The sequence below is a fragment of the Chanodichthys erythropterus genome, chromosome 5, assembly GCF_024489055.1.
Source record: "Chanodichthys erythropterus isolate Z2021 chromosome 5, ASM2448905v1, whole genome shotgun sequence".
NCBI lineage: Eukaryota > Metazoa > Chordata > Actinopteri > Cypriniformes > Xenocyprididae > Chanodichthys > Chanodichthys erythropterus.
Window position 1 is genome coordinate 30,584,390 of NC_090225.1, and position 144,179 is coordinate 30,728,568.

General features: G+C 37.1%; 7 protein-coding genes across 7 annotated transcripts; 4 read left to right on the plus strand and 3 right to left on the minus strand.

Moving 5' to 3' along the window:
* The first annotated feature begins 3,106 nt into the window (after positions 1–3,106).
* Positions 3,107–9,819, plus strand: LOC137019876 (uncharacterized). The gene is made up of 5 exons (XM_067385024.1): positions 3,107–6,069; positions 6,629–7,084; positions 9,057–9,187; positions 9,641–9,726; positions 9,779–9,819. The coding sequence occupies exons 1-5, from the start codon at positions 5,911–5,913 to the stop codon at positions 9,817–9,819; spliced, it is 873 nt and encodes a 290-aa protein (XP_067241125.1). The 5' UTR covers positions 3,107–5,910.
* Positions 9,820–9,933: 114 nt separating this feature from the next.
* Positions 9,934–18,274, plus strand: LOC137020806 (uncharacterized). The gene is made up of 9 exons (XM_067386874.1): positions 9,934–9,951; positions 11,866–11,981; positions 12,284–12,459; positions 13,399–13,620; positions 14,716–14,918; positions 15,225–15,353; positions 15,443–15,580; positions 15,862–16,115; positions 17,292–18,274. Exons 3-9 carry the CDS (start codon positions 12,292–12,294, stop codon positions 17,327–17,329), a joined length of 1,152 nt encoding a protein of 383 aa, XP_067242975.1. The 5' UTR covers positions 9,934–9,951; positions 11,866–11,981; positions 12,284–12,291; the 3' UTR covers positions 17,330–18,274.
* A 2,713-nt stretch (positions 18,275–20,987) lies between these two features.
* dnaaf10 (dynein axonemal assembly factor 10) lies at positions 20,988–30,047 on the minus strand. The gene is made up of 8 exons (XM_067386876.1): positions 29,759–30,047; positions 26,308–26,408; positions 26,086–26,216; positions 25,860–25,961; positions 24,241–24,356; positions 23,807–23,941; positions 21,641–21,738; positions 20,988–21,539 (listed from the first exon to the last, which is right to left on the minus strand). The coding sequence occupies exons 1-8, from the start codon at positions 29,942–29,944 to the stop codon at positions 21,332–21,334; spliced, it is 1,077 nt and encodes a 358-aa protein (XP_067242977.1). The 5' UTR covers positions 29,945–30,047; the 3' UTR covers positions 20,988–21,331.
* A 208-nt stretch (positions 30,048–30,255) lies between these two features.
* Positions 30,256–38,206, plus strand: pno1 (partner of NOB1 homolog). Its single transcript, XM_067386877.1, has 7 exons — positions 30,256–30,544; positions 33,196–33,345; positions 34,426–34,509; positions 35,011–35,071; positions 35,149–35,266; positions 37,115–37,185; positions 37,956–38,206. Exons 1-7 carry the CDS (start codon positions 30,347–30,349, stop codon positions 38,021–38,023), a joined length of 750 nt encoding a protein of 249 aa, XP_067242978.1. The 5' UTR covers positions 30,256–30,346; the 3' UTR covers positions 38,024–38,206.
* Positions 38,207–38,360: 154 nt separating this feature from the next.
* On the minus strand, positions 38,361–69,605 carry ppp3r1a (protein phosphatase 3, regulatory subunit B, alpha a). Its single transcript, XM_067386878.1, has 6 exons — positions 69,441–69,605; positions 57,728–57,767; positions 47,001–47,177; positions 44,631–44,690; positions 44,345–44,529; positions 38,361–40,963 (listed from the first exon to the last, which is right to left on the minus strand). The coding sequence occupies exons 1-6, from the start codon at positions 69,441–69,443 to the stop codon at positions 40,916–40,918; spliced, it is 513 nt and encodes a 170-aa protein (XP_067242979.1). The 5' UTR covers positions 69,444–69,605; the 3' UTR covers positions 38,361–40,915.
* An 8,334-nt stretch (positions 69,606–77,939) lies between these two features.
* On the minus strand, positions 77,940–81,611 carry cnrip1b (cannabinoid receptor interacting protein 1b). Its single transcript, XM_067385458.1, has 3 exons — positions 80,711–81,611; positions 79,842–79,986; positions 77,940–78,359 (listed from the first exon to the last, which is right to left on the minus strand). The coding sequence occupies exons 1-3, from the start codon at positions 80,887–80,889 to the stop codon at positions 78,195–78,197; spliced, it is 489 nt and encodes a 162-aa protein (XP_067241559.1). The 5' UTR covers positions 80,890–81,611; the 3' UTR covers positions 77,940–78,194.
* A 3,287-nt stretch (positions 81,612–84,898) lies between these two features.
* plek (pleckstrin) lies at positions 84,899–95,069 on the plus strand. Its single transcript, XM_067386879.1, has 9 exons — positions 84,899–85,358; positions 86,921–87,076; positions 87,166–87,347; positions 89,920–90,011; positions 90,196–90,380; positions 91,447–91,551; positions 93,297–93,380; positions 93,594–93,666; positions 93,855–95,069. Exons 1-9 carry the CDS (start codon positions 85,317–85,319, stop codon positions 93,992–93,994), a joined length of 1,059 nt encoding a protein of 352 aa, XP_067242980.1. The 5' UTR covers positions 84,899–85,316; the 3' UTR covers positions 93,995–95,069.
* The last annotated feature ends 49,110 nt before the right edge of the window (positions 95,070–144,179 follow it).

Consider the following 144,179-nt stretch of genomic DNA (forward strand, 5'->3'; position numbering starts at 1 on the left):
TTGCTGTATTTTTCAAATTGGATTTATTTATTTCATGTGTACCAATGGTTCGCACTGTTAAGTTTCAAAAGTGGAAATCAATTGATCAGTTGTATATGCAACTACTGTTGTTTCATCTTTCACTGAATTGGGCTCAACGATGATGAAACGATGTCCTTAGATGATGAAATTTCACAGCTAAATAATGCGATGGCTACAAACCTTGGATTTATTTGCTCTTAAGATTTGTGAAATCAAGTTCTGTTCCATGGTATAACGACAATCTTCAATTGAAAAAGGCTGATTGTCAAAAAATGGTGAGAAAGTGCTTGCAAGGACCTCCTTAGTGAATATAGAGCTTAAATTTAATCTGTCAAATCTGCTTATTTTGCATGCTTAATCCAGGAACATCAACATAATCCAGGAACATCAACATAATCCAGGAATGTCTTTTTAAAACTATCGGTGGTTTGCTCAAAGCTAATGATGGGAGCTGTGTACATCAGCTGTGTATTTTTTTTATTTTATTTTTTTATAGAATTTTTTAACACCAAAACTACGGAACCCTGCACATGACATGCAAGAAAAAAAAGTGATTTATAAATCATGCGCACAATTTAGTAAATCGAGGGAATGAATTAGTCAGAGACTGTTGCACCCCCAGTGTAAGGAGAAGCACTACCGAAGATCCTTAAAGGGTTAGTTCACCCAAAAATGAAAATTCTGTCATTTATTACTCACCCTCATGCCATTCTACACCCGTTTTATGTCGAATCAGCTGTTGGGAGCGCCAAAGTCATGTGATTACAGCAGTTTGACGCGATCCGAACCATGATTCGACACACTGATTCATAACACTCCGAATCTTCCTGAAGCAGTGTTTTGAAATAGGCCATCACTAAATAAGTCGTTATTTCCTTTTTTTGGCGCACCAAAAATATTCTTGTTGCTTTATAATATTAATATTGAACCACTGTACTCCCATGAACTGATTAAGATGTGTTTTTAGTACCATTGCTTTGAATGCAGGCCTCCCAGAGCCATCGGATTTCAACTAAAATATCTTAGTTTGTGTTCTGAAGATGAATGAAGGTGTTATGGGTGTGGAACAGCATGAGGGTGAGTAATAAATGACAGAATTTTCATTTTTGGGTGAACTAACTCTTTAAGCAAAACTTAGATTTGTATCATTTAAATGGATACTGACCTATCTCAAATTTTCCCTTCCTGTCAATTTTTAGAATGTATTCTTTCTTTAGAATTGCTATTCTGTTAATAATCTTTTTGAAACAGTTTCAATTGATTTTGGAAATTTCATAGCACTGAAACGGCCCTGGTTAATGTGACTAATGACTTTTGCCTTTTGATGCTGAATCTCCTACTATTCTTATTCTCTTAGACATTAGTGCTGGCTTTGACACTGTGGATCATACTCTTTTATTTAATCGCCTTCTTTTTGGTATTTCTGGCACAGTTTTAAACTGATTTAGATTTTATTTGGATGCAGAAAGTTGTTGCTTTAGGGGAATACAGGTCTGATATTGAACCAGTTTCTACTGGTATCCCTCAGGGCTCAGTTTTAGGACCCTTACCATTTAGTCCTTATTTATTCCGTCTAGCCCAACTTTTAAGAACTCTATATATTATCATTTTTATGCCAGTGACATGCATATTTATATTCATTGCACTTTAAGAAGCTCATTTAAATGTGCTATAGAAAATAAAGTTATTATTATTATTATACTGCGTGTTCATCAGTACCAGCAAGTTCAACTTTCCAGGTAGTTCTGGATTTGTCCATTGAGGGGCAGAATAGATAGAACTGATGTCGTCACGCAGTCACTTATCATTTTAGAAGATGAAGAATGAACTTTGATCAAGCTGAATTTACTTATTTGTTTATTTATTCAGTGTCTTTTTCCCAGTTTACAGATAAATACAGAATTCCAGAGATTTATTTGTCATTTATAAGTTCTATAAGTTATATTATTTTAAAATATATCAGCTTTTATAAAGGCTGAACACTGAGAGGCCCCAGCTGATTTTTCTTTTAAAGGTACACAAAATGTAACTTTTGTACCTCTAGCAGTTGAAAACAAAACTGCATTTTGCAGTAGAACATTGTTTTGGTTGTGCTTCGGCTCTGCGTGACTGTGTGGATGAATATGCTTCTTTCTCAAAACTAAAAAACAGAGAGAGATTATACTACTCCTCATAAAACATTCACTAGTAGGCTTAAGAGATAAAACTAGTTTAGATAGAAAGGATCTCAAGCTGACTAGCTGAAGACGTTACTGTAGCTTTACCCATTAATAGACACGGTTCTTCACCTGAAATAAATTCCAGCACATCTACAACAACCATAATGAAATGAGCCTTCAGAATAGATAACGCTTTACAGTCAACTCTGTTAGTGAGCTACATATGACAATTTAACTGTCCAATAAAATACCTTATTGACCTGCTGAGTAAAATCTCTGCGTATGAGATTAAGCCAAGTGATGTTGATTCTTGTTTTATTACGAGCTCTGTCTCGTTCTCTTGTTGCCATCAGACTCTCCTCTGTTTGCTGTTTGTTTAAAATGGGTGATTCCACGGAGGTTGGAGATATGGCAGCTCTGTCAACCTTTCTAACTCACTAACTCAGCCAGTCATCAGCGTATGCCTAGACAGCGAAAGCTTCCGCTCAAGTGTGCGCCACACTCACATTGAGCTAAAGACATTGGCAGTGGCGGCCTGGCGACTGGAGTTCTGATGGAAACAGCACAAGGTCGACACACCCAAGCAGCACGCATGTCTACACTCTCCCGTCTTATATACAACCGGGAGCGTCATGAATAGTCCGCAGGTGTGCAGAGGCAGAGCTTACCCTCGGGGGAAAAGAATGGACCAAATCAATACAAAGAGAAAAATATACACCACGCTAAATAATAATAATAAATACAAAGGCTTGGGCCGTAACAAATTTCCTGTGAAAACCAGGTCCATAATATCCCTAATAATTCACTCATTTTGTGCAAACCTTCATTCTAATCTTTTATGAATCTAAAACTCAGTCAGGTTTCATCCCAAAGAAGCATATTGTTAACAATATACACCTTGTATTAGTTTATGCTAAGCTGATTAAGGAGGAAAGATTTATTCTTTTTTTAGATTTTTACAAAGCCTTTGATTCCCTTGAATACAAATTTATTTTACAATCCCTGTACAAATTTGGCCTTGGTGATTTATTTTGCTAAAACTGTCTGAACGTTATATAAAAATGGCAACTACTTGTTCTTAATATCTGCTCCATTCCTCACCTTTTTTTGTTTAATAGTCAATTAGAAGGGATTAACATAGCTGATAAACATATTCTCATAAACCAGTTAGCTGATGACACAGTTGATCATAACAAAGTTTGAATTTTGATAAATGTGAACTGCTTCCTATAAAGTCTTGTACTGCTCCATCCCTCTACAATATTCCTGTTAGGCCTCGGGTGAGTATTTGATTGTAATTATTTGCAAAGATGACAATGCGAGAGGTAGACTAAACTTTGAACCTGTACAATGTTAAATTCCTGGCTTCAAAGAGACTTATCTCTAAGAGGAAGAGCTCTCTTCGCCTAAGCTGAGGGTATTTCTAGATTGACCTACCCTGCTCTTTCTTTGCATGTGGACAAATCTATTTGTGTAGTGGTTGATAGAATTCCTTTTTGACTTCTTATGGAAACACAAGAGACATTACATAAAAAAAACAGCCATTTATAGCTTTGAACATGGGGCTCTAAATTTTCTTGACTTTTCTTGTTTAAACAATACTGTAGCAAGCTTTAAAGTTCAGGGAAGAAGGAGGCGGGAACCGGCAAATGTTACTTTAATTATAAAATAAATAAACAAACAACAAAAAGAAAGTAGAGCAACAGCCCCTCGCGTACGACTGCCACATAAAAACTTAACAAAAACACAACCTAAATAGTCCAGGCCTGGTCCTCCCTTGTCCTTCACTTTCGTCACTTTTTATTTTTATCCTTTCAGAGTTCCTCCGTGCAATTTGAGATTGCTCATTAGCAATCCACCACCGACATCGCTCCGTTCCCACAGCTCTCAGCCCCGCCCTGCTTGCCACATACAGCGCCTTCCACAATTATTGACACCCTTGGTAAATATGATCAAAGAAGCCTGCAAAAATAAATCTGCATTGTTTATCCTTTTGATCTTTCATTAAAAAAATTCACAAAATTCTAGCCTTTCATTTAATTAAAACAATTGAAAACTTTTATGAAATAAATGTTTTTCTCTAGTTTACATTGGCCACAATTATTGGCACCCGATTATTGCAACGTCCTTTTTTCCAAGATATCAGCTCTGAGTGTTCACCTATAATGCCTGATGAGTTTGGAGAACAGCTGACCAGAGATCAGAGACAATTCCTCCATACAGAATCTCTCCAGATCCTTCAGATTCCAGCTCCATGCTGGTGCTTCTTCTCTTCAGTTCACTCCACTCATTTTCTTTAGGGTTCAGGTCAGAGGACTGAGATTGCCATGGCAGAAGCTTCATTTTGTGCTCAGTGACACATTTTTTGTGTTGATTTTGATGTTTTGTTTTGCCTGATGGAAGATCCAACCACAGCCTATTATAAGATTTCTAGCAGAAGCGGCCATGTTTTGATTTATCTGTTGGTATTTTATAGAATCCATGATATAATATATCTGAACAAGATGTCCAGGACCTCCAACAGAAAAATAGGCCCACACCGTTAAAGATCCAGCAGTATGTTTAATCGTGGGCATGGGGCACTTTTTATCCATGTGTGCACCAAACCCATCTGGTGGGTTTGCTGCCAAAAAGCTCTTTTTTAGTTTCATCTGACCATAGAAGCCGTTTGAAGTTCCAGTCGTGTCTGACAACTGAATATGCTGGAGATTGATTCTGGATGAGAGCAGAGGATTTTTCTTGAAACCCTCCTGAACAGCTTGTGGGGGTGTAGGTGCTGTTTGATCTTTTTTTTAGGCTTTCTGAGACTCAAGACTCAACTAATCTCTGCAATTCTCCAGCTGTGATCCTTGAAGAGTCTTTGGCCACTCAAACTTTCCTCCTCACCGTGCATTAGGACAATTTAGACACACGTCCTCTTCCAGGCAGATTTGTAACATCTTTTGTTGATTGAAACTTCTTAATTATTGCCCTGATAGTGGAAATGGGGATTTTCACTGCATTAGCTTTTTTTCTTATAGCCATTTTCTATTTTGTGAAGCTCAACAATCTTATGCTCCATTTCTTAGTCTAACCTTTCCATCACTGCTGCAGCAATGACATCCCCTCTGCTCTCACAGGAGCTTGCCCCCATGCATGACCGTCCCCATCCAGTATCGAACTCCCGTCCGATGTTGCAAGAGTCCTCCCAGTCCAGCGACCAACAACCTCCCTGAGAGCACCGCACCATCAGCCTTGCACTTCGCCTTTTTTGTGTGTTTGTTATTAATGTTGTGTATTTGTCTGTCTTGTACGCGCTGCTATCATGCTGCAGAACAAATTGCCCCTAAGGGGGACAAAAAAAACATGCATACTCTTTTACTCTATCCAATTATTTGTAAGTGTGAATTTAAGAATAATAATAAAATATCACTTCTCTCATCACTAGAAGATGTGTTAAATATGAACTTGTTTAAATAATAAACATTAGATCTATTAAAATCCTAGATCTATTAATGCCATTATGTCTAAAGGTCGAATAAACATGTTTTCATATCATTCATTAAACAATTCACTTATTCGCTTGATCTCCATTTCCATAGAGATTAATCTGTTTGGCTTCCCTGGCAACAAGGGTGCACCTAAACTCCTGAAACGCGGTTGTTCACTCAAGCCAAAAAGACACCGCTTACAACAAAACTTACAAATCTGTATTCCACATCCTGACTCCAAAATAAGTCAACTGTGAAGGATGGATAACTGTGATTTAGATAATTTAGCAATGTCTGGGGGAAAACTAAACCCTAACTTCAGATCAGATATTACCCAGTACACAGCAACAGTTGAGAGCAGTGTCGAAACCACAACTCTACATCTGCAGACAAGTGACTGTGGTGCCTCTTGTAATATCGTAAGTATGAAAAGCAGTGTCTACATATACATGTTAAAGTGTGACTAATATCATGTGCCTCAACAGGCGTAGTTCATTATTAACTATGTACATATTGCACATTTGACAATCAAACAGTGTCACAACACATTTTGAACAGTGTTTTATTTTTCATTTTAAACCTCAAACTGCCAGTTGCTTTGATATTTTGCCCCTAATGCAATTACTTTCAAACGTTTTAAGTATGCCTTAAGTGTCCATAATTGTCTTGCTTGATACATTGTATGTTGATGTATGACTTTGATTAATGTTTTGGCAAGATTCTCAAAGTTATGAATAAAGTTCTTCCATTGAACAAAGGTATCTGGTCTTTAATAATATTTTTGGAACATTTAAAAAAAAAAATGATTTTAAACGTTAAGAGAACATTCAGAAGTAATGTTTTCATAACGTCATAGGAACATTAGCAAAGCGTTCTTAGGGCATATTTTTGTTATATGGGCCTCTATAAAGATACATAGTACATAGAGATATATCTATGTAAACAATACCTCAGCATATACATATCAAATGTCTCCAGTTGTTTGGTGATGGATCCAAAACCCTTAAACTAGAGGATGGACTAAATAAAGTAGAGATTGAGGTTATTTCTGAAGATGGCACAACAAAGATGTACAGTATTGCGGTGACCAAACTCTCGGCCAGCGCAGCACAGCTGAGTGATCTGACCGTACAGGGAGGACATTCACTTCAGCCTGATTTCTCTCCAACGACCTACGACTACTCATGTGAGTTATTTCAGGACTTATATTCTGAGAATCGCTGTTATTATGGCTGTTTATTCAGGTCATTCTGTTTCTGTGATTTAGGTCCTGTACTTTTTGACTGTTGTGAGGTGAGAATGAATCCTCAGACACCAGACAAGAGCATGCAGACTGCTGTCAATGACACTACTTGCTCTGAATCCATCATGTTAAATGCAGGAGAAACAGAGGTTTTTATAAAGGTGACATCAGCAGATGGCGCCAACTCTCAAGTAAGAACTAAGACCTGCTACTACACAACAAAACACACTAAAACTCCTAAAAAGAACCACAGTGGGTGCTACCATTTTTTTCCATGGAAGCTTGTTTAATAATAATAATAAAAGGCAATTGTGATTTTTTGTGAGATAGGCCTACAAATTCGCAATTGCGACTTATATAGTCGGAATTGCGAGTAATAAACTCACAATTGTGAAAAAATGACAGAATTGTGAGTGGACTTTTTTTTTCTCTCAGAATTGCACGTTTATATCTCGCTAATCGGACTTTATAACTTGCAATTGATAAAAAATGTAAAAAGTCACAATTACCTTTCTAATTTTTTGTATTCTGTGGTGGAAACATGCTTCCATTTTTTTTTTTTTTGTCTTTCTACTTCAAAATGTCTCATTTAATTTAATGTGTTGTTTGCTGTTTCTTTGTAATTATTTGTGAATTTTACTAGCAATGTCTGTTAAAAAAAAATTTCGAACTAAATCCTACACCAATTTTTTTTTTCAGTGAATGTCCATGATATTTTTGATTATATTCTTTCTGGCATGGTATTATACGGAAGATACGGAAGAGGAATTAGGGCCAAGCAATAATAAAAAATAAAACCATCTCGATATTAAAGTCATTAAATTACGAGAAAAAAAACTTGTTAAATTTCGAGAAAAAAAGTCGATAAAATGTTGAGAATAAAGTCATTAAATTATGAGAAAAAAGTCTTTAAATTATGAGAAAAAATGCGTTAAATTATGAGAAAAAAGTACAATTTTGAGAAAAAAAGTTGAGATAAAATGTTGAGAGTAAAGTCATTAAATTACGAGAAAAAAGTTGTTAAATTATTAGAATAAATTCGTTAAATTATGAGAAAAAAGTAAAATTTTGAGAAAAAAAGTCTAGATAAAATGTTGAGAGTAAAGTCATTAAATTACGAGAAAAAAGTTGTTAAATTATTAGAATAAATTCGTTAAATTATGAGAAAAAAGTAAAATTACGAGGAAAAAAAGTTGAGATAAAATGTTGAGAATAAAGTCATGAAATTACGAGAAAAAAGTTGTTTAATTATGAGAACAAATTCGTTAAATTACGAGAAAAAAGTTGTTAAATTATTAGAATAAATTCGTTAAATTATGAGAAAAAAGTTAAATTTCGGAAAAAAAAGACGAGATAAAATGTTGAGAATAAAGTCATTGAATTACGAGAAAAAAGTTGTTAAATTTACGAGAACAAATTCGTTAAATTATGAGAAAAAAGTTAAATTTCGGAAAAAAAAGTCGAGATAAAATGTTGAGAAAAAAGTCATTAAATTATGAGAACAAATTCGTTAAATTATGAGAAAATGTCGTTAAATTTTGAGAAAAAGTCAAGATAAAATGTTGAGAATAAAGTTATTACGAGAACAAATTACGAGAACAAATTTGTTAAATTATGAGAAAGTGTCGTTAAATTTAGAGAAAAAAGTCTAAATAAAATGTTTACAATAAAGTCATTAAATTCTGAGAAAAAAGTCATTAAATTATGAGAACAAATTCATTAAATTATGAGAAAATGTCGTTAAATTTCGAGAAAAAAATTTGCGATAAAATGTTGAGAATAAAGTCATTAAATTATGAGAATAAAATCATTAAATTATCAGAACAAATTTGTTAAATTATGATAAAAAAAAGTTAAATTTCGAGAAAAAAAGTCAAGATAAAATGTTGAGAATAAACTCATTAAATTATGAGAATAAAATCATTAAATTACGAGAAATTAACGAGAATTTAACGAGTTTATTCTCAACATTTTATTTAGACTTTTTTCTCGAAATTTAACGAGATTTTTTCGAAATTTAACAACTTTAATCTCAAGATGGTTTTATTTTTTTATTATTGCTTGGCCCTAATCCTCTTCCGTATTTTTATTAGATTTTTTTTACTAAATTTTTTTATTTCTGAGAAAATGCAAAAAATTATTATTTTTTTTTTTTTTTTGCAGGTGTATACTGTAAATATTACTAGAGAGCAAATTCCTCTAGCGGTGACTTTCTGTGACGTGAGAGAGCAGATTGAGTTTGAGTGTCCTGTATCTTTAAGTGCCCTCTACAAACCTGTGTCAATACATCAGAGGTGAGAGCAGTGTTTCTGTGGTCAAACCCCTTCATTTATTATCGTGTTTATCTGTCATGTTTGTATGCAGTGAACCAAAGACAGTATTTTCAGCCCCATATATTGACATGCTGACACGGAGGTCAAAAGTTGATCCATTTACTGAGCGTCCATTGGGAGAGGGGTGGAAAGTTCTGGAGTCAGAGCTTGAGCAGAGAATGTCAAACGCTCCCGTTAAATGTTTCTTCTCACATCGTGGTATGAATATCAGTACAAAAATAAAACCTTCAAAACTCTCGTCTACTGCATCCTAATTAATGTTCAGACTTCAAGCCTGTAATATCTTTATCTTGATTGAACTGACTTTATTTTATTTATTTTTTTGTTACTTTAAAAGTTGCAAATTAGATTTATAGAAATAATTATTGTCCAAAAAAACTATATGCTGATTATTTCTGCATGGGTTTTTCATAGGATGCAGAGAGCAGATGAGATATGCAGAGATCGGAGCACATGCAAAAGAGTGTCGTCACAAACCATCATCGGATCTAGATCCTCTGGTCAGTGTGATGAATGTTCAGTTTCACTGCCTCTGAATTTGTTTCTCTTCAGTGATGTTTGTTTCTGTCCAGATTTACACATTTGGTTACTGAACAGTTCTACCCTCGTTCATGTTGCTTATGAAATCATTTGTATCACTGCAGGAAGTTACACAAACAAACTGGTACAGGAAATATTTTGCATCCTCAAACAAGCTGGACATAACGACCAATCACACACTTGAGGTATGGACAGGACATGTGTGCGGTCAACCAAAAGATTTAAACCCAGCAAACAGGGAATGTTCTCTGGTCTTTGACTAATGTTATGACAATTGTTTCTCATTAATAGAATGTTCAATCTGAGTTTACTTGTCTTTAATAATATTCTGAAGATGTTAGCACAAAAAAAAATTATTCATGGAACATTTAATTGTTTTATTTATTTATTTATTTTTAAATGGCGACATGACCAATTTCTTATTTCACGATATGAGAAATGTTATTTCATAATAATGATATACATCACAATATAGTTATTTTGTGTTATCTAATTTCGGTTATTAAAAAATGTGAAAAAACAAGGAAATTACAAAAAATAGGACAAATGCAATATAACAAAAATTAGAATTAAACAAATTGTTTTTCAGGTACAATAGGTTTATTTAATGTAGTTAGAATTAGTACAGAAATTTAATAATTAAATGTAAAAATAAAATATTGCAGTCTTCACTGTTTGAATTAAATATAAATTTAAAGGAACACTCCACTTTTTTTGAAAATAGGCTCATTTTCCAACTCCCCTAGAGTTAAACAGTTAAACCGTTTTCGAATCCATTCAGCCGATCTCCGGTTCTGGCGGTACCACTTTTAGCATAGCTTAGCATAGTTCACAGTAAACGGTAAAAAAACGGTAAAACTCAACTGTTTAACTCTAGGGGAGTTAGACAATGAGCCTATTTTTAAAAAAAGTGGAGTGTTCCTTTAAATATAAAGCTAAATGTTAAAAAAAGAGCAGTAAGTTATTTTCTCTTTTGTTTGATTGACATTAATGACACAGGTTTATTAAGCTGCTGTCACTTTAAGAATGAACGCACGGATCCATTATACCGACACACATCCGGTTACACCCATCTGTTTACATTCACTTAAGACATAACCGGCTGTGTTTACTTGAATACTCCACACGATGGGCATTTTGACATAATTGCCACAAATAAGATGTGAAAGAGCACTGCATTGATACGCAGCTTTCTGTACATGAGCTTACACTGTGTGTCAGTCAGCGCAAGCACTGCGTTTTTTCTGTTTTACTGCTTATTGTGCTTATCACTTTTTAACATTGAGCACGTCCCACATTTGCGATCACCTTCTGAGAGAGGTGGCTTTCTCTGACCGCGTGTCAGTCAGCACGAGCGCCGAGCTCCTTTTCAGGATATATTGCGCTTATAACTCTTTTTAACATCAAGCACGTCCTGCTCTTTATTTATTCTCATTCATGCATTTCATCACTCAGAAGTGTCAATAGTGTAATATATATTTACATACGCGATATACATGAGCAAAATCTCTAATGATTTTATACCGCGTAACAGTATATCGTCATACCACACAGCCCTATTGCTACTAGTTTCAGAACGTTCAGAGAACATTCAAAAGTAACGTTGCCATAATATTTGCAAAATGATAAAATGGAATGTTTCCTTAATTTTTCGCATAACCACACACACACACACACACACACACACATATATAAAGAAAAAAAAACATTCTTCCAGTAAGATTAATTGAACTTTTGTTAAAAGTTATCTGGTCTTTAATAATGTTCTCAAAAAATTTGCACAAAAACATTATTCATGCGTAGGGTCGGGGTTAGTAGAATAAGTTGCCATGTAGTTGTAAAGTTACTTATAGTCAGTTGAATGTCTGTTGGGAGCATTAAAATAAAGTGAAGCGAATATTAAACAGACAGTCTACTAATACTCTAATGACTGATAGTTGATATATAGTTGCAACATTACTTATATTCAACAGAACAAAAAAATAAAGTGTAACCAAAAAGGTTTTCATAACTTAATGGGAATGTTAGCAAAATGTTCTTAGAACATATTTCTGTTTGCTGGGAAACTGTAAGTAACTTTACTGTTCTTGTTCAAATAGATTAGAAACTGGGAGAAAAAGACTGCAGACAGCATTTGGAGAACGTGATGTAGATAATCTGATTGCTCATGCTGAGGAACACTTAAAACTCTACAAGAAATGGCTTCCTAATCCAGGTAGATCCTTATGAGCACGCATAGAATATGAGACCCTGTTTCCACCTGATAAAGTCTGGGATTGATCCACGCACAAATGGTTAGCACTATAGGGTCCACTGAAACAACATTTGGCAGTGAGAAATGCACCAACTACTATGTAATGATTGAAGGACCACCGACTCACCTAACACATAATTAACATCAACTACATAAATTTGAGTTGTGAATTGTTTTTAATAGCTTTCTTAAGAATAATGGTAGACAGTATGAAATGGTAATCTCTAGCAAACTTACTAGCAGCTGTGCCGTTGTTTGTTCAGGTGACGTGATGCGCTGTGATCCAGGACAGTCTCCACTGGATCATCTGGAGCAGGCTGCCGTCCACTACGCTACTGCTGTTAAGATTAAACCCCACAATGCTAAACTGCATTTTCTTCTTGGGCAGACACTAGAGGAGCACTACTTCGCAACAGAGATGTATGGCCTGAGAAAGAAGGTAGGAAATTGTGGGCATCGGTTTGGAATTTCGAGAGTCAATGTCAAACTAGCAACTTAAGTTTTAAGTGCCGTCACACTACACTTCATTCCATTGACTTCCATTCATACGCATGCAAATGTGGGAGACCAGAAACGCAAGCCCATCTGAATTTTGCTGTGTTCTACAGTTCAATTTGGTAAACTCTGCCCTGCCCTGCTTTAAAAAAAAGTGTACGTTTTGTTTCTTTACTTCATCGGAATGGAACGAAACTTAAAGGTTTTGGCACTTGCTGTGAACATATAAAAATCATGGACATGATTCGAAAAGGTTAAATGGTACTTGTACTTTTGCTGTCAAAATTGGCAATGAATGGGAAACAAATTTCATCTAGTGGAAACGTTTGGTACTGCGCTCAATGAAAATCTTACTGAAAGCTCATTTTTTGAGATATCAATGTCAAATTTGAAAACGCAATTTATTTAAATTTATGGCTTTGATTTTCTTGCAGTTTTATAGTAAAACATGTTTTGGAAAATACATAGTTTATATAAAAGTTTTGTGCATTTTAATAAAAATAAACAAGAGACCAAACTTAAGTCTGTGCTCCAAAGCATTCAAGATTTACGACAGTTTTAAGTTGAAAGTTTTTAGGTCTGTATGCTCAAAAAGTGGTTAACAGGTAATAAATGGATTATAACTACTACATAAATATCGTTTAGTACCTTAGAATCCCCTAAAATTCAAAATATTAAATGAAAAACAATATTGAACAAAAATATAGTGCATTAATTTCAGTGAAATAATAAAAAAAGGGTAATTTTTTGACCACCACACAAGGAACATTAGAGGGTTAATTATTACACCAGATTTGAATCAGCAATGCACATATGCTAATATTGTTCTCAAATAAAGAGCCATATGTTATAATGCGGTAACTGACCGTCTGAAATCCCACAGGCTGAGGAAGATGACCAGGATCTCGTCCAGGTCAAGTCTGCCGGGAGGCAGGAAGAGATCTTGGCCATCTGCAGGCTTCATGGCTTTCCAGGGATAGCGACAATGGAGAACCAGCTGAAAGCACTTGACATGGAGTTACAAGATCTCAAACAGCAGGGCCAGTCAGCAAAGGCTGATTACATTCAGACACTTTTCCTCTGGCTATCAAAAAAAGCTGGAAAGGTCTCTATGTTGCCTTTTCTCAATCAGCATTTACATTTTTTAATTATTCATGAAGCAGATGCCAGTTTATCCAATTTAATTATCGATTCTTGGAGTGGGACCTACTGAGCTGCTACCTTGCTGTCTACTGCTTAATTGGCTGCTTTCGAAGCCAGCTGTGTGAATTGGCCTTGAGTGCCTGCATAAGTGATAGATTCATAACGTCTAATTCTACATTTCTTTACGTGAGTAATAGAAGGTATCTTATAAGGTAACTTCCCAGACAGCAACATTGTGCCGGCCCAGATCCAGCCCACATCCGTTACGTGTGGATTCCACATGTACCAGATGTGGGCCGGAACAATGTTGATATCTGGGTTAGAAGCTATCTTAGCTTTTAGTTTTTGCAAGTGCTCCTATGATGCCTAAATACCTGCAAACATGAAATTCAACATTTTAACATTGGAATAGTCAGTTCACGTGATTCATGCAAATCCGAGATTTGATATATAAGGGAACTGACTGTCTTCAGATAAATTTTTATGGCATTTTTCTCTTTTTGATGCCTAATAAAGTAGTGTTTATAAGCGCAGTGCTGCTTTGTGTACAAGGGTAACCGCTGTATTTCTGCTTTTCCATATTTGCGCCGTCTACTGCCGCAGAGGGTATTTGCATTGTCATTCAGCCCATTGTTTTTATTCAGACTAATTAAACATAACAAACATAATCATTTATTGGGATGAAATGTGGTTTATTATTTTATAAAATGTTTTGTTTTTATGAATTATTTAAACTGTAAAGTTTTTCTGGTCATTTTCGGATGTTACCATAGACATTGGTGTTGTTTCAAAAGAATGTAGATCTATTCTAATATCAGAATTACCCAAAACCATTTAAACTGCTGATTCCAAGCATTAAAAAAAAAAAAAGAATCCCTATTCCCATTATGGCAGCCAGGTATAAAGAAAGCTGTCTAAGTAGGCAGCTCAATAGGTTTTGTGACAGTACTGTTGTCTTACATTCTGGCAGATGTTATGTGCTAAATATAATTGAAATTAGAGCAAGTTTGCCTTCCCTTCATTGCAGTGGCCACAGTAGTGTTTGTCTGGTCTGTAGGACGGCAGCAGTGTTGTGTCTGATGAGAAGTGTTGGCTCTCTCGAGCCCTGCTGAAGTATCTGGACGCCTGGTCACTGAATACAGACAGCTGGGAATATAACCTACACGTGGGGCGTTTGCTGCTACTACAGGGGAGAAGCAAGGAGGCATTGCAACACCTTCAGACTGCACTGGGCCTTCAACCCTGCCATCCAACAATCAGGTTTGACCAATCACATTCACAACATTTTAGACAAACATAGTTTGATGATGACAGCAATGCATTATGGCAGTGTTTCTCAACCTCAGTCCTCAGGACCACCAGAATATCAATTTATCACATAGTAACACCACATTAAGGGATTGTCTGTTCCACAATGCATTATTGCATGCACTCTTATATCTTGAGTGCCCTTTGGTGTCTAAACACTGTGTTTTGGAACAGATTAAAAGTCTAATTTGGGTCTGCATGACTTCAGACAAGCCAGTGTTTAATGTAAGTCCTTCACAAACATGTTTTTAACTGTAGGTTTTATACTGGCTTGGCTCAGCTGCAGCAGAAAGAGGAAACCATGTCCAATGAGCAGGTTGTGTTGTTCCTACAACAAGGCCTAGAATACGTCATGGGTCAATTCTTTGTCCCACATGATCACAAAGAGTATGTAAAAGGAGAATTCACATTCACATTCAGTCACTTTTAATGTTTTAATCCAGATTGTTTTGTAATTTCACTTTTATTTTTTCCAGACAAGAGCAGTGGGACACTGGATGTCATTTGTCTGTAGTGAACGCTCAGTTTCTACGCGGTTGTCTCGGTTTGGCGGCTTTGCTTTCCAAGTACTCTTCCTCTGACCAGGCCATGAGTCCAGAGCAAGTCTATCACATGTGTGTTACAGAGACAAACAAAAAACACATTAAAAGAACTCATTTGATTCTTTATGTTAGCTATCCTGGTGTTTAATAATAGTATCTTTGACAATAAAAGCATGTTTTTTGGCCTTATGAACATGCACTGATGAATGTAGTCATGAATCAGAGACACTTGGGTACTTTGAACTGAATTGTTCTCAGGATCAAGGATTTGAACTTGATTCTCCAATCTATGATCCCTTTAATTATTCTCTCTACATAATAACAACAGTTCCTGATCTCTCTGATTCGAACAGCATCTCTGGGCTTGTGGCGCAGGGCATCAGCAGGTGTGTGAATGCAGGTGAGGTGGTGCAGCAGCTGGAGTGGGTGTTGCTGGACGCACATTTTGCTGTCCTACAAGCCCTCATTCAGCAGGACAGAGAAGGCAAACAGCCCTGGATAGTGAAGAGATGCCAGGCTCTCACTGCTTTGATACGGCTCTCATCTATCGCCCCCTGTAGGGAGCTTCTGGACATGCAGGAGAAGTTAGACTGTGTGCTTAATAATTGTACGATTCTGGTTCCATTTCAGGTTTAATGGTTCTATTAAGAACTATTTTTTTTTATTCTTGGTGAAGAAATGTATCAATTAAATGCTATTTCATGCTTCAATACCTATATTGCCTGTTGCCAAATGATCAGAAATTAGAAATAAATGTATACAAATGTTTAGAGGCATAAATGAGATACAACACTTGTTCCTAACTATAATAAATTAAATATTAAACAAAATTCATTCATTAAATTTGTATAGAATACCACTAATTACAACACTCACAATGCCTTAAGTAATCAACTAATTTAAACAATAAACACTCACTTAATCTTTAACTACACATACTTATATAAACAACCATCCAATGGTGCGTTTCCCAAAGCCAAATATGGTTCCGTCGTTCCCAATAGAGTTCAGTGGGTCTTACGACCCTAGTTGACTAACGATACTTTTGGGAAATGCACCCCAGTTAGTGAGTCAGAACAATTCATAACTGCTATGATTCATGAGTACTGTACTTATAATTTGCTAAAAATGCAGCTCATAAAAGTCATTCATTTGTTAATCAGATTATTGGCCATGCTGATGATATATCTGCAAAAAAATGAAAGAAACTGTGGCTCTTTGGAGGGGATGCATGTTTGAGAACAGATAATGAACTAATTTGGTTATAAAAATCATTGTCTTCCAGTGTTTAAAAGAAAGGAATCAGTAGCCCCCTTTTCCCCATTGGGCTGAGCGGTTCTCATTGCGAAACTGTGCTGATCTGGGATAGTTTGTAGAATGTATGTTACATGCGTGATACTGTAGTAGTTAAACACTGGAGTGAGCGTAATCATATTCAACATTTCTACAAAGGACATGTATTGACATAATATTAAGTAAATAATATACTTATATATAAATTAGCTAGCGCAGTGGTTCTCCACCCTGTTCCTGAAGCCCCTCAAACTGTACACGATATGTATGTCTCCCTAATCAAAAACACTTGATTCCAGTCATCGGCTCATTAGATAAGACTTCATTCCGTAACTGTTCATCCCAGTCATGGAAAGCGATAATGGTTCAAGGCGAGTGTGTTTGGGCAGAATGGAGGTGAAAGCTATGATTTAATCATGATGCAGTTTAAAGCTATAATTTGACTATATAAGAGAAACCGTGTGCATGATTCTGGTTCTGGTCTGTCTAGGTCTGTCAGACGGGAGTAGTGGCAGCGCCCCGCTGTAGTCGCGCTCTGTGTCTGCTGGGTTCGGCACAACTGGCTCAGAGTGATGCAGCTACTGAAAGAGGTCAGGCAGCACTTGCAAATGCCTGCCTCAGTTTCCAGGCCAGCATTGAGTTAGAAGGGTCCTATCAGACCGGAGAACCACCCGAGCAGCTTAACAGTAAGTACTGTCGTTATTTCACCCAGCTTGGATTCCATGTTAGTCCAGGCTGGTTTTTGCTGGTATAGTGCTAATCGTGCACCAGCACTCCCACTTCCCATGCTGGGACCAGCATGTAAAACATTTTTCAGCAAGGTATTTTTTTCTCCATCCATCCATTCACTGCAGCTCGGTATCAGATGAGCAGCAGGGGAATGTAAGGTAAGTAGGGTCGACCACATTTCCTTCCCGACAACTTCCTCCAGCTCTTCTTAAGTGATCCCAAGCTGTTCACAGTCCAGCTGGGATGATTATTCCTTTTAGAGCTTTCTAGGTCTCTTCCCAGTTGGACATGTCACATAATACTACATTTTCTCTTTCTTTAAGTCTAATATTATGGTGCTTTTGTGGTGTTTTTGGAGCTTGCTAATATAAATCACCATCACCATCACTTGGCAAGTGCTTGACAGGTTCAGCGCTCTATATAATACTTGTTGAACACTGGCAAAATGACTTTTAATAAAACCTTGCCGTCTATACAGTAGAAGGTGCAACATACAGTAAAAAGGGCTGTGGTGTTCCCTTTTGCCCAAAACCTCAACACCTATAATGCAAGTTTTGTGTCATTTGCTAACTTTTGCTCAGGTCAAGACACCTTTATTTCTATTGCACTTTATACATTACAGATTGTTTCAAAGCAGCTTCACGGTAAAAAGCAGGAAACAGGAAAATAACAATCAATGATGTAAACTTAAAGGATTAGTTCACTTTCTAATGAAAATTGGCCCAAGCTTTTCTCACCCTCAAGCCATCCTAGGTGTAAATGACTTCCTCTCTGATGAACACAATCTGAGTTATGTCAATAAATATCCTGACGCATCCCAGCTTTATAATGGCAGTGAGTGGGATCAACGAGTATGAGCTGAAGAAAGTGTCTCCATCCACATCCATCCATCATAAAAGTACTCCACATGGCTCCGGGGGGTTAATAAAGGCCTTCTGAAGCGAGAGTTTGTGTTAAGAAAAAAATCCATATTTATCAAGTTATAAAGTAAAATATCTAGTTTCCGCCAGACCGCCTTCGTATTCAGATTACGAAGAAAGTGCAAAACTCTCGCTGTTCAAAAAGCTTATGCTTCGTCCTATACCTTCCCTATTAAACTTTCGGAAAAAGTGTAATTGACTTGACACCAGTTTACACTTTTTCGAATCTTGAATATAGAAAGTGGTATGGCGGAAGCTACATATTTTACTTCATAACTTGTTAAATATGGATATTTTTATTTACACAAACACATTGCTTCGCTTGAGAAGGCCTTTATTAACCCCCCGGAGCCATGTGGAGCACATATTTATGATGGATGGATGTGGATGGAGGCACTTTTTCAGCTCATACTCAGTGGTATCCCTCACTGCTATTATAAAGCTCAGGTGCGTCAGGATATTGATATATCTCCGACTGAAGAAAGTCATATACACCTAGGATGGCTTGAGGGTGAGTAAAGCTTGGGCTGATTTTCATTCAAAAGTGACTAATCCTTTAATCAAATATGAGACAAATCGGTCTGGATCTGGACTACGGTTAACCCCAGGATAAGAATGGAAAAGTCAGACTAGTGTAATAGATTCCTCTTTCAATGTGTGTTATGGGAAGTGTTCCCGGTTCCATTGATCTAATTAATGCAGCCTGAATTCTAGAAATATGATACAATGTTATGTGTATGCTGACAAATAAACTGGGATATCTGGGTGCAGGTAACAGAGAAAGAATCCGTTCATTTACATGTACTACCAACATTGTAACAATACAAAGTTGAAAATCGTCTAACTTATTCTTTAAGCAAAGACAATTTTGAGTAAAGAAAATCTTGAAGGAAAGGTTACGACAAATCAGTGGATGACGAGGGGCTGCAAGACTTTGAATTATGATCTTTTTAGTGAGGGAATGTACTTTATAAATATCTCTTTAGTAAATGCTTTGTGTTTAAATTAGAGCAGACATGGTGGAAGGATCATGTGGCTGCGGAAAGAGACAAAACAGTCAAGCATGAAGCTACTGAGCCCAAACCGACGGTCGAGTCATCTGAGGCTACGGTAGATGGGAAGAAGACTGGCAGAGTAGCTCCAGCCCGAGGGGTCCTTACATCCACAGCGAAGACCCTTGCTCCTACACGAGTCAACAAGACAGCCACAGGAGCCAAACAGGCTCCACAAGCTGCTAGGTGAGCATGACAAGATTATTGCACTGGGCTAAAAATATCTGTGAAAACTGACTAGACCAAAGACATTGTTTTCAGGAATGACAAGGAAACAACTACTGTGACTATTCGTAATGCATCACGGCCTCTTGTACCTTTACAATTAGTGGTTTTCTTATTCACAAATGATCGTTACGTTTATATTTCTTTCATCAGAGGGAAGAAAGTAGGACTTTTAAGTGCCAAGAGTAACGGAGTTGGGAAGGCACCAGGCAAAACAAGCATTAAAGCTCAAACATCTTGTAAATATGAGCAGGAGCACAAACCATCGACTTCAGCAGGTTTGCCCAAACTTAAAATGGCAAACATGGTAAAACATATCTTCTATATTTATGACAGTCAATATTTTCTCAGTGGAGGTTGGCATGCTGGACAATGAAGGTACAGTCTTAACAGCTCTGAATGAGAAGTCCTATTTGCCACGGCTAGGCTTAGCCAGGGCGCTGACGCGAACCGCCGACTCACAGAAACAGGCATGTCATTTGTACCAGGAAGTCATTGACATGGCTCCAGAGGTGAGATTCCTTCAAGGCAAACTTGATTACCATGCAATGATGCTCATAATAGTGCAGTTCAATACTATTACATGCGTTTTAGGTGCATGATGCGTACATTGAGCTGGCCAATATGCTGTGTAAGGATGATCCTCTGGCTGCTGTGGACATTTACAGTAGATTCCCGCTGAAGCCTGTTTGTGAACAAACCTTTGATGATGCCTTCATAACAGGAGAGATTGTTCATATTCTGATGAAACAAGAGCTATATGAACATCCTCAGCTACTGCCCAACCTGATAGCATATGGAAAAGTCATGGGACTCTGTAAGTTTCTGAAACGGCTTGTCATCCCAATCAATCAATCAATCAAATTGGGTAATATTAGTGCTGAAATGCTAAAACATTCTTCTTTTGCATTAAAAGGTTGCCTTGAAAAATATATTGAAGCACTTGAAGGGAAATTCATGACCAATCTTCTCAGGACGGTTTACGCTGGAATTCATGACAAGTCAGTGGATGATGAGGAGCTGCAAGACTTCTTCAAATTCAAGTGTTGGATATGATCTTTTTAATGAGGGAATGTACTTTATACATTTGGTTGTCCCTATTATTCTGTCTTATGGTCATCCTTATAGATTTTGTTTCCTTAATATGTAAATCCACTCTGAACATTAAACAGATGTCTTGGTCAACACCCATTATTATGTTTAGTCAGTGTGAAACAGTATATTTGGTGTAAGACGTGACCATGGGGAATCATGATTCATGATATAGATCATGATAAGTGGGCATTACATAATAGAAGAGTTAAAAAACAAGAGAAATCTGTGACATCAGCCTGATTTAAGATATTACAAATTGATAAAAGACTGCGAAGACAAGTTGTTTTTGTTGTAAACCTTCACATTGTGCATAAGAACAGGTCTTACCAGTAATAGCAACTTGACAACAAAGCAAAGTCACTATAGCAAATAATATTACAAATAATTATAACACTTAACTGTGTTCTTTAAAAAACAACTCTATAATTGCACATATGATCTTCAGACATACATGTGGCATATGATCAGTCATCAAATATTCAGATTTGTTTGGGAATAATGTTGTTAACTCAGACTGTGTTGAGTTTGGTCACAATAAGGACTCGTATAGACTGGTCAAACGAAGAGCAAACACAAAGACCCTGTTTGTCCGGGCTCCAGTCCAGACTAGAAATGGGTTGTGTGGACAGGGTGACGTTCTGCAGGAGGGTCACAGACCCAGCGACGCCCATGTCTACATCATCTGCGCCCTTTTTAGTCCTCTGGGCGGGATACTCACTGGAACATTAGAAAAGCAATGATCAATCAAAAAATGGCACACCAATGAGTAATGATAAAGCATCCTATTAGATGTTAAAAATATTGAAGAAATTCCTTACTATTTCCATAAATGTAGATTACCCGCTCCACCAGCCGTCATGAAGACGTCACGATTTTGAGGCAAATGTCTCACTTGCCATACTGTAGACTTGTGAGCCTGAAATACAGAACGCAAATGCTAAACACTCTCAAGTGAGTATTAAGAGTAACAGTAAGCGTGCAAAACAAAGATTTAGGGCCCTATTTTAACGATCTAAGCCAGTGGTCTCAAACTCCATTCCTGGAGGGCCGCAGCTCAGCAGTTTTGCTCCAACCCTAATCAAGCACACCTGATCCAACTAATCAAGGTCTTCAGGATTACAAGAAACTTCCAAGCAGGTGTGAGTTGGAGCTAAACTGTGCAGGGCTGTGTTTCCCAAAAGCATCGTAAGCTTAAGTTGATCGTAGCTCCATTGAAACCAATGGAGCTACGATCAACTTAGGCTTACGATGCTTTTGGGAAACGCTACCCTGAGCTCCAGGAACTGAGTTTGAGACCACTGGTCTAAGCACATGGTCTGAAGCGTTCCTTTAAAAGCCAGCTACTCTTGCACCATGGCAGATTCACTATTTACATGGCAGAATATAGACGAGTGTGTATTGCCACGATTGGTCAAATAATTAGCCAATTTCATTCGTCATTATGCAAATAGGTTATTCTGATACATGCAATGACTATCCATTTTTATCTTTATGCACACAATCTTTTTTATTTTTAATATTTGGCATGTTTGTGTGCTGCTGTGCATTCCTGTGTGTGTAACAAGCAGAGTGTATGCGTGTTGTGCATCCACCTATAGGTGCATATTACTAACAAGCTCTTTAAATAACAAAAAAGAAATACTGCGCTATTGACTTTAGAGCAGGTTTTTGTTGGTCAATGACACAGTCATTTTCAGTTGCCTCAAAATAGCAACACGCCAACATTGTGGCTGAACACGCTTCGTTTTCAGACCAGCATGCCCATGGGCGAACAGATGGGCACGAGTGCATTTGCTATTTAAAGAATGTGGTGCTAAGCATGAAAATAAGTGCCTGGCATTGTGCCGGATGTATGATAGGGCCCTTAGGTTACAAAAGCACCATAAAAGTGATCAAAGTGAATAATGCGCTATAATCCAAGTCTTCTGAAGCCATATGATTCCTTTGTATGATGAACAGATTTTAGCCATTATTCAGTGAAAATCTAACTAATAAAACCCTAGTCCTCCAAGGGCTCAAGTGATGTCCAATTTGTGAATAAATCCCACATCCCTTGCACATCCCTTTCTCACAGACATCGCTGAAAAGTTTGTAGTTCAGTCGGATATTCAATTTAATTTAAAAAACAATAGCAAAGAAAGTAAAACGACCTATTACTAACTTTACTTGTAGGTAAGGAGAGAGATCAATTATCATCAAATACACATTGAAACTCAACAGTCCTCACAGCAACTTGTTAAACCTAACTTTTATTCTGGCTTAACTTGAAGAAATTATGACTATCGAAGAAATATATTAATATTATATACTATAAGTGCTTCAATAATATAGTTTTATTATTATTAGGAAATATAATAAAAACCAAAATATTTTTTAAACTATGTTTTAATTTATACAGTATACACGTTCTGTTGTACAGAAACTTATTTTACCAAAAAATTCAAATTCAATGTTTGGCTGTAAATTGCTTATTTTCATTTGATTATATTTTAAATGATTGATTAAATTATAAAAGTTTTATTCATTTCATAAGATACCATTTTTAATGATAAATTTGCATTAAATCACAAAACATAATTTGTTATAAATTAAAATAAAATGGAAAGCAGAATTTTGGGGGAAAATAAAACTGATTTAATGGGGTCCTAAATATTCTGTAGCGTTTACTTGTAAACAAACAAGTTATGTTAACATTCACTCTCGCGGTCTAACAAACATGTGAAATGCATTTATTTACCATTAATGCCTTCCACATTAATGGTAAATGAATATTAGGATAAATATATCGAGATGGTATGAAATGGAAAAAAAAAAAAATGGTAATATTTCTGGCCATATCACACAGTCCTACTTGAAAGCTTCAGTGCCAATTTATTGTAATTGCATGTTTTCTACTATATGAGACATTAAATAAATGCAAATTACATTTTCATTGGCAAAAAACATAAAATAAAACATGTATACACCCTTTGAGTGAAACAAACCTTTTCAGACACTGAAGCGAAGCCCTTGGTGGGGTGCTGGGTCCTCATGTCAAACACATTAAATTTCCCCTCTAAAGATGTTGCCACTAGTTTGTTCATGTTAATGTCTTTTCTGTCAAACTCAACAGAGCACACCTGTCAAAAAATGCAAAATAAGTTTATCCATTATAGTGCATCTACACAAAACTAGACTGATCCACTATAATCAAGAAAGATCTCTACACTGAATGTGTTTCTTAGCCTCCAACACTGAAATTCTTCAACAGCTCACACAATGCATTTCAGATTAAAATGAATGATGAAATGTTTCTGTCGCTGAAGTGTACTTGAGCACACAGATGATTGGTCTGGTCAGCTGGATAGTCAAGATCAGGTGTTGGGAGGCATTTAATAATGTACACTGAAACAGTTCTGAAGAAGCAACACACACTTACCCCATTTTTGATATTTGTCTCCCATCGTAAGGACATATTTCTAAGATCAAATAACTTGATGTCACCATTGTCATATCCCGCACACACACAGCGGTCCTGGTCGTTGAAAGCGTGACCTTGAGATAAAACACGGAAAGTTATGATTAGTTTTTTTTTCTATGCTTGTATTTCTAACACTAAAAAAAGCACAGTTATAACTTATTTTTTATAAATATTGTGCTTTAGAAAGAAACAATGCCAGAATCTGCCAGACCTGTAAAAAATAGTTTTGTCGTCTAGCTCTTTAAAGCAGGATGGATTCTGATTGGCTGTCAATGTTTTATCTTTCATCAGCTGGAAACAATTGTTCTGAAAGTGATTCCAGTGATATCATTCTTCTGTGTCGTTATCGTTATTGCTGTGGGGTGGACTCTGCTATACTTTTACATTTAGAATGATTTTTAAAACTACACTTGCAAGAAAAAGTATGTGAACCACTTGCAGAATCTGTGAAAATGTGAATAATTTTAATAAAATAAGAGTTTAAACAAAATGCATGTTATTTTTTATTTAGTACTGTCCTGAGTAAGATATTTTACATAACAGATGTTTGCATTTACTTCACAAGACAAAAAAATAGCTGAATTTATTAAAATAACCCCATTCATAAGTATGTGAACCATTGATTCTCAGTACTGTATGTGGTTACCTGATGATCCACGACTGTTTTTTTCTGTTCTTCAGAAAAAATCCGCCAGCTCCTGCAGATTCTTCAGTTTTCAGGCATTTTTGCATATTTGAATCCTTTCCAGCAGTGGCTGAATGATTTTGAGATTCACAATGAAGGAAACACGATGCACTGAGAGTTGGGGGGTGAAAACCTTTGAATTCAAAGATCAGGGTAAATTGTACTTAGTTTTTCTTCTGGGAAACATGCAAGTCTCTTCTGTTGCTTCCGGAGGGCAGTACTAAATGAAAAACAATGATATTTAAACAAAATAAGAAAAATTGTGACATCTTCATCCTGTTCAAAAGTTTTCACCCCCCGACTCTCAATGCATGGTGTTTCCTTCTGGAGCATCAGTGAATGTTTGAACCTTTTTTAATAGTTGAGTTTGAGTCCCATGAATCTCAAAATCATTCATTCACTGCTGGAAAGGGTTCAAATACGCAAAAATGCTTGAAAACGGATGAATCTGCAGGAGCTGGAGGATTTTACTGAAGAACAGAGCTCAGTTTAACTGTTCAGGACAAACAAGAGACTCATGAACAACCATCACAAAACACAAAAACAGTCGTGGATCATCAGGTAACCACATACAGGATTGAGAATCAATGCTTCACAAACTTATGAATAGAGTTATTTTAATAAATTCAGCTATTTTTTTGTCTTGTGAAGTAAATGCAAACATCTTTTATGTAAAATATCTTACTCAGGACAGTACTAAACAAAAAATAACATGCATTTTGTTTAAACTCTTATTTTATTAAAATTATTCACATTTTCACAGATTCTGCAAAGGGTTCACATACTTTTTCTTGCAGCTTTATACCTTTATAGTTTTATTCCCTGGTGTGAATGGGTCTTTATTCCGAGGTTTTAATGTAAATCATGCAATATGAGTGAGAAAAATACCCACCAAAAGCTACAGTCCAGCAGTCTCTCTTGGCTTCTCCCTCCGTCGGCTCCATGTTTACCACAGGTGTGTCTTTCTGCCTGGTGTCCCACACCTTGACTGTACCTGTTAATAAAACCACACACAAAATATAAACCAAAAATGCTGAGAACAAACATATGAAGTATGAGTTCTGAGTACAGTAAGGTAAATGTTCCATGCGTGTGAGATCAAAAGTGGTAGTAGTTACCATCTCTACTGCCAGTGACGATCTCAGGAGCCCCGTCACCGATGCCCAATCCTCCCACTCCATCAATGGCGTTTACGATCTCCTTGTGTGCTTTGACCGAGTACACCGGGGAGTCAGGCGCTTCAAGATTCCTGCAAAGAAAGGTTTCAATTTCACATCGTCTCAGCCTGGATGCTGGACATGTCAATGGAGAAACCGCAAAACAACCAAACGTAATCCTACCAAACATTAAGATTGCCGTCGAAGTCTCCTGTGGCCAGATGCCTCTGCTGGAGAGATGTGGCTCCAAACGTTCCACATTTGATTGGCTTGGGCTTTTCGATCTTGAATAAGGTAGAAGGTATTTAAAGATTTGTTCACTAATTCAAATTTCCTGATAATTTACTCACCCCCATGTCATCTGAGATGTTCATGTCTTTCTTTCTTCATTGGAAAAGAAATGAAGGTTTTTGATGAAATCATTCCAGGATTTTTCTCCATATAGTGGACTTCACTGGGGTTCAACGGGTTGAAGGTCCAAATGTCAGTTTCAGTGCAGCTTCAAAGAGCTCTACATGATCCCAGACGAGGAATAAGAGTCTCATCTAGAGAAACCATCGGTTTCTAGAAACTGCAATTTGGACCTTAAACCCGTTGAACCCCAGTGCAGTCCACTATATGGAGAAAATCCTGGAATGTTTTCCTCAAAAACCTTCATTTCTTTTCAGCTGACGAAGGAAAGACATAAATATTTTGGATGAGATGGAGATGAAGTGAACTAATCCTAATAATAATTAGCAAGCAATAAGGTACGAGAGGCTGTGCTGTATCGTGAATATTGTTAAAGCCGTGACTTATTCACAACACAGCACTAGCCTCGAGTACCTTATTGCTTTTATAAACCGGCTACCAAACAATACAAATATTAAAGCCAAAAATATGTATCAATGCAACGTTCATGAAGAAAACCTTCATTAACACTAGAACTACCAAGGCAGTCATTTTGACCGTTTTAAAGATTTGCAATGTAATAACTTTGTTGAAATAAAACCCATATAACTACAGTTCCATGACTTTTCTTAAATTAATGTAAATTTTATTTTAACATTGTTATTTTATTAAAATTACAAAACACAAAAGAGTTCTGAGTATTTCTACCTTGAATGGCCATAGCGGTCAATTTGACCGCACATATTACAGGCGTTGTATCTCCTCAGCGCTTTTTCCCGCCGTTAAAGATGTGCGTAGCTGTTGCCTAGCAACCTTTCTCTGGCAGTTTTGTATGCTTTTGCTAAGCTAAAACTTAGCTTTACCGTCAAAATGGCAACAAAAAAGAAAATGACTGTCACTGAGGTTTTATCCTTGCTTGAGAACATTGATGATGCAGAGTCTGATGGAGGAGCAGAGAGCGATGTCTCTTGGTCTCTTGACAGTTCGTCTGAAACTGATTCTGAGAGTGATTCAGAGATAATTCCGGTTTGTAAAAAAAGATTTTCTAGATTTCATTAGAGGCTGCATAAAATTGTTTCCGATTCGTGTGGAACAAACAAACAAATCATTTCCAAAATTCACAATATGTTTTTATCTAACGAAATATTCTGCTTCATTTTATATTTGTAGACATTTTGACTTTCAAAAACAACATTTTAACTGCGGTGAAAAACTTTGATCTCCAGCTTGCAAACTGCGGAAAGCAAATTGCGGCATGCACTTTTGTGGGAGGTCTAGTAGCTCTTACACAATAATATCACGAACATATTATAATATGTATGCTTAAATTACCCCACATTTTTCATAAAACATGACCATAGAAGCTTTGAAGTAAATATAACATGACAAAAATGACATTCACTGCTGTCTGGTATGAACAGTCAAAATGACCGCTATTGGCAGTTCTAGTAGTTATAGAATTCCGGTAGTGCTAGTGTTAAAAGCCTTCCTTCCGCCAGAAACAAATAGTCCCCGACCGTGGACAGCAACATAAGTTACATTATTACGCCATTAGATGTCAGCAAAGAAGAGTTTTTATGAGTGTGTCAGTCAATAGTGAAGGCTTTTACATTAAAATTGTTGTGAACACGGAACAAGACGCAACTGACAAATGCTTTGACTAGCGCTGTCAGCCATGGGAAAACTCTTAAATGTTAAAAGGACAAGATAATACATCAGACATTTAAATAGATTTTTATTATGAACATAGGACTAACCTGAAGGAAAATGCTAAATCTGAATGCAGGTAATAAACTCGCTCACTCAATCTCTTTCTCACAATTAGTGGTTAAATAGATCGTTGTTGATCCGTGATCCGTACGGATCAAAGCCCCACGGTTCGGCACGCATGTGATTCGCGGATCAATTGCAAGTTTAAGTACAAGAGTGAAAGGTTATCATTTGCACGTGTTTTGTCTTGCTAGGTTACACATTAAATAGATATAAAACCATTCCAGCGCTAGAAGAGGCAAAAGAGGATTTAATTCGGTAATATCGCACGCCACGCTGTTATCGGTGCACATAGACGCACATACATACAAGGCTCGCGCGCGCGCACACAAAGAGAGATAAGCGCGTTTCAGATAGCTCGCGAACTCCAAACTGATTTCTCTTTCGCGTTCTCAATGCACTTGGATGGACACATACACGCATTATGTCAGTCAAAATACCCCTCTCGGCAAGTATTCTCGTAAACACATTCGGTTATGTCTTATTTGAACGAGGTGAGAATTCGGATATCGGATGTGTGCGTGCACGGGTCTTACTCTTAAAGTGACAGCAACCTATAAATACCTGCTGTTGTCTGTCATGTAAATCAAACAACAAAACACAGCTTTAACAAAGATTAATCTATATTAAATTTATACAGTGACCAGTGTCATTTTACATTTAATTATTACATTTCTGTACACAAAAATTAATACTACAGACCTTATACTTTATTTTAGGGCTGGGCGATATATCGTATGCGTTTGTCACGCGCATTTCGTCAGTAAAGCCGGTTCCCGGATTACCGCTAAATCGCCATCACCTGCTTTCAAATGGAGCGGCATTTAATAGACAGAACCGTAGATCACTGACAAGCTACACAATATCGCGTTCATTATCGAAGGCGAATCATCTGCGATAATGCAATATATTGCCCAGCCCTACTTTATTTGTAACTTTATGTTGTATTTATGCTCGTTCTATGGTCCAGTCAGTATTTTCACCTACCCACCTTACCGCTACCGGAGCGCCATCTAGTGGCTGTTTCCCAAAAAGTATCGCCTCTTGGGTTCTACGCTCTTTGGCCTTGGTTAAAATTGCAATTTTCTCACGATTAACAAATAGTTGCAAACATTTGGAATATTATAAGTACTCAAGTGAACAAAATATATAACACTGGCCTAACGGTTTTTGGATATTTTACTGCAAAAATATTACATATTGCACCTTTAATTTGTGACAGGAGAACTTTTATAACTTTTTTACACATTTTGCAATAAACTGCCTCTTTAAAAAAAAAATACTTTAGCTATTTTAAAAATCGTTTAATATTCATGAATTCGCGGAGACTGAAAGAAAGTTTAACCGAACCGCGTTCTGCGTCGCTGTTGCCATGACAACCAGGCGACTGGAGTGTTATAGAAAGTCTGTCTTCGCTGATGAACGTGTCTCATTAGTCTTCATTAGTGTGAAAATAAAGCTCCACAGATCAAACCTCTTTGACCAGCTGCAGCTCCCCGTGCTGGATCTCGTAGATCTGCATCACTCCGGTTCCTCGGGCGAAGTTTCCCATACAAACAAACTTGGCGCTGCAGGGAATCCATCTGCTCTCGAACACCGTGTAGTTCAGACTCTTCTGCAGGTGCGCGATGATCTGCGGCTTCTCGAGGGCTGTTGACATGTTCTTATGTTCAATTAAAAACGATAACGCTTTAGTTTAAAGTCAGTTGTGTTGCTTGAACAGTGCGCTTGTGTCGTGCGTTTCCTCCTATGCCTATTGCACTAAGGACCCTCCCACAACACATAGCTGGCCTACATATAGCCTGATCAAAATGAACAGCTTGTCTTTACAACACAAATGGACTAAAACACTTAAAAAAAACACGACTATTGATTTATTTAAAAAAAAGTAAAAGTTTAAAAATATTTTGGCAGCTAACAGTGAAACGTATGATTACTTTAATAAGCAGTAGCATTGGCACTACTTGGGCAGCAATAAGGTCCTTTACTGTAACATGGCCAACGCCACATGTTCGTGGTAAACATCTCTGTTGAACTGTAGTTTTTAAAATCTCGTTTGACGATGGAGTCGGTAACAAACACGACAGCAGAGGCGACAGCTACTATGGACTGCGACGGAAACACAGACGGGTTTGAGAAGGTGAAGTCGAAGAGGAGTCGTAAACGCAAGCGGGACGCGGCTGACGCAGACATGCAGGCGGAGGGGTCAGGAGCAGCCAAGAGACCGCAGTTCCCAGCCATATCTGGAGACCTGCTCAGGGTAACTTACTGCTCCTGTCCAGCTCTGTGTGGACGGTTTATTTCGTGCTTTATTCCAAACGCTGGGGATTGTAACTTGTAACTAGGCATGTGACGGTATCTAATTTTCATGTTGCTATTAATTGCTGAAGCTTTTATCGCGGTATACGGTATTATCACGGTATTGAAATAAGTTGCAAAAAAGTGTTGTCATAGTAAGAACTCTGTTTAAATATAATGACACAATACATTAAAAAAATATAAAGTAAAATTTTCAAATAGGTTAAAGTGCAAAAGAATTAGACTATAAAGAACAACAGGAAACACTGTACAATAAGGTCTCATTATTTAATGCATTAACTAAGATTGAGATTTGTTACAGAAGTCGAATGAAGACGTTTTACTGAACAATAACAAATAATCAGAACATTTCTAATCATTAGGGCATGTTGTAGTCCAGATTAAAATATAAAAATGTTTAAGTTTGAAAATAAATAGCCTATTAAGTCTTTAAGTATTTGGTGCTGTGATGAACAACATTGAGATTGCAAAAAAATGAATCGCTTTTTGAGGCATTTTAAAAACTTCAGTTGCTTTTGTTTCTGGGGTTTCCGGGATAACCGCTGCATTTCTGCTTTTCCATCAGCGCCCTCTGCTGTCAGAGAGCGAACGTGCACTTACTTTCAGCGCGTCTCCTTCACTCGTTCAGCCATGTGCTTCTCATGCACATCTGAGCGCGTGTCCCTTTGACACAGAATACAGTGGTGTTGTGCATTTTATACGGTTCATGGGGAAAGTATTCTTAATGCATTATAAAAATTGTATTAATTGGTAATAAATTATTTACGGTAGTAGGGCTGTGCCGATAAACGACATCATATCGAATTGCGATAAAATATGTTGATAATGATGAAAAGCTCTAGGCATTTTTATGGATTAATATAAGAACCAATCATACAGCAGAAATATGTGTCAACAGCCAATCAGCGTGCAGCTTTAAACGTTCACGTCAAAGAACAAAGCCAATTTCCTACGGCACTTTGCAATGGAACTCGACATAAGGACAACAAAAAGTATATTAGGTATATTAACGGCTGCCCAAGTATATGTTGCAAAGTCACAAGGCGGCGCTGTCACATTTTACAAACTCACGCAACAGTGCTTCAGACTGCTTAAAAGTGATTCTCAATCAATGAAAAGTGCAGATTTATGCCAAGCGATTGCTAATAAACTCAAGTTGATGAATTATTACAATGTCTACTTTATGGCCTTTATATAAAATGTTTTAGATGGTTGTAAGAATCTGAAGGATCAGCCTGCAATTGTGTAGACATTTCAAAATAAGAGTCCAGGTATACTATAAAATGTAATTGATAAACCGTCAAATTTTTGTGCCTTCAGTCATAGTTGGGATACTCTTTTAAAGCTGGCAGCATTAACAGTTTACATATCAAAATCTATATTGTTATTGATCGATATGGGAAATTTTTTTTTGCCATATCGCTCAGCCCTACTTTACGGTATTTTGAAGTGCCCATGATAACAATATCGTGCATATTCATTATCGCAATATATCGCATTACCGAATATCAGCACATGTCTACTTGTAACTTTATCTATATTAGATGAGTGAACAAATGGTTCTTTTGAGTCTGACCTTTTTAGTGAAGTGATCGAAGGGTTCTGAACGATTCCTTTACGAGTCACTTTGAATCGATCAGAGCGGTTCTCTACACAATCATTCTCTCTTTACTTTCCTATAGTCATAATTGTGACACTCTGACTTAGTATGTCGTTTATTTTTTTGTGCCACAATTTCAAATGTCATAATTGCGACTTTTCATCTCATAAATATGACTTGGCATCACACCGTTTCAACTAGTTTTGTCTTAATTATGATTTACAGTAGCATGATTTTGTTCTTTAAAGGGTTAGTTCACGCAAAAATTCTGTCACCCTCATGTCGTTCTTCAGAACACAAATTAAGATATTTTTTATGAAATCTGAGGTATGACTCGTCCATAGACAGCAACATGATCAACACTTTTCAAGCTCAAGAAAGATACTAAAGACATTGTTAAAACAGTCATGTGACTGCAGTGGTTCAACCTTAATGTTATGAAGTGACAAAACAAAACGACTTTATTCAACAAATTGTCTCTCCCCTGTCATTCTGCTCCGTTATTTATGTTTCAGAGCTTCTGTGTTTACGTCCGAATGCTGGCTCAGTATTGGCCAAAGCTGATCACGTGATGACGCATGCGTGTGACGCTGACGCAGGATCCGCCAATAATGAGTCAGCGTTCTGACGCAGAACCTGGAAGCACTGGACGTAAACAATGTAAGAGAATGACTCAGAAGAGATTGTTGAATAAAGTTGTTATTTTTGTTTTGTTTTTGCGCACTTTATAACATTAAGTACCTTTCTGGATCTTGAATGATGGTAATTTCATTTCTATCTATGGAGGATACAAAAAACCTCTCAGACTTCATCAGAAATATCTTAATTTGTGTTCTGAAAATAATGAAGGTCTTACGTGTGTAGAATGACATGAGGGTGAGTAATTAATGACAGAAATTTCATTTTTGGGTGAACTAACACTTTAATGAAAGAAATGTGCTTCCATATTTCTCTGTCTGCTTTAGTAACAGGCGAGGTGTTGTTTGTTTCAGGGAGGGTCAGATGAGATGCGCAAAGTGTCTGTTCCTGCTCATCGTTACACACCCCTGAAAGAAAACTGGATGAAGATTTTCACTCCCATTGTAGAAAACCTGCAGCTTCAAGTGCGATTTAATCTCAAAACAAGAAACGTTGAGATTAAAGTAAGTGATGACGGCAGTAGCACACATCGGTCATGTTTTTGAGGAACTGTCACCTTAATGGATTAGTTCAGTTCAAAATCAAAAATGAAGTCATCATTTACTCACCCTGGTGTTGTTCTATTGCTGTATGCTGTTCGTTCTTTTATGGACCACAAAAGGATACGTTTTTGGTTTTTTTTTTAATGTCGCACTAATCCATATCATAGCTACCAGCATCAATCCCTACCAGACACATCACAGAATGGTCTGATGTTACACACATCATAGATCTCAAGTGTTCTGGGGTTTACGATCGAGTTTGGTGAGAAACAAACTGACATTTAATGTATTATTAAACAAAAATCCTGACCTTCTGTCTGCTGTGCTGTGAGTCTCTATTAGCGCCGCAGCTCACTCCGACTCGCACAGAAAAACACACAAGTTGTGACAAAATTAAGATAAATAAAAAAAAGAAAGAAAACCGACATGTGCTTTGAAATCCCAAAAGCATCTGTGTACTTTCTTCACTGGGTTGAATATCTCCAGTTGACAGATGTGAATGTGAAAACGTCTTGTGATGAAGACATTGGATATATTCACCTGGGCGAAGAAGGTACATGGACTGTATTTCATGTCGCTTTTTTCTTAATCTTGATTTCTCACAACTTGCATGTGTTTCTGTGTGAGTCGGTGTGAATTGCAGCAATAATAGTCTCATGAAGGTGTAGACGAACAGCCAAGGTCAGGATTTTCATTATTCATTAAATTTCCACTTGTTTTTCACCAAACCCTATCATAAACCCCCACAACACTTGACACGTGTAACATCGGACCGTTCTGTGATACTTCTGAGTCTTTTTTTAAAGCTTGATGCTGGTCTTCACTGCCATTATATGGACGAGCGCGAGTGGGACATTTATTTATTTATTTTTTTAATCCTCCTTTTGTGGTCTGAGAAAGAAAGACGGGCTTTAGAACAACACCAGGGTGAGTAAATCATGACTTAATTATCATTTTATCCCTTTAAGTGATGACAGGAAAATGCTTGGATAATGCAGTAAAATCAGTTTATTTGTCTGTTATATATCTGTTATTTTGCAGACGTGTAAAGAAACTCAAGACATCGGCGCTCTGACCAGAGCTGCTGACTTTGTGAAGGCGTTTGTTTTAGGGTTTCAGGTGGAGGTGAGTGCTTGTAGTTTTTCTATTCAGCAGGACTGGATGATGTTCATTATTCATGTTATATTCTAATCTCAATGATTTTGAGATATATATGTACATTTAAATAAAGCTTTACATTTATGCTTTTCATTTGGCCATTATGTTTTCAGAAGACCCTGTCATTGGATATGGATATTATAACAGATGTTAATAACTCTGATTTAATTCTCAGTTCAAACTGTCCCTTTAATGACTCCATTACAAATGCTTATTCATCGATTTGTGTCATCATTCTCAAAAATGTTACTCCAGTCACATGATCATTCTAATATGCTGATTTGCTGCACAAGAAACATTTATGATTATTATCTTTTGATGAATATAAAGTTTAAAAGAACAGCATTATATAGTTTTTATGTACATCACCCAGCCCTTTCTTTCAGTAGTTTATTACTGTTATTAGTAAATGACGGTATTATTTCCACACAGTAATGATATAACATGTGATCGTATGTCAATCCACAGGATGCACTCGCACTGATCAGGTTAGATGAACTGTTTTTGGAAACATTTGATGTCACAGATGGTACGTGTCTGTTAACCTGAGCCATTTTTTTATTTATGTTTTTTGGTTCCGTCGCTGAATTTTGTGTGTTTTTGCAGTTAAACCTCTGAAAGGAGATCATTTATCCAGAGCCATCGGGAGGATAGCAGGGAAAGGAGGCAAAACTAAGTTTACCATTGAGAATGTGACAAAAACCAGGATTGTGCTCGCAGACACGTGAGTGCGCTTAAATATATCGTTGCCTGTTTGAGAACTGTCTTAGTGAATTTCATGAATTCTAACAAGAATTCTAGAATGTTTTGGGCCCGGTTTCACAGAAAGGGTTTAGATTAAACCAGGATTAGGCCTTAGCTCAATTGGGGTATTTAAAGGTGCCGTCGAATGAAAAATTGAATTTATAATAGTTGAATAACAAGAGTTCAGTACATGGAAATGACATACAGTGAGTCTCAAACTCCATTGTTTCATCCTTCTTGTGTAAATCTCATTTGTTTAAAAGACCTCCGAAAAACAGGCGAATGTCAACATAACACTGACTGTTACGTAACAGTCGGGATCATTAATATGTACGCATCCAATATTTGCATATGCCAGCTCATGTTCAAGGCATTAGACAAGGGCAGCCAGTATTAACGTCTGGATCTGTGCACAGCTGAATCATCAGACTAGGTAAGCAAGCAAGAACAATAGCGAAAAATGGCAGATGGAGCAATAATAACTGACATGATCCATGATATCATGATATTTTTTGTGATATTTGTGAATTGTCTTTCTAAATGTTTCGTTAGCATGTTGCTAATGTACTGTTAAATGTGGTTAAAGTTACCATCGTTTCTTACTGTATTCACGGAGACGAGAGCCGTCGCTATTTTCATTTTTAAAAACTTACAGTCTGTATAATTCATAAACACAACTTCATTCTTTATAAATCTCTCCAACAGTGTGTAATGTTAGCTTTAGCCCATTAGCCGCACATAGGCTACTATCAAACTCATTCAGAATCAAATGTAAACATCCAAATAAATACTATACTCACATGATCCGACGCATGCACGCAGTATGCATGACGAACACTTTGTAAAGATCCATTTTGAGGGTTATATTAGCTGTGTGAACTTTGTTTATGCTGGTAAAGGCAGTCGAGAGCTCGGGGGCGGGGAGCGCGAGATTTAAAGGGGCCGCGCACTGAATCGGTGCATATATAATTATGGCTCAAAATAGGCAGTTAAAAAAATTAAAAATATTACATCTTGTGAAAACTGGTTCTAGGGCACCTTTAAGTAGCTTTTATAAATGTGCCCTAGAAAAAAACATTACTGGTGTGTATCTTGAGACAAAACAATGGCACTGACATATTTTAAGATATGTCAGTACAAGTTGCCTTCAGTTCAAACAGCTCATTTTAGTCTGGGATTAGCTTAAGCCTTGTCTGTGAAAATGGGGCTTAGTGTTTGTGCTGAGGATATAATGAATATATAGTTCGACCACCACCAGCTTTGTTGTTTTATCAATGCAATGTTTTTAATGACCATTCATATTTATTTTTCAGTCTCTTTATACAAACAGAAAATAACGTACACAAAATGTAAAAAAGAAAAAAAAAAAGGCTTTTTTTTAAATAAAAAATCAGTATTTAGTGTGACTTCCTGGACTTCTTTCAGTTTCACAAAGAAGAAACTCTGAGAAACTTCTCATCATGTTTTGAAAGTTTTCTTGGCCTTCCAGTCCTTTCCATTCCACTCAGGTTTAAGAGAGACGTTCCTGCTATTGCTCAAGTGTGGGGCGGTCACTAAATACTTGCCACTTTAGCCTATAGAAGCCGATTTTTCTGATTTTGTTCTGTTTTTTTAATACTGCATACACATTTACTGTATTTTCTGCTTATTTTCTAATAAAGAGACTGAAAAATAATTATATATGGTCATTATACCATTACTAAAACAACATCTAATGATGGTCTAAGACACAGTACTGTATAATTTTTTAATTAATTAATTATAATTGATTAATTTCAATATATTTTACATATGAATGCAGAGATGATTTTTTTTTTTTTCTTTACAGGAAGATTCATATATTGGGATCTTTCCAGAATATCAAAATGGCACGGACAGCAATATGCAACCTCATTCTCGGTGAGTGAAAATGAAATACTTAAAGTGCCTCTATTATGCTATTTTAAAGGTTCCTAGTTTAGTTTTGGAGTCTCTTACAGCAGGATTACATTCATCCAAGGTCAAAACACTTTAATTTTCTCATTATTTCCATTGAAGCATCAGCTGTTCTCTCTCAGTGTCTGAAAAGGTTTGGTCTCTCTAAACCCCGCCTTTCTGAGAGCTGCTCTGCTCTGATTGGTCAGACGGCCCAGTCTCTTGTGATTAGTTGTAAACCAAACGCTCATTATCATATCTGAATCTCATCACTTGATTCACAGAGATACGAACAGTAACAACGGCGTCAGTTTTACCGTATCGATCTCATCGAAGAGGGTTTGCAGAAAACAGCGTCTTCTCGACATGAACAACACAAACCAAACTCTTCCAGTCTCAGATACAACTACAGTGATTGAGGGCGGGGCAAAGACACGCTGTTCAGCCAATGAATACCATAGGCTGCCATTATGCAAATTAGTAAAAAAAAATAATCTACGTAAGGTTTAGCAGGAAGTGAAACTGGAGTTACTGATGACTAGTTTCAGCAGTTCAGAATCACTTCTTTCTTTTGAGAGACAAAAAACATTTTTATCTTTGAAACTTTGCAGATCTATTACACTCACAAACAGCTGCTCTATTACACACTGCATGAAAGGTCGTGTCCGAAAAAGCATAATAGGGGCACTTTAATTTACGCATATAAAAACAAACAAAACAGGAAATAATTCTGATGCATCATTTAACTTTTACAGGAAGTCCACCATCAAAGGTATACGGCAACATTCGGGCCGTGGCGAGCCGCGCAGCTGAGAGGTTTTAGCCTCAAAACACTCGGCTCATGGACTGATCCAGAAATACTGCCGATTCACACTGTTAGCGCCATATTGGCCTGAAAATGTCTATGAATGATACGATGAACCATCTTGAACACCAGTGGACCAGTTTCTCAACTAATGGATTTTTCTGATCCTTCAGAGAATAAACACATCATGAATGAAAATGAGACACGTGTGGATCCATTGAGTCAAGTTTTAAATGTTTATTGTTTCATACAGTATCAAGTAGTCCATATATCCCATAGTAGTTAGATGCAGCATGCAGAAAAGACATCCCATAACCGACGTGTTTATTGTGCCTTCATGTGTAGGAGATACCCATTTAATTCAGCAAACGTTGCAGAAAAATTTATTTGATTAAACCATGACTTGCTTAAAAGATTTATTTACAAAACAAAGGGCAAATGATGTGACCTGACCATGACTGAATAAAACGTTTGTTTCTAATTTGGCAACATATGCGTAATGCGATCACGGTTCTTCTGATATTGGATATAACTTTCACAGCTTGAGTATAAAGAATTACAATAGGTGAAACTGATAAACATGCAGAAATGAACTGGTTAACACAGAAGAAGCCTCAAAGATCGGTTGATATGCTGAGATCAGAGTAAATAGACCAGTGATGAATTTGGTTAAGCTGCTCCTGTCATGCATGTAAACATTCAAGAGTAGACTAAATTTATTTTTGTAGTAGTCCGTAGTCTTGTTGAAATTATTATACTTGACTATACCCATGTTTTACAAGCTTTTAGGTGCTTTAAAGCTCATGTACTGTAATGAATGCCTGTGGATGTCAATCAGCTGTTATGTTTACCAAAGCACAAGGGTATCCTGCTGCATTTACATGTGAGTATACAAAAGATGGACATGAAAATCATCCATGTGTTATAGATTATTAGATACACGGCAGTCCCAAAAAGGTTTGGGCACTTCAGTCACATTATATGAAATATCACAGCAAGTGTCATTGTAAGAGAGCTTATTTTTAAGCAATATATTTGAATAAATTTAGTAGGTTTGCTGGATTTTACGTAATTAAACTTTGGTTATCAAATGTTGTACCTTAACTTTAAGAATTTTCATGTATTAATCGCTTTTTCATTGCCATGTGTGAACAGCTTGTAACGAAACTTTAAGAAACGACACTTTCCAAAACCTCCTAGGTTGTATCATAGACTGTAAAAAAATATTGTTGTATATGTATATGGTTGTATATGAAAGCCTGACTGGTTTTTAACTGAAGGAATTCGGGACGTTTTTGCCGGGAAAATCAAGAGGCTGTGACGGTTACAAAGCGCGCTACCGCGAGCCCCTCAAGGTTTTTTTTATGTTTTCATTTTTACATTGTATGTACATTCATAACATTATACTTTGCATCAAATTACACAAAAATTAGTTAACGCTGCTGTGAGGGTGTTTGTAATAGGGAGTGACGTCAAATCGACATCTTTCTTCTTATTGCCGTAATCAATCTCTATTTTTTTTTTTCCCTCTTTTGAAAGTTGTGAAAATACTACTGTAGAAAATATATTTAATGTAGTCTCTTAAAACAACACTTACGTTTTGAAGTCGCCGGAAGTAAATTTACCCTGCGATGCCAAGCAGCGGAAACACAAAAACCGGAAGTGTAAAAAAAAAAAAAAGGCTAATTAATGCTTACTATGACCCAAAAAGAGTTATTCTGTATTGTAATGTCAGTGTGTCATGCAAAGAAAAGGGATTCATTCAAACTCAAATATACTTAAACGATCATAAGTTAATTATCTCACCTGTCGACACGATGCCGGTGAGTTGCAGAGCTTTTACTAACATTTCCACATCACTATGATCAAGTGATTTCTTAACTGCCGTGTTCTCACTGCTGTCATTTTTGTTGTGTTTATTTTGTTATTGAGAAGCATGCAGTTCACTTAATGGCCACCGGTGCCGCTAATAAGGGGTTTTGAATTATACATATAGACCTTTTCAATGTGACAAAAAACCTGTGAGAACTGACAAACACCAGTTTAAAAGTCATTGCCTCAGAAAACTGAAGTTAATGCTGAGGAAAGATCTTGCAGATGAATCTTGCTTTGATATTGAGTTTTCTAATGCAGTGACATTCAGACATTGCTATTGTGACTTTAGTGTCCAAATACTATTTGTGACCACCGTATGCTGGGATTATCATATGGACATATTCGTTATGTTTCACATGAAGCGTAATTGAAGTAAACCGAATCGTATTTTGTTTCTTGGTAACTTTCTGCTGGACTGTCTCAACGATTCAGACCTGAAGATGCACTTTCCAACAATATAAACATTTATACATAAAAATTATATCACGATTAATACAAAAACAGGTATTAAACATGGTTAGATGCTAAAATCCAAAATGCTAGAATGATAGAAATAGAGTATATCACAAAGCGTAACAGGAAAAAAGCAAACATTGCATCATTACGTCATGCAATGGAACAAGCTTTTGAACATGACGTTGGTGACTGTACGTTTGTTCTGTATGTTCTGCTTGGCACGTCATACCCTACATATACTTATTTATATTATACTTAACTTTAAAAAAGAAAGAAAGAGATGAAACAAAATAAATATTAAAAAAAAAAGAAGCATTAAAAAAACCTAAATAAATATGGACAAGCCAATGCTCTTTCCTCTTTAACTGACATGCTCTTTCAGTGTCCATAAGCCCATAAAGTGCTACAGCAGGTTATTGAGCAGATTGGAGTTCAATAACACGCACACGTTGACAAGGCTTCTATTTGACAAAAGTGGCTTAAATACTTCCATTGAAATACACAGAGAGCATTTGCTGGATGTTTTGAGCAGATCGTCAGAGATGGAGAGGAAAGCAGATCTGGTGGAGATGGACTCGCTCACACATCCACGACCATCTTCTTGTGTATATCGAGACCTCCAACAACCTGCGGCGGGAAACAAGAAATGTATGAAGACGTTTATTCATGGAAATCTCCACATACAATAAAACTAGATTTACATGATTTTAAAAAAATTTTCATAAGTACTTATCATAAGTAAGTAATTACTTATTCAAAAATATTATATTAAATATTAGGTGTCAGAAAAACGTCCAATATAAACTCTGAAAAATGTATACATCCCGCACAGTACGTTTTGATCAATCGACCTTCCTCAGCGCAGCCTTACAAAACACGCAAGTATCAGTATTTAAAGGTGCAGTATGTAATAATTCTGTCCGCTAGAGGTCGCTAGAGGCCTATTCAATACAAAGGTGTAGCTTGATGACAGCACGTTTGAGAGCGGAATCTTGGGACATGTGGTCTCCACCTCAATAGCCGGTGCAAAATAATCGGGATAGGACTCGGGAAGAAATCATGTTCATGGATGTGATTATTAACGTTACTGTAGTGTGAAGCAGAGCAGGAGTGAGTGTTGTGGAGCTGAACGAGGAGCTGGAGCGATTGATCAACACACGCCTCACGAGCAGCGGGACTTTTATTATGACACAGTCGCCGGCGCCGCTTCCGCTTTTCCGGTCATGAGTGTGAGGAAACGCAGCTCTGTTTATCATATTAGAGACATTTGAGAGTGTTGAAAATGATGTTATAACGTTACTCTGTGCGTTCGCTCGGTGGCTGCTGTGAGACACTGTTACCGTCACGAATCCTGTCAGTTCTGGACTACATTTCCCATCATCCCCCCCTGTCAATCACATGCACTCACTCCACCTACCACCTGTTGCCACATCCATCCTTGCACACCACACTGATCACCACACCCAGCTGCAGCTCATTATCAGGACTATAAAGGACTCACACTCACACCACCAGTTTGCGAAGTCTTGATTTCCCAGTGTGTCATTTCTGAGCGTTTCCTTGTTTCCTGTCTGCCTGTGTTTGATCTTGCCTGTTCCTGTTTATTGACCCGTTGCTGCCTGTCCTGACCCTTGCCTTGTATACGGTTCTGTGAATGATACCCGCCTGCCTCGATCTACTGCCTGTACTCTGACTACGACTCTGCCTGTTCCTTGCTGTTCCTGTTTGCCCCTGATCGACTCAGCCTGTACGACTATGATCACTTTGAATAAAAGCTTGCAAATGGATCTCTGCCTCAGTCCCGCTTCGTTACAATTACACACTGCAGTAAGATAGATCGATTTTACAATATCATATTAAATGCTGGATGATTGTGTTGATAAATGCCATGCAATTCATTTAAAATGTATTGTATGATGGAGAAAATGCTGTATTACTGTTACTAAAAATAAAGCTGCATCTGATTATGCTATGTTAGCTACTTCACAAAATAGTGTTTTTCTCTGAGGCGTGGTAAAGCATGGTACAAAAATTAGATTTAAACAATAAGACTAAATGTGTTGAGCTATATAACAATAATTAGTTTTCTGTCTATAAATATATCAAAACAGTTGTTCCCTTGTCTATTAAAACATGTAAATATTAAAGCGTCTTTGGTGTTTCCATGGTTTCTGCAAAATAAAACCAGAAACCGAGGGTAATGCGGGTTTGACACAGTTGACAGGCGACTCCTCACACGTCCCGGAGCCTTGGATAAAATTGCAATTTTCTCACGATTTACAAATAGTTGCAAACATTTGGGATATTGTAAGTACTCAAGTGAACAAAATATATAACACTGGCCTAGTGTTTTTTTTGGATATTTTACTGCAAAAATATCAAATATTGAACCTTTAATGGCTGTTTACACAACACCGTTTTCAGCTAAAAAAGGAAAACATTTTAAGCGTTTTTGCATTAATTTACAAGACGACAGTGTTTTGGGGGCCTGAAAATGCAAACGTTTGAAAATAGGGATTCAAAGTGCAAGTTTTTGAAAATGCAAACTTTTTTTTAAAAACTACAAAAACGTGAATTTGTGAAAATAAATAAATGACACGCATATTACATGTTCAGTCTATAGGTGTGTAGTGTTTCTATACAAGTGATCAAGTGATCATTCTTTACATCACCATCTACTGTCCTGGCAGCATTTTTAGTCGTTTTTTGCGAATACATGTGAATGAGGATCTTGTTCGATGGAACGATGGAAGCTTATTTTCTCCCTACGTAATAAAAAAAAAAGGTAATTGTGAATTTTATCTTACAATTCAGAATTGTGAGATGCACACAGAGATATACATAACTTTTAGACAAAAAACATATGACCCATACTGGCAAAAAAAGTCGCAATGAGCACATTTTCAAAAATTAGTTATTTTCACAATTTCTATTAAAAAAAACATTCATAATGATGTATGATGTGTTGGAATCGGAACAAATGGCTGAGCTACACTTTTGTGAAAACAGTGACATCATGCGCATGTGTATTATGAGATCAGTCTATAGGTGCGTAGTGTTTCTTTACAAAGTGGAGGAAAATCTTTTCAGTTATTAGTACATCGTTGTCGTGTAAAAGGCCCTTAAAAACAACTAATTTTAGAGTATTTACATTACTTTTTTGAGATAGGCCACACCTCCAATTACACAGCCAATATAAAATTCAAAATGCTAATAAAAGATGCTTTTGTTTGAGTAGTTTGAGTTTGAGTAGTACGGATGCTTGTTTTTACCACATAATAAAAATTGGAAACTGCAAATTTTATTTCACAATTCTGAATTGTGAGATGCACACAGAGATACACATAACTCTCAGACAAAAAAAATATGTATATTGTGGCCAAGAATTAACATTTCGTCCATGACTTCCTAATACGTCAGTACTTTTAAACAATTCATTTAATTGTTTTAAGTAAATCATGGCCACGTTGTACTAATCAATTCCCTTGTTTAAATTGGAAATGAGGGAATGAATTAGTTTAACGTAGCCACGATTTACTAAAAAGAGAGAATGAATGATATATATGTCATGTGCTGGGATATAAACTTGCAATTGAGTTATGAAGTCAGAAGTGCAAGATATAAACTATTATTTCTCGCAATTCTGACTTTTTCTCTTGCAAATCTGATTTTTGTCTTCTTTCTGAGTTTATACTTATAAATTAAAATAAAATGCTAAAAGATTTATACAAAAATGTTATTCAAATATATATACAGAAGTATTGTATACTTATTCTGGTGCAACTTCACACGATCAGCAAGGTGCATGGAATAATATATACATACATTTGATGGGCAGCCAGACTAGCTAACCAGGGGTGCGTTTCCCAAAGCGAACTATGGTCGCCAGTTCCTTCATTCCCAATAGAGTTCAGTGGGACTTACGACTATAGCTGGCTAACAATGCTTTCGGGAAACGCACCCCAGACTAGTTTAAGCTCAACAAGTAGCTAGTGTAAGTTGTCTCACAGCACAGAATTCCTCGAAAGATATTCTTCCATCCCCGTCCTTGTCTGCATTGATGATGGTCTTATCCACGATCTGCTGCAGCTGCGTGTCCTTCAGGTTGTTGCCCACCATCATCTTCAACACCTGGAACAGCTCCCCGTTGGAAATGTAGCCATCCTTGTCCATGTCATAGATCCTAAAAGCAACTGGTTTCAGAAAAACAGCACATTTCAACTACAGGTCAAGTATTGTTTGACGTCAGCTGATGCAGACATACAGAAGAGAGGTGAAGTGCTTTCATACTCACAGCGGAGCTTCATTTCTTTATCACCCTTCACACTGAACTGTGAGACGCCCTCTATAAACTCTGCAGAGACCAAACAACACTCGTGACTATTAATCCAGTAACTCACAAAGCAGAAATGCACTTTTTATTGCTAAAATGCACATTTTATTAAATGTGACTGATGAGCTCTGGGCTGATAATACAGAGATCATTTGATACAAATCAAGACTGATCAATGTAGAGCTGCACGATTAATCGTTAAAAGATCGCAATCTCATTTAATAAACCCATGTGATCTTATTCCTAAATGACAGTGATTTGTCTCTCTGTCTACTAAACCTTTGACAAGTCCGATCACAGCGAACATTCAGATCTGTGTTCTGATCCAGAGAGAGCAGTTGTCATGTATAAGTCTTTTCAACCACACAATATCATTATTTCTGTCTTACAATCATTCACATGTTCACAGAAGTACTGGGATAAAGGTTTATAGTTCGGATATAAACACTGATGTCTACTGCAGCGATCAAAATAGAGTAAATCACCTTTTGAAAGTAACTTCAAATAAATAGCGTGTCAATTATATTGTAACACCAGTAGGCGGCGACAAGTGACTGTTACAAAATGTGTTTGTCATTGAATCATTCATTCAAGAGATTCATTCAAAAACACTGATGCTGCATCCCAATTCACCTACTTATACTACGTCTTTGTGAAGAAAAAGTACATACTTTTGAGTATGTAGCAGAAGAGTAGACAAGTTTTGAGACATACTATCATGTCGTAAAATAGACGCTTTGTCGCTTAAGTTACATGTATCCTGTTATGTAAACTGGCCTGTCAATCATCTTGTCACAGTTAACCTCCTCATTTAATTTCCTACAGAATCTGGGAGAAACGCAGCAGCACGTTTATCTTGTTTTTCCAAGCGGAGACTTATATTTTTGCATAATGATGCATTTAAAAGTCAATGGCCAAACGGATCTTTATAAACGTTCACATTGTTATTGAAATATAACACGGATAACATTACATAATTATTTTTTATCAGGTTAAATGTTGATTATTAGTCACTCGAACCCCTTTATCTAAACCTCTCTACTTAACTGTCAGCCACGCACATCTGCCATGTTTGTAGTTTTTTTTAACACTTTTTATTCATTTTTGTAGTTCTGAACCGAATCCTCCTCCAAAGTGCAATGGGTTGTGGGTAATATTAGCCGTGTACACTTCGAAAATCTAACAGAAATAGACCATCTGGGGACTTTTGACACTCTTTTCAACATACTATGCTTTGGGACAAACATATTCTAATCTCACATACTATTTAGGATGGATAGTATGGATATTGGGATGCAGAGTGATTCATTCAGTAATGAAATGAGTCAAGTCTTTGAGTGAGTCAGTGAATCACTCATTAAAACTATTAAAAACATTTAAATTAATTAAATATTTTTTTAAATAGACTCCCAGAACCTTTAGTAAATGATGTGTTTTGTTTAGTTTGTCTGTTCAGAATCGTGGGAGAATCCTGTTCTCTATTTGAAACTAAAAAACTCAATTTATCCAGAATCCTGCAGCTCTAGATCAGTGTGAAAGAATGTGAATGTTCTTGGCAAAGGACACAAAGGGCTTCTTTTCAAATTGTGAGGCAACAGGTCTGAGCTACTTTAAGCTCATTTGTTGAAGTATTTCACAGCTAGAAGCTTTTGCGTTTAAGGACATACGTGTTTTTGTATGCAATATTCTCAGAAAAAAAAAAAAAAAAAGAAAAATTATTAGATTCAAAATGCAATACATTAAAATTCATTATATGTGGTAATTTGACTAAACTTGTCATATTTCAGTCCACAATCAAAAATTATATATGACAACAAATATTAAGCCTATTTAAGAAAATCAGGATTTGTGTGACATTTCATGACAATATAACATAAATCAATTCTTAATTCTTATTATTTTTATGCAAAACTCTGATTCCCATTACCCTCAATTTTAAGCCACTTTGGATAAAAGCAATCTGCTAAATCAATAAATGTACAGTAAAGAGAAAAAATACATCATTAAAATTGCAAATTAAAATAATTATTACATTTAATATGCATCTGTTGTACTGCCTTCATGCTGGTTAAAATTAAACAAATTATTGTATTAGATATATTTTTTAATTACTACTGTAATGAGAATCAAGTTCAAATAACCTTTGAGAAGACAGAAAAATAAAAGTAAAATAGACAGTAAAATAGGTCAAATGTGTTTAATTGTAATGAAAATTGGCTTAATGAATACTTAACACAAAATAATTTAATATATATCATTTATTAATCAAATTTATTTATTGAATTATTATATATTTCTGGTACTTATGAGTAATCAATCATTCAGCCTCACCTTTGAAATCCACCTCGCCGTTGCCATCCGTGTCGAATATATCGATGACTCTCTGCACCAGCGGATTCTGCTGTAACTCGGGCAAAGACATGAACTCTTCCACACTGAGGGATCCTGAATTATCTAGGTCGAGTTTCTTAAACCTCTTTCCCAGCCTTTTAATCTCATCAGCATCGACTAGAGTGGACAGAGAGGGCAGGGGAGAAAATGGGAGAGAGACAAAACAAACAAATAAATGGACAACATTAGCAGACAATCCAACACGCGCAAGAAACTTCCACCGTCCTCTCTGCGCAGGAAATCCACCTAATCGAGCCACTATCTGTGCTTCGGCCAAAACACTGCAATGTGCCAAACAGTACAAATACAACCAAAAACAGTGAGAAATGAACCAAACCGGACACACTCACATCCCATGGCAGGATTTTTAGCTGCGGCTGGCCTTACATTGGTCATTCCACAGAGAGGCTTTCCCATCGCACTATACCTATGAGCCATACGGATCCACGATGCTGTTTAATACCACTGCTAAGCTTTGCCATATCAAACTCAGTTACTAACTGTAAGCTCATTCAGATTGTCACATGACTCTTTAGTCGGCCTCCCCCAACTCTGATCAGTTCAACGAAAGCTACGGCTCTTTAGACTGACAGCAAGATGGATATTTACACCTATTTGTATTTTAATACACTATCACTGAAAAGTTTGGAATAATTAAGATTATGACTTCTGAAGGATCATGTGACACTGAAGACTGGAGTAATGATGCTGAAAATTCAGCTGTGATCACAGGAATAAATTAGTTTACAATATATTTACATAAATTGTAATAATATTTCACTGTTTTTATTGTATTTTCGCCTTGGTGAGCAGAAGAGACTTCTTTCAAAAACATAAAAAAACCCTTACCAATCGTACTTTACATAATTGAAAAGAATATATCCCTGTAATACCCATGTCTGAAATGTCCATATTCTGCAGAAACACAAAGATTGATTATGACTATTAAAATAAACTCTTACAGAAATGTCATCGCCCGTGCGTGCGTGTGTGTTTGAGTAGGAGTATTATGAGGAGCTTCTGCGACTGAAGAGTGCAGACTAGCATGTGTTCCCAACGGCTGATGACTAATCAAAAGAAGTGGATGGATGAATATACTCTGAGTACTGAGAAGGGTTTTTAACCCTTTCCCTGCAATTCATGGAATTTCAAGCAATCCATGTTTTCACTGTAATACGGTAGGGGGCGCTATTATTTAATCTTCTGAAAGAGTACAGAATCTCTGGATCAAAACACAGGAAAAGAAGCAGCAGAAACAGGCGATAGAAGCATTGCTGACGCACATAAATCATCAAACATTAAAGAGCGTACAAATCAAAGCTGCCTAATGTTACTGAATTAAAAATGTCGAAATGTTGTTTACGAATCAGACTGCAGTCAATAATTCTGACTTATTATTAGACTAAGGTTGTTTTCACACCTGAGCGTTTGTTTCGGAGCCTGGTGTTTTCTCTCTTGGCTCAGTTCGTTTAGGCATATGTGAACACGGCAATCGCGCTCGGACCCGCACCAAAACAATCGCTCCGAGATCGCCTGAACGAAGTGGTCTCGGCCCAATTGCAAACAAACTCTGAGGCGGTTCGCTTGTGGTGTGAAAGCAATCTGACCCAACGGACCAAACAACGTATTTCATGATTCAGGAAATGTGTTATATAAAATGCAGCAATGTTTGATTCTGTGCACATTAGTTAGGCTGCTGCAGTTAAAAACCAAAGAGCACCTCTTCATCTTAAAACATTGTGTGATTGCGCTTCTCTGTGCAAGAACGCTGTCCTGATGAAGCCTTGATTCTCGCTCTAGCTGCATACATTCATATGGTGTTTACATGTGTCTCGACACAGTCTATTAGACAGCGCTGGGAGATACAGAGAGAGATCGCACTTGAATTAGTATGAATGTAGTACATAATTTACCAGCGGGAATGACGGCTACATTCGTATATTGTTAGTGTGTCTCGACAGTAGGTACTAAACAAGCCACAATATACTCACGAAGCAATCATTTTAATGGATGACACTGAGCAAACTCTGACCAATAAGGGGACAGTTGTACATGCATGTGACTTGCATAAACACATTTTGGTACACTTGCCTTGTGAAAGCAAACCGAACCAACAAGAAATTGCAACACTGTAACAAATTAAGTCCCTGTTTCGGAACAATGCAATCGATCTACAGGTGAGAAAACGCCATAAGCAAGCATGTTCGAGTCATTAAACTTTAATCATTGAAATAATTACCTTACCTCCACATTTTTCAGAATCTCTTACAGTTTTTGATAAATATTAGTGGTCAGTCAAGACATAACTATTTACACCAGGTATTACAGCCACCATGAAATCAAAAAATGATTTATTAATTCACATTAGGGCTTTTCACACATTAGGGCTTTTCATAACACCGGGTAAAACCCTGGGTTATCTTTATTCACGTTTCAATTATTCCTGGTTATTTATAAGTTGATGTTTCACATTGTACATTCCTAAACCCTGGGTTAACGTTCTCATTTGCGTGTTTGTAGTGTCAGTGTCAGGAACGCAGCAAGTGACCCGTTTACATAAAATCCTCATATTAATATTGCCGACTTTACTATCGAGTTTATACTGAACGGACTATAAAGGTAAGAATGAAATGGTTTGTCAGCATTTGACTCTTTTCCTCTCAAACGCTAAATTTCCTGTTTATATACAATGTGCAGTGTTTCCCTGACTGTCCAAATCACGCAAATATGAGGCACATGATTGGTTGTCTGTTGCTAAGTGTCTAGATGTAACATTCTAACACTGCATCGTTTCACACTGTACAAGTTTGGCAGTGCAATGCGGGGTTAACACCACAAAAGTGGCTCTAATCCTGATCCATTTCATAACCCCTGGGTGAAAAGCGGTGCTAACCCCGCTTCTAAATTACAAGTGTGAAACGTTACTTTACCTAGGATTAAAAGCGGTGTTTAGAACGATGATAACCCAGGGTTAAGCGCAGTGTGAAAAGCCTTATTGTGTTAAATTCATGTGCCGCGTGAGAGCCGGGTACATCCAAGATATTATGCCTAGTCTAAAAGTCTTGTGCATGTCTTAAATTGATTTATTTGATTGTTGCTTTATTTTAGCACTCACCACTTCTGATTGGATCACGACAGACGGGTATTAATATCAGATGTAAGATTATCTTGTCTATTTAAATGAGTCATTCTAGATAAGCAAACTTGTGTTACCAGGCAACTAAAGGTATAATAATACAATATCTGTACACCTGTACTACTGTCACATAAATCTAAAACTGGATGAAAAAAGCAAATGTGATAACCCCTGAAATTTGCCAGTTTTCTGTGTGCACATCCATTAACTCCGTGGTGAGATGAGTGGCGATGATGAATCACGAGAATTAGCTCAATTGTAATTAATGCAGTTACAGCCAGTGAGATGATTGTGAGGACTCTCTTAAAAGCGTGACGATTGCAGGAGGTGAAACTATCAATCCATTAGTACAATGACCTTCTCTGAGCTGCTGATGTGGGAGAGCAAATCTGCCCTCAGCTGTACAAACGTTTATCCTGACACAGATACTGAATTCAAAATTGATGAGGGGGGAAATGTAAAAAAAAAAAAAAAAAAAGCAAACAAGGCATTAACATTAAAAATATTAAAAACACGTGTCAGCAGACAAACTGCCTTCATCAGGGCATAAAAGAAAAGACCAAATCAATCCAGTATCATGACACTCACAACGTGCAGAACTGTTCATACTATATTTTTATATAGTCTTGTATATTAGTGTGTGGTCTGGTCAGTTTTTGTGTATAAAGTATATGTATATTTATGAGTCTATCATTGGTGTATATTTCATATTTAAGGTATAATATTCATATTTATGACTGTATTATTGCTGCTCGTTTTATATTTAAGGTATTGTCACGGACATGTTCGGTTTGGTTTTCCCTGTCACTAATTGCCTGATTTCTTGTTCATTGTTTGAGCCAGTGCCTAAGCCCGCTAAAGTCCCGATTCAGGGCTGCTGGCCCTTTAATTCACCTGCTCCACGCCCACAGAGCTCGCGCTTGCCTTGAACAGTGCATAAACAAAGTTTACACAGCTAATATAACCCTCAAATGGATCTTTACAAAGTGTTCGTCATGCATGCGTCAGATTATGTGAGTATTGTATTGTGTTATATTGTTTACATTTGATTCTGAATGAGTTTGATAGTGCTTCATGGTTAACGGCTAATGCTACACTGTTGGAGAGATTTATAAAGAATGAAGTTGTGTTTATGAATTATACAGACTGCAAGTGTTTAATAATGAAAATAGCGATGGCTCATCTCCATGAATACAGTAAGAAACGATGGTAACTTTAACCACATTTAACAGTACATTAGCAACATGCTAACGAAACATTTAGAAAAACAATTTACAAATATCACTAAAAATATCATGGATCATGTCAGTTATTATCGCTCCATCTGCCATTTTTTCTCTATTGTTCTTGCTTGCTTACCTAGTCTGATGATTCAGCTGTGCAGATCCAGACGTTTAATGTTGGGAACATGGGCTGGCATATGCAAATATTGGGGGCGTACATATTAATGATCCCGACTGTTACGTAACAGTCGGTGTTATGTTGAGATTCGCATGTTCTTTGGAGGTCTTTTAAACAAATGAGATTTATATAAGAAGGAGGAAACAATGGAGTTTGAGACTCACTGTATGTCATTTCCATGTACTGAACTCTTGTTATTTGACTATGCCAAGATAAATTCAATTTTTCATTCGAGGGCACCTTTAAATATATTCTCCACCATGTGCACTCCTGGATCCCTTCAGCACCTTGGCTCCTCCTTCAGTGGATCTGCCCAACTGCTTGGATCTGCCTTGAGCTTCCAGGTCTCCAGCTCTGCCTTGGTGCGTTGATCCCTTGGCTCCACCACGGGCCTCCGAGCACCGGACTCCACCTTGACCCTCCAACCCATCGGCTCCACGATCCCTCAGCTTCACCATAGTCAGTCATCCCTCAGGCTCCACCTTAGTCAATCTTCGCTCTGGCTCTGCTTCGGACATCTGTATTTCCAGATGCGCTTCAACCTTCAATCCCTATGGCTCTGCTTTCCCTCCGGTTTTGCCATTGTAGTCAGTCCCTCTGTCTCTGCCCAGATCACGCACACCTCAGTCTTTGCCTTGGCCCTCCAGGCATATGGAGTCACCCTGGGTCCTCTCCTCCATCTCGGTCAGTCGGTTCCTGGTTCCACCCTGGCTCCACCTGCCATAGGTTATGCCATGGGCCTTCGTCCTGGCTCTCGTCCTGGCTCCTCCCTTCATCATCTCTTCCCTGGGTGCTTCTCAATTCTTATTTGTGCATCCTCGTTTCCTTTCCTCGCGTCTTAGCTCCACCCCTTCAGGATGCGAGGGAAGGACGCAAGGAAAAGATGCGAGGATGTAGGAACTGAATCAAGTTAAATGATATATCCACGCTCCCTTTAGCGTCCCTTCAAAGCGTCATCAGCTGCGCTCAAGGGATCTACCCATATGTTGTTAAAGTTTGTTTATTTAAAAAGTTATAATAAATATTAATAAAGCAAGATGCCCCATTGAAATATATGAGGTATAAAGTTTATTTAAACTGTAAAAGTAAAGCATACATTTAATTTATTGTGACAAATATGAAGGGGGAGGAGAATTTATGCCTGCATCAGGTTTCTCGACGAGAAGGACTTCTGCAAAGGATGCACCTCTGTATCCTCGCTCATGACTCTTCAGGTAGGCCTCCTCACTCCTCGATCCTCGTCTCGTCGCAGTGCAGTTAGAGAATTCAGATGTCCTTCAAGATGGCTGAGCTCGATCGTATTCCGGGACGGAGGACGGAGGAGCGAGGAAACGAGGAGGGATATTGAGAAGCACCCTCTGTCTCCTTCCTCAATCATCTTCTCTGTGGGATTTCCCTCTGCCAGCTCCTCCAAGGTTTCACCTGTCTATGGCACCTCATCTATCTCCGGAACCACCTCCTTCCATGCTGTGTTGGACCCATAATGGCTCGAGTACTCACCTTCCGTGAGGGGGATGTACTGTCACGGTCATGTTCGGATAGGTTTTGTTTTAAACCTCTCTAATTGTGGTATTTATAAAGGTACAATATTTATATTTATGGGTGTAGTATAAGAGCATTTTTTATATTTAAGGTATAATATTTATATTTATGGGTGTATTATTCGTGCAATTTTTAGGTATTTTTTCCGTCATCAATTTTTGCAACCCCATCTCACATGAGCACCTTTTGAAAATAATTTGTTGCCAAAGCACATATTTACGTAATCCTCTTCATCCCGTGTGAGACATAAGGCCGCCAAAGTAATCACCTTTTTTATAGATAATGATTTGTTTGTTTGTTCCTTAAAAAATAAATAAATAAAATGAACATTATTTCCATGAACACTTTGTTTTGCTCAGAGTTGATACATCATACTTGAGCTTTGATAATAACTCAATTTCACCATACAAAGACTGCAAAAGGCATTGCCTATTTTACGGGTATCATCTGGATGGACGTATATATAAACTCTAATTGCAGTTTAAATGCTGGAATGTGCTGCTTGCGGATCTTCTCTTATGTACGACGGCTTGCTGTTGCCAGTTTCAGATCCATCAATGTTACTCTCCCCGCCAACAGCCAAAACCTGACATCAACATATCAATGGCTGCAGAGCATGAGCTGGGCAAGACCTGAAGCGGTCATATTTTTAGCCATGAGATCATAAGAACCCCCCATTAGCACCCTAAGGGAAACCCCCAGCAACAAGGGACTCCAGCAAACAGACTCGGGTTTATTTTGAGCGGATCGGACAGTTTGGGAAGCTGAAGGCCACATGCTAGTATGAGACACATTATTCCACACATGGTCTTGTAAGTGGGTCATTTGCATTAGCAAGCTGCCAGCTCTCAAAAATGAACTCCTGTTCTAAACTATCATGTGTATATTTAAAGAGATTTCCTGAAGATGGTGCATTTTTGTGAACACCAAATGTACTATAGCAAACTTTGTTCTAGCACTTGTGGCTTCTTTAAGGGTGAGCCAATTGAAACCTGACTATGGTAAAATTTCACCTAGAAATCAAAAGGAAGGAATAAGAAATTATATTAAATATTCTGCATGAATGATGAAGAAAATGAAGCCTATTCTATGACCATTACAATGTTTTGCAGTGGGACATTATTTTCATGAAAATCAACCTCGAAATTTGATTTTCATACATTGTAAATGCATGAAATGACAGAATGTCAGTCTGTTCCTCGCACAAATATGTAAGTGTACGAGCCTTTGATGACACTTTCCTGCTGATTTTGAGTCCTCATTCATTGTTACTAAATGGAAAAAAGTGACTATAATAGTATATTACTAGTTCAAAGAATGAGGATGATTTGATTATGACATTATGGCATTATGAGTTTTTGGAAGAGCTATTCCTTTGATTGTCTTGAACATAAAAGACATGAAATGCAAAATGCATGTTTTTCTTTTCTTTTTTTGTGAGATTCAGCCAGAATCTCTGCAGTTATACAGTCATATAAGTAGGCGTGTATTTTCTGATGTAGTGAACAGCTGTCATCTGTGTCTGTGTCTGTGTGTGTGTCTGTGTCTGTGTCTGTGTGTGTGTGTCTGTGTGTGTGTCTGTGTCTGTGTCTGTGTCTGTGTCTGTGTGTCTGTGTGTGTGTGTGTGTGTGGTTGAATGTCAAGCCTCATATATGCCAGATTGGTGTTGCAATATGTTGCAGGTCATTTATCTAGGTTAACATTAGAGCTGACAAGTAAAGTTGCTTCTACTTACATATTTCAAATGATAAGCCATATTTGAGGTCGATGGATGATAGGCAAACGTTTGGATTTCCTGCCCAACATACTGTAATTACCACAAGGAACCACCGTTTTCCAATTTATATTATTATTTTTTTTAAATTTAATGTTTTGCCATGATATTATAATATTTTATAAAGTTGATTTTAATAAAATATAATCATTTTGATATTAGAAAACATTACAATTAGACATGTTGTCAATACAGCAATGATAACAGTTAAGAGAAAAAATGATCTGACTGCATGACGGCGCACCTGATTAAGTCTGTGTGTCGACCAAAGTGTTTTTAGCCATCTGAAAACGCCAGCGTTCTCATGAAAACGCCTTGCTGTAGTCACTTGAGAATGTTTCTTTTCAGTTGAGACGCTATGATTCAGAATATCTGCGGAACTGTTACTAGTATCTGATTTCGCAAATAGTTTGTTTCTGAATATAAAAATGTTGACACAATATAACTTTGGAAGAAGAGATGTGCTTGTTGTTGTCATTTGTTATCGTTGTACAAGCAGGTTGTGGAGGTTGGTCACTGTTGTATTTGTCCCGCCCCTCCTTCACTGTGATTGGGTAGAAAGTGACAGTGATGAGCACTGATTTTTACCCAAAATTGAAGATTCTTCAACTCTCAGCGACAGGCAAAAAACGCTGAATGCTCAGTGTGAAACAGACACTCAACGCAACGTCACGCTGCTGTCATTTTAAAGGGGCTCTATGTAGGAATGACACCCAGTGGTCGAAATAGGTACTGCAGTCCAAATTCAAAATATTATTTGCCCCGCCCCCTCATTCAAAGATGCGGGTTGCCAGCAACAAGAGGGAGCGCAATTGACAATGAAAGCTGAGAAGAATTACACACTGTAAGCTGATTTATCTTTTTTTAATATGCTGTCTAAAAATATACTTTTTAGAGTTTATATATACGTCCATCCAGATGATACCCGTAAAATAGGCAATGCCTTTTGCAGTCTTTGTATGGTGAAATTGAGTTATTATCAAAGCTCAAGTATGATGTATCAACTCTGAGCAAAACAAAGTGTTCATGGAAATAATGTTCATGAGAAATGTAATTATTTGTTTTATTTATTTATTTTTTAAGGAACAAACAAACAAATCATTATCTATAAAAAAGGTGATTACTTTGGCGGCCTTATGTCTCACACGGGATGAAGAGGATTACGTAAATATGTGCTTTGGCAACAAATTATTTTCAAAAGGTGCTCATGTGAGATGGGGTTGCAAAAATTGATGACGGAAAAAATACCTAAAAATTGCACCAATAATACACCCATAAATATAAATATTATACCTTAAATATAAAAAAATGCTCTTATACTACACCCATAAATATAAATATTGTACCTTTTATAAATACCACAATTAGAGTTGTTTAAAACTGACCCAGTTTGTTGGTTGGTTTCCATGGCTGCAATACGCGTGTTTTACGCCAACTGGCAACTTGTGATGTCGAAACACTATTGGATAAACTGGCAGCGCACAGTTTCGCACAGACCAAAACAAAAACAGACATTCTGACACGGAACGCACATTTTCAAAGTAGAATATCTGGCTGTAGTGGGTGAACTTAGCATGTTTCCTAAATATCTGCAAACATATTGGGGTATTTTTATGCTTTATTAAAGTAAAAATCATACATATAGCTCCTTTAAAATATACAAAGCTCCCACTGAAAAAAAAAAATGGTATAAATACACTAGCCACGGGAAGAAAAAAAAAAAACGCTTACCGCTCTCGTGTGACGCGATGAAGGACCGAAATGTAGAACACATTGCTAGTCCTAACCGGCTAATCACCCAGAATGCATTTTTGTGATGAAAAAAATGAGACGCAGGCAGTGGAATGGACAAAACGAGTTATGAGACGTTACTTGAACCATATTCTAGTTACGTTTTTAAGTTGACTAGTTAAACCTTCAAAAAATCAGAATCAGTCAAACATTCTGAATTTTTTTTTGTCATTTCGCCCAGCGCTACATCACACCAGTTTGCTCTTCAATTGTGCTTGTAGTGTAAGACCGAGAGCATGTGCTGACGTTGGGTCGAGTCTCACAGCTCATTAAAATCAGCTCTGGAGGCCCACAGCGCTTCACACCACAGCCTCATCTGCACACACAGCTGATTCCCAATTCATGCTCTTTCGGTCTTATTTCTTTCATTGCTCCACTTTGTGAGAGATCTGGCGCTTGAGTGTCATTTGCATGAGACATCTTCAATATGGCACACACATGGTTAATCTTGGCAAAGATTAACTAGCACACACAGGGACTGGAGCGTGTCAAATTCCCTGACCTGCCGCAGACCATCCTCCTCTCTCGGTTAGTTCCGCACGTGCGAAACATTCACGTACATCAGAGGGAAGCTAAACTAATTAAAACAAAAGTTTCAGAGCTAAAAATAAGCCTCAGCATCTCTGGAGACAAGCTTGACATCAGTATATTAAGTTTACTTGCTCGTTCTCTAAAACCTCGATAGTGACTGAAATGTGATCATCATCTGAATCGGTTGTAGTGAAAATGAAATAGATTAGAATTATTTGAGAGATTCCGCGTCAAGTCAACATTATTTATATAGGGCTTCATAAAATGCTGATTGTTTCAAAGCATCTTCACAGTAATAAACTCTAAAATAACATTGATGCAAACTTCATCAAATATGAGACTTAAATTATGCAGCAGAGTAGCTCGTCAGAAGACAATAGAGTTGTTATTCAGCTTAATTCAGTTCAATAACAGCGTTGATGTTGCAGAGTTAGTGTCATTATCCAGTTCAAATTTTGTATGCAAGTTAGGTACAAACTTAATGATACTTACAATGTGAGCACATTTCCAGGGGATAACTTGCCTCATTTCCCTACAAAAGAAGAAAACATAAGATTTAATTTACTTTTATTGAACGAATTGCACATGACCTCTTCTATTCATCAAAAACACTATGATATTTGGCCACTCATTCAATATTTAATTCTCAAATAATTCACTTGGTGTAACTGACTGGTTGTGAAACTTTGACATTATAATTAGGACTAATATATGTTAATAAAACTTAAACAGTAAACCATAGGCATATATATAACTGTGACACCGAAACACTGAATTCTTCCCTTTCATTTGATGCAAACCAAATGCTGCTGCTTTGTTCTAGAAGATGAAATAGCAAATACTCCACCCTCTGTATCTCCATCTGCTTTGATTTATTATTTATGAAGTCTCATTCAGTTCAAGGGCTCAAAGGCCCATGTTCTGTATCTGTCAGAGCAGTGGAGGACAGATGAGAGCTTTGCCTGTCTTGTTCTGAGTGTATGCTGGCTTTAGGCTGACTTACTCTTGTTATTAAATTTACTATGCCACCAGGAGCAGCTTTTGCAAAGAAAAAAGAAATGGTATAGAAACAATTTTCACTCAAAACATTAGTAAGTAGTTAGTAAATTCCACAATTAATTACAAAGTACCTCTATTATGCTATTTTAAAGGTTTCCACAACAGGTTCACATTCATCCAAGGTCAAAAACACTTTAATTTTCTCATAATATCCTTTGCAGCATCAGCTGTTCTCTCTCAGTGTCTGAAATGGTTCGATCTCTCTAAACCCCGCCTTTCTGAGTGCTGCTCTGCTCTGATTGGTCAGAAACCAAACGCTCATTATCATATCTGAATCTCAGCTCGATTCACAGTGATACGAACAGTAACGATGGCGTTGATCAACCTCATCAAAGTGGATTTGCTTTGGCAGCAGAAAACAGCGTCTTCTTGACATGAACAACACGAACCAAACTCTTCCAGTCTCAGACACAACTACAGTGATTGAGGGCGGGGCAAAGACACGCTGTTCAGCCAATGAAGACCATAGGTGGGAATTATGCAAATTAGTTACAACCCTAAATAGATATGTTACAGTAGTAAGAGTGGATTACTGACAACTCGCTTGGAATTCATTTTTCGAGAAAACTGTAAATTGTCATGTATTCCTGTGATCAAAGCTGAATTTTCAGCATCATTACTCCAGTCTTCAGTGTCACATGATCCTTCAGAAATCATTCTGATATGATGATTTGATGCTCAAGAAACATTTCTGATTATTATCAATGTTGAAATTCAGTTGTGCTGCTTCATAATATGTGTGTGGAAATAGTAATAATTTTTTTCATGATACTTTCATGAATAGAAAGTTCAATGAACAGCATTTGAAGAGTTCATTTGCAAAAACCGATAAACGCCATTTTTTAAAAAAATGAACTAAGTGTTGTGCATTATTCTCCATATATAGCACGTTCTGTACCCTAAATCCATTTTGTCAGAAGAGCCGGTTTTGTCCACTTTCAGGCATCGCAAGTTCACGTTTTACAGCAGAAGCCGACAAGCGCCCTTGTTCTTTGTGTACAGAAACCGATAAGTCCGTTTTAGCGAATCAGCGCGCAGTATTCAGGTCAGGTGACAAGGCTTCTAGTCACTTCAAAAAGACGTGCTAGCTGAGGGAAGTTTTATCAAAGCTCACTAAAAGTGATCGAGGATTTATGATTTCGACTCCTGTAAGTCCTTGTACACCATACACGACTTACATGCTGAAAAATTGGTTGTCCTTTTGTGTGTGTGTGTGTGTGTGTGTGTGCGCGCGCGCACATGCGTGTGTGGATGAGTGCGTGTGTGTGTACTTGTGTGCCGATCTGTGTGTGTGTGTTTGAGAGAGAGAGAGAGAGAGAGAGAGAGAGAGAGAGAGCGAGAGAGAGAGAGAGAGAGCGTGCGTGTGTGTGTATGTGTGCCGATCTGTTTGTGTGTGTGTGTGTGTGTGTGTGTGCGCGCGCGCGCGCGTGGGTGGGTGGGTGTGTGTGTGCGTTTGTGTGCACATGTGTGTTTGAGAGTGTTTTAAATGCAATTACTTGGGTTTTGTTTAACTATGATACATGAAATGTGGAGTTATCTGCTTTTGCTAAAAAACAAACTTTTAATATATATATAAAACATACTTTCACTGAATTTTAATTTTTTAATTTACCTGTATTTTTTAGAGTTATCTTTACTTAATCAAAACAGCCCAACTGCAGTTTGATTGTTATTACTTGGAATGCACAATAAAAAAAACATGATTTGTGAGAATTCATAAAAATGGAGTTATCTGTTTTTGCAAATAAACTCTTCATTTATTAAATGTATTTTTTCAATTTATTAAAGCATGTTTTAAATAGAAATCTTTTGTAACATTATAAATGACTTTTGGTCAATTTAATGCATCCTTGATGAATAAAGTATTAATTTCTCTCTTTTTTAAATCTTACCACAAATGTTTGAATGGTATCATTGTTTCCACATAAACCTGAAGCAGCACAACTGTTTTCGACATTGATAATAATCAGAAATGTTTCTTGAGCATCAAATCATCATATCAGAATGATTTCTGAAGGATCATGTGACACTGAAGTCTGCAGTAATGATGCTGAAAATTCAGCTTTGATCACTGGATATAAATTACACTTTACTATATATTCACATAGAAAACAGCTGATTTAAACTGTAATAATATTTTACAATTTTACTGTAACTTTGATTAAATAAATGCAGGCTTGCTGAGCAGAAGAGACTATATAAAAAATAATAATGATAATAAAAAAAAAACATTAAAACAATTTTAATGTTTCCAAAGTTTCAGGTACTGTATTACACATTACACGCAAGGTCATAAAAAAAGCATAATAGGGGTATTTTAAAGACTGTAATTATATTTTCTTGTCAAACACACTCCAATAATCTTTATTAACAATTTTGAATTTTTTTTTTTTTTACAGTGACTAGGCCTAAGCATTTCATGCCTGAATTCTTGTTTTCACAGAACAGCAACCGTTTCCACTCTGTCCCTCTGAATGTGTGATGTGTGGATGTCTCTCGGCTTGACGTTACGCAGCAGCGTGGGTTTGTGGAACGAACCATCTGATCTGCAGCGAGAGGAGCTGTTGATCGCTGTATAGACTATCCTGAACCCCCACAGCAGCCGCTGCGCTGCCCACACACAACAGAGACGCCAATCTGCCATGAGAGACACGGCCACTGCTGGGGAGTTTCAGCTGGGATGGGGGTGGACTAGGACTTTCCTGTTAAGAAAAGCTATCCTTATTTTGCTATTGAGCTCTAGGTTTTCCTGCTTGAATGTTGATTATCTTCCTCATATTCTCCACTGTTCAGCTCCTCTCTTCCCAGTCTGTCAGTAACGCTCTGTTTAGTTCCGGTCTCTATGAAGCCCCGCCTTCTGAAAAGCACAATGTGCTCTGATTGGTCGGCTGGAGCAGTGTGTTGTGATTGGTGTTTGGGAAATGTCCCGCCCCTTACCATAACCGCCAGTTTCAACACACTACTAACTCAATCAGGCCCCGCCCCTTCATTCTGCGTATGAATTATTTAAATGAGGAATATTGTGAAGAAAACTCAAGATGGAGGTGTTTCAGGAGTTCAGAAACACTGATTTAGAGAAGAACTCCTGCTGGAAAGGCTTTTTCATGCTCAAACAGCAACATTACTTGCTAAAGACAGATGAACATGGACAAAGAATTGGTCCAGTATGAGGCACAGTAGCAGATCTTGCTAGAGCAGAATATTTACATTTTTCCCTATAAAAAATATTTTTGCACGTTACTGTTAATAAGTTAATTTTATCTGCATCTCAATTCAAGCTCAGTGCCTTAATGTCAAATTTCCAATTAATAAACATGTAATATTATTAGTAACTGCAATTATTAATGCAAAAGAATAGTAATATGATTACATTAAAATTTTTTTACAAAAAACCTTTGTTAGGACAGAATGAGAATAATAGGAATTTGGGGTAATTTCTGCTTGTAAAAAGTAAAAGTAAATAATTTTCTTATGTTTAAAATATTATTTCTAGTCTTTTTAATTTTGGTGTGAGATTTGATCTGGACATGTTTTTGTCGCTCAGCACTATTTCAGGCACAATTCAACTCATAATCCTTCTATAATCAGATGACATTTGCCTTATTTATTAATCACACAACAGTTATATTGATTCTTCATTACACTTGGTGATTTTGTCTTGTAAAAGACTTGCTTCCTTTGAGATGAACAGATTAGATGAAACAGCACAAAGCTATGAAACCAACTGTGAAAACAGATGCAATATATGCAAATACAAAGCTGCAGAAAAACAGCATCTGAAGTGTTTTTGAAGAGTTGGACTTGGTTATTAATATCAGATCCCCTGAGTCCAAACTAAACATGAATTAGAGCAATGACAATTCACAGCAGACCTACTATCTGTGAGCTGATGAGAACAAATGATGCTTTGCAGCTCAAAAAACAGAAAATAGACAGGAAAACACAAGAGTTTTAAATGAACTCCTGAATCATTAGAGGGCTCTTCTGAGATGTAAATGAACTCTTTAGTGGGCTGAACATTGTCTGGGAAGCCTAAGAGGCAAACACTCAGCGCAGTTCATAAATAATGTATTCTGCATTCAGAGTCAATTAGACCGCACAAAATATGCACTGCACAATGAACAGACACGCTTGCATCCGGCAAAGTAAAACATAACTAAATACAAACAAAACACATTGAAACATCTTCAATAACAAGGTGGAAATAGACAGAACGACAAATGTTTCATGGCTGGAGATGCTACTTATAACTGTCCATTTTGATCATGCCGAGCATTATCTGGATCAAGAGGTCTGTATCTGTTGTACAGCCTTTAATTCTCTAATTATGAAAATCACTATTGAAAGTATTAACCATCTGAACTCATAAAGTGATGAAAATTTACAAGGAAAATGTCCCATTGCAAAAACAAAAACAAAAAAAACTTCATGTTTAAAGCAAATTATATCTTAATTTTGTATTTTCTGGTATATGATCTCTAAAGAGCAATTTTTCAGCAATTTATGGTGCTTTTTTACAGCGTGTTACAACTCGGTTCGACTCGGTTTTCTTTTCCACTGCAGTTATACCCTTTCAAAGTGGGTGGGATTATAGACTGATTGTTATAGTTGGTCACAAATCGAGTCCCCCCAGGAATCAGGTCTCCTTTAGGACCCTGAGGGATCCCATTGGTTCAACAAACTTTTAATGGGTAGTATTTTTAACCTGCTAGATAGCTTAACCTGCTTTTGCTTCCAATATCCATTGATCAGGCATAACATTATGAGCACTGACAGGTGAAGTGAATAACACTGATCATCTCTTCATCACGGCACCTGTTAGTGGGTGGATATATTAGGCAGCAAATGAACATTTTGTCCTCAAAGTTGATGTATTAGAAAAATGGCAAGCGTTAGTATTTGAGCGAGTTTGACAAGGACCAAATTGCGATGGCTAGACGACTGGATCAGAGCATCTCCAAAACTGCAGCTCTTGTGGGGTGTTCCCGGTCTGCAGTGGTCAGTATCTATCAAAAGTGTCCAAGGAAGGAACAGTGGAGAACCGGAGACAGGGTCATGGGCGGCCGAGACTCAGTGAAGACTGGTCCGTGTGGTCCGATCCAACAGACGAGCTCCTGAAGCTCAAACTGCTCCAGAAGTTAATGCTGGTTCTGATAGAAAGGTGTCAGAATACACAGATCAGTCAGGGTGCCCATGCTGACCCCTGTCCACCGCCGAAAAAGCCAACAGTGGTGCTTTAGGCAATGTTCTGCTGCTGGGAAACCTTGGGTCCTGCCATCCATGTGGATGTTACTTTGACACGCACCACCTACCTAAGCATTGTTGAGACCATGTTCACCCTTTCATGGAAACGGTATTCCCTGGTGGCTGTGGCTCTTTCAGCAGGATAATGCTCCTGCCACAAAGCAGAAATGGTTCAGGAATGGTTTGAGGAGCACAACAACGAGTTTAAGGTGTTGACTTGGCCTCCAAATTCCCCAGATCTCAATTCAATGGAACATCTGTGGGATGTGCTGAACAAACAAGTCCGATCCATGGAGGCTCCACCTCGTAATGTTCATACAATAGTGCAATAGGTTATAAATAGTCATCACGATAACTTCTGATCAGGCATTACAGCCTGGGCCCTAAAATTTTCTTTTTAAGGACTACAACAAACAGCTGGTAGGGACTAGAGTGAGCTTCTTCCTGGGTTAGTGACATCACTAAACCTAAAATTTACATAAACTCCGCCCCCCGAGAACTCACAACAAAGGGGGCGGGGCCATGTTGGGCTGCTTTAGAGAAGAGGAAGAGTTGTTGTAGTCGAGTGTTGTTGTCATGTCGTCATTTTACGCCGGACTGCTTCACAAAGAAGGATCAATTCAACACAAAAGATGAACATGACGGCACATGCTAGTGGATGAGTTTAATCAACTCCACAGCAACTACATCAATTTATCCACTAACCATTCAGAAACGTCTAAAAGATGTAACTTCTTCCTGAGTCTCTCCATCAGTGTCGACTCCGGTTTGAACAATGTAAGGCTGAACACCAACACTGACAATCCTCATTTTGGCTGCGTGAGATTCTCCAGCTTTGTTGTTGTTGAGCTGTTAAAGCTCCGCCCTCTTTGGAGCAGCAGCTCATTTGAATTTAAAGGGACACACACAAAAACGGCGTGTTTTTGCTCACACCCAAATAGGGGCAAATTAGACAAGCTATAATAAATGATCTGTGGGGGATTTTGAGCTGAAACTTCACAGACACATTCTGGGGACACCAGAGACTTATATTACATCTTGTGAAAGGGACATATGTCATTTTGGTCTGTCTCCACCTTGTGCCTTCTTAAAGAGCGCAATAATCACAGTTGTCTGAAATAATTGCATTTACATCAAATAATCGTGATCAGACATTATTTATAGGGGTGTAGCAATACGTTGTGTCACAATATATCGCAATACAGAAATGCAACAATATCATATCGTGGATAGTGACAAAATGAAAATTACTTTGAGAAAAAAAAAGTTTACAGAGTTTGAGTGTCAGTACTACATTAAACTACTATATATAATGTTGAATATAAATTAATAATAAGAGAATATAGGACAATATTTGTTGGTCCTGAAAATGTCTTGTGTTACCAGTAATAAGTGGCCTATGTTATTTTAAATACATCTAGTCAGTAACAGAGTGCAAACATATTCATCTAAAGCAAATCTGTCCCTGCGTTCCATTCGGAAGGGCTCATCCCTATGCCTCATCCCTATAAATATTAGAGTAGTATAGAAAAATACTAATATATATATATATATACACATTTATAGGTAAAATCAAACTCCGAGCCTCCTGTACTCATTCTGTGACGTCAAGCAACTTCCCTGTGCAAAGGATCATGGGGGCCCTTTGAAGTGGCCAGTTTTGAGCACTTCGGTTTGGAACGACCCTTCAACATGGCGGCCATGATTGTAACGCTGTATCGTGCTGCAGACGTGTGCAGTGTAAACGAGGCTTTAAAATCATGAGTATTTTTATTCTGGTGTCACCACTGTCCTGTGCGTTGGGTTACCAGCACCAAGTCCAAGCCTACTCATTTCCACCCCCACTGTAATACCAAATTTAGCATTTTAATCAACAGTACAGTTTTTGTTATCTTTTTGCCATATGTCTTGGAGTATCGCAATAATATCGTATTGTGAGTTCAGTATCATGATATGTATTGAATCGTGACATGAGGGTATCGTTAAACCGCTGATTATTTAATAATCGCGACATGCCAACTAACCATATAACCTGTATTACATCATAGCTGTATATCACTGCAATATAGACGTTACTTTGACACACCCATCTCTGACTGATATTGTAACATTGAAGCAAGCATTTTCTGCGAAGCTGCTTTATGCACTGAGGAAAGTGCAATAAAAATAAACTGAGCTGAACTGAATGGTTTCTGTAAGATTCTCCCAGCTTCATAAAACTTGAAGCAGATTAGTTTCTGATATTCACAAAACTCTGACTGGGAGTTGAACATATCAGCCCTCAAACTAAAGATTATTATTTCCTACTAAAAGTAAAATTGCAAGCATGAGTAATAAACGGGAGATAACCAATATGATTGTTCTTCATTCTCCTTCATGATGCCCACAATAAATGACTAATGCTCACAAACAGCTGTGCACTGCCTGATAGCAGGCCTCCGCTTCAGTAATGCTCTCTCTCTCTCTGTGTGTGTGTGTGTGTGTGTGTAATACCTGGAGAAAGCTATCGGCTAGCATTCCTATTGATCTAAACTCCACGTAGGAACAATACAAACTCTGATGGATCACTTTACATGTCAGACAGACGGCTCTTCCTGTTCAGGTGGGCGGTTCTTGACAGAATAAACTGCATTAAACACCAGGTCTTATGATGTCTAGTGAAAAGTCTAGCAAAACCTTTTCAGCCCTCGCTTGAAACCATGTTCAGGCACACTACTACTACTACTAATAATAATAATTCTTTAGTGCTTGAAGTAAATCTAGAGATGTATGATTTCAGCAATGTGGAAAAAGCAGACGGAATTGTGGAATCAGTCGTATAACATGGAATGTCATGGAAATTGAGAAAGTGTGCATGAGTAAATAAAACGCAGGGCTGTACACTTGATCAAATCACAATATGGATCCGTGTCCGACTGTGAATATTAAAGCACAAAAACACTGTCTATTTAATTTTGAATGTTTTGTGTGTCTCTGTGTGAAAGAGCAGCGTAGTCTGTGTATTACACATTTCATTTGATAAAAATATTGTCATATCATATACACACAGAAACTTAAAGGACATCATGACGGCCAATCCACATAAAAGTTTGGTTTAATTCCAAGAAACTATGACAGAAATATATTACTATTGTACAGCAGATTTTACTTCGCAAAGTAATAATAATGATAAAATACTTCAAACAATTTTAAAAGGAAACCTCTGTTGTGCAACACTTTGTTTACCAAAAAAAAATAAAAAGGATTTGTTCCTTTTAATTTAATTAGATTTTAAGAGATGAATTAGGCTAAATCGGTAATGTATCATGCCATTTCATGTAGGGGTGTCACAATATATATGGCAATACAGAAATGCAACAATATCGTATCGTGGATAGTGACAAAATAAAAATTACTGTGTAAGAAGAATTTTAGTGTCAGTACTTAAACTAGTAATATTAAATATTAAACTACTATATATAATGTTGAATATAAATGAATAATGCAATGGGAGAATATTTGTGGGTCCTGATAATGCCAAATGTCTTGTGTTACCAGTAATAAGTGGCCTACAATATTTTAAATACATCTAGTCAGTGACAGAGTGCAAACATATTCTTTTAAAATAAATCTGTGTTTTAACATTAGAATCATGAATATTTTTATTCGTGCATTGAGTCCAAGCCTATTCATTTCCACCCCCAATGTAATACCCAATTTAGCATTTTAAATCAACAGTACATTTTTTGTTATCCTTTTACCATATGTCATGGAGTATTGCAATAATATTGTATTGTAAGTTCAGTATCATGATATGTATCGAAACGTGACATGAGAGTATCGATACGCCCCTGATTTCATGCCATTACCACCTCCTGATAATACATTTGTAATAAATCATAAATCCAGAATCATTTAAACAGACAACACAGTACATTTCATAGTGCACTATTATTGTAAATGTGTTTATAAATAATAAACTTAAAATTTTAACTGATTAGACGTGTTTTTTGATCATACAAATGTAATTTAACCATTAAAACAAAATCCAGCAAAAATTGAAATGGAAAACACCAGGGCTGGATCGATTCTGAGATTTCACGATTCTCTCTCGAATCGATTCGGAGCTTAGTTTTTAACAGCAGATTACTTTTTAACCTCACGCTCAAATGCTCATGAAGAAGAGCGCTCGTGCATTCGGCCGAGTCTGAGAATGTATTTGCACCTCAGAATGCTTTTACGACATGAGATTAATGTAAACAGCCCACTGCAAACAACCTTTTCGAACTTTATGAATGATTATTTTATAAAAAGTTCATGTGGTGTGTGTAAGGAACTGGAAGAGAGCAGAGCAATGCTGTTTCTAAAGCACGTATTGTCAAAAACGAAGCTCAGAATCGATTCGAGAGAGGATCGTGACGCATTCGGAAAATCTCAGAATCGATCCAGAATAATTTCTCGATTTGCGATTCAACAATTTATTGTTACAGCCCTAAAAAACTCAGACTTTGGGGAAAAAATTTAATAGATTTCACAAAGTCCTAAAAATGTAATTTGCACCAATGCAATATTCATAAGATCATTAATGAAAGAATTAGTCAAGGGTCTGGATAATTGTGCACTGAATAAGCAGCAGGACCATATTAAACCTAATAAAGATTGACATTTAGTTTCTTTTTCCAACGTGTCACAACACAAACTCGATATTTCAGGGTTGCCGTTTGACCTCAAGTTGACAGCCGTGTGTTTGACATGACACCCTCCCTACTGCTGTCTGTCTGTCACAAGACTCTTCCAGAAAAAAAGACAGACTATGGCACAGTTTTATTAAAACGCCAAACCCCTGAAGAACTGGAACAGAACACGGTAGGCCAGACCTAGTTTTTGTTCCAGTTAACTTAAATGAAAGCATTCACACACAGTGCCTCATCTTTCACTAATCTGCAGTGGTTAACCGCTGATCTGATGTCAAGGACTTGCATACAACCTGTACTGATTTCCGTCTCTAGGTACATACTGTAAATCTCAATACACGTAATATTCATGTGGAAATCCATGTGGCCTTATCAGCAAATAATACTTGAAAAAAAAAGTGGTTCAGCTGGAAGGTGTGCTGCTATAATGGCATCTTCTCGGCTTGCATTGCCCAATCTGTCAATCATGACGTTATTAAACAAGTGTAATGAGATTCTGCTGTGTGTGAATGAGTAGCAAAGTTTTACGACTGAGAGAACAAACATTTACTACATTGGTGGTGGTGATGATGATCTCTGTAGTATTACCATGCTTTCTGAACCACAGTATTCTTTAAAGTACTCATGTAAATACTATAGTATGTGAATATGGTAATCATTCAATGTCATGCTATTATTATCAGATCACAGCATTTTGTTGTAATATGGACATGAAGCGCCTCACTACAAATGCTCATGAGGGCTGAATACATAGTACTGCACCCTTTCAGATATATTATACAATGCATAATAATTTGCTATAAAAATGGGTGAAATGATGAGAAACGGTATAAACAACCTGTGCCTTCTGGCATGCATTGGAGAACAGATCTCTTATCTATCACAATATTGTAAATAGATTTGTTTACTAATTGGAATAACTGACTGATGTCATATTTAATAGCTCTGGCTTTGACTTTAAATGCCAAACAGCATCACACAAGGTACATTCAGTCCTGTCTGACTCAGGTAAGCATTTATTTCTGCGATGGCTTTGCAACCACTTTGCATGAAATAGGCTAACAATAGATACACACATTCACAACCTGGCAAATGATGCACAATCGCAAACACACAAATCTTCGTGTTAGGACAGCTTAGCTACACAATTTGTTGGCCAGTGCATGCATGATGCGTTTGAAACTATGATATCTGCTATTTGTTTACAGTGCTGCAAATGTGTTCCTTACCATGTTGCTGCCTGTGCGACGGAATTCCCCCTCGGAAATGAACAGCAATAAATGAAAGCACAAATATAAGAGGAAAATTCTGCTCTTGGTCTCGTTGTTTTGTACAGAAAAGGCTGGTTTTGACACAGCAGCAGCGTTAACCTATTTTCCGTCTGTTTCCGTGGGTTTTACTGCAGCAGCGACGCGAGGAAGAGCCGCAGGGCGGGGAGGGAGGGAGGAGCAGAGGAGGCTCGCTGCTATTGGACGACAGCCGAAAGGGGCGGGGAAAAGAAGCGCTGATGGGCGGTCCTTCTGTACACTACATACGGGAAACCTTAGCCCCACCCACTGCCTTCACCCTCACACAAACACACACGACCATTTGCATACAAGCTATATGGAAAGCCATTTTAACATTTAAATGTGCAATATGTAATATTTTTGCAGTAAAATATCCAAAAACCACTAGGCCAGTGTTATATATTTTGTTTACTTGAGTACTTACTATATCCCAAATGTTTCCAACTATTTGTAAATCATGAGAAAATTGCAATTTTAACCAAGGCTCCGGGACGTGTAAGGAGTCGCCTGTCAATTGCGTCATACCCTCGGTTTCCGTTTTTATTTTGTTGAAACCACGGAAACACCAAAGACGTACGCTTTAAAATATTACACGTCTTACCAGACATAATTATTTGTATTAACAGTAATACATAATTTTCTCCATCATACAATACGTTTTAAAATTAATTGCATGCCATTTATCAACACAAGCTGTTGACTATAATACAGTGCATTTACAAAGTTCACACAGCTAATATAACCCTCAAATGGATCTTTATAAGATGTTCGTTATGCATACTGCATGTATGCTTTGGATCATGTGAGTATTATTTGGATGTTTACATTTGATTCTGAATGAGTTTGATAGCGCTTCATTGCTAAAGCTAACATTACACACTGTTGGAGAGATTTATAAAGAATGAAGTTGTGTTTATGAATTATACAGACTGCAAGTGTTTAAAAATGAAAATAGTGACGGCTCTTGTCTCCGTGAATACAGTAAGAAACGATGGTAACTTTAACCACATTTAACAGTACATTAGCAACATGCTAACGAAACATTTAGAAAAACAATTTACAAATATCACTAAAAATATCATGATATCATGGATCATGTCAGTTATTATCGCTCCATCTGCCATTTTTCGCTGTTGTCCTTGCTTGCTTACCTAGTCTGTGCACAGATCCAGACGTTAATACTGGCTGCCCTTGTCTAATGCCTTGAACATGAGCTGGCATATGCAAATATTGGGGGCGTACATATCAATGATCCCGACTGTTTCGTAACAGTCAGTGTTATGTTGAGATTCGTCTTTTAAACAAATGAGATTTACATAAGGAGGAAACAATGGTGTTTGAGACTCACTGTATGTCATTTCCATGTACTGAACTCTTGTTATTCAACTATGCCGAGGTAAATTCAATTTTTGATTCTAGGGCACCTTTAATATGATATTGTAAAATGGATCGATCTTACTGCAGTGTGTAACAGTGTCTCACAGCAGCCGCCGAGCGAACGCACAGAGTAACGTTATAACATCATTTTCAACACTCTCAAATGTATCTAATATGATAAACAGAGCTGCGTTTCCTCATACTCATGACCGGAAAAGCGGAAGCGGCGCCAGCGACTGTGTCATAATAAAAGTCCCGCTGCTCGTGAGGCGTGTGTTGATCAATCGCTCCAGCTCCTCGTTCAGCTCCACAACACTCGCTCCTGCTCTGCTTCAAACTACAGTAACGTTAATAATCACATCCATGAACATGATTTCTTCCCGAGTCTTATCCATATTCTTTTGCACCGTCCGTTGAGGTGGAGACCACATGTCCCAAGATTCCGCTCTCAAACTTGGCGTCATCAAGCTACGCCTTTGTTTTGAATAGGCCTCTAGCGACCTCTAGTGGACAGAATTATTACATATTGTACCTTTAACAATTTCCAGCTGCTCAAGGAGGTTCTGTTCAGGTAAAATCCTCCTGGGAAGTTCGTATTTACAAGTTGAAAAGTCATGTTTACGAAGTCAGGTGCGTTCAAATCACTTTCATCGGAGCCTTCTCTTAATTAACTACACAAAAATACAGCTAAACTGTACTTCTAGAAAATGAAAAACAAAGAATGTGTATCATGTGTGTTTTGCTTTTTAATGTTCTTAATTCATTAATGAAGCCACTGTAAAGTTTATCGTTACATAGGCTATTACGTTAAATGCTATTGTTAGCTTACAATGCTATTATATTTTGTGTAGGCAATTAGCTTATTTTCTTGTAAATAAAAAAGCCTGACAATGTCTAATACAAAATACTAAAGTATTGTGGTATTTCTCGCTGACACGCCCCCAACTAGTAAAGATCGAGGCCTAAAGAAAATTCCCACTCGTATTTACGACTTCTTGGTGGTGTTTATGTTCGTTCAACTTGTAAATATAATTTTTCCGACATGACTTGAATGTGACATTACTGGAGTTTGGGTCATTCTTACTCTGCAGTTCATTTTCATGTCCTTCCTATTTCAATATATTAAAGCCCTTATGTAGCCAATAATTATTTAAAACTCATCTTTGATCACCAAAATGACATATTAAACGTTTTTTTTTCCTGTGAAAAAATGTATTTATGCCTTAAAATAGCTTAAATGTAACTACGCCCTTTCTTCATTTAGTATACGCGGATCTATGTATATGATAATTAGCCCCACCTCCACTCACTTGTGCGAGCTCAGATGGGATCCACTCAGTCAACTTACTTAACTTGATGTAAATGCTGCACTATGGTATCCCTTTTACATCGTCTGACACATAATTGTCCTTGTCTTTGATATGTTGAAGGATTGCATAATTTGGTAACACTTTACAATAACAGTACATGAATAACCATGAACTAATACCTGAGTTAATAGTTACTTCAACATGAACTCATGATTAGTTAAGATATGAACTAATGAAGAGTGATCCTTAACTACGACAGGAGTCATAGGGATTCATGCATGAAAACAGAAGCCTTAACTATGCGTTAATACATGTTTGTTAATTAATGCATTAATTAACATTTAGGTTAAACTAAATCAAACAGTCACTATAAGAAGGAATAATACATATTTGGACTTTGAAATAAATTTAAACAATTTATTATTGTCAGAATTTAAACTACTGACATCAGCAGCTTCATTATAAACATCACTGAAAGGCACAGGATTAGTTTGTAATTATTTTCACTTATCCTCCTTATCAAACATATAAAATACTAAATACACTATTTATCTTAAAAGGTCTTAATATGTTTTGTGATATTCTTTCCTATCAAACTAAACTACTGTGACTTACATCAGTTCCTGAGGAATCGGTTCCCAAAAAAATAACCAAACAGGAAACATGAACTAAGGTCAGGGAGCGTTTGCTGGGATCAGATTCAGAAGTTCACTCTCCATCCAGACGCAGGCCGTGATCATACTGTACCTCCATTCTCTGACTTTATGAAAAGTCACACAACATCACTTAACTGGGCTGATTACTTATATAGTTGTGTTAGTACAAGTGTGTTTGATAGTAAGTTAATGATAATCATGAGCTGAATTTGGTAAGTAGTTAACAGTGAATTAATTATGATTGTGCCCCCTCAACTAAAGTCATGACATAAGTATACATTAACAAACCATTAGTTGATGTTAGTATATGCTTAGTTAATAATGAGTTAATTATGATTGTGCCCCCTCAAGTAAAGTCATGACATGATGCACATATCACACATCATTAACTAATATATGAATAAACACTATAGAGTGCCATCCTTATTCCTTTACATCCTAAACAGTTTCTGTACAAAAAAACTAAAATAAAAAGTATTTGTATTTTATTTTTATTTACATAATTAAACATATATGGACTTGAAAGCAAGCCATAAACATACCTGTAAAGACACACATAAGGCACATTTACATGTAAAATAGCGCGCGTCCACAAGCTAATGCTAATCAAAGCATATACATTTAAATGACAAAAATACAAATACAGTTAATAACTGCACATAACCTCCTGAAAACCCCAATAAAACATACATGTAAATATGTCTTTAATTATTAATTCGGCTTACCAAAGCAGTCAACATTTATTAGTTTAAAATGGCAGCAACACAACAAACGCGCCAAGAGAACACCTAGCGTGCGCCACTAATGAGTGTCCCGCCAGAAACAAACCCTACATACTTTAGTTCCGGGAATAAACTAGGCCTATGACTATTTAGCTATGACTAAATGTAAATGAACTATAAAAATCAGAAAACAGTTTAGATCAAATTAAATTTATTAGTGGTAGTTAGTCTATTTTCCACATTTGATTAGACAGATCTATGTAATTAATGGCTAAATAATCATGTGCCATTGCAATTATTTGTCACAAAGCTGCAGATGGCAGATTATGATATTACAATGTAAATTATGACAGTATTAAATCACGTTTAATTCAAATTCAGAGTACTTCTTGTTTACTCTTATGGAGGCTGATTTATTTAGTTTACCCCTAAATGTTAATTAATGCATTAATTATCAAACATGTATTAATGCGTAGTTAAGGCTGCTGTTTTCATGCATGAATCCTTATGACTCCTGTCGTAGTTAAGGATCACTCTTCATTAGTTCATGATTAGTTCATATCTTATCTAATCATGAGTTCATGTGGAAGTAACTATTAATTTAGGCATTAGTTCATGGTTATTCATGTACTGTTATTGTAAAGTGTTACCCATAATTTAATTTAAAATGTTTTTTTTTTTTGGATGGATGACTGAATAAACTAACTAACTAACTAACTAACTGACACATAATGGTAATTAATATGACTATAGCCTTCTGCTGAGTACGTTATCAAACAGCTAATAATGTGTTGCTAATGTTACACAAACCATGCTGCCTTCTATCAATCAGTATCACATCAGTGTAAAAAATCTTATAGTTCATCATATATACACCATACACCCGCTATATTGCTAAATCCAATGATTTTTCATATCAACAGAAAAATATACCGGGATAAACTTCTCTTGAGACTCCCCTGCTTCAGCGGTCATAGTTAATTATATGTTAAAGTCCGCTGGCACATTGATGTGATTGGTCAAAAGGTTGTTTGTGACATCGTTTTTGAGACCGTCTTCAGATCACTGCAGTTTCAAACATAAAATACTCAGCAATGGTGTTTGGCTTATGAATTTGCACATGGTTTGTCTTGAAGCATATTAAAAACACCACATAGACATATAAACAACATTAGAAACTTGATTTTGACCACAGAGGGACATTATATGTGAGAAAAAGGAAGAAATGTGGTTCATAAATGTATAGCCTTGGGCTGGGTAAAAAAATTGATTCTCATTTTTACGAACCGATATCGATTCTTAAATCCCAAGAATCGATTAGTCTGTTTTCAGTTGATGAATGAGCAGAATATGTAGCGACTCCCATCCAGTACATTGCAATAATCTTTGTGCTTTGTTACTTTTTATATGAATCAAAGTCTCAGATTTCAAATGACGTCCATCTTATTATGAGATTCAGAACATAAATACCGTTTTGGTGCTGTTTAATGTGGCGTGACGGATCGCTTTAGCGCCTCAGTTAAAGAGAAGCATGTGATCATCCTCTCCTCCGCTTTAATACCAGTTACAGCACAATAAACATGCATGAACATCTGAAGGTATGTTAAAATATACAGTACAACTTACTGAAATCTGTATCATGTCTCGTGTAATCGCTCAATCAGTGCTTCAACCTCGGAAAGTTGTCAATAAAACAGCTTGTCATGTCATGTAACCTCACATTTACCTCAGAAAAACATATTCAGTGACCATAAACTCATTAGTCAGCTAGAAAAGTGAATTCTAGAAAGCAACATTCTGATATGCACCGTTACATAATGTTCTTCAATACTTAATGCATGTTTGAATAAATTAATTATGACAGCCGCGATTTAAATGTTTATATATATAAAAAAAAAAAACGAATTTGAGTAGAAATATGATTATGTAATTCTAAACTTTATTTATAATAAAAACATCAAGTGTAATTTAAGTGTTTGTATATGAATAAGTTAATTTAACCTACATAGTAGTACCAACTGACTTACATGTGCAGTTTACAGCATTGGTTGAGATTTTTTTTTTTTTTTTTTTTTTTGCCATGCACTCTAAAAAATGCTGGGTTGTTTTAACCCAAATTTGGGTCAAATATGGACAAACCCAACCGTTGGGTTAATAAATGCATTTAAAAATTGAACCCAATGGTTGGGTTTGTCCATTTTTGACCCAAACTTGGGTTGAAACAACCCAGCATTTTTTAGAGTGCGTACTGTAACTGAAATACTACATCCAAAATAATCAATATCGAATATCGACATCGTAATCGAATTGTGAAAATTGCGTCAATGCCCAGCCCTAGTATAGCCCTCCCATGTTTAACGCAATCATTAATATAACTGAAAATATTACAATGTACTCTATATAGAATGTTTTATTTTATTTACAGAGCATCTGAAAATCTTGTATAGCCTTATATAGAAGTGATTTCTTAAATTAGCACAGAAATTTAATTAAATTTGAATTAATTAAAAGCTATTAGTTTAAACTGTATAGCAGGACTGAAAATTCAAAATGGAAGTAGTATTGATATTCTGACTTCTCTATACAAACAGACCATCATAGCAGCGTTATAACAAAAATTCTCCTGTAGCTATTTGACTGATATTATATGTATATTTATTTTTCCACTATTCCCACATCTGTGAGATAGGTATACTGTTTTTACACCTTTAAAGTGTCTTACCCCACCTTACTTCAAGGTCTTAACGTGGTCTCAAGGTCTTGCCTCATTTAAGTTGTGAAGGTCTTCTTAACATGTTTCTTGAACATACTAAACCATAAGCTTCTTGATATTTCACGAACACTAGGCTGCAGCGCCACCTGCTGGCGTCCATGTGGAGATCATATGAACAGCCAATTGATAATCACATTATCTGGGTAAACCTATACTACTGGAACATTTTCAGCAGAGGGATAAATCAGTTGAGTAAACACAGGGGTATTTCCCTGCTTTCTGAAAACCTCTGCTCTGCCTGATGCTCCATGCATGCTGAGATATGTGCATATAAAATATGAGACCACTCACACTTTTTATTTGATAGAATATTGCCATTTTGAAAAATGCAAAAACATTGAAAAATACATCCACTTACAATTATTGCACATATACCACAATGCACCATGACAAATACTCATAAAAAGACACACACATTATATATATATATATATATATATATATATATATATATATATATATATATATATATATATATATATATATATATATATATATAAAGTTTGGAACCACTAAGATTTTTAATGTTTTTAAAAGAAGTTTCGTCTGCTCACCAAGGCTACATTTATTTAATTAAAAATACAGTAAAAAACAGTAATATTGTGAAATATTATTACAATATAAAATAACTGCGTACTATTTAAATATGTTTGACAAAGTAATTTATTCCTGTGATCAAAGCTGAATTTTCAGCATCATTACTCCAGTCTTCAGTGTCACATGATCCTTCAGAAATCATTCTAATATGATGATCTGCTGCTCAAGAAACATTTATGATTATTTTCAAAGTTGTGTACTTTTTTTTCAGGATTCCTTGATGAATATAAAGTTGAAAAGAACAACATTTATCTGAAATACAAAGCTTCTGTAACATTATACACTTCTGTTCAAAAGTTTGGGGTCAGTAAGAATTTTTATTTTTATTTTTTTTTAAAGAAATTAAAGAAATGAATACTTTGATTTAATGCATTCTTGCTGAATAAATCAAAAGTGGCAGTAAAGACATTTATAATGTTACAAAAGATTAGATTTCAGATAAACACTGTTCTTTTGAACTTTCTATTCATCAAATAATCCTGAAAAAAAAATACTGTACACAAATATTTTGTACAATTGTACACATTAAATGTTTCTTGAGCAGCAGATCAGCATATTAGAATGATTTCTGAAGGATCATGTGACACTGAAGACTGGAGTAACGATGCTGAAAATTCAGCTTTGCATCACAGGAATAAATTACTTTGTGAAATATATTCAAATAGAAAACAGTTATTTTAAATTGTAATAATATTTCATAATATTACTGTTTTTACTGTATTTTTTATTAAATAAATGTAGCCTTGGTGAGCAGATGAAACTTCTTTTAAAAACATTAAAAATCTTAGTGGTTCCAAACTTTTGGACTGTACTAATATATATATATATATATATATATATATATATATATATATATATATATATACACACGAGTAAAATTTACTATGAAAATGCTACAGTATAATAACAATTCTATAATAAAATCTATATAAAATCTGTAAACTCATATAAAAGTAAACTTCATCCTTGCGGGTTCTTCAGAGGTAGACAACTGGAAGGAACTGCAAAAAAAAGACGACACTACAACAAACAGGGTAAAGTGCAGCTAAAATACAGTGATCTGATTTTCCAGCACAAATCCAGTAAAACTCTTACTTGTAAATTCATCACAACACTCTAATCAGTTCTTAGGAAAGGCTACAACCCTACACTATCAGGAACCGCTGATTCATGTTTCTGTGACAGTGGGCAGTGTGATGTTTAGGGAGGTCTTCATAAGATTGTCTTCTCTCGCAGTTGACACACACTTCACATGTGGTTCACAGAAACAGCTCTTTATTGATCCACATGAGGGTGCGTGTGTCGTTGGGTTTGCACTCGTACTCGATGCTGTTGAAGCTGTTCCCCCACTGGCAGTGGTCCCTCTTGTTGTAGTTGTAGAACTTGACCTGCCAGACGGTCTCGAACAGACCTGCCTGAGTGAACTGGCCAGCACAGAAACAACACATCAGGTTACTCTCACACTCTTAAAAAAAATGGTTCCAAAGGGAGTTTTTGCAGCGATACCTTAGAAGAACCATTTTTAGGTCCCCAAAGAGCCTTTCAGGCTTCTTATTCTTGCACTATATCTCACATCCATCTTTGTAAATAACATTTATTTTGAATTTTTGAATCATGTTTTTTTTATTGCAGAAGGCAATGTTAACAGTAATGCATGGATCCAATATACTGATAAACATACACAATTTCTTTCCCAGATACATTCACTTAAGACAAAGCCTGTTTATGTGAACCTAGAGTGTTTTGACACTTTAAACGTGGAATAAGACGCTACAGATAATTCAGTTTTTAGTACACGTGGATTTCTGTGCATGCGCTCGGTGTGTGCGCTCTCTCTTACACAGTTTGGAAGCAGTTAAAATCACAATAAACAAGAGTACGTTGTGAAGGAATAATTTGTAGAGATCTGAGAGAAGAAGCAGCCATGATGAACAGCTGATTTGTACAGAGTCATCTGATGACCAAACTACACTGGAATTCACAAACGGAAAAATCAAGTGAGCCCAGAGCGGTTTGTGTTCAGATTTTCATGTTTTTAGCAAATCGTACCGTAAGATGAAATCAAATCATACTCAGACCACCTCCTGAGATGGTCTCGGTTCGCTTCGTTTTTGAGGGGTCTGAGATTGAAGGGCAAAAAAAATCACATGAACCTGAAATGGATCAAGTGTAAAAACACCCTCTGTGAATATTTTAAAGGATTAGTTCACTTCAGAATTAAAATTTCCTGATAATTTACTCTCCTCCATGTCATCCAAGATGTTCATGTCTTCCTTTTTGAGGAAAACATTCCAGGATTTTTCTCCATATAGTGGACTTCACTGGGGTTCAACGGGTTGAAGGTCCAAATGTCAGTTTCAGTGCAGCTTCAAAGAGCTCTACATGATCCCAGACGAGGAATAAGAGTCTCATCTGGAAAAACCATTGCTCATTTTCTAAAAAAATAAATTACATACTTTTTAACCACAAATGCTCATCTTGCACTGCTCTGCGATGAGCCATGCATTACGTAATCACGTTGGAAAAAATCCTGTAATGTTGTCCTCAAAAACCTTCATTTCTTTTCCACTGAAGAAAGAAAGACATGAACATCTTGGATGACATGGAGGTGAGTAAATTATCAGGAAATTCTGAAGTGAACTAATCCTTTAATAGCCTAATCTGAATAACCCTTTTCTCCACTATAACGAACCTTTTGTGGAATGGAATGATTCTATGGATGTTAAAGGTTCTTAATGGAACCACAGATGGCAATAAAGACTTCTTATGTTCTTCTCCCGCCTTTTAGAGTGTATTTAAAGGCTCTGTGTTGGGAGCATTGGTGCACTTCTTATTTCTAAGAGGAATCTTCAAACTGAAATTAAACCTCATAATCAATCAGTAAGTCTTTCAAAAGCGATTTTCACCTGTATGTTGACTTGAACAGGTTGCCTTTCTCCACTTTTGGTGTGCGTCACTCCCTCGGTGTCATACATGCCAGTGTACACTACAGACTGAGGGTCTTTAGACTGCTGCTCCAAAGGGAAAGTCACGCCGCCAACAGTCATGGATCTGAGGAATGGAGAGCCAACCAAAGATAAACATCAGGAGCTAAAACCTTTGATAGCTAATGGGAGTACCATTGATTGTTAATGATTTCCTGATCATGACAGCTATTAAAAAAACAAAACATTCACGTTGTGTGCATTAAGTGCATATATGAATATGATAGAATAGCTTTTAAATAAAACAGAAACTCAAGATTATTCAGATTGCAATATCTATTTGATTTGGCAGACATTTTAGCCTAGATAGATGTGCGTGTAGCACAGAATAGGATCCTACACGCACCACAACATGCAGTCAGTCAGTCAGACATGGTTGATGCCTTAATCGTCTGGATTTGACTGCCAAAGGAAGCAATCTGTCAGCTCCCTCTGTCAGTGCATGACATGAAGACACAATCCTGTAGGATAAGCCCTACAGTCATGACATCCAATATGCATATGTAGCAGATGTTACATCCAACATTTTTAGTTGCTTTCAATTATTTTCATGTTTTATTTCACCAGGGTAGCCTATTTTTTGAAATAGACAAGTGCAATGAGATGTAGTCTAAAATAATCATTTAGCATTATTGTCAAAGTAATATGTTATCCTACTATACACCATCACTATGGTATTGGTCATTTCTTTGGTTCAACGTTAATGCAAACGAAGTGTTGTGCAAACAGCACTATCGCAATGAGAGGATCAATAAGTTCACTTACTAATAGATAAAGTATTATCTACTCACGTCGCCTCAACTGCTCCCGGTTTAACGACCACATCGACCTTGTATTTAGTTCCCGTCAGTAATTTGATGGTTCTGCTCTGACCGAACCTCGTCCCGTCCGACTTGAAGAACACGGGTCCGTTATTCGGAGTGGTTTTCAGCGAAACGCCGATTTTAATCAGTTGGGGAATGTCGGCCATGATGCAAAACGATGCTGAAAGGCAGTCAGGTGTGAGGGAACAGGTCGAGATATTTCAAGCTGAACTAAATCGGTGTGCCGTGATGTGTACTCGAGTGGAAACCCGTGGAAACCGCATCGCAGAAAGCACAAAGTCATGTCTGCTGTTCCTGTCCATAATCCCCTTCACAAACAGTAATCCGAACAAGCGCGTGCACCTAATGGGATCAAGAGAGAGGCGGTGCAGCCCAGGCTTCTTCAGATTAAACCAATACAACATTCGTGTGTTTAGCTAATTGATCATTTAAATGAGATTCTACTAAAATAAGTTGCTCAAGGACATCAACTCAAGTAGGCCTATCATCCAATAAGATCAGACGGTGATGGGTGAGTGTTGGCACTGAAAAAGGCTATATAGCCTATGGGCCATTCTACAGATTTCTACAGAAAACACATTTTTAAGTATTCAAATTTTAGATGTCTACTAAGATCCTTCTATTATCTATTGAATCCCACAATAATATTTAAAATATCAGTAAGATTAATATCTATATAAAATCATCATTTATTGGATACTTTCAATTGGGAGGTGTCGGTCCTGAACCCTTACATTTCAACTTGTGAAAATGATATTGAAATAATTTTTGCATTTATTTCCATTGTTGTTTATATATATATATAATTTAAAGTGAAGTTTATATTTTATTTTTAAATCATGAAACTTTATGTAAAAAAAAAAATGTGTCCCACATCTTCATGTCACTACCGAAACAGTGTATGTTTGAGTCATTGTCTGAGACTGATTGTTAAAGGGTTAGTTCACTCAAAAATGAACATTCTGTCATTTATTACTCACCCTCATGTCGTTCCACACCCATAAGACCTTTGTTCATCTTCAGAACACAAATTAAGATATTTTAGTTGAAATCCGATGGCTCTGTGAGGCCTCCATAGCCAGTAATGACATTTCCTCTCTGAAGATCCATTAATGTACTAAACACATATTTAAATCAGTTCATGTGAGTACAGTGGTTCAATATTAATATTATAAAGCCACGAGAATATTTTTGGTGCGCCAAAAAAACAAAATAACGACTTATTTAGTGATGGCCGATTTCAAAACACTGCTTCAGGAAGCTTCAGAGCATAAATGAATCAGTGTATCGAATCATGATTCGGATTGCGTCAAACTGCTGAAATCTTTGGTGCTCCGAACAGCTGATTCGACACACTGATTCATAACGCTCCAAAGCTTCCTGAAGCAGTGTTTTGAAATCGGCCATCACTATATAAGTCGTTATTTTGTTTTTTTGGCGCACCAAAAATATTCTCATCACTTTATAATATTAATATTGAACCACTGTACTCACATGAACTGATTTAAATTTGTTTTTAGTACATTAATGGATCTTGAGAGAGGAAATGTCATTACTGGCTATGGAGGCCTCACAGAGCCATCGGATTTCAACTAAAATATCTTAATTTGTGTTCTGAAGATGAACAAAGGTCTTATGGGTGTGGAACGACATGAGGGTGAGTAATAAATGACAGAATTTTCATTTTTGGGTGAACTAACCCTTTAAAACACTTCTACATTTCTGATCAGGAAATATTCCTGTGTTCCTCCTCTCACAACCTCTCTTTCACAGTAGATAGATCATCATTCTGAGTTAAAAGTGTTCAAATGTCTGAAAATGTGTAACTTTAAGGAATGTCACTACTAAACACCTTTTTACTGCAATTAAGCAAACCTTTTTTGAGTGTTATTCCATAAAATGTAGTTTTTGTGTGTGTAAAATTGTTCAGAACTGTGTTATCTAACCATTATCATCTTTGAGCGGCTCAAAAAATATCTAAAATTGTCACCACTGAAACAGTCATGACCGGAACATGTCATCATTGTTTTGGTAGTGACAAAAGGGAACAAAATCATTTCTTTTGGGGAAATAAACAACATTTTAGTACAAAGAGACTTCATATTAATATTTTAATATGTTTTAGTATGTTTTAGTATATGAGTTAAAATCCTGTAATGTGATGTGGTCATTACCAACACATTACTGTCACGACCGAAACATGGGATGTTTTGTCAAAAATAAAGTATATTGAATGATCAGCTAAGATGTCATTATAGTGTTTGGTTCAATGTTTATTCAAACTAATGAATCCTTCACTTTGAAATCAGTATGATAATATCTTTATGCCTTTTACAAAGAAAGATTGGATGCAAAATACAACAAATCTCATAAATTACACTTGAAATATTGTTAAAATTGTAATTATTTCTGATTTACATGTGAAAACATTTTTTTTTAAAAAATAGCAAAAAATATATTTACAAGGTAGATGTAAATAAAATCTTAATAGGTCAATGTGACCCTTCTTATTAAATGATTAAAGATTGTGTTTCGGTAGTGACAAATTTGGAGAGAGGAAAAATATTTCAAAACTTTCTGAAAATACAATATGAGAAATAACTGTACAATTACTAGAAATGTGTACCTTGGATATTATACAATTTATACATACAAAATTTGTGGGAAAAGACTTCTTTTTCAAGACTGTCATGTATCCTGCGCCTGCTGTTTCCTTCTACTCCCCACCAGAGGTCACCGGTTCACCATTGTGACTTTTTCATGGCACATGAAAGGCACACCTGTTTCCCATCAGTGACACTATATAAGCCGCACTCTAACACACACACACTGCTGACTATTGTTTAGCCTTTATTTGACCTTGTCTCTGTGTTTCATTGTCTTAGCCTTGCCTTTGTTTTGATCGTGGACTGTTTTCCTTGTTTGATGATTGTTTGCTGCCTGCCTTGACCATTGCCTGTGTTTTGGATTACTCTTCTGCCTTGTCCTCCTGTATCTGTTTGCTGGTGTTTGACCTCTGCCGGTACGACTATGCTCATTTTAATAAAGCCTGCACGTGGATCTCCCACTCCATCGTCCAGTTCCCTTCGTTACAAAGACGTTTCCGACTTTGAACCAGTTCTGTAGAATGACCCATATATTAGCATAAAAATATGGTAGGGTTCTGTCTTGGTTTTGAACATGACAGTACCATGTGGTTTGGGGTTTTATTTTACCCCAAACCAAACCCTACCCATAACTCATACTTAATATCAGAGGGAAATAATAAAATGGCGTAGAAGCCTAAACTTCACATTAACTGTAAGTTTAGCTCTCAAATCTGATTGGCTGCTTGGAATGTTGTTCCAAGATCAACAAGGATGGTGAACCAGGAACATGTTACACTTGGTGAAATCACGTTCACCGTGAACGCATAAGCATATATGACCAAAAATCAATCAATAGTATCAGTTTAAGTTTATTTGTATAGCAGTTTAACACAATACATATGGTTTCAAAGGAGTCACAGAAAATGCTTAAGATATCATTACTATGAAAATACCATATACAGTATTTGAATTGGTAATCAATAACATATATTAGTTATTAATACCAAGTACAATGATATTGTTTGATACACCAATGTATAATAATAGTACCACCGCAGTGCTTTTTGTCTTGTTTTGACTGAAATAGTTGGGTTGGAAGTGGTTTCTACTTTTATCAGCTTATGAATAATTACTGTATAAAAGGCACAGCAGATCATGTAATAAGATATGAGCAGATAAAAATATAAAACACCACAATTCTCCCACTTCCTTTAAAAATCACACGTGGAAACACCTTGCATCTGGTTGTTTTTTTTAAAAGATGGTTTTCTTCAACAATCATTTGATTTATCATAACATTTTAGGCAGTGCACAATTGGATGATGTTTCATATTCTCATGGGTGTTGCAACTTTATTGTAAAGTCTCTTCATAAACACAGCGTAGGCTGGGTCCAGTGACCGCAAGCATGCAATGTACAACTCTTTTGTAACACCTCCCTTCATTCAGCTTCCTGTGAAAGAACTGTTTCTCTAACCAAGCTAATGTGATTTGTTTCTTCAAGTATCATTCCCACAAGGCATTGCTGCAACAAAATAGTTTTAGTAACAGACCTTCTTATCAACAACCAGTTTTTGAGTAGAGGTTTCAATGTTCTAGTTGTTAACTGGTGGTTTTTCAGATACTGAAAGGCACAGAAAATGATTGTTCCAGCAGATAAAAATGATCTTTTAGTTATATATTAGGACCAGAATGGACTATTTTTAAAAAAAAGTATAAACTCGTCATGGGTTGATTATTACTAAACACAAGCGGCATCATCCACCCTTTGACTCATTTACTGTGTGGGCTAAAAAAACACACAGAGGAAACTAGCTGACCAAGTTGGTTGTCAGGCAGTGTGCAACTTCCCTTTCATCAAAAATTATGTCTATAACTGTCAAGCGAGGCTGCACGTCACAGACACAAACCCTGCTGAAGCGTATGGGTCTCACATTCACCGCTCCCTGAAGAAGACAAGCAAGACGCTCGTTGCAGTTTATAGCGATGGAACCAACAACAATAAGAGAAGGATACTTGGTGAAAAAGGTAAGAGTTGGAGTTTTAACTTGTGGTACAATAGCTTTGCTATACTACTTTGTGAGATTTTTTTGTAAGATATGTCAATATTACTGAATTCTGGTCATTTTAGTGACAATTCAAATTGAAGAAACAGACCCACCACAAAACACTGATGTCATGAGATTGTTTAGTCATTTTTTCGCCCATGACATTGCTCCATTTTGAGAATAGAACGGGAAACGTCCTCTTTTTTTTCCAAAAATAAAACCCAATTAGTGCAGCATTTCACACATATTGTCCGCAGTTCATTTTTGACCTTACGCTTCTTTGGATTGAATTCTTTCAAAGGGTTCAATGTGGATTTTTTTGAGACAGCATTTTTTCTGTTTCTCTGAAAAGCTGGAATAATTTGTGAATCAGGATCTAGCAACTGAAAGTACAGTATAGTAATTCTGACCACAACATATGAGAGCTAAAATACAGAACTGAAAATGACAGAAATTGAATGTTTCCACTTCACTAAATTCATTTGTGATTGTGCTGTTGCAAACAGTCCTGATGTAATCTTTTGCATGAAACAATTTGTTTACTTTAACCTCGGGAAAAATGTTTTTTGAATTGAGTATTTTTTCATGTCATTACATTGTTTAGAGCATAAGAAACAAATATATATATATATATATAATTAATGTGTCATGCTATGTCCTTGGAAGTGGACTCAGTTGTTAAAAAATATAAAAATGACATGTATAGGCAAAAACAATGGGATTTTTTTTTTCGTTCACCAATAAATTTTTAGGTTTCAGGAGTTTTTTTTAATCAAACTTTGTTTAAAGATGATTCTCAACTATGTTATGAAAGATATAATAAAATGAATTGATAAACCATTTTACTTCATGCAATATGTGGGTAAAATGGCCATACATGGGGTTTCCCACTCAATATAATGTATCTAATTTGCATATTAATGTGTTCTTGAAGCAACATGTAATGAAAAATGAAGTATAAACAATATACATATGAATAATATAAATAAATAATGGGAGTAATAGTTGGCAAGATATTCATAATAATATCTAATATTTCATAGGAATATTGATATTTCCATATTCTCCTAAAATACCTGATAAACATGATTTAGTCCCGGTGTCCTCCTCTGAGGACATGTATGAAATCAATATTTTGTAAAAGAAAGTCATATTTTGATTAGAAATGCTATAACATTTTCCTGAGATGTTTATTTATAACAAACAGTTTGAAAATTTGTCAGATTTAAATGATAATTACAAAATATTATCATATTTCCATAAGAGTGCTAAATTTGATCATTCAGTCATTTTTAAAATCCAAGGAGAAGCTGGTCTTCAAACTTTTGATATCTCTGAAAAGCCCTGAATGTGCTCTTTACAGGACATCCAGACTTAAAACTGTGACATGTAAGGTGTCAGAGAAATTCACTAAAATATAATGTCCTCGTACGAAGACAGAGGGACCCAGGAGGTTAAAAATATATCTTATAGCTCATCAAGTATTGAGACAGTACATTTACTTTGGCCATTTTAGGAAGCTAAAGTGTTCTTCTTCTGTAGGGTACTGTGCTAAACACATGGAAAGTGGTGTGGGTGGTGTTAGCAGATGATGCCATCGAGTTTTACAAGAAGAAGACGGACAACAGTCCGAAGGGAATGATCCCTCTGAAGGGGGCGACTCTGACCAGCCCATGCCAGGATTTCACTAAAAGAACGGTGGAGGAATCACACGTCTGTAAAACCAATATACCTCTGACAAATCTTGATCGTTTCATTAATAGCTTCCTTCATATGCTTTTCAACAGCTAGTGTTTAAGGTCAGTGCAGCTAAGAAACAGGACCATTTCTTCCAAGCGACCCACCTGGAGGAAAGGGAGCTTTGGGTTAAAGATGTCAAGAGAGCGATCACTTGTTTACAGGGCGGCAAGAAGTTTGCCAGGAAGTCAACGCGGAGATCCATTCGGTTACCGGAAAATGTTAACCTGAGGTATAACCTTATGATTTCAGTTATAAAACTGCACTGAACAAAAGTTTTCAGACCAACTTAAAAAAAGCGAAGATAAATCTAAAAACATTTTGTTAGTCAATGTTTAATTTCATTCACTTGCTATAAAAAAAGACAACTCTGAAAGACCTTAAAGTCAGCATGAAACAGAAGTTGATCTAGTCTTTTCTTCCCTATTGTGACGAATATCGAGTGAAACGGCTTCTCAAACAAGAACAAATGTAGGGCCGGGCTTGATCAATTCCATGCGGAATTGATTGGATGGTTGTGGTTTGCTATTGGTGGATCTCATGTGAGTGACAAGTTGCCCCGCCCTCAGAGAAGAGAAGAGATGCTGCAAGAGGGAGGGGAAGATATTCTGATCAAAGATTACGAGGAACATTAATTTAAAAGTAATGTGCATGGATAAATCATTTATAATAAATTCTGCAATATTCTGTAAAAAAAAAAAAAATTGCATGTTATAAAGTCAGAATTGCGAGATATAAAGTCAGAATTGCGAGATATAAAGTCAGAATTGCGAGATATAAAGTCAGAATTGCGAGATATAAAGTCAGAATTGCGAGATATAAAGTCAGAATTGCGAGATATAAATTCAGAATTGCGAGATATAAAGTCAGAATTGCGAGATATAAATTCAGAATTGCGAGATATAAAGTCAGAATTGCGAGATATAAAGTCAGAATTGTGAGATATAAAGTCAGAATTGTGAGATATAAAGTCAGAATTGCGAGTTATAAAGTCAGAATTGTGAGATATAAATTCAGAATTGCGAGATATAAAGTCAGAATTGCGAGATATAAATTCATAATTGCGAGATATAAAGTCAGAATTGTGAGATATAAAGTCAGAATTGTGAGATATAAAGTCAGAATTGCGAGTTATAAAGTCAGAATTGTGAGATATAAATTCAGAATTGCGAGATATAAAGTCAGAATTGTGAGATATAAAGTCAGAATTGTGAGATATAAATTCAGAATTGCGAGATATAAATTCAGAATTGCGAGATATAAAGTCAGAATTGTGAGATATAAAGTCAGAATTGTGAGATATAAAGTCAGAATTGCGAGATATAAAGTCAGAATTGTGAGATATAAAGTCAGAATTGTGAGTTATAAATTCAGAATTGTGAGATATAAAGTCAGAATTGTGAGATATAAATTCAGAATTGCGAGATATAAATTCAGAATTGCGAGATATAAAGTCAGAATTGTGTGATATAAAGTCAGAATTGCGAGATAAAAATTCAGAATTGTGAGATATAAAGTCAGAATTGTGAGATATAAAGTCAGAATTGTGAGATATAAAGTCAGAATTGTGAGATATAAAGTCAGAATTGTGTTATAAAGTCAGAATTGTGAGATATAAAGTCAGAATTGTGAGATATAAATTCATAATTGCGAGATATAAAGTCAGAATTGCGAGATATAAAGTCAGAATTGCGAGTTATAAAGTCAGAATTGTGAGATATAAATTCAGAATTGCGAGATATAAATTCAGAATTGCGAGATATAAATTCAGAATTGCGAGATATAAAGTCAGAATTGTGTTATATAAATTCAGAATTGCGAGATATAAATTCAGAATTGCGAGATATAAATTCAGAATTGTGAGATATAAAGTCAGAATTGTGAGATATAAATTCAGAATTGCGAGATATAAATTCAGAATTGCGAGATATAAATTCAGAATTGCGAGATATAAAGTCAGAATTGTGTGATATAAAGTCAGAATTGCGAGATATAAATTCAGAATTGTGAGATATAAAGTCAGAATTGTGAGATATAAAGTCAGAATTGTGAGATATAAAGTCAGAATTGTGAGATATAAAGTCAGAATTGTGAGATATAAATTCATAATTGCGAGATATAAAGTCAGAATTGTGAGATATAAATTCAGAATTGCGAGATATAAATTCAGAATTGCGAGATATAAATTCAGAATTGCGAGATATAAAGTCAGAATTGTGTTATAAAGTCAGAATTGTGAGATATAAAGTCAGAATTGTGAGATATAAAGTCAGAATTGTGAGTTATAAAGTCAGAATTGTGAGTTATAAAGTCAGAATTGTGAGATATAAAGTCAGAATTGTGAGATATAAAGTCAGAATTGCGAGATATAAAGTCAGAATTGTGAGATATAAAGTCAGAATTGCGAGATATAAAGTCAGAATTGTGAGTTATAAAGTCAGAATTGTGAGATATAAAGTCAGAATTGTGTGATATAAAGTCAGAATTGCGAGATATAAAGTCAGAATTGTGAGTTATAAAGTCAGAATTGTGAGTTATAAAGTCAGAATTGTGAGATATAAAGTCAGAATTGTGAGTTATAAAGTCAGAATTGCGAGATATAAAGTCAGAATTGCGAGTTATAGTTAGAATTGTGAGATAAAAATTCACAATTATCCTACCTTTTTTCATTTTTTATTTAGTGGCGGAAACAAGCTTCCATAGTATTCTGCTAAAACTTGAGAAATGTGATAAATAAAGATTAAAAGACCCTGCTTTGAATTGTAAAACTGTTTAAACATTGCTTTTGTTCTGTCTGTTTTCAGTGAACTGTATATTCTAATGAAAGATCAAGACACAGGTGTAAAAGAGCTGAAGCTAGAGAAGGACAAAAGGCTGTTTAATCACTGTTTCACAGGTGAGTTATTCATTTCATAACATAATAAAATAAAGAACTAGACAAAACCAGTCTTACTGCTACAACTAGTGCCTAGACACATCTGAATGATTACTGAGGTAATTTCCTCTGCAGAAACATCTCCATTTAATCTCTCTAATCTCTAATCTCGTAAATGTCATCTCATGTGATGGTCTACTTGCAGGAAACACAGTGATCGACTGGCTGATCTCTGAGGGGAAGGCCAGAAACAGACCTGAAGGACTGATGCTGGCCAGCGGACTGCTCAATGAGGGATTCCTGCAACCCGCTGGAGACGTGTCCAAAGATGGGGCAGAGAAAGGAGCCGAGTGTGTTTTCTTGGACCAAATGGAAGCTCTTTATTATTTTGTAAGTATACAAGTCATATAGAGCACTATTATTTATTGGTTCTATTGCAAAACCTAGTGAGTTGTCAGAAAAAAATGTGCAAAAATTGTACCTTTAGGGGTACAACAGCTTGTCACAACCCTTAAAGAGGACCTATTATGCTTTTTTCCATATTGATCTTCCTTTAGTGTGTAATGTTGCCGTTTCTCCAAAGCACAAAGTCACTCCAGCGGGAGTTATTCTCTATATCAGTGCTTTTGTCCACTTCCAACCACTTCTGACCTGATTTCTTCAAGGAGAGGGTTTATGGGAGGGTAAATGTGTGGGCTTTTTTAGTTCCTTCTATCTAATGGACAAAATAAGCTCACATAATTTAAATATGAACACGATGGAGATGGCAGAAAAAGAGAGCATCAGCTTTCATTTCTGTTCTGTTCTCTGTGTTAGAAATCAGGAATGGTAAGAGAACATCATGCTTGGTGCATCTTTTAGCCGTTTAAATCCCGTCTGGCTAGCGCTCTTCCCATAATGTTTATGCATTAAGGTGTTTTCGACTACCTCTCGAAAGTGGACAATCTCAAAATGTTTTATGCCTGTATTCAGCATTGTTCACTTGTGACTGGATTGATGAAAACACTTCTTAATACCGGGTGTAAACAGGGCCTTAGAGTAGTAACATGTACCCGTAAGGTACTATTATGAACCTTTTAAGGGTAAAAAGGTACAAAGTTGTCTTTTTAAGGATTCTGCACCAGCTGCTGGACCCCTAAAGGTACAAATTTTGCACATTTTGGCAGTATTTTAAGACATCATAAGAACTCTTGACACAATTGTCTGTTTTAAAAGAACAAGAAATATAAGCTTAATAATATATTATAAATATACAATAATTCATTAAAAAGGTGATTAAAAATAGCTTCTTCCTTGGCAATATGCTAAAGTGAAAGTGAAATGTGTGAATTATCTTATGCACTTCTCATGAGTCTTTGTACCTTGGTGAGACGTGTATAAGGCATGTGCAAAAACATTGAAGTGGTGTATGAAGCGAGAGCTGTTGTTGAGGCTGTGCGTGTTTGTTGATTTGCAGGCAGATAGTGGTTTCTTTTGTGAGGGTTACTCCAGTGATGAAGATGTGATCATGAAGGAGGAGTTCAGAGGTGCGATAGTCAAACAGGGCTGTTTGCTGAAACAGGTAAGCTAAAATATACCAAGTTTTGTCATGAAACTCTAGATGCGCAGGCTGATGGGTGCTTAACGCAACCTGCTGACAATTACATCTTAGTTGCTGCTCAACATTCAAATAGTCGGTCAGTGTATGCTGCGCACTTTTAGACCCTCCACCTTCCCCAGCTCCACCTGTATAGATTAGCTACATGTAATTTTTATAGATGCTATTTGCTGTATTTTCTTCCATGCTCACAGTAGCATGAAGACAGCCACGAAAACAGCTAAAAACGCTGTATTCTGCAGCCAGGCCAGTAGTTGGCGATGTCACTTTGTAAAGAAACGATACGCGCCTAAACAGTGTTATGTAAATGGCGCCTTGACCGTTGAACAGACACTGGCAATGTTATTTCAGCAGGTTGGTGATTGAATGCGTAAGAATCTCACAAAACCTGTCAGGAACTTGAGAATATCAAGCATATATTTCACTCCAGAATTAAAAGAAAGATATACGAATGTAGGCAACACTTTACAATAAAGTCTCCTTTGTTAACATTAGTTATTGCATCAGGCAACATGATCTAACAATGAGCAGCATGTTTATACAGTAGTTATTAAACTTTGTTAATGTTACTTAAATGTTCATGTTAGTTCACAGTGCATTAACCACAGTAACAAGGATTAGTTGACTTCAGAATTAAAATTTCCTGATAATTTACTCACCCCCATGTCATCCAAGATGAGAAATGAGGAAAACATTCCAGGATTTTTCTCCATATAGTGGACTTCACTGGGGTTCAATGGGTTGAAGGTCCAAATGTCAGTTTCAGTGCAGCTTCAAAGAGCTCTACATGATCCCAGACGAGGAATAAGAGTCTCATCTAGAGAAACAATCTGCCATTTTCTAAAAAAATAAAATAAAAATGTATATACTTTTTAACCACAAATGCTCGTCTTCCAGATGAGGAATAAGAGTCTTATTCAAGTGTAAGACGAGCATTTGTGGTTAAAAAGTATATACATTTTTATTTTATTTTTTAGAAAATGGCAGATTGTTTCTCTAGATGAGACTCTTATTCCTCGTCTGGGATTGTGTAGAGCTCTTTGAAGGTTACTATATAAATCTAGTAAACAATAGGGTGAAAACGACAAATTATTGTTATGGTTTTTGCCACAAAATATGTTTATCGTGTCCTGAAAGCGCTCACTCAACTGTACACAGGTCACACTCGCACAGAAACGTTTTGTCTGCGCTGCTCTGATGAATTAATCAGTAAAATAGTTTAGACTCACTACATGACTCATCAGCGAGGTAATAACTGTGCGGTTCTTGAGGTAGATAAAATTTTAGTTTCGCTATTAGTTGAGACTCTGCTGCCGTGAGAGAGGCACAGACACTCAGGTAGACTAATTCACATGCTTATTCTCTCTCTCTCTCTCTCTCTCTCTATGTTAATAACTGTATCGACGGTATTATTCTGCTATCAAGGCTCAAGCACACAAGAGTGTTTTAAGGACAAAAACCTGACAAATGTTTTGAAATACCACATCGAAACAGTGTCTTGAGGTGTGGTAACCATAGTATACGTGGAATAATTGACTCCGGGCAAAATAATGCACACCCGAGGTGTAACTCCGCTTCATGCCGTGGCCACATTACCGCCTCGGGAGTGCATTATTTTCTAAGAATTCAACGGCCCGGAGTCAATTATTCCTTACATAAGAAAGATGTTTTCAGACATGTCATCTTTATTTATTTATTGTCTTATACAGGGTCACCGACGAAAGAACTGGAAAGTCAGAAAGTTTATCCTTAGAGATGATCCCGCTTATATCCACTACTATGATCCCACCAAGGTAAGCATGTTCCTATATTTAAACATCATATATGTGTATATATATATATATATATATATATATATATATATATATATATATATATATATATATATATATATATATATATATATATATATATGTATATATATATATATATATATATATATATATATATATATATTAAATGTAACATTAAAACATACTTTTGTATGGTGTGTCTGTCTCTGTAAGGGTGAGAATGATCCGCTCGGCTCCATTCACCTGCGTGGATCAGTCGTGACTGCGGTGGAATATGTGCCTGATGGTACGACGACTCCATCTAAATGATAAAACAAAACATGACCACAACAACACATCCATTTTAAATATGCCAAATTCTAATGAGACACAAAATCTGTCAAGAATGTTTCATATATATAACATTGAAACTGTAAAGCATTTATACAACATAGAATGTATGCAAATGTTTCTCTGTCTTATAAACTCCTGCAGCCAAGAAACTGGAGGCTGATGGGAATTTCTTTGAGATCATCACTTCGGATGAGACGCACTACTACCTGCAGGCGGCTACATCTGATGAGCGCAAGGATTGGATCAAAGCCATACAAAGTGTTGCAAAGTCAGGAAAATAACAGTATTAGATCCATCCTGTGGTCTGAAGAACTACAAACTCGCTTATTAAAGACATGCAGAGTTGGGATCTGTTTGAAAGAAAGAAAGGTCTCCTCTTCAGCATTTTCTAAAAATAAAAACTCTAATTTGTTTCTTCACCTTCCGTATTTGGCAAAAACAATAGGCTTTCTAACGGTCATGTGACACATTTTGTCACATAAAAAAAAAGAAGTTAGAGACAGGATGTGGGCAAATGTGTTATTTCACCAGAGACTGATACTGAATGCCATTTATCTGTCCATCCAGAACTGTCAACGCAATGGAAAGCGTGTTCGGGGAATCTTCAATGGCCAGCATTTTCCTGTCTATATTTAAAGTACTAGCACTTCCTGTTTTTATCTTGAGTTGTTCCAGATATAGAGATGTAACAGTCTGGTAGTGTAACAAAAACTGTCTAAAATCATCACAGCCCTACTGCTATACATATATAAACTTACAATTTTCTATAACTAATAACTATATAACTTAACAACTATCTTTCAGTTACATGCATTTACAATGGAGCAACACAATAAAAGTGAAAAGAAAAAACACTGTTTGAAATATATGCTATGTTAAATGCAAATAAAAAAAAAAAATTAAAAGTTAATTGCAACTTTTTTCCTCAGAATTAATAGATTATAATTTACAATTTGGACATTATAACTCGCAAAAACAGTTTTTGAGATGTAAACTTGTAACTGAGTTATAAAGTCTGAACTGAAAGATAAAATCACAATTCTGACTTTTTTCCCTCAGAATTTTGAGATATATACTCGCAATTCTGAGAAAAAAAAAGAAGTCAGAATTGTTAGATAAGAAGTTGCAATTACACTTTTTTTTTAGTCCGCAGCGGAAACAAGTTTCCATATTCTTTGTGTGCTTTAATACTACAATGGTGTTAGTCGCTATACTGCCATCTATCTTCACAATAAATAATTGAATTACCTGTCCATCAAAAAGTAGCAACTTGAGCATCAATACTGAGGATTTTCTCTATCATCAAACCATCCACCTTGTGTAAGGATGTTTGTTTTTGTCTTCTGATCTCAGACATTTTCTGCTTCTTCAATCAGATACTGATTCCCTTCCAAAGTGGAACTTCAATGCTGCGTCATGAAGTTGATGATATGGGGAACACCCTCAGTGTGACCGGTGTCTGAACACATGTAACAAACACGCCTTTTTATTGGCCGACGGCAGTCCATGACATCACAAGCAGAGCGTGCGTGAGTAAAAGAGGTCACCAGGAGCCGCTTTGTTTGTATACGTGTGTAGGACGAGAATCTGTTGGAGCACATTGGACTCTCGAGGGAGCTGGATGGGCTCATTGTGATGCATTTATGGTAATTAATTTGCAGTAGGACACTCTGTTTTTACTTCATTTTCTTAGAGTGATGAGAATCAAGCATTTGCATGGAGTGCGTTTGGCTCTTGAGGGAGCTGAATGAATTTACTGAGATGCGTTCGCTGTGGGAAGCTCCACACGTTTGACTCTCTCTCTCGATGAGAGTCGAACCCATTTTGTGGATTTGAAAGCTTGCTCTAAAACTAGAGCAAATTTTTCCTGTCAAAAATTTGATTTATTAAAGGGTTAGTTCACCCAAAATTGAAAATTCTGTCATTAATTACTCACCCTCATGCCATTCCACACCCGTAAGACCTTTGTTCATCTTCTGAACACAAATTAAGATTTTTTTGATGAAATCCAATGGCTCAGTGACAGCAAGATAATTAACACTTTCAATGTCCAGAAAGCTACTAAAGATGTACTTAAAACAGTCATGTGACTACAGTGGTTCAACCTTAATGTTATGAAATGATGAGAATGCTTTTTGTGTGCCAAAAAAAAAACAAAAAAAAAACGACTTTATTCAACATATAGTGATGGGCGATTTCAAAACACTGCTTCATGAAGCTTCGAAGCTTTACGAATCTTTTGTTTGTTGTTTATTGTTGAATAAAGTCGTTTTTTACATACAACATAACATTAACATAACATTAAGTTTGAACCACTGTAGTCACATGACTGTTTTAAATATGTCTTTAGTAGCTTTCTGGACATTGAAAGTGTAAATTATCTTGCTGTCAATGGAGGCCTCATTGAGCCATTGGATTTCATCAAAAATACCTTAATTTGTGTTCTGAAGATGAACGAAGGTCTTACGGGTGTGGAACGGCATGAGGGTTCATTTTCATTTTTGGGTGAACTAACCCTTTAAACTTCATTTTTCACTTTAATATTTACTAATATTCTACAGTTTAGTCGACTGTTAGGTTAGGGTTCGGGAAAGTAGAATAAGGTGAAAGTTACTTATAGTCAGTAGAATGTCTGTTGGCGGACAATCAAAATAGTGTCTAGATCTGAGGAATTAGATAGAGAGTGAGTTGAGGTGGGAGTTATTTATACTCCACCTCCTCTGCTGCCAGGCCTACCTAATGAGAGGTCTTATCTCTTGAGGCAGTTAAAAAAAGCTGCATAAGCCCATATCTAGCCATCCGTGCCACTAAACACACAGCCAGTGCATCTAACGGATGCTATAGTTGCCACGGAGAGGCATCTGTGATAATGAGAAAGAGAAAACTTTTCTCCTTGATGCTCTGATCTCACACTCTGGCCTCTTCAGACTGCTGTAAAGAAGCTATAAAGGCAAGGCTCAGTCAGCAACTTTCAGGAGATTTTTGCACTGGAGGAACCTTTTCATAATTCCCAGAACTATTGGCGGAAGTACCCGGATTTTGCTGTGTTTGCGATGATTTTATTTCTAGGAATTCCTTTTGGGGAACTGAATTAGCTCAGAGTAGAGTCTAAACCAGCACTATAGGAGCTGTCAGTGACGGTAAGACTTTTTAAGGTTTTTAAAAGAAGTCTCTTCTGCTCACCAAGGCTTTGTTTATTTGATCCAGCAAAAATGAATATATTTTAAAATGTAATTTATTTCTGTGATCAAAGCATCATTACTCCAGTCTTCAGTGTCACATGATCCTTCAGAAATCATTCTAATATGATTATTTGCTGCTCAAGAAACATTTATGATTAATATCAACGTTGAAAGTGCCCCTATTATGCCTTTTTTAAGGTTCCTAATTTTGTTTTGGGAGTCTCCTATAACAGGTTAACATGCATGCAAGGTCAAAAACCACTTTCGTTTTCTTATAATATACATTTAATTTCACATCCAGTTCTGAATGTTTTGTAAATGAATCGTTTGATGCAGTTCAAAGAATCGGTCTCTCTAAACCCCTCCTTGAGCCTACACTGCTCTGATTGGTCAGATGGCCCAATCCTTTCTGATTAGAATACTTCAACTAGTTAGCATGGACTAGCATCCTATTACAATACAGAGCTCCACTCTACTGTAATAATAAAAACGCAGGGGAAAAAACTATTTGTTTTGTATGTTGAAAAATCCCATGTAAGCCGAGCACAAATGTGAATATCTGATAATGCATTACACTCTGTAAACAATCCTTGATCATTACTCCAAGTAATAAGACAGACAAGCTGCATTAATCGACACATCTTTAGACGAAATTGGACCCACAAGTGAATATCAGAACTACAGAAACGTGAGTTAGCCGGTTAGCAGGAGACGTACAGACGTTACACAACATAACATACAAAACTACGAATTTTGAGCGATTGCTAGAAAATATAAACATCAATTATTAATCATACTTACAGTTTGAGATTCAGGGGAGCAAGCTGGTCCAAATGAACTGGACATTGATCCATATTTTAAGACCAAGGGCCCTATAATACACCCAGTTTGCTAGTTTGCGTTTGGCGCCACGTCCTTAAATTAGTAACTTAAATGCATTTGCGCCAGTTAGTGCGCCCATGGGCGTGCTGGTCTAAAAAAGAGGTGTGTTCAGCCGCATTGCTATTTTAAGGAGCTGAAAATAAACTGCGCCATAGACCAACTCAAACCTGGTCTAAAGTCTAAAGTCAATGGCGCAATATTTTTTTGCGCATCACACAAACATGCCAAATATTAAAAACAAAAGGATTACAGTGTAAAAGAATATTATTGTGTAGGCTACATAAATATAAAAATGTAATGATGAATAGTCATTGTGTGTATTAGAATTAGGATACCTATTTTCAATTCAGCCTATTACTTATAATGATGAACAAAATTGGCTAATTAATGGAACAATCGTGCCAATACACACACACATATATTAACTGACTCATCGCGCGGAGCTCTTTGAAAGCCTGCATTTGCAAGCCCGCTTTAACTTCGCGCACGAGCAGATCGGTTTCTTCGCTTGAAAAGCGTTCAGCTTTTCCGCCAACAAATTCCGCCATGTAAATAGCAATCCGCCATGGCGCGAGCGCATCTCGCTCTTAAAGGGAATGGGAGATGACACTCTGATTGGTTTATTGAACGTTACGGCCATTACTCATTAAGAGAATAGGGACAACCCATTTCAAAATTGCGCCCCGGCGCACGGACCGTTTTTCCGTCGTTAAAATAGCAAAAGTGGATTTGCACACGCCCTGAGTGCACCTGCGCCGTGCGCTTTACACTTTGCGTTTAGATCGTTAAAATAGGGCCCTAGGTGTTTTGTGAATCCTGCGTTAAACTCCCTGAGGTTTGAGAAGCAGTCGTCAGTAAATTGTCAGGAACACAACAAAAGATTGTACTGCTGTGGTATGGCTGAAATAATGAATTTTCCCTGGCGTCTGCGTGCGCAATAAGTGGGCGGGCATAATGCTAATATTTCACTGTGACGTCACAACAAAACGGCTTGGGATTCGTTTTACACACGACTCGTTTAATTGACTCAGAGTCGACTCCTACTTTGAGAGACAATAACTTTATGTACAGTGCACTTTCAGATTTAAAACTTTGCAGGATGTTTTCATTCACTTAGAGCTGTGTTACACAATACATGAAAGGTAATTTTCAAAAATCCATAATAGGGGCACTTTAATTTCTTTCCAATAAATAAATTAATCCCTGACCCCAAACTTTTGAATGGTAGTGATAATGTTACAAAAGCTTTTATTTCAGATAAACATAACCCTTTTTATTGTTTACACCCTGCATATGAGGGCATGATTGTGTGAAATAAATTAAAGGTGAACGCGATCCCCCCTTCATGTTTCACCAGCTGGGCTGGAAGAAGCGCAGACTAAAAATGAAGGTGTCGCCTCATCTCAAAGCAGCCACTCCTTCAGTAAGCTGCTCTCAGCGGGTCACGGCTAACACCTCGAGTCTAAAGCTGAAGGGGTCGCACCGTCATCTCACCGCAAACACTACTGCTAAAAACAGTTGTTCCTCAGCTATTACCAGCCACTTTTTAGCAGAGGTGTAGCAACCAATAACTTCATGAGGCTTCATTTCAACATCCTTTTTTTCTGTTTTCACATCAGCAAACAACATTACAAGGTTGAAGAATTGATGGTGTTGAGTTGGTGTGGCCCCTTCACTGGTGACCACAGCATTAGAAACCAATGGCTGGTGATAGCTGAGGAACAACTGCTTTTAGAAGTAGCGGATCATGCGACCCCTTCAGCTTTCGACTCGAGGTGTTAGCAGTGACCCGCTGAGAGAGCAGCTTACTGAAGGAGTGGCTGCTTTGAGATGAGGCGACACCTTCACTTTTAGTCTGCGCTTCTAACTTCTGTAAAAAGACAAATCTACAATTTAATAACATTTTCAGTTGATCAAATGCATTTTATTTCCAGACTTTATAGCTGTTGTAAATGTTGTGAGCCATAAGATGGCGCTGTTGTCAGTACTCTGAGGCTTTGGGTCTTTTCCTGACACAATCAGCAAAAGCAGAGCTTCATTTCAGCTTCCTCCTTTCTGTTTTCACATCAGCAAACAACACGATGCCACAAGCGTTTCTACAGAGGCAATGAACGTGAGGATTCTCTCCAACGTTTGCGTCATTTCAACATGCCGAAATGTTTTGAGGTTGACATACATTAAAACACTTTTTTATAGAAAATTATTATGAGAAAAAGTCTTCATCTCATGCAAATGCTCACCATTCAGATGTCTAAAAAAGCACAAATGTGTACAACTACTGAAAGCACGTTTAGCACGAGACTCAAACACATGGGTACACTTGGTAACTTCTTATGATATGCGCAAAGATAGGCCTAAGGACTGTTTGCATTGAACAAGCTATACATTAAACTGTACTGTGCATAACATACATTAATCCTCTTAGGAAAAAGTACAAAGACAATGTTGTCTACACAACATTACAGGTCAAATATGAACTAAATAATTAAAGTTCTTCAAGAAAAATACAAGCATATGTTTTCTGCAGATCCCTCTGGAATGATCAACCAGTTCATTCATTGTAAGTAAGTTTGATACTGTAAATGTGTTTTGCACATTTGTCAATCCTGAATGTTTAGTGACTACCTTTTAAAGGCAAAGCTCCCATGTTTGATTACTATATTTTGGAAGTTTTTTTCATAAACCTGATATACCATACAGTACACTGCGATATGCAACACTATATAGCTTAATGTACACAATAAAATCAGTGTACAAAGTAGATATAGGCTTAATATACAAAGTAAGAGGATGAAACAATATCAGTACCTGGAGAAAAAAAATACATACAATGAAGTGGTTGCATTTATGTAATAAAATAGTGTTATAAAAATGAACATGAAAAAAATATAAGTACCTATACAGTGTGTATGATCCTGCAGACAGGTGTTTAGGACACACGAGGGCAGTAAATGTCAAAAAATTTAATATAATAAAGACCCACTCAACTTTGATATGTGTTTTGTGAACAGCGCAGAATCTGGATTTGCTTCATCAAATGCTGCATATCTAACACTTTAGCTTTGAATAACAGATTTTGACTAAATATATTTAGCAAATACTGTTGACGATAACTACTTTTAATAAATGAGAGATTACAAGATTGGGTTTTTAAATTGTTTTTTATGCTGGACGTTAAGATGCATGTCTCAGAGTTTTAGTTCTGATTGTCAGGTATTCGTGAGGGAAGGACGAGCGAAGACTCAATTGCAGGAGAAATAGGCTTTTTATTAATAATAAAATGAAACAAAAACAAAAACTTCCCCAAGGGGGGAAATAAGACTTGACTTAGACTCAACTTAACTTGAACGGACAGAGACGCAAACATGAGATGACATTCAACAATGATCCAGCACAGGATTGCCAACACAAGGAGAATGAATAGGAGAGCAAACAAGGCAATGAGGGAGGACAGGTGGGGCAAATCAACCAATAATCAGGTGGGCGGGGTCAAGACAATAGACATGAGAGCACATGGCACAAAGAAACACATGACAAGCCATGTGCTCACACCAAACATAACAAAAACACAAGCACAAGGCCAGTGAAATCAAATCACAAGACATGTGCTCTCACAAAACGAGACACGAACACACAACTATGAGAAACTCATAAGCTGCATGTTCACATAAAACACAACAAGAAAGCATGGGCAGATGTAAAGAAACCGCATGCTACACAGCAACAGCGCCTGGCCAATAACAACCAACCAGGCGCTCACAAAACACGAGACAAGAGCGCACGGCAAGTGAAAGTGAAATGATTCTAGCTGCTTCCTCAGTTTATTTAAAAGAAAAAGCTGAACCAACACAAATCTTTAGTTTTTTACTTAATTGTCACTTGCACTCAATTGTATTATGTTAAATGAAATTACATTTGTAAAATGTTAAGTTAACCTAAATCGTTTGTGTTGGGACTGCATGAATCATTTATGTTGCATTGAATGAAACTGGGCAGTGGATTTCAAGTTCCCAGCATGCTTTGCATAGGGATAGATTGGGAGAGTAAATGTTGAAATTAGGTGCTGTTTAATGTGTCTTTTAGTAAAAGGAACTTTTAAAGTTTGATGTTCAGTTATCTTTGACATTTAAGAGTTTATGTTATGTCAATTTTTGAGGTTACCATTATGCTGAAGTGTAGACCTTTTGGTTAGGCTGTGGGTGGCTAAATGAAATAAATGTATGTTGTTCTTAATAAGCTGTAATTGAGCTAAAGCCAGTGATGAGAAATTTTGGATCAGTGTTTGTATGTTACAAATGGTCTACTTAGTATGTGATCAAGTGTTGATTAATTGTTATCATAGAAATAAATAAAAATAATTTGATTTGAGTGCCAGCACATCATTTACACAGTCTACATATGGTCATCACTTCTCCCAATCTGAATCAAACAGTCATGTGTGTGATAGTGATGTGTCGTTCTTGAACGATTCGTTCATTTTGAACGAATCTTTAATGTGACTCGGGAAGAACGAGTCGTCTCGGGGGGTGATTCGTTCAGCCGCGCATGTGCAATATTCTACAGGTTCTGTACTGCTAGTAGTAGTTCACCTGATGATTCAATTGATTAGTTCATTTCATGAGTCTTTCGGGTTTTGAGTCGTTCCTTAATCACGTGACAGACCCATACGCTACCAATGCATTCTGAGCCGTAAAAGAGAATTGATTAGTTCTTTTTATGAGTCTTTCGGGTTTTTGAGTCGTTCCTTAAACACGTGAAAGATTGCTCAAAAAGGACATAATGACATAAATTAAAAGCAAATAACATTTTGAATTTGAATTATTAATGTTAGTTTAAGACATCAAGGTTATGATAACTTCAGCTTTAACAGTTGTAACACAAACTCAAAAAAAAAAAAAACTGGAGAGTTAACGTTATTTACTAATAAATATAATGTGCTTGGGTCACACAGCTTAGCATATGGGTCTGTCACGTGATTAAGGAACGACTCAAAAACCCCGAAAGACTCATGAGATGAACTAATCAATTCTCTTACCGGCTCAGAATGCATTGGTTTAGCATGGGACTGCCTGTCACGTCATTAAGGAATGACTTAAACCCGAAAACTTGTCAGACAAGAGGTGAGGTGAGCTTAATCAGCTTATCATAAACTGAAGACCCAGGTAAAGAACGAATTAATCATTTCTGAATCTTATAGTTTTGTACTGTTTGTAGTGGGATCAACGTTTGCATAAGTAGTATATGTGTTGGGGAAGTATCACGTTACATTTTAATTACATTTTGCTAAAATGAACGAAATAACTCGAAAAAAGATTTGTTCATTTTATTGAACGAGACTCAAGTCCGAGTCAGTAAAATGATCCAAACTTCCCATCACTAGTGTGTGAACACAAGCTACTCACAACCTAAGCACAAGCGCACCTCTTCACCACGATGGTGGTAAAAAAGAAAAACATTTTATACATTACAAACTATTTTAAATGTTCAAAATAACTAAACATTAAACACTAAAACTCTAACAGTTCTTTCCATTTCCTTAAAAGTGCAGAAAACTTGCACAACTCTGCACAAGTGCACCAGTTTGAATTGCAACAGCACTGGTTGGATCAACAAGAGTGAATAATGTCAGCAGACTTGCACAGAATGCATCAAATGAAACTGGTGTGATCTCATTCAATTAGGATGAATTTTACTCATCAGTACAATTAACCTACCTTAGGTTCAGATAAATCAGTTCAACTGTGTGGAAATAGGTGTCATAACTGAATTAAGTTAGATCAGCATTTTATTTTTTTGAGTACACAAACCGTGCGCTCACAATAAAGACCGAACAGAGAGCGAGTGTCCGAACCCCGACACAAAACCGAACCGGACATGAGTGCCGGGATCCGAACACCACGCACCCAACATGAAACAAGGCACAAAGACAGGACAAAATGGGAGCGTCAGAGCTCTGTCACAAAACCAAGAAATAAACTAGATGGAAGTGACAGAACCCTGCAGTGATTGTTCAGGTACCTCTGAAATGAGTCTACAGCGGTCATTTGAAGCTAATGTGATCTTACAGATCTTTTAATAGCCATTTCTAATCAGTCAGGGTTTGATGCAGTGGCGTAATGTCTGGGTATGCAGGCCCTAACCCACATTATTTTATTTATTTATTTATTTTTTGCATATAGGCATTGCTTCGCCACTGGTTTGATGAACTGCATGGCATTTAATGATTCATATCCAGCAGTGAAGTGCATTTAAAATGAACTTCAATAAATTTTATTATTGTTTATTTATTACTTGACAGAGAAAATAGTAAAATAGGCTACTTTATATTTTAACAACAGCCTTCAATACAACAGCGACTCTGAGTTTCCTGTAAAGTGACGTAATTCGCCGCTTGACTAGCACAGTACAATGCATCGCTGAAGAAATCAGTCACAACTGTTTCCCGAAACCATATCATCACAAATTTGTTGTTCAACGTTGGTTAATGTCAAGCAGGTGGTGGAGTAATAACTTCTTCCACATGTCATGCAAACAAGAAACTCTGCTTCTAACCACAGGTCGAGAGCTGTCGTTCCAGCCACACAACTTTGCGATGCTGTTTGTTGAAACTACAATGCTTCTGGAAGACAAATTATTTGACAACAACCATATAATATAGGAAGCATTTTTTTCCTCGATTTCAAAAAGTGTATAATCTTGAAATCCTGATTATATACAGTACGCGTTCAACATTCTTTTTAGTTGTGACCACTAGACAGGCATCCTACAGCTACAATAAAGGGTTGAATATCAAATGCAAAGATATTTAAGCCCACACACAATGACAAATTTGAGCTATCTGTGAGCTGATGCAGAAATGTAGTCAGTTATCTGTGAATGATAAACATCATGTGCATGTAAAACAGTTGGTCATTTGGGTTATCCATATGCAAAACATGACATCTGTGTGGACATCATGCTTGCTGCCTATTGCTAAGGATCAGTTGATTGTTTCACCCAGTGCAGTTTAAAGCCTCAAGCACACAGACGTTACAGATCGCTCACATTAAAGAACTGTGCAAGAGCTGAGCTGAAAGGCAAGACTGATGTAGCAACATCATTATGCCGACATGAACACTGTGAGAATGTGTTTGCTAACTTCTTTCTCACAAAGATACATTGTTATCTTGTGTAGGTAACACCCACTCACCATAAGCATGCTTCAGAGACTTTGTGAATCCCACAGGTCTCATGCAGTCTCTTCCTCTGTCTGTATGGTATTGAGATCACATGGGCTGTTGGCATTGAATTGTGCTCAACCTGAGCTGACTGACACAGACATCTGCTGGATTTGGCAATGACTGCCAGTATATTACATTATGCTTTTCTGTAGTTTTAGCTCATAAGAAGCACTCAAATAATAATAAAAAATTACTTAAATTAAAAGTTACTTGTATTCTTTTTGTTCCAAACCTGTACCGTTCCATGTCATGTCGGAACGTACTGGACCAGCTGCTGCTTCCACCCTGCCGCTGGCTGCAGCCTCCCATCTACTTGTTCCGTTGCTGGCCTCACAGCCAGCGGTACTCAAATTTTCAATAAAATAGCAGTTTCCTCTATCTCTGGGTCCCAAGAGGGTGCAGTTGGAGGTGTGTGACACTATAGGTGATGATACACGGGGCAACTTTTTGAGCAATGTTGCTGGGCAATGTTGCCGTCAACGGGCAACCTGATGAGACACAGGGCAACTAATTAGGGCAACAGACAGTTGGCAGCAACCAATCAGAGAGGAGCAAATCTATTGCCAACTCAATAAATACTTTATTATAAACACTTGTTAGGCACTTTATTTCAACTTTTCAAATATTTTCTTAATTTTTATTAAAAATAAATGCCTTTCCGATCTGATTTGTGACAGGAAAAGGGAGAAGAGCGAGTTCGGCAAAAGGCGGATTCGAACCCGCGTCGATCGCATCAAAAGCTATTCAAATGTCAAACGCCCTACAGCCTACGCTACTACAGACGTTGAAAAATCCCGTCATTTTAGTATTTAACTGAAATCATTCAATAGCTTCATTACAGCATACACACATTACTTTCGGACAGTTGTTGGTATTTTAAGCAATATATGAGGTAAATTCCCTGTTTTGGGTTGACGCATGACAACTTACTAGCGTAAAAAGATAAAAGTTCACACTCCTTTTCTCCACTCCACTGCCGCTGAGAGGCCGCCATCTTGTTTTAATTTTTTCTGAAATCTCTGAACCGGTCACGTGATCGGCTGCTAACATTCTGATTGGAGGATCTCAAAAAATTGCCCACGACCGATCTAACGTATCCAGATATATATTTGTTGCTCATTCTCAGTGGGAAAGTGCCCAAGCAACGTTGCTCGGCAATATTGCCCGGCAACATTGCTCAAAAAGTCGCCCCGTGTATCATCACCTTATGTCTTGCCACCCTCAGCCCCCTCTTCTATCACCAGCAGGCAGCAGTGTGTGCTCCGAGGACGCGAGGAAGTCTCCTCATGCACCCTTTGCCCAACCATGGAACTGCGGGTACATCTGTGGCCCTGTTGGTCCTACTTGTATCGTCTCTGGGGGCCTGGCTAGCACTCCCCAGACAATCTTACTGGCTCATCCGGACCATCAGACTCAGCTATGCGATTCAGTTCGCCCCGTGACTCATACTGACCCAGTCATGACAGTAATTGTGCGAACACAGGGACATGGTGCTCAGACACCTCAGCCTGCTGGGGCTTCGGGTCAACTGGGAAAAAAATCAAACTTTCACCCGTGCAGAGGATCTCGTTTCCCCCAGTGAGCCTACATGCACAGACACTGTGCAAAGTTACTATTTGCCCCATATTGGCCCAACTGGACATGGTTCCCTGGACTTGGAACTCATGCTCCTCATGACAGCCCCTCCCTGGACCTGTTTTCTGAGAGACGGGGCACCATATTCAATTCAATTCAATAAATTTATTGCCATGTCAACACAGTTGATAGGAATTTGTCTTGGTACAACTCTCAAACATAAATACAACTCTCAATACATACAGTTAATAAAGTGCTGATAGCCAGAGGGTAAGTACTGTCTCTGAAACGTGATGTGGAAGTCTTAATACTCCTATATCTTCTTCCTGATGGTAGGAGATTAAAGAGATGGTGAGCAGGGTGAGAGTGGTCCGTTATAATGTTTTTAGCCTTTCTGATTATTCTGGTGGAGAAAAGTGAAGAAAGTGAAGGTAGACTACAGCCTATAATTTTTGATGCTCTGCATACTACTCTTTCCATCCTAGTATGGCACCTGCGTCCAGACCTCTGGAATTTCCACGTCTGGTATGTAGACAGGAAGCAGAGGACTTAGGTGATCTACCCCAGCAGTGGTGGACACCATCACTTTGGCGAGATCCTACTCTACAAGGCACGCTTACGCCCTGAAGTGGAACCTATTCATTGAGTGGTGTTCTTCTCACCAGGAAGATGTGTAATCAGAGCTGTGCTCTCCTTCCCACAGGAGGGGTTGGAGCACAGGCTGTCTCCCTCCTCCCTAAAAGTATATGTCACCGCAATTGCCGCACATCATGATGTAGTAGATGGTAAATCTGTGAGGAAGCACAATCTGATCATCAGGTTCCTGAGGGGTGTGAGAAGGCTAAATCCTCCTTGCTCTCACCCCTTTCCCTCTTGGGACCTCCCTCTGGTGCTTACAGCATTGCGAAGGGCCCCATTTGAACCTCTGCAGTCAGATGAGTTGAAAATCCTGTCAATGAAGATGGTGCTCCTGACTGCAATGGCTTCCATCAAAAGGGTAGGGGACCTGCATGCATTTTCGGTAGACGAATCGTGCCAATGTGCCAATGGCTCCCACCACTCTTTTCAGGGACCAGGTGGTGATCCTGCAAGCGCTGCCCCAAGAGGGGGCAGACCCAGCCCTAACTTTGCTCTCTCCCGTCCGTGCTTTGCTCCTGTACGTGTACCGAATGAAAAGCTTCAGGACCTCATACCAGCTCTTTGTCTGTTATGGAGGCCAACAGAAGGGAAAGGCTGTCCCTCAGCAGAGCACATCCCACTCGATAGTGCATACTGTCGTCTTGGCGTCCTTGCTTGCTACGGCATTTCCCTCTACGGACCAGATATATGTGCTTATTTCTGCTCCTCGGTTCCCCACATGGTGAACCCTGTTGAGTAAGATTTGTGCAGGCAAGTACAGCTCATGCTATCTTTAAAACTTGTATTTGAATCAACATGTTGATTTTGCAAAATTACATAGTGTAATAAAACACTTTCAGTAGCAATTTATGTTACAAACATCTATGACATAGTTGTCTTAAAATGACTCTGTATCTTGAGCTGTGCGCAGTCCATTTTGTATATGTGACACCCTGTATGTGTAGTTATAGGAATATACATTCTTTTTCCCATGTATTTGATTATTTTGTTATGTTTATAATATTGTTTCAATTGCTGTTAGTATGCTTAATGATGCGTAATACGCTCAGTGGACAGTAGGGGGAGACGCTGTGCTGATTAGGGACTGTGTAGATAACAGTGAGTCGTGGAGAAGAGGCCATTACAAGAGCGACTCCGTTACTGAAAGCAGCACAACTGTGTCTCTCATTGTTTATTTAAACAGGTGGGTGAAATCAATCACCAAGGACATAAACATGAAACAATATGTCGATAACATGCGTATGTTGTTTTAGGAGGGTAATATACATTTCCTGAGTAGAATTAAGATGTTTAAGGCCCTGTCCACACGGAGATGAGTTTAGCTGTATCCGCAAAAATTTTGTATCGTATAGGCATTTCGTCCAGATGGATCCAGCGTTTTCAGAAGGTGAAACTGTTATTTTTTGAAACTGGGTCCCAGAGTGGATAAATCTGAAAACTACAGCTTGTATTCGTGCTGCAGAAGCTACTGAGCCGAAAGCTTTATTAAAATAAAGCTTTATTTAAAAGATTTACTAAAGTTTGTATACAGCACGCAAGGTTTATGCTTATGCTCCAAGTCTTATTCTTTCTTTTTAGTGTATCTCTATTGCAGAATTACAGTGCCACATACTGATCTGGCATGTATACTACATCACTTTGAGTCAGTTTCAGTGGTTTCGTGTGATATTTCTTGAGACGAGGAAAAAAAAAGATCAGATAGGGTAAGCTCTGGCTTCGTGTGGATGTAGCCTAAAAGAGACAGCGCTGTATTCATGAAAATGGTGTTAGATTTGTGGATGTTCTGTGTTAGGCCTGGTATTAAAGGGCACCTATTATGCCCCTTTTTACAAGATGTAATATTGGTCTTGGGTGTCCCCAGAATGTATTTGTGAAGTTTCAGCACAAAATACCCCACAGTTAATTTATTATAACCATTTGAAAATGTCATTTTTGGGGCCTGTTTTAAAAAGAGCTGTTTTGGTGTGTACCACCTTAAATATAAATGAGCTGCATATCCCCGCCCTGCCTTTGGATGAGGGCGTAAACAGTCGGTAGAAGCAGAATGGCTGAGAGTGAGAGACCCGCTGTTTTGTATGGCATTCAGCCGTACATGTTTGAACCGGAAAAAGACCCAGATGATGAAGAGACTCCGGCAGAAGAAACACAATTGAGAATGGAGCAGGACGTCTCTGAATGGTTATGTGATACATTTATGTACTTATAGAGTTTTAATCGCGTCCCCTTTGCAATTATGGATGTGCAACACACACACACACACACACACACTGTGATAACGTTTGCGCAATTTTTTGAAACTACAAACACAAACACTGTGATAATGTTTGTTAAGTACGTTAGATACACACTATACAAACAAGGTTTAAATTATATACACAGACATTCTACGACGACGACAACAACTTTAGACGCATTTGTTTTTGAATTGGCTGACATCGACTGAAATGACTATTTACTCAAAAAACATTAAATACACTTACTTCTTCTGGAGGTGACGTTGGATCGCGAACAGTAGGCAACGATCCACACTTGAGGATTAACTTTGAAGCAAGACCTGCTTTGAATTGACTCTCGTTCTCAAAACAGTCAGTCAAAAAATGATTCGCGCAAACATAAACGTATTTTGGAATTTTGAGTGGCGCCTTTCCTTCATAAATAACTGCGTTTTCAGTGGCTCTGATGTCGGATGTAAGTGAAAACTACTATGTTCATTATTACATCCCACAACAGAACACCGGCTGTCGTTGAAACAATGGAGGATGGTTGACAGATCACCGACGGCGGGGTCTGTGCCAAAACCAGATTGTCAATCAAACCACGTGGGTGGGGCTTAGCGCAATTCTACGTCACAGCGAGAGCAATCTTAGAACAGGGCGTTCTGAGACAGTGCTTATGAATTATTGAGATTGTAAAAAAAAACACTGGGTGGATTTTTCTCATTCTAGGGTGGTTTTGCTCACACACTGCCAACACACATTTATGGTCAAACACCATGTAAAAGTGAATTTTGCATAATAGGTGCCCTTTAATATAATAAAACACGAATGGACACTGGACAACGGTTACAACACACTGAATACCCAAAGTAATGTAATGTTCATTGTATTTATAGCTTTATAATTATGTATATAGCATTAAGAGCGATGTATTACAGTTTTTTCCAATTGCTAACACACTAAAATGACATGCACAGCACAATTATTTAAACTGACACACAGAGAGCAAAACTTCTTCTCAAGTCTCCAAAAGTCTAAACACCTTTTCTGTTTTACACACATTTTGCATTTCAAAATAGCACTTTTTAAATTCACTAAATACAGTTCTCTGCATAAGACACAACAATCTGACATAAAGTCACATGTTTGCCATTTCAAAACACTGCCATTCAAAATGACACTACATGAGCTAATTGGCCAATTACATGTGCCACCTGGCCAAACACCTCAGTGGTTAATTGTTAACACTTCAATCAGGATGTAAGCACTATGAAAAGACCACAGGTGAGAACCTTTTTTTTTTACAACAACAATGGAAGACATTGCAGAGAGAGGAAGAGGAAGAGGAAGAGGAAGAGGGAGGTTGAGAATAAGAGGGAGGAAGAGTGAGAGGTAGGGGTAGAGCAGGTAGAGGAGTTCATGGCCAAAGAAGACAAACACTTTCAAATGAAATCAGAGCAACCTTAGTAGATCATGTCATCAACCATGGGTTGACAATGCGTGAGGCTGGACAGAGAGTGCAGCCAAACTTGAGCCGTTTTACTGTCGCCTCTGTCATCCGGACCTTTAGACTGGAGAACAGGTATGTAACCAAAATTTCATGTAGTACACATGTTGTATACCCCATGTCATAGTGTATCAGTTGGGTGACACCTGTTTACTTAGTGTATGACATCAGCCATTCATGAACTGTACAAGTTTCCTGTACAATGTACTCTACTGTGGGGGAAAATATTTAGGCTGCATTGTCCAAGCCCTATATATATTTTTATTTTATTTTTTCTAAAGGACTGAGAGACGACACCATGGTGGAGGAAGGGGCCAAATGTTCACCGGGGTACAGGAAGCTGCCATTGTAAACTTGGTTTTGGAAAATAATGAAATCAGATTACGAGAAATTCAAAGCCACATCATCCAAGACAACACCTTATTCAACAACATTCAACGAGTTAGTCTGTCCACATTGGCTCGCATTCTCAAGCGAAACCAAATCAGAATGAAACAACTTTATAAGGTGCCGTTTGAGAGAAACTCTCAAAGAAACAAAGAGTTCAGACGAGCATATGTGGATGTAAGTACTATATTGACTGCAGTACACTACACACAACATTGTTTCCCAGTGTACTGGATAACACCATATTGAGTGATTTTTGTTCTTTGTTTTCAGGGAGTACTGGAAATGGATGCTCATGCAATCCCACATGAGTTCATCTTTATAGATGAGGCTGGGTTCAACCTAGCAAAGACCAGAAGAAGAGGGAGAAACCTCATTGGCCACAGAGCCATTATAGATGTTCCTGGCCAACGTGGTGGGAACATCACAATGTGCGCTGCCATCTCCAATATGCATGGTGTCCTCCACCGTCATGCCAAACTTGGACCATATTCTCACATTTCTGGACAGACTTCACAACATTCTCATACCACCAGAGCGTATGAATGATGCAGACCATCAAAGAAACCGGTACGTTGTAGTATGGGACAACGTGAGCTTTCATCGTGCAGCCCCAGTCCAAAACTGGTTTGCTGACCACCCAACATTTCTCGTGCAATACCTCCCACCATACTCACCATTTCTGAACCCCATAGAAGAATTCTTTTCGGCATGGCGGTGGAAGGTATACGACCGGCAGCCCTTTGTGCGCATGCCTCTTGTGCAGGCCATGGAAGAGGCATGTGATGAGATTGATGTGGGTGCAATTCAGGGATGGATAAGGCACTCAAGGCGCTTCTTCCCTCGATGTCTGGCAAGGGAAGATATTGCCTGTGATGTTGACGAGGCGTTGTGGCCAGACCCGGCTGTGCGGCAAGATTCTGCCTAATTATTTTTCTTGCCTTTTTTTTTTGTTTGTTTTTTTTACTGTAATATATTTTTTTCAGAAATTTTCTTTTTCAGTTTACTTTTTTTGTAAGAATATTTTTGTTCAGTCCCATGTAAATATATCTGCTGTGCTTATGTTGTACTGACTTGTTTACTGTAGTGAAGGAAAAAAATAAAAATGTTGCAACAGCATGTGTGTGTATCTGCAAATATTTCTGTGCATGTGAACAATCTGATACATATTTTAGTATTATGGCAAAGCATACTAAAGATGGGTGTGCTTTTCATTATGCCCAACAGTGTGTAGGTGGTTAGGCAAAAATCTGGTAATATGAATGAAGTGTGTGCCATTTCATGCAAAAGTTTGATTTTGATAATGCTCTGTGTAGTTTCGGTTGCAGTGCTTCATTTTGCAGGATATATGAGGTATTTTGCAGTTTGGGTGTGTGGTTTTGTGAATTGTGTTAAGTGTTTTGATAAAACCAGACTAGTTTGAAAAATTGTGTGTTAGCAATTGGAAAAAACTGTAAGTAATTGCCCCGCATGTTAAGATTAAAGTATATGGGTCATTGACGAATAAGATTTTTTAAAAGTGTAAAAAACATAATAGAGATTTAATTAATTTTGAAGTTTTATTAAGTGTTAACAATGAGATTATTTGGTTTTTATAATAAATTAACACTGCTTTTGTCATTTTTTACAAGATGGACAAAATTTGTCACCAAAAAAGTCATTCGGTTTAACCAAAATTTGTTTTACCGAATGATGTCTAGCTAGCAAGCAAAAGGACAATCAAACATTTTATATTTTGTTACATCTGATGTTCTTTTAGAAGTATGTGCATGTTGTTTTTGAGTGTGTCTGTGCAGGAGAAGGTGTGGCCTGCACTCAAGCCAGCAGAGATCCTAATCCTGTTTGGACCCAATTGGTCAATTCCTATTGCTGATAATAAGGACCACCCCAAACACACTATCAAGGCCGACTTTGTGCCATTTGTTTTGCTCTGTTTTTGTCTCTTCTTTGATTGTGTGTGCTAAACTTGCTTTTGTTCAGTTCGATTTACAATTCTCAGTATTGCTTTTGTCTTCAGTTATTGTGTAAATATTATTTGTAAATAATCAGTTTAAGGGAAGTAGGGAGTGTGACGCCATTTCTTTTGCATATATCTTTATTCTATTTTTTAGGTTAAGGGAGTTAGGGAAGTTGCTTTTGTATTTTTCTTTGAATGTGTTTTTATTAGGGAATTTAAAGGGTACTAAAATTAGTTATTTTTGTTTGTTATTTTAGCCTGGTCCATTCCTGAATTTAATCCCTTTGTTTATGGTTTCCACTATATTTTGTTTATAAATAATTTACCTTTGTTGAAAATGTACCTTTGTGAGTGAGCACATATTCATTTATGTTGCTGCTGGCCCTAGACGGTCATAACAATTTAGTACAAGTTTTTAAAATATTACAACATTTTCCATGTTTTAAAGTGGTTGCACCGAATGACCTGATGTTTTGGGACATGCATATGATCAAGTGAAAACATGAATTTTTCAAATAGTTAAGAGTTACTTTGCTTCATGACCATGTGGTCCTTTGCAGGTGTCTGAATGATGTCACATCCTGTTACGTGATATTGACTACATGTCTTGATCCAGAATGGTCCCTTTAAGGCAGGAACACACCAAGCCGACGCTGATGAACTAGTGGTGACGAAAGAAGAGTGTGGGGTTGGCTAACGTTGGCAGCGTCTGGGTCCAAAGTTGGCCTGACACACCAAACCAACACTTAGTTTTCATCAGTTTTCATGTTTTTTCCTGTTTTCAGTTCCTTAGTCAGTTTTCCAGTTTAAGCCGAGTTCAGACTGCACGATTTTCAAAGTAGTCGGGTCACTGTTCTTTTCACACTGCATGACTTTACAATAGGAAGAATCGCCGACAACTCTGTCTGGCACGCAAACTACGTTTCACAACCAAACACACACGAGATGTGACAAGGAAACAACGCGATATCACACGTGCAAGACCGGACTGGGATTATTATTAAAAATGGTAGCCCACGAGAAGCTTGCAATACAAACTGCCTGTGCGCTGATTTGCAGCGAAAACAAGAAAAAGAATATAGCTGCAAGCAGCAATTCGGGGCCAAGCCCCAGAAGGGGCAGTAGCGCAATACGGAGCAGGAAGAGCGAAAACAGCAGAAATTGAATGTACATGCAAAACAGCTGATTCAGAAGGACAGGTGGAAATGAAATGAAAATCAATAGAAGTTCAGAGAATGAACAGGGAATGAACTAAAAACACTTGTATCTCATTCAAGAGGAATAAAGATTAGTACAATGCTTATTTGGATAAAAAAGGTATCAAAATGACTCATTACACACAATTGTATAAAGGAACCCCACACGGGATTCGAACCCACAACCTCCGAGTCCAGTGTCCATTTCTCATCTCATTGCACCACTGTGCAAGTGAATGTTTCCACACCTGCCGAAGTTCATTAGTTCATGTGAAAATGAACTCAAAATGAAGAATTTTTATAAAACTGCACTGAATGTTATATTTAATAACAACATTCTGCAGCTCATCATGCTGTAGCGCAATACAGAGCAGGAAGAGGAAAAACAGCAGAAAATGAACAAACATGAAACAGCTGGTTCAGAATTACGGGCGAAAATGAACTCAGAATGTACATAAGCTTAGATGAAAATGAACACAGCATGAAACAAAAAGCATTTATTTCTAATCCAAGAGGCAGTAAAGGAATCAAAACACACTATTTCATAAAACCACTCCACCTGGGATTCGAACCCACTATCTTGGGGTGCAGAGCTCATCAGGTAACTGGCTTTACACATTGAGCTACTTGAGGATGCACATTCAACAATCTGTGGAAGAGAACTTTTAGTGTAAGAAAGAATTTACAAAAAAGCATTACTTAGCATGCTAACCATATTAGCATGCTAAGCTAACTTAATGCTAATGAAGCTCATGGTTAACTTGATAGCTGAAGAGCCACATTAAAGAGAATGACAACTGGTTAGCATGCTAAGCAATTAGCATGCTAAGCTAACTAGCATAAGACAACAAACACAAGCAAGGTCACATTCAGAGATGAATATCTTGGGAATGGTAGTGAATATCAAAAATCCGTTCAGTCATTTCTGTGCGGCTCGGTCCAAAGATCACCTGAGCTGATTTTGGACAAAATTGGACAAAAATTGTAGGAGGAGTAGTGAAAAAATGGAATACTGTACTTTTCAAAATGGCCACTACTGTACTGGGTGGAGACTTAATGTAAGATATTGAATGTGATCAGTATGAAGAGAGGAATCAGTTGTATTGACATTCATTTTTCTGGAACAAAGGGTTCAAAAGTTATAACCTTTACAAAAGTGAATATTTGAACTGGTGGTGGCGCTATAGACTTAGTCCTAGATACTCCAAAGTTGGTCAAATTACTTTTAATTACTATCACTACAAGCATGCCAAATTTGATAATTTTCCTTCTTATGGTTCATTGATTACCATACAGGGGGAAGAAGAATAACTACGAATTTGGACATAAAGGAATTGCATGTGACAGCTTCAGATTAGACCAGTTTTAGGCAGAATGCCTAGAACAGACACAAGTTCTGCATCTTTTCCTGCCACAGTACCTCATGCGGTCTGGGCATGTGTCACACTGAGTTTCGAACCCACGATGCAGAGCATTCGGGATCCGTGGCGTAACACATTGAGCTAATCAGCCATGCAAGTTCATCAGTATGCTAAGCAGAGGTTTCAGTGTGAGAAAGAGTTCACAAAAAAAAAGCTTCATAGCATGTTAACCATATTAGTATGCAAAGTTATTTAATGCCAACTAAGTTTTGGTTAACCTGTTGACTGAAGACCACATTAGAAAGAATAGCAATAGTTTAGCATGCTAAGCAATTACTGTGCTAAGCTAACTAGTATAAGACAACAAACACAAGCAAGGTCACATTCAGAGATGAATATCTCGGGAATGGTAGCGAATATCAAAAATCCGTTCAGTCATTTCTGTGCGGCTCGGTCCAAAGATCATCTGAGCTGATTTTGGACAAAATTGACCAAAATTTGTGGGAGGAGTAGCGAAAAAACTGTTTTTGATTTAATTCAATATGGCAGACAGGTACATTTAAGGAAAATGACAAATGACACATTGTCGGAATCGGCATAAACCAGGGAATAAAATGACATAAAGCAGACAAATTTTGGATAATGTTTTCAAAAGTTATAAGCAATTTTGCAAAAATCATTATATCTGTGGAACACTAGGTGGCGCTGTGCTGAAACTTCCCATGTACCTTCAGGACACTCTGATGGTCATATGTACCAAATTTTGTGATGATATGTCAAATTGTTTAAAAGTTATTGCAATTTATGACAAAATTCAAAATGGCGGACACGTGGTTCATCCGATGTTGACGAATTTGATATCCTCGGATTCGGCATGGCACAGGGAATCCATAGACACCAAGATCTTGATTTTCTAATAAAGTGTTCAAAAGTTATTGGCCAAAATAGCCATTTTTCAGATCTCATGACCTGTAGGTGGCGCTGTTCCCAAATTTGGCATGGAACCTCAGATCATGGTCTTGATCAAGTGTACCAATTTTAGTTTTGATTGCTCAAAGTTTGGCCGAGATACAGCCTCTATAGCAATTTTGGGTCAACCTCGTTAACTTCGTGACATCATAACTTTTGAACAAAGATGAATAAAAAAAATTTGTTCTGTCATTTCTGTGCGGCTCAGACCAAAGATCACCTGATCAAAGTTTGGACAAAATTGGACAAATTTTGAAGGAGGAGTAGCGAAAAAACGGAATACTGTACTTTTCAAAATGGCCACTACTGTACTGGGTGGAGTCTTAATGTAAGATATTGAATGTGATCAGTATGAAGAGAGGAATCAGTTGTATTGACATTCATTTTTCTGGAACAAAGGGTTCAAAAGTTATAACCTTTACAAAAGTGAATATTTGAACTGGTGGTGGCGCTATAGACTTAGTCCTAGATACTCCAAAGTTGGTCAAATTACTTTTAATTACTATCACTACAAGCATGCCAAATTTGATAATTTTCCTTCTTATGGTTCATTGATTACCATACAGGGGGAAGAAGAATAACTACGAATTTGGACATAAAGGAATTGCATGTGATAGCTTCAGATTAGACCAGTTTTAGGCAGAATGCCTAGAACAGACACAAGTTCTGCATCTTTTCCTGCCACAGTACCTCATGCGGTCTGGGCATGTGTCACACTGAGTTTCGAACCCACGATGCAGAGCATTCGGGATCCGTGGCGTAACACATTGAGCTAATCAGCCATGCAAGTTCATCAGTATGCTAAGCAGAGGTTTCAGTGTGAGAAAGAATTCACAAAAAAAAAAGCTTCATAGCATGTTAACCATATTAGTATGCAAAGTTATTTAATGCCAACTAAGTTTTGGTTAACCTGTTGACTGAAGACCACATTAGAAAGAATAGCAATAGTTTAGCATGCTAAGCAATTACTGTGCTAAGCTAACTAGCATAAGACAACAAACACAAGCAAGGTCACATTCAGAGATGAATATCTCGGAAATGGTAGTGAATATCAAAAATCTGTTCAGTCATTTCTGTGCGGCTCGGTCCAAAGATCATCTGAGCTGATTTTGGACAAAATTGACCAAAATTTGTAGGAGGAGTAGCGAAAAAACTGTTTTTCATTTACTTCAATACGGCAGACAGGTACATTTAAGGAAAATGACAAATGATACATTGTCGGAATTGGCATAAGCCAGGGAATAAAATGACATGAAGCATACACATTTTGGAAAGTGTTTTCAAAAGTTATAAGTTTTTGAAATAATCATTACATCTGTGGAACAGTAGGTGGCGCTGTGCTGAAACTTCTCAGGTACCTTCACGACCTTCTAAAGGTCATACATACCAATTTTTGTGAAGATATGTCAAATTGTTTAAAAGATATCGCAATTTATGACAAAATTCAAAATGGCGGACACATGATTCATTTAATATTGACAGTATCGGTATCGGATTCGGCATGATCCAAGGAATCCATAGACACCAAGATCTTGATTTTCTGACAAACTGTTCAAAAGTTATTGGCCAAAATAGCCATTTTTCATATCTCATGACCTGTAGGTGGCGCTGTTCCCAAGTTTGGCATAGACCCTCAGACCATGGTTCTGATGAAGGGTACCAATTTTTGTTTCGATTGCTCAAAGTTTGGCCGAGATACAGCCTCTATACTAATTTTGGGTCGACCTCGTTAACTTCGTGACATCATAACCTTTGAACAAAGATGAATAAAAAAAATCTGTTCAGTCATTTCTGTGCGGCTCAGTCCAAAGATAATCTGATCAAAGATTGGACAAAATTGGACAAATTTTGAAGGAGGAGAAGCGAAAAAAAACAAATACTGTACTTTTCAAAATGGCCGCTACTGTAATGGGTGGAGACTTAATGTAAGAAGTTGAATAGCATCAGCATGAAGAGACGAATCAGATGAACTAAATTTAATTTTTCTATGACAAACAGTTCAAATGTTAAAACCGTTAGAATGTTGAAATTTTGAACTGGTGGTGGCGCTATAGAGTTGGTTCAAGAGATTCCAAATTTGGTCCAATCACTATTCATGAGCATCTCTACAACTGTGCCAAATTACATCATTTTCTCATGTTCCGTTGATAGGGCTGCCATAGACTCCCATTCGGGAGGAAGAATAATAATAATAAAAGGGAAAACGTACAATTACAATAGGGGCTACAGCCCCTTCGGGGCTTGGCCCCTACAAATAGGAATATGGAGGAGGAAATGGTTGGGGAGACGCGAGGAACAAGGATTGCTGATATTGTGGTCTATAACTCCTCCCCAAACTCCCCGCTGCTCTGTATCTTTTTTACATTTGCTCCCCTCTAAGTGAGCTAAAATGATATATCAGTAAAAATTACACATTTCCAATTAATTCAGGATGTTTCCTAGCCATGGAAATTATCAGAATGTATTCAGGATGAAGGTCAGTGAAAATATGATTGTTTTTTTAAAAAGTCATCTTGTGTCTCACTTTACCCCAACCTAGGAGTAAACTGAGACAGACCAGAGACATCAAGGGGGTAAAGTGAACCAGCTGGGGTAAACTGATCCACTTAATTTTTCCACTCTGAATCTACCATAACAACACATGTTGTAACAATTCGAATCCTGACAGTTAGCTTGACAACCACACATTCCAGAACTAATGTCGGACTAGTAACAGAATCATGGGGATTGGTCAATTAAGCACATTTTTTTTCTAAACACTTGAAAGTAACTCTGAACAAATTCAAATACAACATAATATAATTCAAAATATTTTAATTAACATTCTAATGACAGATAGAACCAGTTAGATTAGGACACAGTCTGGGGGTCAGAACACAGGACCCTTAGAGCCAGCTAGTGTCTGGAGGTCAGAGCAAAGCACAATCAGAACCAGCTAGAACAGCCTGGGACTCAGAACACAGGACTAGACGCACCTGTATTAGAGCATCAGCCTACTGTCATACTCTACAAATAGACCTACTCTACATTCCAGACCTGAAGGTTACAGGGAAAGATGAGGAGTTGCTCTCTCCATGTGGTTCCTCCAGGCCTTTTAGGTTGAGGCAGCTTCTTCACCACATCACTTTTAGGAACATGTGCCACATCTTTTTCATTTATAGCAAATGTGGGTCTCTCCCACTCTTTCTTGTTCCCTTCCCCTTTCTCTTTTTTTATTTATATATCTTTGGAGGCTTGACTTGTCAATATTTCTGTCCCTTACAGCTGCTCTTATAGACTTCTTTCCTTCCTTGACCTCAGCGGCTGCACTCTCCATCTCCTCGGGGCAGTGCCGTTCCTAGGCATAGGCAAACTAGGCAGTCGCCTAGGACTGGGGGGCGCTAGTGAGAGCCCCCGCCCCACCAGTTCTGTTCTACTACAAGCTAGTCGCTCCATCCTCACGAGCAAAACATGACACCGCATATTAGCATGTGACGGATTCACCACATCATGCTCATTTCAGCAACGGAATATTATAGTAAAGTTGAATAAAAAATCATTAATCAAAGATGGCTGTTTAGTGTAAATTGACAAAAGTGATAGTGTCATAACTATGACAAGTTTGACAGCCAGTGTGGACCTGCCAAACGAACATAGTTTCCAACAGATAAAAATAGGGGCAATAGGTATCTTGCCTAGGGTGCCAAAAAGGCCAGAAACGGCCCTGCCTCGAGGGGTGTTTTGCCCCTGGTTGTCTTCCTGGTGTATTGCCTTGGCATGATGGCTTTTCTACAATGTTTATGACATTAAAAATAAAAACATATGTAATGTAATTTTACATTAAAATATGTTTAAGACTCAACTTAACTTGCCTCATGTCTCACTTTACCCCAAAGCATTTGTCTCCCCCACCACATTTCAGAAAAAAACAATCATCACATCATAGCATCATCACATGGTTTTATATGTTGGTAGTTCATCAACATGTATGATATAAGTTTTTCTACCTGAATCAGTTTGCTTTGGCACAACAGTTGATTAAGTTGACTGCAAGAAAATGTACTTTTACATGCAAAAAAAAAAATATTTATATATATATATATATATATATATATATATATATATATATATATATATATATATATATATAAAAGACTGTTACGTAACAGTCGGGATCATTAATATGTACGCCCCCAATATTTGCATATGCCAGCTCATGTTCAAGGCATTACACAAGGGCAGCCAGTATTAACGTCTGGATCTGTGCACAGCTGAATCATCAGACTAGGTAAGCAAGCAAGAACAACAGTGAAAAATGGCAGATGGAGCAATAATAACTGACATGATCCATGATTACATTATATTTTTAGTGATATTTGTAAATTGTCTTTCAAAATGTTTCGTTAACATGTTGCTAATGTACTGTTAAATGTGGTTAAAGTTACCATCGTTTATTACTGTATTCACGGAGACAAGAGCCGTCGTTATTTTCATTTTTAAACACTTGCAGTCTGTATAATTCATAAACACAACTTCATTCTTTATAAATCTCTCCAACAGTGTAGCATTAGCCGTTAGCCACGGAGCACAAACTCGTTCAGAATCAAATGTAAACACCCAAATAAATACTATACTCACATGACCCGAAGCATGCATGCAGCATACATGACGAACATCTTGTAAAGATCCATTTGAGGGTTATATTAGCTGTGTGAACTTTGTTTATGCACTGTATTATTATGTATTATTGTAAATGCACTGCATTTGAATCCTACAGCCCGACTGTGAAAAATTCAAATACCATTTTGCATGTTGATATATAATGTTATAAAATCATGCCAGAATAAACAATATATGAATTAATTAAATTTTAAGATATTTTAATCACAAATTAAATGGCTGTATTGGCCTTTGGACGGTTAAACTGAATGATCTCTTGACACTTCAAAATCTTTAAAATACATTTATATGTAACAAAATATAATTAAAACCTTTCGGATTCAATAAAACAGATCTAGTTGTACTCCCTTACATACTTTAAATGTCATATCTTTGTTTTTTTTTTACTATTATTATTTAGGCTTTTGGACAAAAAAAAAGACCCGTCACGTCATTGACCCATATATATAGCATACAGCAGAGACTGTAATACATTGTGATGTAAAGGAAAAACGTATTGAAAAACATAATATATATAATATTTGAATTATTGTAATGAAGCCATTACAAGAAGCAGCACAGCTGTGTCTCTCATTATTTAAACTTACTGCATCACCGCCAGTCAGACAGCGAGCGTGTTACATATATCACAATTTCAATTCAGAGATTAAATGCATCTTTCACCTTACTGTTATAAAGATGAGGGATGCATGCTTTGCTTTTGTTCGCAGGGAATAAATTGCCCTGCAGTGATTGAGCGTTTATCATCACACTATGCGATACAACATGGTCTAAATGAAATGGCTTAGGGACTCTTAAGACTTACATCTCAATACATAAGTACACTGAAAAAAGTATTGATTTCTGTTGCATGTAACCTCATATTATGCTGGTATTGAATCAAAGGATTGTTGATGATGACTTTCTTTTTTTCTTTTTTTGACAGTGTTTATGTGGATCAAATGTATTGATGTTTGCTGAGCAGCCTGAGATATGTAGTCGTGTTCAGATGAAAAATAGATGTGGTGGGAATGTTGTGCAGCTCTGCTGCTACTAGTGTGCATTTACTACAGCAAAACAGACCGCTGGAGACAAACTTTGACATGCTCTCAATGAATATAGAGTTTGTTTGTGCAGGTGTGTGTCAACTATTACATTTGAAATGGGGCAATAAAGCATCATCAACACCAGTGAAATATTAGCATTTCCTGCTGAAACAAATGCTTGAAAACAAGACTAATTACAAAGAGTAGGGGAGCATGGGGCACAAACTAACGCAGGGTTAGTTGTAACACGTGGTTTAAATACTTCCACACACACTAGCATGAAGAAACTTAACATATTTACTAGTTGCCATATCGACAATATATAGAGAAAAAATTGCACCAAAATTCAAAAATCTTTGGAAGAAATCACTGAACATTTATTTAACAATAGCAAAAGTAAATTTCTTAATTAGACATATCTGATGTTATTTTAATCTCCAATCTGTTGTTTAGCAGTTTGGGTAGTTCTTTAATGCTTCACTAACTATCAGAAGACACTAACCAGGTTTAAATTCCAGGTGCACAGATAGGGTTCGTTGTAACACTGCGTTACAATGTGCCCCGCAACTATACTATTGGCATAATTATACAACTGGCATAATTAACTTTTATGAATTTCTGTTGATAAACTATGGAAAAATTGTGAATAAAGACTGAGAGGAAGAACCTGAACATCCAGAAAATATTTCAAGAAATGTTCAGCATTTGTACTGGCTTCTGTGAGAGCTGTGAGTGGAGGGAGAGGAGTGTTTTGTTCAGCTCTGTGTTTTTCTGAATGTCTGGATATGTTTCTTCATCTGTTTGAGTGTATTGTTTTGACCAGTCCTGTATAGTGTTCATTGTCAAACTACAAAATCATTTAAATTTGAATTTCTAAACAAATGCTATTATTTTATATGAAAAAAATTGACAAAATATTTTAGTTTGTCATGTATATTTTTTTAATTAAGTCAGATACATTTTTTAGCTGTCATATGGTCCTGTTACAACGTGCCCCATCACATGTTACAATGTGCCCCACCTATGGGGCATGTTGTCACATTTCACTTCCCTTCTGTATTAATGAAACAAAGCCACATATTTGTACCAGACATGTGTGAAATTAATGTGGAACAAAATAAATTCCCTGAACCCTAAGTAGATTTACACAAACTGAGAAAGTCAAAAAGCGTTAGGTTGTGCCCCGCGCTCCCCTACATTACAATTGTAAAGGCGCCAAATATTGCAATAACCTCCCAATTAAAAGGGAATGCTAACAAAACATTTTGCCAAGGTTCTCCAAAAGTTCTTCCAGTAACGTTAATAAAACGTTTGTTCAAAGTTTTCTGGACTTTAATAATGTTCTCAAAATGTCAGGACAAAAATGTTATTTATACATTGTTCAGAGTATTTTTTTCTGGAAGTGCAAATAGTGATAGATGCTATTTACACTTGCAAATAGTGGCATATGGTGTAGTATATTATAAAATAGTATGCATTAATAACAACATTTTCAGTGTGTATAAATATATTTATTAAAATCATAACTGGATGCTGCTTTATTGGAACATTATACTGGGCATTAACTCTCCCCTACACCTACCCGTTAAACAATATCACTCTAAAAAATGCTGGGTTAAAAACAACCCAAGTTGGGTTGAAAATGGACAAACCCAGCGATTGGGTTGTTTTAAACCCAGTGGTTGGGTTAAATGTTTGCCCAACCTGCTGGGTAGTTTTATTTAAACCAACTATTATTTAAAAATTGCTATATGGCTAGCTTAAAATGAACCCAAAATAGTTGGGAAATTAAAAACCAATTGCAATTAGAGACAACAATAATAGACAAAAGGTGAATGTTTATTAATAAGCTTTAATATTTTATTAATATAAATGTAATAGTTTAATAGTTTATTAATATACATTTATTAATAAGCAATTTAATAAATGTTTATTGTTTAATAATTATTCATTGAACATTAATAAATGTTCATTTCCAACATACTTTGGGTTAATTTTAATTAAGCAATACAGTAATTTTTAAACAATAGTTGAGTTAAATAAAACAACCCAGCAGGTTGGGCAAACATTTAACCCTACCGCTGGGTTAAAACAACCCAATTGCTGGGTTTGTCCATTTTCAACCCAACTTGAGTTGTTTTTAACCCAGCATTTTTTAGAGTGTATATGTGATGGGAAATGGAGAAACATGAAATTGGTAAAAGGCGGATTCGAACTTGGGTTGGATGTGCCAAAAGCGAACGCCATCCACCGTACTCTCCACACCAGTGATCCTGTTATCAGTGGGATTTTGAGTGTAATTTTGTCCGGCTCAATCAGACACTGGTGGGTGGAGTTAGTGTAAATTGCCTCTGTCAACAAGGTGGACCAACTGCACTTGGTGTAAATAGACACTGAGTTTTTTTTTTTTTAATGAATTTTCAGAGAACATTCAAAAGTAGCGTTTCCATAACGTTTGAAGAATAATACAATGGAATGTTTCCTTAATGTTCATTTAAAAAACTTTGTTGATGTAAAAAATCTAAGTTTGAATGTAAGCTGTTTGTTACACAGTTCTGGCTTTATTCATTACAAAAGGTTAAGACTTTGAGGGAAATGTTTGCAGAAAATGAATACAATGTGTAACACAGGTTAGAATTCAGTTATATAAGAAACAAAGTAAATAATATAATTTTGAAATAATTATAATTCTAATAAAATGTTGAAAATATTAAACATAAAGCTGATTAAAGTCATTGCAGTGTGAAATAATGAAATAATAAATTGATAAAGTGACAAATTGCTTAAATGATATATTTAGTCTAAATTGAGACCGCACGTGACGTCATTGAGACGAGACACGGGAGCAATGAGAGATACACACATTGCTGATCACGAGAGAGTGAGCAAAGATCAATCTGAGGCAAATATCAAAATAATCCTTTCTAATATTCAAATAATATTATGTATAATATGTTGTAGACCTGTTATCTAACTATATTGGGTTATTTTTAGAATGTTATTGTTGATATTGCCGCTGATGACTACTAATTGAGAACCCCTTGTAAAATCCGATGCGGGATGTTAAAAGTATATTAACCCCCCCCCCCGGATTTGGTGAGTGTCTAATATTGTTCAATTTACTGAAAAAAAATGAATGTTATATATGTTTATTGATGTCCTGAAGTGATTTATGTGTGATGTAATATAATATTCAATTTAAGCACTTTAATAATATATTGCACATGATGACATATTCTTATATATTCATATATATGTTTTATATATGTTGAATATGAAAAAAAGGGTTTTTGAAAACTTTTTACATATAGATTAACGAATGTGTAGTATATATTGTGCTTTTTCCAAAGGAAATATTTTGTAAATGCTTTCGAAACTTAAGATGCTGTTTGTATAAACAGGTCAGGTTTTTTCTGTGATTTCATTGAACACCGAGATGGCGAGCCTCCCAACCAACCTACGAGAGATACAGACAGAGAAGTCCCGTGCACACCCCTGGTTTGGTTCTTTCTGCTGATCAGGTGGAATCTATTTCATTGAGTACATTCCGATCTGTAGGATCTGTTTTTTTTTTCTTCCCTTCATCGACTATTGACTGTTGAAATACAGCCTCCATCTACATCTACACTTAGAGACTTTTTGCACACACCAACATTTTTTTCTCATTTTGGCTGACAAAGGAACATTCAGACTGTTATATTGTTTGAAGAGTTGAATTGTTTTCGAATTGTACTACTGTGATGTATTTTTTTTCCCTCATTTGTTTCAATTTGGGTTAATCTTTTCTATGAGTAAAATGTAAAAGTGTTGAACAAAAAAAACAAACTAATAACCCAAAGATAAGGAAAACTCTTATTAAACTAAAAATAGTGAAACTGAATATCTATAAACTAAATTAGAAACTAAACAACTGAAAGATAAACAATAACTATATAATAACTAGAAGCAAATAGTAAACAGAGCTCAAAGATATAAAAGACAACAAAAAAAACAACAACAGGGCATTGAGAAGAAACAATCATTTCATTTGGTTTTATTTATTTTATTTAATTGTTATTGTGACTGTGTTACAATTGTTTTATTATTTTTTTGCTCAAACAAAATACAAAGACATTTTCAGTTATTATCTGTGTCCTCGTGTGTCCCGGTTACTTACCTTCCTGTCACGAACCTAGAATCTGGTCCAGCGTCAGGTGCTGAGAGCGACCTGTCCCTGTTACAGTAACTTCCATGTTACAAATGCTTACTTGCAAACAATATAATAATATTAGTATTTAATGTTTTTTTCTTCAAAAACCACCATAATAAAAAGATAACAACAATATATAAAGCAATTTGCATAAAGTGAAAGCAAGTCGCTTTTGCTGTGATCTCTATCTTGGAATTACGGTGTTCTTAGGAGTTTCCTGCTGTTTCACATGCATACATACAGCCAAACTGTTTATTTCTTATGAAAGGATTCTCATGAATTGGCTTAACACAGCAGACGCCTCTCAGCAAGTGTTCTCAGCTAGATCAAAGGCAATTTTTTGGTGAGTGAACATGTGTTTGCTTGTAAATAGTCTCTCTGTACCACTAAGATTCACACACAGACTTTGCAAAAGTACCAGACAGATGGCATTGAAGAGTTTTGTGTTAGAGAACAATGGTGAAGGTGAGCCTTGATCTCAAGTGTAGATAGAATGCATTCGCTAACATCACTTAAGTCGGCTTACTTTCCTTGCTCACTTCAGAAATCTTCATCATTAAATGAAGTTATTCATCCTAACTCCTTAATGAACTTTTCATCTCAAATCTAAATATTTAGGCCTACACATCGTGGTATACACAACATCACAAAATCTCTAGACATTTTATACCGTCGTGACAATGTATATCATCACACCTCTCAGCCCTAGTCTACATGATGTAAGAAAATGAAAGTAGGTAACATTAATGGATATGATACAAAAAGGTTCCTGCTCATTATTCTTTACAATATATGTGCCATTAAACACTGAGACCTTGGGTGGATATTTGCTTTCTACATTCACCTTCAATGTTGCACTTTAGTTTGATCAAGTACCAGTCCTGTTGGGAAAATAAACATCATGGCTCGACCTTGCTGCATTAAAGGTGTAGTCCTCTTCCAGACAGACATCTGTTTTTGATCTCATTTTTCTGCTGCTTTTTTGTGTTTAAACACTGAAAGTAAAAGCGTTGGCCATTGGAGAACCTGTCTGGAAACCTCAATATGAAACAACGTGGGACAAACAATGCTGAGTTGCTGCTGAAGAGAAACGAATCTCATATGTGGATGAAATATTTGATAGCACTTTCCTTGAATTTTAATTTGAGCAGAGAGTGGCTGGCATGTTCATGTAGACTCAAGGTTTTTAATTTAAATAAAATTAAAATTAGGTACATTTCATATATAAATTTCTGGTGCAGTAAAATGCTATTATCACTGTTATCAAAATGTTTCCAAGAAAATCTGACATTGAAAAGCTTGAAAATATTTTTAAAAAGCTTTGGTGTTGGGGAAACCATGACATTGTAATTTGCCAAACTAATTTAAAGTGTTTGCTAACAAGAAAATAATTACATTTACAGTAGATAAGGCTTTCTTATCTTTTCATATATATAACTACCCAAGTATATGATTTATAATTTTCAAATTAATGTGGATAAATGTGTAAAAAAATTGATGAAAAATGGGTAACACTTTATTTTACAGTGTCCTTGATACATATTTTTGATGTACTTACTAAACTATGCACACTTGTCCAGATACTACTACTAACTAACATGGAAACAAGATTAACCAATCAGAAAGTAATAGCAAAATTTAGGAATGAGTTCCTTATTATGATTACTGAATGAGATTAGCCTCATTAAGAACTATTAACTGACAGATTATAAATAATTACCAATTAATTACTAATCATAACATGTGTCTGAGATGTGAGCAATTGCCCTTTTTACTCTGAAGATGGTCATAAAATGCATCACTAATTACTCGAGTGTTACATAATAACTCTGTAGTAGTTTATAGTTCTCAAAGAGGCTAATCTCATTCAGTAAGTATTGATTACCTACTGTAATAAGGAACTATCTCAGTCCTAAATGTGATATTTACTAATTAGTTAATCTTGTTTCCAGTAGTAGTTGACGTCAGAGCTTTGAACGGGTTCAAGGAACAAAAACAAAACAAAATCACATTGAATCATTCTGAACAGAAATGCTTATTTGAAATTACCATTAACTGGTTAATAACATTATTTTGTCATGTCATATCCATATATTTTGAAACCAGTGAAAATTGCAGGTTAGTGTAGAACCGCTACTATTTTGGAAATAATAAAAAACCTGTGGGCCTATATTTAAAAAAAAAAAAAAAAAAAAACAATTAAGTACCATGTTGTCAAAATTAGTATTGTGGCTTAATGTATGGTCAGATGCTTGCATGAGTCATTATATTATATTATTAAAGTTTGACCAAAATCAAGCTCAAGTGGAGTTAAGTTATTATTTATATTATTATTATTATATTGGAGTTATTATTTTCATTATTAACCTGCATTTTTCTAACCAAACCATTTTCGGAATGATATAATGTTACAAAAGGAATGCATGAACAGAAGTTGAAATTCTGATTCTGCTCTGAGTGAACCAAATTACTTTTTAAAGCTTTGGTTGAAGTGTTAAATCTGTGAACTTCAAATGATTAAAACCAGTTCACTTACACTTAATAAACAATAACTTTTGTAAGGAATTGTTCACACTGGGTACATTCATGTCTTCAAAGAAAGAACATTTCTGTTTTACAGGACATTTTTCATATGGAATATTCTTTCATTTCTGCAATAAATAACTAATTGCCCTTAAAGCTGAAGTGCAAACTCATTTCACTGTTATCACTGTTATTATTGCTCTCTTTTATGTTGAAGTAAAGAATGTGGTGAAGTGGTACTTTTCCATCAGGTTTCCACATATCAGAACAGCTTAGCATCAACATAGACCTCGATGAGCCTTTAATCTGAGCCACAATCGACCTCTGCCTCAGTGCAAGTCCATCGTGGCCTCAGGGTTGCCCTTCTCTCTCTGTATGTGCATGTCCATTTGTGTGTGTTTTGATAAAACCCTCAGGGCATTGACATTGGGCTGCTGTATCAAGGAGTGAGGGAGGGATGTGTAGAAGATCTGTTCGCTGCCATCTTTTCATCACTGATTCACTGTTATCCTTTCAAATCCAGCACAACCCACAGGGAAGGTCATAAACAAGATCTTAGTATCTCAGTCGATTCTCTTAAATTGCAATGAGATTCAACTGAGAAAAAAACTAACTTGTTTCCTAATACATTTGTACATTATGTAAAGAAGTCTTAACAATGTCTTGTGGCAGATTTGCTATGATACCAAAAGTTGCAATAAAAAGTCAGCGATTCCTTTTGAATTGAATAATTTCTCATGAAATTCTCATAAGACCTAACCCTAAGTATTCACATGTACAGGATCAAGTACATAGAACATAGAAACACAAGTAATTCATTTTTTTTAATTTTAGAAGAATTCAAATATATATCAACATTATTCTTGAAAATGAACATGGTGACATGGTGATTTGAAAAATATGGGACATGGTGATTTGAAAAATATGAGATGGGAAAAAAGAAAAGAACTCAAAGAAGAAGTAAAGAACTCTAAAGTTTTATGAGCGAAAGCAACGTTTCTCGAAGGACCCACACAGGCCCTTACAGGGCAAAGCAGATTCAACTTTTCTTGGTCTAAAGAACTAAAAGGAGGCAGAAAGAAGGCCTGCAGGACACTAAAAAAAAAATAAAACATTGGTTCAACAACAAATAATAATATATATATATGTTAACGTGTTCCACTAGAATTTTTAACTTAATCCAATTGGGAGAATTACATTAATTCAAAGCAATATTTTGAGTTGATCCAACATAATGTTTTAAGTAAGGTGAAGATGTTTTTTGCCACAATAAAAACACATTTCTAAGTAACATGAACTTACAAATTGTGAACTTGAATTAGGGCTGGGCGATGTATCGAATGCTTTTGTCACGCGCATTTCTTCAGTAAAGCCGGTTCCCTGATTGCCGCTAAATCGGCATCACCTGCTTTCAAATGAAGCGGCATTTAATAAACAGAACCGTAGTTCACTGATAAGACACGCAATATCGCGTTCAATATCGATATGTATCGCCGTCGATATTGAGCGCGATATTGCGTGGCTTATCAGTGAACTACAGTTCTGTCTATTAAATGCCGCTTCATTTGAAAGCAGGTGATGCCGATTTAGCGGCAATCAGGGAACCGGCTTTACTGAAGAAATGCGCGTGACAAAAGCATTCGATACATCCCCCAGCCCTAACTTGAATGCAACTATTTAAGTTGATCCAACATAATGTTTTAAGTACGGTGAAGATGCTTTTTGGACACAATAAAACGCATACAAGTAACATGAACTTACCAAGCACCGCTTGTCACCATGATGGTGAATCTCCAAAAACCCACATTAACAGAAACTCTTCTAAATTAGCATAACAAAACACTAATTACTGCTAAATCTCCCTTACTATTAATCTTGTGCAAAAAAAAAAATTATATAACACTTAATTTTAGCATTTACTCTCCCTTTCAAGTGCCATGGGCAAAGCATGATGGGAAATATAAATCCCAGCCCAGTTTCACTTAACTTAAGTTAATCTAAATTAAAAGAAGTGTTCATACAACTCAAAACAAGGAAACACGTCTACACGTCATCAGATTGTGTTTTACATTAACAGAACTTAAAATTAAATACATTTTTGATTAACTGAAAATGTTAAACTATGACAAGTCATGATAGTAGATCGAATCAATAGGCATAATTTGTGTGTCATCCAAGCTCAATAAAATAACAATTACAAGTAAAAAGTCTAACAGCATTTCAGAACTTGATTTTTTATTTCACAACAATATATATATTTAAGTAATGACTAAAGGTCTCCTGACTTAGTGGGAACTTTTGGAACATACACTGGTCTAGGGTGTAGAAAAGCTTTTACAATGCCTAGTGCAAAGTTTAGACACTCTCTCTAGAGACGTAATAACAAGAAGAAAGAGGACTTTCAAAGTCCGAAACGTTTCTGATATTCCCTCACTGGTCTCAAAGAGAGCCACAGAAAGGCCTTCTAGAACAATGGCCAAATCCCAGAATGGTACTCTTGTGTGAACTGCAGGCCTCAACCTCAAAGTGCCACAAAGGAAACAAACTACTATGGGGTCTCTCCCGATTGACATACCACCAAAATAAGTGTGGTAAGCAGATATAGCTGCTGCATACATCTTTATCGTGGATGGAGATAAGCCTGCAGAGAATCATTCCTGCAGAAACTCCAGAACTGTACCAACAGGGCAGCTAACTGGGTCCTGCTGACGACCCCTGCACCATGAAGTGAAAAGTTTCCACTTCAAAGCATAGAGTTTCCTCGTGGAGGGAGCTCTGAAGTGGAGGATGGTCAAAACAACCTCAGTTGAGAGACCTGCCTCTATTAGTTGGGCCCCTCCACAGTTTCCACAGTTTCCACAGTTTTGGGTGGGGGTGAAGGATTGAGCCCCTCACCTGAGATAGAAGGTCCCTGACCTGAGATTCCCTGACCGGAATCTCCTACAGAGAGCCGTCGAGGAAGGACATCAGGTCCAAACTCGATGTGGCCAGAACAGGGCTATTAACAGACGGACCCATCCCAGCGAACTCTCTCCAGAACTCCCGGGAGCAGAGTGATCAGGGGAAAGGCGTCCGTGGCATCCAACCTCAATGGAGCTGGATGCATGTGGGAGAACCAGAGCGGACAGTGTGTTGTCTCTTGGGATGCAAACAGATCCACTTCTGCCTGGCCAAGCTTCTCCCACAAAAGCTTCACCACCTCATGTCTCCATTTCCCGGGCCTCAGCCTGTCTCGCCACAACATCTGCTCCCTGATTTTGGATGTAAGCTGCTCTCAGTGAGCCCACTAGATGACCTGGGGTGCTAAAGCATGCACGACTGCAGACCCCACTGATGATTTATGTAGGCGACCACCTGGATTGTCTGTCTGGACCAAAACATGGTGGCCCCTGAGGTCTGGGAGGAAGTGTTTTAGTGTTAGAAACACTGGCATTATTTCCAAACAGTTTATGGGCCATTTGAAATGATGGCCCCTCCACAGACCTTGAGCTGTGAGTCCATCTAGGATTGCTAGGATTGCTCCCCAACTAACTGTCGTTAGCATTCTGTGATGAAAGGATCTCCTAGCACTGGGCCTCAGGACAGGAACCAAGCCTTCTTCCACATGACAAAGGCACAAAGGCATCACCATGTGACCTTGGTCCTGCGAAAAGGGTTGCCCCTCGGGGAAAACCCCTTGGTTCTGAGCCATATACTCATATACAGGTCTCATATACAGCAGGCCAAAAGGTATCACGTTGGATGCAGCTGCCATGAGACCCAAAAGTCTCTCCTTCTCAGTGGCTAGAATCAAATAGATATGAACAGGGGAAAGATATGCTTGCATCTTCATCGAATCCCAAATCACTCCTAAGAAAGTGGTCCTCTGAGCTAAAGAGCGCTGGTTGGTGTTGAGCCTTAACCCCAATTCTCTCATATGGTTGAGAACGACATCTCTATAGGAACACTATAGGAAACTGGTTTTCTCCACGACCTCGACAGCTCGGTTTGGAGGTCATGAAAAAAACAGACACAGAGGTTGTGAGCAAGATGGTAGGAAGAGTTCTTCTAATTTACTTTTCTGATGAACCTCCTGTTTCTCGGCTGGCCAGTCGTTTTTTAACACGGCAACAGCATGAGTCACAACCTCCATAAGCTCCTCATACACTGTGGCGAGTCTTCAACACCTCCAGGATCCATGCTTACAACATCCATTGTTGTTAAAAGCAGCTTCTATCAACTGAGAAGCATTGCCAGATTGAAGAGAATTTTGTCCTTTAGAGACATGGAAACTGTGATTCATGCTTTTATTTCATCCAGATTGGACTATTGCAATCACTTTATATGGGGCTGTCTAAGGACCTGCTTTCACGGCTGCAGCAGGTACAGAATGCTGCGGCCAGATTGTTGACTGGTACCAGGAAATGGTCCAGCATTTGCTGGCTTCACTGCATCGGCTTCCGGTTGAGTATAGAATTCAATATAAAGTCTTAACTATCATTTTTAAAGGTCTGCACGGACTGGCTGATGAGTATATTTCATCTCTGTTACAGCAGCATTGTGCCTCCAGACCCTTAAGATCTTCTCAGAGTTTGCTTTTATTTGTTCCTAGAGCACGGATGAAAACCAAAGGAGCGCCACAGTTGTGGAATAGTCTCCCACTACACATTAGATCCTGTGACTCATAGTCTGTTTTAAATCGATGTTGAAGTCTCACCTTTATTCTGTGGCTTTTAGCTGCCCTTAGTTTCTGGAACTCTGGCTGTGATGATTACTGTGGTACTGTGTCTGTTTTTAAGCTCTTCTTGTATTTTCGTTTTATTGTGTTTTTGAGATGTAAAGCACAAGTGTTGTTTTAAAGGCAGGGTAGGCAAAAAATGTTGTTCCAAATTTGTTTAAACTTTCTATATATATCCATGCATAATTAAAATGTAAGAACTCTGATAAAAAGAGTATAAAAATCGAGTGACTCTAGACCATTTAATCTGTATTAAACACAGCTCATTATTTCCATCCGGGACGAAACATAGGATTGGTTTAGGCGACTGTCACTCTCTCGCAACCATGGCAACCACCCTTTTGACACACATGACCTGCCCACTTGCGCGCGCACGTTTGATTTGGGGAATTCAAGAGGCATGGATCCTAGGAATACCAAAACAATGGCAGAGAAACAGCAAGCAAAATTCACAGTCCCGGCCTATGCAGTTAATGAAGGCAAACCAGGCAAAAAAAGGAAGACAGTAACAGTACACGAAAAGGCAATGAACAAAAAGTCTTTGGATAAACAGAGAAATAAAACGCGAGTTAATATCGGCGTGGCTTTCCAGCAATGGCGAGAACTGAGAGCAGGATTGTGCACAGTTTGCACGCATGCATCAATCGGCATTTATCATATATGCATCATATAACAGTGGAAGGTCCCGAGGCAGGCGCGCAGAACCGCGGCAGGTCCAGTGGCAGCTCCCCCTGCCACGCAAAGATTTTACTCCCTCTCAACTGAGGGAACTCAAGGGGCTGAAAAGTGACTCCTTGATGGCTTTATTTCTGCTGGACAGGTAAATCTTTCTTTTTGTATTTTGATCATACATATTTTTTTGTTTATTTTTTCATGAAGCATGTGTCATTAGCACACGTAGCTGCGTAATATAGCTAACATAACATTACTTAGTGAGCTGTAGTAGAGACGATAAATAATCTATAGGCCTAGTTCAAGGTGATAGCTATAGTGTTGAATTGTGCATAATTTTGCTTTAGATAACTAAATACATGTTTAGCAGATAGTAGGCCTATCGTTACTCCGCATCTAGGAACTTTTCTTAGAACTATATTTACCCTCTGTCTAACTCTTTTACCATGTTCACCTGTAAGTTTACCTGCACGTTTTTTTTTTTTTGCCTTTGTTTTGTTTTTATATTCTCTACCTATGTTTACTGATGTCTTTATCTTGTATCTGTGTGTGTCGTACACACTTTGTTGTATGTGTGTGTTATTATTTTGTGTCTGCAATGCAGTTGTGAGTTGATATTTGAGTGTATGTTACTCTGTTTATCTGTAGAACAACGTATATGTTATGAATCTTACACGAAATTCATCTTCATCACAGTGTAAATGATGGTAATGGAAAAACGTGTATCATGCAACCTGTTTTTAGCTTTGCCTTATAGATAACTAGCTCGTTAGCGAATCAAAAAATATATATTTTAAACTTTACCAATATCAATATGCTAGCTTGATAGTGAGTACTAAAATACATCGTGTATGTTTATCTTCATAATTATAAAGTTATTTTTATTACATGTGATTCTGACATGATGTCACTACATGCACTGTGCTCCTTCCTCTCCGCTCGTCTCAGAGTCGCGCGTTCATGTGTTTTGGGGGCGTGGCTTTGGAAGGAGCCCAGAAGGGAGGGGGTGGAGTGAATGGAAATAATGAGCTGTCTTTAAAACAGTCGTGAGAGGTCTACAGACACTTGATTTTTATACTTACATTTTAATTATGTATTGATATATAAATAAAGTTTAAACAAATTTTGAAAAAAAGTTTTTTTTTATACATTTTTTACCTACCCTGCCTTTAAATGTGCTATTATAAATAAATGTTGATTTGATTTGATCCAAGCTCCTAAGAGCCAGAGAGTTGAAACATGGGTTCTGCATTCAGGGTGGAAGAAACTGCAATGTGTGCTTTCTGAACCTGAGATAAAGAACTAGATTCAGCAGGTGAGGGCAGAGATAGGGCAGGACCTGTCTCTAACCCCTAGATCCATCTGCGAACCCCATGATTGCAGCCCCCTTGTGCAAATTTTAGTCCAAATTACTGTTAATTTCTGTTACAATACAAACACACTTTCCAGTACTGGAATTGATGTTACTGACAGGAGCTCTTTGTGCCACAGCACACATTTTCATCTAATTGACAACAAAATAATTACCCACCTATAGTGACCTGCCAAACAGGGCTTTTATCATCTATGTTTGACACCTGGCAGGTGTTCATTCCGTGTCCTGGTTTGGGGGCACAAACACTCATACACTTGCAGTAGGTGAAAGATGAAAGTCCCATCAGGTATAGAGTCACTTTCTTTTTAAAATGATGAACAGTGATGAACTTCCAATACTAGCCAGATTCCTCTATTTTTGCAGTTATTTTCAGTTTGTTTGCACTTTTTAAAATGTCATGTACTGTATCACATGGGATGAAGTACCACATAATCAAACAGAAATAAAACAAAAGCACATCATCATGTGGGTGGCTTTTTTTTTTTTTTTTTACTTCAAATGTTATTTAAATGTCTTCAATGACTACCTAAGTGACATTTAAGAGACACAGCCTGTAGGTCCATAGACACAAGAATTAAAGGTACTTAACCTTATCTGGCCATAATGAATGTGCTGTGCAGCAGATAATGGCAAAACACTCTCAGCCACACACGTACCACAAACTCACAACTAATTCTCACTGGAGGGCCATATTGTTGTTATTAATGGATGACACTGAAAAGGCCTTTGTGAGTATTGGCCTGGCTAACCCTCTCATCCACCCAAGACACCTTAAGGGATCCTGTGATTATAAAAACAATGTAAGACCTCTCCTCCATTTACGAGTCTTAAGTGACAGCCGTTCTTTCCACACGCTCCCTGTTCAGAAATAATGTCCCAATAAGAAACGCGCCCGTAAGGAAATATCTGTAGAATAGCTATCATTTATTTCCCATAGCCTGTTGAGAGCAGGACTGAAAGCTGAAGGAAGCCTCAAAATGAAACCAACCCCATCACCATATTGTACACACTGTCCCTCAGAAGATGTTGCAACAGATGATTTCGTTCTGTGAAGAGGAACGGCACTATTAATTGTGGCAAGCTGAAGACATAAAACCTGACAGCTTTACGAGACTGTATCCGACATGTTATAAATATCGCTGTGAGGAATCTTTCAAAATATAAGCATCTTGCAAATGGCACCACGTTTTGCTAGACCAATAAAATGCTCCAACTTACCTGTTATTTCTTGACTGTATAAAAGTGATTAATCAATAATACATTGAACGGGTGAAGTCATCATTTTGAAAATTGCTATCATGCTCCTCTTTGGGGTAAACTGGTGTTTATGGATTAGTTACTGTTTTTTGGAATGTAAGCAGTTAGATTTAACCACCTCATTTAGGCAGAATAAATCACAATATTTTTGTCATTTACATTCACTTCATAGCCATTGGGGGAGAGCATCTGGACTCCAGTGGTTTTCCTTATAGTTGGAGCAAGCACATGCACAAAAACAGCTATAATTTCACAATCCAAGAGAAAAACAACTTTACATTTGGGCTGTGCCTCGAACCCTACCCTGATGAAAAGACCAGATTAAACCAGCATGAATTTGCTTGTTGAACAGGCTGAATATTTTTTACCATTGCCTCTGTTCAGTCTGTCATCTTGTTTCCCTGAGTTCCTCACAGAGTACAGTGTCTTATCCACTAAGGATACATCAAATTTTGTCTGAAATGTACAGAGCCCCACATTCAAGGAAATAAACAAGATATCATGGCCATGAATAAAGAAATCATTCTCACATTTTAGATAAATTGTGGCCATGCTGTGATAAATTAGTAAAATGCGGCCATGAATTAATAAGTTGTGGGAATTCATTCTTAATTTATGGCAACAATATTGTGCTGGGCTCAGTAAAAATGAGATGTTATATACAATTAAATTTTTACTTGCATTAATTCTGCTATGGCCTGCTTAACCAATATCACTGTAGCCAGAGCATTATTTGAAAGGATAAGACAATCTATAAATTAGTTGGTAGGTTTAGTTCACACATTTTCATCAGCTTTATTCGGATTTTATGGGAATTTGAAAATGATGAGATACAGCTGTCATTGAAAGCATGTTGACTAATTGACTTCAATGCTTTAGTTTGAATGGGCTGTGCACACATCCTATGCATTTTGCCTTGAATTTGTTAACTTTTTTAATGACATTTCCTGCCACTCTTTTGAAGAGACTCTGGTCTCATTCTAGTATGTCAGTAGCAGAATCTTGATCTCCATGGTATCATGTTGTACTTTATATCACATGCAAAACACATTAACAGGCCATAATACAGTTTCATGTTAAAGAGGAATTAACTAAGAATTAAAGGGCCAGATTTACTAAACAGTGGTGTGTTTCCTGTACAACAGTGGTCGGAAAAACTGGCCCACCAGCAATAATATCTGGCCTGCACCCGCAGCCAGATTATTTTGATAGTGGCTGGTTCTGAAATAGATCTGTCTGGAGAGCGCCATTTTCTCTCACCGGCTAGATTAAATGTTTACATCACTGTGCACATGACGTAATAGTGTACCTCCAGCACGCAAAAAAAAAAAAAAAAAAGGCAGTTTAGTACATGAGACAAGCAAATTAAAATGATAGACATTTATTATTCAAAATATGGACAGAGGAAATAAAACAGTTTGTTAAGAGCATGACTCAAACATGCCATTAATGGACTTATTCAAGTCCTCTTTTATTTTTGAGTTATTTTTATCCATTCTGCATCTCCCACATATGTGTGTTTTAGCACTGAAAGTTGGTGAATGAAGATACTTGTCAGGTTACATGTCACTACTCTGCTTTATTAATTTATCCAGTGTAAAAACCGGACAACCATTTTTGTTATTGACTGTCCTACTACAGGATTTAACACAGTAACAGCTCACTAGTTACAAAAGACACTGTCTGTCACAGGCAATTCTAGTTGATTTTTTTATTTATTTATTTTTTATTTTTTCATCAAATATCCTTTGATGATGTTCTGGCCTGCCAACTAATGGTGAAAATGTTTTTTTGGCCCGATGCCAAACTTATTTGCGACCCCTGCTTTACAGAGTACAGATTTTGTTAAAGTATTATTCTAACTTTTGTAAAAGTTGTGAAAATGTTTCCTGAATGCATTCACTAAATAAACTGATCAATTAAACTGGATTGCATATTTGAATTTTTGTTTGATATTAATTTTAGGATAATTGAACTTAGTTTTGGACAAATTAAGAATGTTAATCTAATTCAACTAAATGGCATTGAATTGGCCTTATATAATAAACTTAAGTTTACTGAAATAATGTTAATTAAATGCAACATACCCATTGAAATAAAAATGTTAAGTAAATCCAACGTATCATTTTTTTGAGTGTAATAATTTTTCACTGCGTGTCTTTAGTAAATCCTGACAGTATTTTAATGTCAAAAGAGGGTTTGTGCTGGCACAAGCTGTTTGTGTATCTGGCCCAAAATGTGTTAACAATGTAATATAATTTGTTACATTAATGCAAAAATGTAATTTGTGAAATGACAATGAAAGAAACATTCAAATGTTTAAAATTAATGTTTACAAGTGAAAAATATATGATGGAGCGGGTGTTTACAGGAGTGGAGACAACTTGTGAAATTTAAGAAGATGAGTGTTGAGGGTCTGTATTGAATAGATGTGCCAAAAAGGAATGGTGATTTGCAAAAGCTTGCAATATATCTTCACCTTCTTGCCTGGATCCATGTACTTTTTTGTGCAGATTTAGAAACAGCATCCAAATATAACAAATCCACTGTGTTTGTGCATCATGGCTGTGTTAATGGAAACTGGCTCCAGCTGCAGAATAGGCCAATAATTTGAGAAAATTGCTCTGAGCAGCCCTTTCAAAGGTCATGACTATAAAACATGAAATCAGAGAGGGTGTCCTTATTTTAATCTGCATGCAATAAACACACCTGTAGGTCAGCATGAAAGCTGTGAATTTAAAAGTATGAAACTCACTTTCTAACCTATATTTCACTTCGGTAATCAGACAAAAGTAAAAATGGAGGGAATTCAGTTCATCCATTTCAAAAGAATTCATGTATTATGGTTTTGATTAAAGATTATAAAGACTTTTTGGTAACACTTTCTATGAAGACCATGCTTGTAATGAATTATAACCTCATTTATACTTATTTATAAGTAAGAATTACTATTCTATTCTATATTTATAAAGACTTATTAAGACATATGCTGCATTATAAGAACAGTAATAGTTACATTTATATTAATTTCATAATTACTTATAAGCCATGCATTTGCTTTTTCAATGTGCATGCTCATAATTCATTATACACTGATTTATAAATGATCAAATATAAAAAAGTTCCAGAGACAATTGTTTGCTGTACAAATGTATTATTATTATTAATGTCTTTAACAGCTAATGTTTGCATTAGAGGTCATGAATGGTAATTGATCTTCTCAGCCATATGGTATTACTTATAGCAGTTTGGAATTATACTTTAAAATATATATTGTTGCAGTGTTTTGCTAGTATGCAACATAAAAAAATATATATTTCATATTTATTTCCCTCTAAAAATTTAAGTAACTCAATAGAAACTGGTACTTGAGATTGTCAAAGTTATTTCGCCAAAAATTTGTATGAACATAAAAAAAGATTTAACATCTGAGGTATAAACTGAACAAATTTCAAAGACGTTTGATGAACAAAAATCGAATAATGTGTCTGTGAACAAAGCAGTTTGTGCTGTGAGATTTTATTCCACCCTTTCACACTTGCGAGTTCTCGAACACATCTGTGGGGACACATGGTTACACGTGGTTTAGCAGTACAAAGACGATCAGCTGTCTGAACCCTTCAACCAGGGGATTTATGCTTTTTTATTTCTCTCTTTATGGAGGCTTTCAAGTTTCTTCAACAGAGCATTACTACTAACCACAAAGCAGTAAAGGCTCACAGGCTGTTGAGTATTTTCACAAGTTCACATTTACAAATAATTAAATAGAGTAAAGTTATGCATATTTGGCGTGCTGTCCGGAGGGAGGGCTCCGAGATCGGGATTTTGGCCCGAACCCTGAGTACTCTTTCAAAACGCAAAAGAGTGAAGGATAGCCACCAGACTTAAAAACCACAAAAGACGCATAGATTTGGTGGGCTGGCATTTCAAGAAAGCTTGGTCGCTTGACCAGGAGAGCCTGTGTTTCCTCCGACACGAGCAGCTCATGGTGCTGGGCGGATAGGTCCTACTGGCCGACAATTGAGTAGCAGCTGAAATTTGGAACGACCGATCGGGAGGGCTCTCGTGACATCTGTTGGGAGACCAAGGCTCACAGAATCGGGTGGGTAACGACCTACTTGCCGATAAATGAGGAACAGCATGAGTTAAACCATCCGACCGGGGGCCATACCGCCCCGACCATACTGCCTCTGACGGGATCGTACGTCGTCTGGCGGCCGATGGACGGAGGGCATGCGATTTGGAGCGCCTGATCGGAAGGGCTCTGGCTATGTCCGTTGGGAGACCAAGGCTCATGGCATAGAACGGGTGAGCCCTACCGACCAAAGGACGAGGGGCGGCATGATTCAGAAATGACCGACTAAAGGCTCCCGGCGTCAGGTGAGTGGCTGACGGCGGGGTGACAGGTGGATAGTAAAGTGTAGAACTCGACCGGGAGGCTCTCAAGTCATCCAAGGTGAGACTATGGGTAAGCCTCGCTGGATGGAAAAGAAAAGATTGACACCGACCAGGAGGACTCTCACAACATCCGACGGGAGATCAAGACTCGCAGCAAGCCTCACCGGTGGTCGAGAGAACTTTTTGTTTAATAATTCTGAAAACTGGGCTTCAACGGGAGCAGAGGGGACATGACTTCTGCAGCAGTGGAGAAATTATCTGGAGAACTGAGCTTCTGTGGGAGCGGAGGGGACATCATTGCTGCGGCCGTGAAGGCAAGGTTAGCTAGAGACGGAGCTCTGCCGGATCAGAGGAGATAACACTGCTACTGCAGTGTAGGAACAGAGTGGGCTCCTGAGGGATCAGGTAGGAAGACGCTGCTGCAGCAGTGAGATAGAATATTTTCACTCTTTTAGTGGATTGATGGTGTTAATTGAGGCAGATATGGTGAGCTTGTAGGACTGAGTGAGAGAACAAGCTGAAGCTGAAGAATTTGGCTGGTAAGGGATATAGATGTGTTGAAATCTGATGCTGGGAGAGGCCTTTTGGGGCAGCTGTGGTTCCTTTGCTGCTGCTGCCTCTGGCTTGCTTAGTTGGGGACTTGATATGTTTTTGATCTGCCTGTATTGACACCATTGTATGCGAACTGAACTGAACTGAACTGGATGATGACATCACTGCTTTCTCCAGAGCTGCTGTATAGATAGATCAACTAAATTAATAACTAATGATTTTTACAATGTAATGAATCAATACTGAACTTACTTAAGCTGGACAATGACACCATTTTCTTCTAGGGCTCCTGTTATCAATGTAAAGCTGCTTTGACACAATCTGAATTGTAAAAAGCGCTATATAAATAAAGGTGACTTGGTTGCTGCTCCTATGCGGAACAAATAACTGGAAAAGTGAATAGGTTGGGTTCGCCTTTGGAGCCAGCAGCCTGAATTTCAGATAAAATCTGTGCTCTGATGCTGCTGACGACTGCTATAGTGTTTTTGAATCATACTAGAGTCAAGTACTTGAAATAATTTGTTGTGGTAATTTTATAGTTGCTGTGGTAATATACCAACTATAGTAATATAAACAAATGACTTTACCCAGTACTGTACCAAGTTTTCTACAACTAAAGGGTGTATTATACTACAATGCACTACAGTTTACTGTAGTAAAAACTAATGTATACTACAGTATTTATTAGTTTATTAGTTCACTATAGTTAAGCTGCGTTCACGTCACCTCGTATTTACCGGTATCTTAAAATGACAACATGTGACGTTATATTCGGAGCTGTTCACGTCCTTTGACTGGGAATTAAGTGTTTCCATGGCACCACTATCAATGCCTAAATGAATCTACAGCGGTCAGGTGGAACAGCGACCACGTGGTACATGTGGGAGCTTTCAGAAAACTCCCAGCTTACAAGCTGTAATTACAATCTCTACGAGGACGTGAGCGGTTTTTACAAGCTAGAATCTTGTAACTACAGGAATTACGAGGCCGCGTGAACGCACCTTTAATACTACAGTATGCTGTAGCATTCATTAACAAAGTGTTGTAAATACTATACAGTAGTATGGTTCAAAAACACTATACTATATACAGTATATAGTATATAGTATATACAATTAAATGTTTGGTAATTGCATTTAGATTGCACTTTCAATAAAACAATTGCAGTTGGTTGGTAAAATGTTTGTCCTGTGCTTGAGCTAAATTTACAGTGCATTTACACCCTTCTGATCAGCAGGCATCACCTGAGTGTGACGTTTCGAGCGCTTTGAAACTGAATCATCTTGTGAAGCAATTCCTTCAATTGATGCAGTTTTGAAAAGCTTAATTTCTCTCATCAGTAGGAGGAACCCTCAACATGACTTATTATTTTCATCAGTTATATGAGTCTTTACATTACTTATACAGATGAAGTGGAATTTATTTGAACGTATTAGTGAGAATGAGTGCATGTATGAATTTGTCCTACCAGTCTGTGCAACTGAAGCTGTGTTTAAATTACTTCAAACACATATGCTAAATAACTTCAGTTTCTAGTCGATTTGTTTATAAATCACAGGGCAGCGCTGACAATAAGTTCTTAATGATTCTGTGTGAACGATCTGACTGCAATTAATGTGCGAGAGACTGTTTGTACACATGCATTAGTTTAGAATTGCAAATCAAAAAAGTGTATTTCCTCCGATTGAAATTGAGTATTCAGATAGCATAAACGGTGTTTTAGCGACTGAAGCAAATCAAAATTCTACCAGGGGCAAAAACAAAAAGGATTTGAGCCGTGTTCTTACAGGTTTGAGCCAGTCGGGGTGGAGAGTGGGAGCTGGCCAAAACTGAAATCTGCGGCGCGGCTTGCTGAGGGCCTGCTGTAGCAATTTGACACTGGAGGAAGGCCCAATCCTTCGTGGAAAGAGGGCGGCATTGTCCGAGACGTGACCTTGCCGCTTGACGGGCCTTATTGTCCATTCTTTATGGCCCGAATACTTGAATGGGTCGGAGTTGAGAAAGATGG

Bases quoted from the DNA above. Each gene is read 5' to 3' on its own strand.
- dnaaf10 (XM_067386876.1), bottom strand. From the start codon at position 29,944: ATGTCAACAGCCCTCGAGAAGCCGCAGATCATCGCGCACCTGCAGAAG. The intron at 24,357-25,859 runs GTGGGTATTTTT...TTTTATCTCAAG, and splicing joins CTGCTGGACTGTAGCTTTTG to GTCACGCTTTCAACGACCAG. The intron at 23,942-24,240 runs GTAAGTGTGTGT...ATTTTTTGACAG, and splicing joins AGACAAATATCAAAAATGGG to GTGTGCTCTGTTGAGTTTGA.
- plek (XM_067386879.1), top strand. From the start codon at position 85,317: ATGGAACCAACAACAATAAGAGAAGGATACTTGGTGAAAAAG. The intron at 85,359-86,920 runs GTAAGAGTTGGA...CTTCTTCTGTAG, and splicing joins AAGGATACTTGGTGAAAAAG to GGTACTGTGCTAAACACATG. The intron at 87,348-89,919 runs GTATAACCTTAT...GTCTGTTTTCAG, and splicing joins CCGGAAAATGTTAACCTGAG to TGAACTGTATATTCTAATGA.
- pno1 (XM_067386877.1), top strand. From the start codon at position 30,347: ATGGAGTCGGTAACAAACACGACAGCAGAGGCGACAGCTACTATGGAC. The intron at 34,510-35,010 runs GTGAGTGCTTGT...GTCAATCCACAG, and splicing joins TTTTAGGGTTTCAGGTGGAG to GATGCACTCGCACTGATCAG. The intron at 37,186-37,955 runs GTGAGTGAAAAT...TAACTTTTACAG, and splicing joins AATATGCAACCTCATTCTCG to GAAGTCCACCATCAAAGGTA.
- cnrip1b (XM_067385458.1), bottom strand. From the start codon at position 80,889: ATGGCCGACATTCCCCAACTGATTAAAATCGGCGTTTCGCTGAAAACC. The intron at 79,987-80,710 runs GTGAGTAGATAA...TCCATTCCTCAG, and splicing joins CCGGGAGCAGTTGAGGCGAC to ATCCATGACTGTTGGCGGCG. The intron at 78,360-79,841 runs GTGAAAATCGCT...TGTGCTGGCCAG, and splicing joins CTGTTCAAGTCAACATACAG to TTCACTCAGGCAGGTCTGTT.
- LOC137020806 (XM_067386874.1), top strand. From the start codon at position 12,292: ATGCGCTGTGATCCAGGACAGTCTCCACTGGATCATCTGGAGCAGGCT. The intron at 12,460-13,398 runs GTAGGAAATTGT...GAAATCCCACAG, and splicing joins TGTATGGCCTGAGAAAGAAG to GCTGAGGAAGATGACCAGGA. The intron at 16,116-17,291 runs GTACGATTCTGG...TGGTCTGTCTAG, and splicing joins AGACTGTGTGCTTAATAATT to GTCTGTCAGACGGGAGTAGT.
- ppp3r1a (XM_067386878.1), bottom strand. The intron at 44,530-44,630 runs GTGAGTATGAAA...TTCTGAAACCAG, and splicing joins TAAAGAAATGAAGCTCCGCT to TTGCTTTTAGGATCTATGAC. The intron at 40,964-44,344 runs GTGAGACAACTT...TTCCCGCCGCAG, and splicing joins CTTTCGAGGAATTCTGTGCT to GTTGTTGGAGGTCTCGATAT.
- LOC137019876 (XM_067385024.1), top strand. From the start codon at position 5,911: ATGGATAACTGTGATTTAGATAATTTAGCAATGTCTGGGGGAAAACTA. The intron at 6,070-6,628 runs GTAAGTATGAAA...AAATGTCTCCAG, and splicing joins GTGGTGCCTCTTGTAATATC to TTGTTTGGTGATGGATCCAA. The intron at 9,188-9,640 runs GTGAGAGCAGTG...GGTTTTTCATAG, and splicing joins CCTGTGTCAATACATCAGAG to GATGCAGAGAGCAGATGAGA.